The 143,556-nt window shown below is 43.4% G+C and overlaps 6 protein-coding genes across 11 annotated transcripts in view; 2 read left to right on the forward strand and 4 right to left on the reverse strand.

Moving 5' to 3' along the window:
- Nucleotides 1-3,433: 3,433 nt before the first annotated feature.
- LOC112230870 (scavenger receptor class B member 1) lies at nt 3,434-32,725 on the reverse strand. 4 transcript variants are annotated; one of them, XM_024397204.2, is made up of 14 exons: nt 32,304-32,724; nt 26,349-26,509; nt 23,860-24,001; nt 23,506-23,709; nt 21,984-22,079; nt 21,576-21,691; nt 21,129-21,295; nt 18,871-18,989; nt 10,910-10,983; nt 10,691-10,742; nt 10,211-10,357; nt 9,171-9,215; nt 8,296-8,354; nt 7,196-7,301 (listed from the first exon to the last, which is right to left on the reverse strand). In XM_024397204.2, the coding sequence occupies exons 1-13, from the start codon at nt 32,415-32,417 to the stop codon at nt 8,301-8,303; spliced, it is 1,491 nt and encodes a 496-aa protein (XP_024252972.1). In that variant the 5' UTR covers nt 32,418-32,724; the 3' UTR covers nt 7,196-7,301; nt 8,296-8,300. The 4 variants fall into 4 exon arrangements, 3 of the variants coding, with proteins under 3 accessions (XP_024252974.1, XP_024252973.1, XP_024252972.1); XM_024397206.2 differs by lacking the exons at nt 8,296-8,354; nt 9,171-9,215 and adding an exon at nt 3,434-7,063 and having other exon boundaries at nt 7,202-7,301; XR_002950384.2 differs by having other exon boundaries at nt 7,274-7,301; nt 8,296-9,215; nt 32,304-32,725.
- A 26,000-nt stretch (nt 32,726-58,725) lies between these two features.
- On the forward strand, nt 58,726-66,423 carry ddx56 (DEAD (Asp-Glu-Ala-Asp) box helicase 56). 2 transcript variants are annotated; one of them, XM_024397207.1, is made up of 14 exons: nt 58,726-58,842; nt 59,268-59,429; nt 60,648-60,802; nt 60,947-61,117; nt 61,995-62,085; nt 62,243-62,484; nt 62,619-62,762; nt 63,059-63,172; nt 63,405-63,499; nt 63,625-63,698; nt 64,881-64,970; nt 65,064-65,169; nt 65,277-65,377; nt 65,626-66,423. In XM_024397207.1, the coding sequence occupies exons 1-14, from the start codon at nt 58,786-58,788 to the stop codon at nt 65,707-65,709; spliced, it is 1,686 nt and encodes a 561-aa protein (XP_024252975.1). In that variant the 5' UTR covers nt 58,726-58,785; the 3' UTR covers nt 65,710-66,423. The 2 variants fall into 2 exon arrangements, with proteins under 2 accessions (XP_024252975.1, XP_024252976.1); XM_024397208.1 differs by having other exon boundaries at nt 65,629-66,423.
- Nucleotides 66,424-70,140: 3,717 nt separating this feature from the next.
- On the reverse strand, nt 70,141-87,330 carry aebp1a (AE binding protein 1a). Its single transcript, XM_024397209.2, has 21 exons — nt 86,426-87,330; nt 82,925-83,251; nt 82,674-82,718; nt 82,364-82,447; nt 82,089-82,133; nt 81,934-81,987; nt 81,786-81,845; nt 81,059-81,136; nt 80,309-80,418; nt 77,778-77,917; nt 77,379-77,463; nt 77,143-77,287; nt 76,863-76,942; nt 76,503-76,626; nt 76,200-76,396; nt 75,813-75,986; nt 75,482-75,613; nt 75,068-75,323; nt 74,208-74,347; nt 71,043-71,142; nt 70,141-70,905 (listed from the first exon to the last, which is right to left on the reverse strand). The coding sequence occupies exons 1-21, from the start codon at nt 86,667-86,669 to the stop codon at nt 70,310-70,312; spliced, it is 3,216 nt and encodes a 1,071-aa protein (XP_024252977.1). The 5' UTR covers nt 86,670-87,330; the 3' UTR covers nt 70,141-70,309.
- Nucleotides 87,331-90,502: 3,172 nt separating this feature from the next.
- On the reverse strand, nt 90,503-92,259 carry LOC112230557 (posterior neuron-specific homeobox). Its single transcript, XM_024396832.2, has 2 exons — nt 91,798-92,259; nt 90,503-91,393 (listed from the first exon to the last, which is right to left on the reverse strand). The coding sequence occupies exons 1-2, from the start codon at nt 92,126-92,128 to the stop codon at nt 90,876-90,878; spliced, it is 849 nt and encodes a 282-aa protein (XP_024252600.1). The 5' UTR covers nt 92,129-92,259; the 3' UTR covers nt 90,503-90,875.
- Nucleotides 92,260-95,187: 2,928 nt separating this feature from the next.
- On the forward strand, nt 95,188-108,563 carry ash2l (ash2 like, histone lysine methyltransferase complex subunit). Of its 2 annotated transcripts, XM_024397211.2 has the most exons (17): nt 95,188-95,281; nt 96,668-96,734; nt 96,825-96,970; nt 98,055-98,143; nt 98,251-98,345; nt 99,087-99,182; nt 99,316-99,411; nt 99,492-99,567; nt 99,758-99,775; nt 100,378-100,480; nt 100,662-100,879; nt 104,819-104,986; nt 105,103-105,296; nt 105,456-105,548; nt 106,348-106,446; nt 108,083-108,142; nt 108,278-108,563. In XM_024397211.2, exons 1-17 carry the CDS (start codon nt 95,223-95,225, stop codon nt 108,383-108,385), a joined length of 1,785 nt encoding a protein of 594 aa, XP_024252979.1. In that variant the 5' UTR covers nt 95,188-95,222; the 3' UTR covers nt 108,386-108,563. The 2 variants fall into 2 exon arrangements, with proteins under 2 accessions (XP_024252979.1, XP_024252981.1); XM_024397213.2 differs by lacking the exon at nt 99,758-99,775.
- Nucleotides 108,564-110,503: 1,940 nt separating this feature from the next.
- Nucleotides 110,504-143,556, reverse strand: part of LOC112230874 (G protein-coupled receptor kinase 5) — a 35,602-nt gene continuing 2,549 nt past the window's right edge. The window contains exons 2-15 of the mRNA XM_024397215.2: nt 129,336-129,425; nt 126,734-126,846; nt 126,203-126,280; nt 126,019-126,116; nt 125,759-125,851; nt 125,585-125,648; nt 125,263-125,403; nt 124,943-125,133; nt 124,652-124,689; nt 122,345-122,434; nt 112,466-112,674; nt 111,775-111,912; nt 111,529-111,666; nt 110,504-111,371 (exon numbers count right to left, since the gene is read on the reverse strand). Coding sequence (XP_024252983.1) covers nt 111,222-111,371; nt 111,529-111,666; nt 111,775-111,912; nt 112,466-112,674; nt 122,345-122,434; nt 124,652-124,689; nt 124,943-125,133; nt 125,263-125,403; nt 125,585-125,648; nt 125,759-125,851; nt 126,019-126,116; nt 126,203-126,280; nt 126,734-126,846; nt 129,336-129,425 — 1,631 coding nt within the window. The 3' untranslated portion in view covers nt 110,504-111,221. The remainder of the gene's footprint in view (nt 111,372-111,528; nt 111,667-111,774; nt 111,913-112,465; nt 112,675-122,344; nt 122,435-124,651; nt 124,690-124,942; nt 125,134-125,262; nt 125,404-125,584; nt 125,649-125,758; nt 125,852-126,018; nt 126,117-126,202; nt 126,281-126,733; nt 126,847-129,335; nt 129,426-143,556) is intronic.

The raw sequence follows: 143,556 nt of genomic DNA on the forward strand, positions 1-143,556 counted from the left end.
CCTCCCTCTCTCTCTTCTGATCTCTCAGCTTTAATAGATTCCTCCCTCGCTTGTTTACCTGACTGCTGTCTTGTTTCATTTCCCTCGCTGTTAATCTTGTTCCCTCTGTCCCTCTTTCTTTTGACCTCATATGTCATCTCCTCTTAGACTTGCTCAGCTCTTGTTCACCGACATACACTCCTCCAGGTGTCTCTCTCACTCTCTCTCTCCTTCTCTTTACCCCCCCCCCCTCTCTTTTTTTTAAGGCCATCTTTGCCCTCTGGCGCACATCCATCTGAGAGGAGGCAGAGGGGAATGAGGACTGGTTCTGTCCCTCAACAGCAAGCATCTGTTTCACTCTGGTGCCACCTAGTTGACCAGACTAAAACTGCAGCAGACTATGCTCTCTTCTCTCTCACACAAACACATGAACACATGCAAATGCAAGCACTTATTCAAAACAACAGCTGACGTGTAGAGTGGTTAGAAGGTGCAGTGGAAATATGTAGAAAATCCTGTTTGAGAAGGAAGAGAATAGGAGAGTTTGGTGAGTGATTAGGGGGTGAGTAGATACTGTAGTAGTCCATGGGCCACCCACCAATAAATGCTTCAGAAAAGGCATTGCAAAGTTAACATCATTACGTAGATACTTTAATGAATATGAACAGTGTGGTTTAAAAATTAAATTAAATGTTATAAATCAAAAGGTAACATTTCTAAATCATAGCGCAAGAAGCTGTTGAAAGGTGCTAAAACATTTTTTTTTCTCAGATGCCAGAAGAGCAGTTTATGTAGCTTTCTGGACCTTGAATGTGTAGAGAGCTGTTGTTAGCTAGCAAATTGCTGTCTTTAGTTTGGATAGCAGGCAAACACAATGGTGGCCCTTGTAGGCTAAATATATCTGGAAAATGTCATATGTTAACTGAGAAAACCCCTCCATGGTTAAAACATATGACCTAATTTCAGGGTTAATCTGGATCAGTGAAGGACTGGTAAGGTGCTGCTTGAATTTATGCAAGGACGAACATGAATAGTTACTCGTGTGACTAGTGTGTAAGTACAGTGGTATTTTTGTTGTGTCTTTCCAATATTTAACTATTTTTAAAACATGTTTTTGATTATTATTATTATGATAATTGTATTTCATGTCCTTGTCTATAACTGTTCTGTACTTTGTCATGTATTTGTTTGTTTTATGTGGACCCCAGGAAGAGTAGCTGCTGTGATTCTAGTAAACTAAACTCAAACGCACAATTTACACTACATGACCATAAGTATGTGGACACCTGATTGTCAAAATTCTCATTTCAAAATCATGGGCTTTAATATGGAGTAGGTCTGCGGAGTGGAGGCTTTAGGGAAGGCTTTCCACTAGTTGTTGGAACATTAGTGAGGTCAGGCACTGATATTGGGCGATTAGGCCTGGCTCACAGTTGGCATTCCAATTCATCCCAAAGTTGTTCGATGGGGTTGAGGTCAGGGCTCTGTGCAGGCTAGTCAAATGTATCCACACTGATCTCGACAAACCATTTCTGTATGGACCTCGCTTTGAGCAAGGGGGCATTGTCATGCTGAAACAGGAAAGGTCCTAGCCCAAACTGTTGCCACATAGTTGGAAGCACAGATTACCCTTCACTGGAACTAACGAGCCCGAACTATGAAAAACAGCCCCAGCTCCTCCACCAAACTTTACAGTTGGCATTCTCCTGGCATCCGCCAAACCCAGATTTATCCGTCGGATTGCCAGATGGTGAAGCGTGATTCATCACACACAGAGAATGCTTTTCCACTGCTCTAGAGTCCAATGGCAGTGAGTTTTACACCATTCTAGCCGATGCTTGGCCTTGCGCATGGTGATCTTAGGCTTGTCTGCGGCTGCTCGGCCATGGAAAGCCATTTCATGAAGCTCCCTACGAACAGTTATTGTGCTGACGTTGCTTCCAGGGGCAGTTTGGAACTCGGCAGTGAGTGTAGCAACCGAGGACAGCCATTTTTTTGGCAGTGGTTCTGTGAGCTTGTGTGGCCTACCACTTCGCAGCTGAGCCTTTTTGCTCCTAGATGTTTCTACTTCACAATAACAGCACTTACAGTTGACCGGCGCAACTCTACCAGGGCAGACATTTTACAAACTGACTGGAAAGGTGGCATCCTATGCCGGTGCCACGTTGAAAGTCATTAAGCTCTCTCTTCAGTAAGGCCGTCCTACTGCCAATGTTTGTCTATGGAGATTGCATGGTTGCGTGCTTGATTTTACAGGTGTGGCTGAAATAGCCAAATCCACTTATTTGAAGGGGTGTCCACATACGTTTGTATATATATATATATATATATAGTATAGTTGAACCACACAGTGTTCATATTCATAACATTACCTACATAACGTTGTTGACATGTTAGTTTTGTTTCCAGGGTCACTGAACAACACATGTTTGGTTGGTGGCAACATAGAAATCGAATGAAGAGAATGGGCTTGGAAGCTCTAACCCTGGCAATGTGACTGGTAAACTCACAATGTCTGTCTGGTTGGGTGATGCAATAATTCCCATGGTGTTTCATTCTATCAACTGATGCTGGATTGTCATGGTAATGTAGAATGTTCATTCAAATTATGACAACTGATTTGGCTCATGCAAAGGAAAGTGCTTTTTGTGATGTCATTGGGTCAATAAATCACAGCACATATTGAAGGGTACACTTCCTGCTTTTACTTCCTGGCATGGTTATAGTCACAATGACTGCCAGTCCACCCAATATGCCATTATCATCTTGAATGGAGACATCCTTTCTATTCATTCTATTTCTATGGGTGGCCCTGGGACTATAGAAGAGGACTGAAGAATCAGGAAGATGTCTAAATATCCCAACCCAACTCTCTATGCTCCTTCCTCCTCTCTCCCTTTCCAAAGTTGTTGCATATCAAGTTGTCGTTGATAGTTTGAGCATCTATTAGGGATTATCCAAACAGTGGGATCTTGGCAGTTCAGCACATGCCATAGACTACAGTGCATGTTTTACCCTTCTCTTTCTCTGGTGTGTGTTTACAGTCAAAGCTGGAGGGGAAAAAATAAAGAGACAGTGAAATGGTGGCTCGTTCGATTGTTGGCATAGTAACCGTTGTGATTGTCATCACCTTCATTCTGTTGACCACTGGAGTCTTTCCCATGAATGTCAAACACTTCCCACACCACCAGGAGGCACACACACTAACATTCACACTGTGTGTGTGTGTAATGCAATGTCTTTGTATGCATTATAAAGCACACAATCATGCATACAGTTTTACAATGAAGCATATAAAACATGCGTACAGAGCACACACACCGGAAGCATCATGGGTTATATTGCACTTTAAGTATGAACAGGTCTTTGTTTTATCAATATAAAAGTATGTTTACGTCATCACACAAGCACACACACCCCCGATGTAAAATACCACAGGAGACCAACCCAGCAGTGGAAGTAATGTACGCCAATTCATGGCACATTTATTTACAAAATTATCCTCGCCACTTAAAGGAGTACGATGGTGCAAATTCACAAATCTCACAACAGCCATCTCATTCAAAGATCCTGCATTGTCAAAAAGCACAATGAAACACATCCAGACCCTTGTGTGCCTCCCAAAAGACACCCCATTCCCAATATGTGTCCCAAAAGACACCCTATTCCCCAATACATACATCCAAAATGGCACCCAAATCCCTAATAGTGCACTCTGGCCAAAGGTAGTGTATTATATAGGGAATAGGGTGCCATTTGAGACACAGCCATAGTTTGGACACAAGCATTTTTAGGTACTACGCTCTTTACAGTCAATCACATAATTATTACTGTGTACAGTATGGTCTATGGCAGGGCCAACAACATTTGGTTTGGCCCTCTCATGGTAATGTAGCCCATGTCAGGGAACATATTTTTGTTATTGCTAGATTGATTAGTATTCTACAAGGTTTAGATAAATCTTCACCAAACTACCAACTGGGCATGTGCCCAGGGGCCCCACACTGATTGTTTACTTAGTCACTCACTCAGAAGAACATGGCATAAGTCATGGCAACATTTGTACAATGGCCCCTGGGGGGAGGGGACACTAAATTGTCTTGCCTGTGAGGTGGTAAATCAGAATGTAGTTGGGTTTCAAGTTATGGCTACAATGTTTTGAAGTGCAATTTTATGTTTGCTTACTAAAAAGCGATCTTTTATTGTACTTTTAATAAATACTTATACGTTCAGGCCGTGGCCCACCACTTAGATTATATTTTGGCCCACCAAGCCCAAAAGTTTGAGCACCCCTGGTCTTTGGCCACAATACACAGGACACACCATAAACGTCCCAATTCCAAATTGACCCCTGGCCCCTAGCCTTGGACGCCCATGAGCATTTGCTGTATGGTGAAAATCCAGAGGGTAAGGTGGAGCTACCAGATCCAATCCTCTCAAATCTACATGGAGTGGCAAGGGTTTAGGAGTCCATTTGGGCAAAGGAGAAGTTTCCAATTGAAAAGGCACATCGGTGTAGTAAAACATCCGTCATTATTGGTGCCTATGCCATCAGTAGAGGGACATTTCTAGGTCAACTAATTTACTCTGAATGAGGCGTTATTCCTAACAATTGCAAAAAAAAAAAAAAAAAAAAAAAAAAAAAAAAAGTCGACGCAATGGCATAGGCAGAAATCCATTCATGGCAGGGCCTGCTAAAATTTAGGTGGTTTTAAAAAAAAAAAAAAAAAAAAAAAAAAAAAAAAAAAAAAACTCAGACCTACTACACATAATAAACCGTAGAGCTATAATTAATAGAGTGAGACTAGAACATAAAACACCCTGATATAGCAGTAATAAGCACAACAGGCTTGGCAACTTCTCTGGATCAGCAACCAGGAGACTAGTAGACTAGGCAGCCACAAACGTAACCCTTCAACACTAGGAGAAGCCAAAAGTCATTGACTGGAAATCCACTTTCTCCAATTACTCTGCCATTTTTACTTTTTAAAGCTGTCACCCCTGTCCTAAATAAGTCCAACACGTGATCGTTGTTAGAATCGCAATGCTTATAACCTCAATTCTGGTTGATATTAAGATGTCATTCCCTCCCCTGCCCATCAGGTCTGTGCAGCCGATGGTCCAACCAAACCACACATAAACCATATCAAAAGTAATTTTACATATAGTTAGCATAAAGACACAATTAAATTGACAATAACGTAATGGGTGAGAATATAATTAATTGTATATGAAGTATCTGATGAACAATTAAATTAATCGATAGCCTATAGGGCCTAACTATAATGCATGGGCAGAGAAACAGGGCACAGTTCTGTTTCCAATTCAATTCCTAAAAATCATTGACTGGAAATACAGGTTTGACTGTTTCATGCATATTTTCATATATAAATAACAGATCCAGTTTTATCCACGTAGGCCTACCCTTATAACATAGAATCCCTTCGATTTCAAAATGAGTCTCACGCTAGGCTATTAACACGGGTAAGACAATAGCCTATTATTTGCGAGGCACATCGGAGCGTACATTTAAATAACTTTTTCACTGGACTGATGTCCATGAGTCGAAGTGGAGAAGAGACTTATCATTTCACAAATACAAGTGTTGAATGAAAACAGAATTGTAAGCGCTGATTGAATTGACTGACAATGTCTTAAAAGGCCCTTAAATGAGATCCGTGAGTAATATAGAGGGGGACAGGAGGCCCTTCATGGTGAAATCACTGAGATCAAATAACATGGCATATGCTCCAACATGCTCTTCTAGAAATGGGATCTTAAAATTAAAAAAAAAAAAATGTAAACAGTGAGCGTTGTTGGCTAGTGAGTTCCCGCTGGCTCACGGTGAGTATCCTACACAGTCTAGCCTACACAGCTATTGCTACAGTTTGCTGCACATGGTATCAGTGTGAAGTGACACGTACAAGAACCCTCCCATTATTTTGAAATTGGTAAGCTGACAGTTTATTTGATTTCCCAGGTAAATAATTCATTCAAATTCATTACATAGGCCTAAATGAAATACACTTTATGTACAGCACCAGATTTGATGTAAGATGCCTTTCAGGACACTCAAGGACATCTGAAAAATAGATTGTAAATATATATCCCTTTTGTTTTCACACACCCATCCTTCGGTTTGCTATGAATTCGATCTGATGGTGTAGACACGTTTAGGAATGTGTTCGACTTTCCGGTACTCATTTTGGGTGCTGGTACAGTTTGTATTTAAGTGTAAGAACTCCTTAATACTTTGGAGTTAATACTCAATAGGAGGTGCAGGAATTCAAGCAGAAGAACATTTGAGTTGCCGGTACTCAGTTCGTGAGCTCCTGCCCAAGTCAAGTACTGTGCTTAGGTAAAAAGACAAATAATATCCCATGTGGAACACCAACAAGTCATGCGTTTTTGGAGCAGCCTGAGTGGGTACGCCTTTGTCCCTGAGTTGGGGGTAAATCCCATTTAAATGCCAGTCAAGTCAGAAAGTAAACCAAATTCCAGTTTCCCTAATTGAAAAGCATGGAAGATAGTTGGAATTTCAGTCTACTTCCTGAATTGACTGGACTTTACCCCAGAAACAAGTTCCCTTTTTGATTCGTTGTTCTGGTGAGATATTGTAGAATGATGTTGCTTTTAGGTGCCGATTTTAGGTCACTTTTCCATTTCTTCCCCTAAAAAGGCTAAGGGTAGGATTATCTGATCCTAGGTCTGTGCATACAGGCAACTTCTACACACACACCAGAGGAGAGGAAAGCAGGACAATACAGATCTAGTGGTGTGGTTTCCTATGGCATTTCAGGAATAGTAAAAACACATGATAGTAAGTTGTTAAAACATCGGAGGAACTGGAAGGACCAACAGACGAAGGAAGGATTCACATAAGTGACTGAGGATGCGGTGATGTAGTCCAATAGTGGATCCTCATTGGAGGATTGGATGGGACACCACCAGAGAGCAGAACCAACCGGGGTAGTCCTGCACTTCCCTGTTGACCGGTGAGTACTGGTCAGAATGAAGGTCTCCAAAGTCTCCCGGAGCAGATGCAGGACCAGGTGAAAACTGTACCAGGTGAGAGAGTTTATAGCTGAGAGTGAGAGAGAGAGAGAGAGATATATAGATAGCAGGAGAGAATCAGTGGTTTTTGGAGTTCCAGTGATCATCAGTCTCAATAAAACACATGCAGAGTGTCCTGCAGAACTGGGCTAGGCAGCTCGCCCCCTACATGCGTGTTAGTCCACGTGGTCCTGTATTAGAGGGGTTTGCTCGCTGGATGAAGTGCTCACGCTGGCGTCCGGTATGACAGTCCTGTCACATTTTATGATCTGTCAGGAGAAAGAAACGGGATGGGAGAAGTCAAGAGGCGAGGGTATAAGAGAAAGGATGTTAGAAGCACAACACCGTCAACGTAGTGAGGATCAAGTCTGTTTTGGAGCCGAACTAGGCAGCTGACACCGTCATTTCATTGAGTTAATTTGTGCATCACAGGCGGCTGGTGGCACCTTAAATTTGGAAGAACAGGCTCATAGTAAATAGCTGGAATGATAGACATGGTTTCCTTGCATTTGATACAATTCACGTCATCCCAGTTATTATTATTATGAGCTGTCCTCCACTCACCAGCCTCCTGTGGTGGGCATAGAGTAAACTTCTTAATGATCTATCAAACTCACGCACCAACACCTTTTCACTACAAAAGGCCCATAAACAATGCCTCGTACCAAAACAGACATTTTCAGATACTTTTCAGTTTGATTTACATTGGTGTATTCATTCCACTGATTCTGTTGTAAACAGTTTCTTAAACTGAAACAACCGAAACAAAATGGAGGAACCTACCCAAATATGTTCAATAGAAACTCTTGTCGAGTTGTTTACCTCAAACAAAATGAAAGCAAACTGTTTCCGTAATGAATACACCCGTTTGACTACAGAGCGTCACCTGTAATTCACATTCTGGTAACATCATTTAAACTCCCAAAACATTGATCCTAATTGTATAACAGCAGTCTTCAACCAGAGGGTCTGCTGCAAGAGACCGTTAACTATGGCCTGTCGGGAGTTCTGGCTCAAACCATGCTCAGATTGACTGGACACTTAAAACAAACATGGGCAGACCACTGGGTCGTATGAAACATGGCACAACAGCGGATAATAAGTTGATTTTAAATGATAGTGATGTTTGTACATTAAATATGGGTGAGCGTGATGCCTCGTGAGCCCTCAGTTTATGTTCGTGTGTGACCTGTAGAAAAAAAAAAGGTACACACACACAATGTACAGGAAAAGGGTGAGTGTGTATGTCGGCCTGAAACCTACCTGTGTCATTCATGATAAATGTGTCCATCTGTGCCGTTTACTGGGTCTTTAACCATTGCCTAAAAGATAGCCAGACCTTTACTAATGAGCCAGTCAGAAGCAGCTACAGGAAATCATTGACCAACCTGATTGGCTGTCAGGTGGTTGATTTGACTGACAGACAGGAAGTGCAGTATTTAGTCACTCAGCCATTGGGTCATTTAATCACAGGCTGAATGTGTATGTTCATGCAGTGTGTGTTTTAATTGTTGCAGTGTGTGTGTGTGTGTACGCAGATTCAAAACTGAGAAAGACAACATATTTAAAAGGTGTGGCATGCAGGGCTCATGCGATTGGTTAATGACGCACCTCAGACAGTCTTGACAAATCAATTGTGCCATTTGGATTGATTGACACCTGACCCAGTTGAGAAGGGATGATCAGATTCCATATTCCTCTGATCAAATCAACTTCGTACAGTAACACAATCAGGCTGAAACTGACACATTCTCCCCCCCCCCACATCAGGAAACCTCCGGTCGGGGAAGGCCAGCGTGTGCAGCCCTTTTGCGACAACCCAGCTTCCACACACACCTGGCTCAGCTAACACAACAGTACTCACCGTCTTCAATCTCCATCAACATAACTTTAATAAAGATCCAAGACCATGAACACTAGTGTGCAAGCGCTTGGCTGAAGCAAAAGCCTGCACACGGGGGAGCAGCCCCCAAGGCCCAAAGTTGGCCTTCCCCTCCCTACGGATGGGTCCTTATAATCAAATCAAAGCCGATCAGAAGCTGTCAGGGTATTTCATATTCATATTGCCATCACATTCTCCTGATTGACAGAGGCATATTTTCTGGAGTGATTGGGAACAGTTTAATGTGTAAACCAACCCCGTGGTTCTCTATCACTGTAGATGGATCTTTTTTCAACAACACCTGCAAGAAAGAAGCCCGTTCACACCACACTAGTCATAACCACGTGACCTGAAATGCCTGTGTACATGCCATAACCATACACTGTACGTCTGGGTGGTCTTTATGGTCTCTGGGGAACATTGTGTTCAAAAACTAAAACAACCTTGAAATGGGCATAGAACTGACTTGATACACCAAATAACCCCATACTTAATCCTGAAGTATCCTTTTAAGAATCTTGGCAATGAGGCCCTTAGTCTACTTCCCCAGAGTCAGATGAACTAGTGGAGACCATTTCTGTGTCTGTGTCCAGTATGAAGTTTGATAAGGTACTTTCGTGAGCCAATGCTAACTGGCGTTAGCACAAGGACTGAACGTCTGAGGGTATCTGCTAGTACATACACCCATAGACGTCGTCATTGAGCTAATCTAGCATATACCCATAGACTTCCAGTCGTCGCAACAACTCTCGTTAGCATTGGCTTGAGAGTTCCGTTCATGCATTGATCAAATTAACTGGCTAACAGAGTCAGCCATGTAAAATACAACATGTGCCTTTGGATGAGTGTCTGTTAAGGAAATCTCTCCCATGATTAGTCTAACGAGAGTGAGGGAGTGGAGGTGGCACTATGTGTGTGTGTGTGTGTGTGTGTGTCCCGAAGTGGCACCACTGTACTGTATAAATCACAATCTACAGCCACTCAGAGGGAGATGGAAACCTCACAGCACCCTTTCTGGCGGTTAGAAAGGGGGGCGCCAGTGTGTTGGTTTGTTAGCCGAGGCTGTGGGAAGAGCCTGTTCTCTGGTGGGTAACAGAGGGCTGCTCAAGACTGTGCAAGAGTCACAGTACCTAGTACCCATGCAAACTAAAGAATGACTCATGTCTCTCCCCTCTCACAACTACTTGCCGCACATTCCGTTTGTGAACACAAACACTTTCGCTCTCCCATCCAACACGCCAAACGTTCCCATCCACACAGTCAGCGAGCGGAGACCAAGTGCTGTAGAGACCTTACCTTCCCACTGTAGTGTAGGAGTACAGCTCCCAGAACAGTGGCCAGGCCCAGGCCTAGGAAACAGTACTGCATGTACACCATCACCATTGGCAATAGCACCAGGTTGGTGTGGAACGTTTTCACGATGGCACCGTCCATATAGCCATTCTACACGAGAGAGAGAGAGAGAGAGAAACACAAATCTGATGAGCGGACAGAGTTATGAGGGTGTTAAAAAGGGCTAGACACACGTTAGGGCGGTGATGCTTAATCCTGGTCTTTGGTGAGTTGATTAGTGGTATCAGGTTGGCAGTGATATTACAAAAACAAAAGGTGTACCCCTTTGGGTCCCCAGGACCAGGATTAAGAAATGCTGATCTAGGAGTATGGGTGAGAGATAGAGAGTGTGTTGGTTAGGTTAGGAGAGTGTTGGGGGGGGGGTAGAGGTATAGAGCAGGTTAGGGGGTAAACGAACCCAGTAATAGTCTAATCACCACTCACCTCCTCAAACCAGATCATGGGCATCACAACCTCCGAGATCTTCCCCGTTTCCCTGCAACAGACAAAAGATTCACAGAGATGCACAAAAACACATCCTAAATAAAGAACTGAAACTCCAAGATTGAATGGGATCCTTCAGCTTTTTGGCCTTTGGGGTTAAAGGTCAGGGATAAGGAGTTGTCATTATGTGAGGAGTGCTGGGTTGGGGGGGGTCCTTACGTGATACCCGACACCTTCTTCATGTACAGGTTGAGCTGCAGACGGATAGACACATTCAGAGGCACACCAGTCTCCTGCAGAGAGAGAAATAGATATCACACACAAACTGAGTGTCCAAAACATTAAGAACAACTTCCTAATATTGAGTTGCACACCCTTTTTGCACTCTGAACAGCCTCAGAATCATCAGGGCATGGACTCCAAGGTGTCAAAAGCGTTCCACAGGGACGCCGGCCCATGTTGACTCCAATGCTTCCCACAGTTGTGTCAGGTTGTTGGATGTCCTTTGGGTGGTGGACCATTCTGGATACACACGGGGAAAAACTTTGCAGAGCTGCGGTTCTTGACACATTCAAACCAGTGCACCTGGCAACTAGAACCACACCTTGTTCAAAAGTACTGCAATCTTTTGTCTTGCCCATTCACCCTCTGAATAGCACACAAACAATCCGCGAAAAGAGGGAAAGGACAGAAAAGAAAAAAAGAAGGACAGAGGAGAGAGTCACTGCAAAAATACTTGCTACAGTAAGCAAGTAAACAAATGCTCCGTTGAAGGAGAGGAAATGCACATTAATGAGAAAGCACTGCGCGTCCTCAATGGAAAAATATTGTGTTTGGACAAAGGCTCTCTGCCCTCTTATTTGGATGGACAGTCGTTAAGCTTAGGGAGAGAGCTAGAACCACACATCTAGTCTCGCCTTCTCTTTTACCAGGATCATTTCATTCCACTCCCTTGTTCCCAAACAGTTTTGTGCCACAAACGAGTGCATCCCCTCATAACTTGACTGGCATAGCTTAAAGTCTGCATTTTGTCAAAACACGGGATTAAAAACACGCGCCGAGTTAATTTAACACAAGGGGCATCCACATACGGACACCACACCACCACTATGAGCTCGGAGACTGAGCATCAGTCCAACCTCACAAATCAACTGTTCTCAGTTCACTGGCTTATTCATTTTAAAAATGACAAATGAAAAACATAAAAACACCAACGGTGATCAAGATAAAAGTCCTCAACTATACAGCATATACAGTGCCTTCAGAAAGTACTCAGACCTTGACTTGTTCCACTTTACATTCCAGCCTTAATCTAAAATATTTTAAGCATGTTGTGTATTGTTTCATGTGGACCCCAGGAAGAGTAGCTACTGCATTTGCAACAGCTAATTGGGATCCTAAAAATATATATATATTTTTTAAACCAAAAATACCTTTCGCTTGCTACATAACTTCTGAGTGACAGGAAGCACGAGCGCCAACCAGCCTACACCACTGCGTACTCACCCATCTAGAATTGCCACGTCAGCAAATGACTGCTGTCTGAACCCACAAACAGCGCCGATTTGGTCACTTGCTGTTCGGACAGTCAGTATTCCAAACCTGATTTGAGCAAAAAGGCCTGTAGTTTGTGAAGGCGGCGTCGTCAGACACCTACCTCTGCCTACTTTCACAACTTATGTCATGAGTCGCTTAATACCCCATCTGAAACACCAACACCTGCCGATATGTCACACCATATGACTTAGCAGACAAAAACCCCAAAATGTTCTATAGTAATATTTTAGATGATATTGAGGACTCAATCGTGTTTACTGTAGGTAGCGTAAGTTAGTTGTACCTGAACCAATACTCCAGTATTTGTCATCATATAGATTGTTCTGCAGCTTCTTTTTAAAACAACGTGAGACCCTACTTTGCAAATATTTTTTTTTTTTAAATCCTAATTTGCATCCTGTACAGGTCCTTAACTAAAAAAGTCTAACACTACAAAGTGCAGCTCATTAGGCCCACGTATCTCTTGGTAGTATGCGTTGGTGTCAGTATGATTGTGGCATCTGCAGCCTCTGAAACATTGGAAAACTGTCCACGCATCTGACACCACACTGGTCGCCTACACAAGCTCACACCAGTACATGACTAGAAAAATGTGTTCCTTCTTTATGTTACAAAAAAATAAGTGAAAAACTCCAGAAACCAAACATTCGAGCCAGAGTTAGTTTCGTAAGTGTAGCAAAAACACTACACAAAGGCTTAAAGGGTTTCCAAACAGACATTGAGTCAAGATCATATATTGATACACGTTGGATTGTTTCCCTTCCAAATATGGACAACCAATTACTTACGTAACTTGTCACATTAAATGTCATATATATATTTTTTTTTAATAATTGTAGTTTATGAGACCATTAATTTTATGGTAAGTAGTACAGTTCTCTTCTTACTAAAAATGTGTTAGTATTTTATTCTTTCTATGTAGAGAGAACATCTAAGGATAAACTATTTTGGGTTCTCAAAAAAAAAGTTTAACATTTGGATTGGTCAAATTTATCAATTTGGCCATTTCAGATTTGAAATGAAGTCATATTTTATGTATACACCATTAGACACTATTTTATATCACATGTATATGCTTTTGATCCATTTTCATGTGATTTTAATATCAATTTCACAGTTAGTTTTTTTTTTTTACCATTGAAGCCCAATGTTGCATTTTTGCAACACTTCCAGCAGATTGTCTTTTACAAATTTCAAAATCTTATTTTTACGAGGCTTTTTACAAGCATTTCTGGCGAGTAATAGGTTTTTTCCCCCCCTTCATTTGAATCTATGCTTGGGTCTCACAGGGTTAAATAGTGAGGCAACATGTCATCACTTACTTCCCTGACTGATCAAAACTGGTTTTCAGCATTCCCTTTGTCCCTCTGAAGCAGGCATATAGTGAGCAACACGTTTGAAACTTCAAAAAAATTGCAAATACATATAGAATCGCACTACATATCTCAGCAACTACGTATCGTGATATCGTATCGTGAGGTCTCTGGCAAGTCCCAGCCCTAATATGACTGGATAACATGAGACTTTGGTCAATAAGAGCAATCTCTCCACCATTGTCACATTCAAATTTTACTGCCTATAGCCATAAAACAGACTGCTAAACCAACATTAATCGACTGAGTCCACTAACTAAGACATCAGTATATCTATAGGTTACATTCATATGCAATGCTACATATGTGAAAATTAACAGAAATCAATAGATGACTGAAAACAGACTGAAGGGAGGTCATTGATCTGTCATTATCTTAACCCGAGTTTAGATCATGACACACCCTGACTAACATACCACCCCACCCACCTTCTACCCAAGCCATAATACAGTTATAGTTATAACATCAAATTGATCAGAAATACAGTGTAGACAATGTTGTAAATGACTATTGTAGCTGGAAATGGATGATTTTTAATGTAATATCTACATAGGCGTAGAGGCCCAATATCAGCAACCATCACTTCTATTTCAATGGCACGTTGTGTTAGCTAATCCAAGGCTATCATTTTTAAAAAGGCTCATTTATCATTAGAAAACACTTTTGCAATTATGTTATCACAGCTGAACTGTGCTGATTAAAAGAAGCAATACAACTGGCCTTCTTTAGACTAGCTGAGTATCTGGAGCGTCAGCATTTATGGGTTCGATTACAGGCTCAAAATGGCCAGAAACAACTTTCTTCTGAAACTCGTCAGTCTATTCTTGTTCTAAGAAATTAAGGTTATTCCATGCGAGAAATTGAAAACAGAAAACCTCTTACGTATGTAGTACCTTGTCTGAGCCGCTTGAATTGCAACTCCACTTTGTCTCTACTGACATTTTACCTGTTTGATTGCCTTGGAGGATAATAAATACTCTGTATTCGGCCATATTCCTAGTCGCCTTGCCATGGTTAAATGCAGTGGTTCACGCTTTCAGTTTTGTGAATGCTACCATCTATCCACTGTTTCTGGTTAGGGTAGGTTTTAGTCAGTGGGTACAACATCTCCTATACACTTCCTGATAAACGCAGTCACTGAACCAGCATATTCGTCCATGTTATTCTCAGAGGCTAACCGGAACATATCCCAGTCCGCGTGGTTAAAACAATCTCGAAGCATGGTTTCCGATTGGTCAGACCAGCGTTGAATAGACCTCAACTCAAACAGGAAGTACCCGTGCTTCTGCCTATAGGAAGGGAGGAGCAAAATGGAGCCGTGGTCAGATTTGTCAAAAGGAGGGCGGAGGCCTTGTATGCATCGTGGAAGTTAGCGTAACAATGGTCGTGTTTTTCCAGCGTGAGTGCTAGTCGATAGAACTTCGGCAGCGGTTTCCTCAAATTTGCTTTGTTAAAATCCTCAGCGACATTAACTGCAGCCTCAGGATATATGGTTTCCAGTTTTCATAAAGCCCAGTCAAGTTACTTGAGGGAAGTCGGTGTTGGCTTGGGGGGGGGGCGCGCTTCCTTGATTTCTAAAATATAATCTCAGCATTGTTCTGAAGGGCCCATAAGTAAACATTACACTTTTAGTCAACACCTGTTATTTATGAAGCATGTGACAAATAACATTTGATTTGACACACACAGTTCAGGCTGGCAAGGACTTCGATGAGAGTTGCGGCCCGGGTCGGTGGATGGGACCACCAGGTGTCAAGCTGCAATCCAACCCCAGATGGTCAGTCCCACATCGGGGAGCCTTCCTCTCGCCATATCCTCTCCCTCCTGGAACTATGCATTGCTCAACAGTCCACGTCTGATCCCACTGCCAATCGTTACAACAGCAGTTACAAACATGTCTTCACTTAGATAACGACACCGCCTTGTATGGAAGTAAACTACCAAGAGATCTGGCCCTAATTGGCACAGTTGGTAGTGACTGGCTCAAACTCTGCTGTGGTTGTCCCCCCTTAAAATTGCTACACACCAACAGACCGATCATATAAACAATTACTGGGCAAAGCTTATTGCCATGTCTGCAATGCTTTTATAATTGGCAGTGGTGTGATAGTAGAGTGACCTAAAACAAGTGTGCGATTCTTGCTTAGTCAGCGATCATAAACCAACTTTATTGGGGCAAATACTAGCAGCTCAGACGCACGGTCTTATCTGTACAATACATCTTATCACCTTCAGCCATATTATGACATGGTGCCAACAATTAGTTGCAGTGTATTGGCCAGCACCAGTACGGGATCACCAAAAGCACCAGTCACAGCCTTACCACCCCGCCCCCCGGCCTTAATCTGTTTATAGGAGCAATCTCGACACCATCATAAAACCCATTTCCTCGTACCGTAATACACAGAAAAGCTACAGCTCCAATTAGGCTATCGCTAAAAAAAGGTCACTGACTATGTCCTGTGCCAGACAGTTTACCATTAGCATGCACACATCTTAAATATTTAGCTGCTAATGTCTGTTCCAGACAATTTGACTTGAGACTTTTTATAGTTTCATCTTGGACCGGGAGGATTACTGCATGGCAGGCAACCTAAACCACATACATGACCCCCAGGCCTTAGAGGATTGTTAAGATAGCAGCTCTATGTTTTTTGGTGCAATCTATAGGAGGACATTTACTGCCACAGAAAAGCACTGTGTATATTAAGGACCCCCAGCAACCATGGCCTTCAGTCCTACAGAACAACTCATGCTGTGGCCAACATTCTACAGCAAGGCATCGACTAGGTTAAAACGTTATTTTAAAAATCTGTCGATGTGCTCTTAATTAAGCAACCCGTTGCTCCTGTAAGTCGCTCTGGATAAGAGCGTCTGCTAAATGACAAATGTACTATGAAAAAAAAGAGTACACCATATCCAACTTGGCAGAGGAGCTGGACAAAAAAAGATTTGGATGATATCTGCTCACGTTGGCTGTCCCACAGGTGTATTTTGAAACCAAGCTCTCTGCGATCACAGTTGAAGATCACGTTTGCATCAAACATCGAGTGGATATGAATGTTCTTCTACAAATGAGTTCAGGAGGCAGGACTCATAGGAGTCACAAACACAAAGACAAAATTGTGAATATACGAGAATGACTGTCCAACACAAGTTTCTCACCCTCAGCCAGGGAAAATAAATGTTATCTAAATGAATTCTAAGAAAGTGCTCTGGCCAAGCCTCCTCTGTGTGCGCGTCAGGTGATTGCCTCAAGGACAGGCTGCATAGTGTGCGTTCGCTACGGCTATGAGCAGATGTGTTTACACAATCAATTTAGATAAGGGGAAACAGCCTCGCTTTTATGGTCAGAGATATGTTTATAACAATGTGAATGGGCCCAATCCGCACTAGTAAAAGCACACAAGTCTATAAATAGGGAAGAACATGGCACAGATGCTTCAAGCATTCAGACAATGTTTTTAGCCCCCGTCAGATATATTGAGCGTTGTAAACCAATTCTTCATTCAATTTGACACTAAGTGGCACCAAGACCAGCACGGTATCGGAACACTTACGCCCCCGATACAGACCAGTGGGGCTAAAAATCAATCTAACTGGAACTCAATATATCGGTCAGAGAAGTGACATTCTTCATCTAAATAAAACCCATAGTATAGTTCAGGGGTTAATCGATTGACTGCGAAACTGTAAAGACCACATTGGAACCATCTTGTCTCTGGATGATCGCCTGTCAGAAACACACTGGTCTTTGACCCTAATAGATCATAAAGGTATGTGTGTGTGTGTGTGTGTGTGTGTGTGTGTGTGTGTGTGTGTCGCCGTCCACTAATCTGATCTCTTCTTATCCAAGACCTATTAGAACAAAAGGGGACGAGTCCACAGTCAACGGGAAAAAATTCATCTTACTAAACTCAGCAGAAAAAGAAAAACGTCCTCTATGTCAACCCCGCTTATTTTCAGCAAACTTAATGTGGAAATATGTATGAACATGAATCAACAACTTAGAAACTGAACAAGTTCCAGACGTGTGACTAACAGAAATTAAATAATGTGTTCCTGAACAGAGGTGGAAGAGTGTCAAAATCAAAAGTTGGTCAGTATCAGTGCATCTCCTCCTCATGGACTGCACCAGATTTGCCAGTTCTTGCTGTGAGATGTTACCCCACTCTTCCACCAAGACATTCCTGTCTTGCAGGAAATCACCCACTGAACGAGCAGTATGGCTGGTGGCATTGTCATGTTGGAGGGTCATGTCAGGATGAGCCTGCAGGAAGGGTACCACATGAGGGAGGAGGATGTCTTCCCTGTAATGCACAGCGTTGAGATTACCTGCAATAACAAGCGCAGTCCGATGATGCTGTGACACACCGCCGCAGACCATGACGGACCCTCCAGCACGATCCCGCTCCAGAGTACAGGCCTCGGTGTAACACTCATCCCTGCGACGATAAACGTGAATCCGACCGTTACCCATGGTGAGACAAAACCGCGACTCGTCAGTGAAGAGCACTTTTTGCCAGTCTTGTCTGGTCCAGCGACGGTGGGTTTGTGCCCATAGGTGACATTGTTGCCAGGAATGTCTGGTGAGGACCTGCCTTACAACAGCCCTCAGTCCAGCCTCTCAGCCTATTGTGGACAGTCTGAGCACTGTTGGAGGTATTGTGCGTTCCTGGTGTAACTCGGGCAGTTGTTGCCATCCTGTACCTGTCCCGCAGGTGTGACGTTCGGCTGTACCGATCCTGTGCAGGTGTTGTTACACTTGGTGTGCCACAGCAAGGACGATCAGTTGTCCGTCCAGTCTCTCTGTAGCGCTGTCTTAGGCGTCTCACAGTACAGACATTGCAATTTATTGCCCAGGCCACATCTGCAGTCCTCATGCCTCCTTGCAGCATGCCTAAGGCACATTCACACAGATGAGCAGGGACCCTGGGCATCTTTCTTTTGGTGTTTTTCCCCAGAGTCAGTAGAAAGGCCTCTTTAGTGTCCTAAGTTCATAACGGACCTTAATTGCCTACCATCTGTAAGCGGTTAGTGTCTTAACGACCGTTCCACAGGTGCATGTTCATTAATTGTTTATGGTTCATTGAACAAGCATGGGAAACAGTGTTCAAACCCTTTACAATGAACTGTGAAATTATTTGGATTATCTTGCAAAGACAGGGTCCTGAAAAAGGGAGAGTTCTTTTTTTTTTTGCTGAGTTTTCTAAGTTTTCCAATTCAGGACAGCGTGTATGTGTTACTCACAGGGTGGATGTCTATGAAAAGTCCGTGTTCGTCCTCAGTAGGCTGAAGTCCCTGTACGTAGTCCAGCAGCACAGGGTCAGCATTGTAGAAGTGGGGTTGGGAAATGAACACTGGGGCGTCTAGAACACAATATTAATACAGCGTCACCTTGACTTGTACGATCATACATTTCCTTTTTATTAACAAGCACACTACCGTTCAAAAGTTTGGGGTCACTTGGGGGAAAAAAACAAGAATTTCTATGAAAACATACATGAAATGAGTCGCAAAATGAATAGGAAATAGTCAAGATGTTAACAAGGTTATGAAATGGATTTTTATATTTAAAAAATTGTGAACTTCAAACTCTGCTTTCGTCAAAGAATCCATCATTTGCAGCAATTACAGCCTTGCTGACCTTTGGCAATTTGTTGAGGTAATCTGAAGAGATTTCACCCAACAAGCACCTCCCACAAGTTGGATGGGCATTTATGTACCACACGGTCAAGCTGTTCCCACAACAGCTCAGTAGGGTTGAGATCTGGTGACGGTGCTGGCCACTCCATTATAGACAGAATATCAGCTGACTGCTTCTTCCCTAAATAGTTATTCCATAGTTTGGACCTGTGCTTTGGCTCATTCTCCTGGTCTAGGAATAAATTGGCTTCAATTAAGCACCGTCCACAGGGGATGGTATGGAGTGATAGCCTTCCTTCAAGTTCCCTTTTACCCTGTACAAATCTCACACTTTACCACCACCAACACACCCCCAGACCATCACATTGCCTCCACCATGCTTGACAGATGTCATCAAGCATCTTTATTTTTTCTGTGTTTCGCAAATGTTCTTCTTCGTGAGCCAAACACCTCTGTTCAGTGTGTGTTCTTTTGCCCATCTTAATCTTTTTATTGGCCAGAATGAGCTTTTCTTTGCAACTCTGCCTAGAAGGCCAGCATCCCGGAGACACCACTTCATTGTTAGTAGTTAATGAAGCTGCCAGTTGAGGACTTGTGAGGCGTCCGTTTCTCAAACTAGACACTATAACGTGGACTAGAGGTTGAATCACAACTTAGAATTTAGTTTGAAATCAGGGACGGGCAACTGGTGGCCCAACTTTTGTAGGCATGTGGATCAATTCTGAGAGTTAGAATAGTAGAATTTTGAAATCTGGACGTGCAACAGCAGTTTCGCTTGTTATGTCAGTCACTCAATAATCCCATGTCAGCAAAAAAAATAATAATCTGGCTAGACTAATATACAAATCTATCCAAACGTATTAATCATGGTTGAATAACAGCCTGTCGGGCCCCAGTTGATTTTGTTAATCACGCAATCAGATATCACATTGAAAACTGCAACCATTTCTCGTCACCTGATGGCAAAAAGTGTAGAACTGCATACAAATTTGTTACAGGCTTTGGTTTTTCCATTTATAATTTCGAGGTTGGACGCTAGCGGGCCGATGGGTATCACCTCATTAGTCAGAATGTGTTATACTTCCGCTGGTTTGTCATCTTGTTAGTGGAAAGTGTTTCAGTGTTGGCCCAGGTGATATTTAAGAGTGGCTGGCCCAGTACTCCAGGTGTCTTGAGAGATGTGGAGGGTTAACACCTTTAGTCAAGCTACAATTCGGCGCCAAGTGCTTATGTGATCTTGAGATGTGATGTTCTATGGGGCGCTATTGGGAACATAAGTGTGTAATGACTCGTGTTGTCGTCTCATGCCCAAGTGTTTCTACAATGTGTTTATACAACGGCATGGCTCCTCGGTGTGTGTGTGTGTGCGCCATACTTCCTCCTCCAGTCTGTTTACCAGACAAGGTATGTCGGTTATGACTAACAGGGTAAATGGCAGCGAAATGTGTGCTCAGAAACATCTACTCACTTAGAAATAATTACTCCAGTCATCATTCAGTTCCTATTGGGCAAAAACAAAAAACTACAAATCGTATGTTTGTAGAGTGACAAGCTTGATGTTGTCGTCGAGTCCTAGGAATATGGGACCAAATACTAAGCGTTTGACTATTTTAATACACTATCAGAGAATTTCTCCAAATACTTATAACTTACTCAAATGGAACTTGATACATAGTGCATTCATGTCTAAACAGTAAATCATATGTATGAAAATACCCTCAAATAATAGGTGACATTCTGTCTGTACTGTCACCTGATATGAATAATTTGATCTCAAATTCAAAATGCTGGAGCCAAACTACAAGTTTAAGCTCCACTGTCCAAATAAATACGTAGGGGAGTGTGTATGCATCTGTACTCACTGGATCGACAGCTGCTGACGTTGAGGAGGCCAGATTGTCTGCAGGGACAGAAGCCCTCATTGGGAGCGTAGTCTGAGCCATTAGCAAACATAGTCTTAGGAGCCACAAAGCGATAGAGGGGAATCCCTTTCATTATCCCCTCACGCTGATACACCAGCTCCAAAGACCTATAGAGAGTGTGTGTGAGGGAAAGGGGGATACCTAGTCACAACGCATTCAACTGAAATGTGTCTTCCACATTTAACCCAACCCTTCTGAAGCAGAGGTGCGGGGGGGCTGCCATAATCCACATCTTCGGCTCTCGGGGAACAGTGAGTTAACTGCCTTACTCAGAGCAGATTGACAGATTTTTACCTTGTCAGCTCGGGGATTCGATCCAGCAACCTTTCGGTTACTGGCCCAACTCTCTAACCACTAGGCTACATGAGTGTTGGAAAGCGTGTGTACCTGCAGGCGTCAGGACTGTAGAACGGCAGTGTGGACTCTTTGGTCATGAAGGGCGGCCACATTTGTCCTGCTGTACCGTTGATCATGTTACACTGGGGAGTCTTCCAATATATCAACTAGAGAGACAGAAGGTTAACATCCGTTACACATTGAGCTCTCTTTCTAGAGCAAGAAAGAATGGATGTCACCCGCACACCTCTGATTCAGAGAGGTTGGGTTGAATGCAGAGGACCCATTTCAGTTGTACAACAGACTAGGTATCCCCCTTTCCCATTGTAAAAGGATCCCATGAAAAACAAAGGGCCCAGATTTGTTTTCACTCATCTGTGCTTCTAACTGCCCCTCTCAAACCAATCTGTAAAGGTGAAAGGTCATGGCTGTGTGATCCCTAAACTCCAGACAGCTCACCTTGGTCAAGCCGTTCCATGAGTTCACTTTGTGAATCAGCCGGATGTCATCCTTCCCAGTGTGGACGGTGAACATACCAGTGTTGGAGTTGTTGAACTGATGGGAGAAAAAAAAAAAGTGAATATTTAACCAGTCACCAGTCACAAAAAAACTACACAGGCAACTTAAACAGGCTGTAGATAAGGGGTACTTTAATATTATTTGAGAAGGTAGGGTTACAAACACACACTTCCTATGTGGCAAGTCCGGATGGATTAGTCATTTACCAGCGTAGTAACAGTGGCGAACGACTGCCACCTCATTGAAGCTCCCAAGTGTTGCAACGGTCTAAGGCACTGCATCTCAGTGCTAGAGGTATCACTATAGACACAGCCTGGAATCGAACCAGGGTATCACAACCGGCCGTGATTGGGAGTCCCATAGGTCGGCGCACAATTGGCCCAGCTCGTTCGTCAATATAAATAAGAATTTGTTCTTAACTGACTTGCCTAGTTAAATAAAAGGTTAAAATATTTTTTTTTAAATGTAAAAAAGCCAAAGAAGTTTAAGGCTGACCTCAGTACTGCAGGCATGGTTAACAGAAAACAGGATCCCCCATTAGAGTGAATGGAAAAAATGCCAATCTTCGTGGCCAATCTAAATAAAAATGTTTTAAGACAATCATGGTACCAATAATTGCTTCTAATACACCAGATAAGGTTCTTGAACAGATTATTTTTTATATACATTAAAAAGAACCCCCCCACAGAAGAAGTTAAAGGATTACTTTGATGCCAATTGAAGCCTTGAACTAGAGTTACTCAATGGAGGGGGCAGCACTGAGCTAGCCTGCAAAGTCACTTCCAGGAGCAACTCAAAACTGCACATATTAGGTCTCCATGAAAACAGCATCTTAACAGAGCATTGAAGCCAAATAAAGTCGGTTAAATCTTTACGTAGGAATGAGAGGTGCGATGGCTTTGTCCATTCATACAGCCATTGCTCACTACCCATGCGACCCTAAACTGTTCAAACCGTCCCTTGGGGATGGAGTGTGGATGTGGTCATGTCCATCTAGGTTCCAACACTAAACTACCTCCTGGGGGATGAGGCTACTAGGCACATTATTTGGCTTGGATAACTACAAGATTTAGATAGCTGGTAAGCCTAACACTTGATCAACTGGACATTTCTGACATGGTATTAGTGCTCTAAGGTCTGCCTGTGAATTAACAGTCGGGAAACTGCCCTCGCACTACATAATTTCAAAGCCTGACTGAGGCCTTGATTAAATTAGCTCAAGCATTAAAGGGATACCGTGAGATCCTAGCAATTGTTTTTCTACTTACTCAGAGTAGAGATGAACTTGTGAATCGCATTTTTATGTCTCCGTGTGCAGTGTGAAGGAAGAACGAGGTGGTTTCGCAAGCCAATGCCAACTAACGTTAGCACAATGGCGAAGTCTAAAGGTACACTAGCATATGCTACTGTACCCGTAGACTTCCGGTCATTGTGCGCTCATCTCCTCCACCCGCTCACTCACCTCAGAGAAGAGGCCAAACTTGCCAGTGGAGGGCAGCATCCCAGGGAACCACTTATTGAGGAAGTCCACCAGCTTGCTGTCGTAGCCCCACATCAGCTCCCCTACAGACTTGCTTAGGAAGGGTCCCTCCTTAAAGCTCTTAAAGGTGGCACTGAGCAACAGACGCACTGCGTGTGGCATGTTGTCCATCATCACCGCCGCACCCTGGAAGACAGAGGGGAGAGGGAAAAGAGGATGAGGAGAAACAGGATGAAGTGGGGGAGAGATGAGGGGGGCAAAGAGATAGGAGTCCAGTTCATATTGTGTGTGTGTGTGTGTGTGTGTGTGTGTGTGTGTGTAGCAGTGCCGTCTTACCAACACCAGCATGTTAGGGATGGTGACCACATCCGACTCGTTGCCCACTGACATGCTGGGCTCAAAGAAGTAGCTCCTGTATTCAAGATAGGACACTGTATGGTTGGGATGGAACGTGATGTTCTGCTTCTGAAGACGCTTCCTGAAAACACACAACTCAGGTCAACCTCCCAACTGACAGATGCAAATGGAGACACTTTACAACAGAGGGTTGATAGACTTAGTAGTTAAGACAACTGGAGATCTGATTGAATAGCTGACAGAGAAAAGAAGCAGAGAAAGGGGATTGAGAGTTAACTTGCAGGGATAGGGCAAGTCAGTTTAGGTTATTTTATTAAATCACAAAGGGCATTCCACTGACACTGGCTACCTAAAATCGCTTACCGAGATGAACAGGATAGAAATTCTCAGTTATTCAAGGATAAAGAGGTAAGGTAATGCGAGAAGGAAGATCAGGTTGAGAACAGAGTAGGGCTGCACAATATGGGCAAAAAAAACATCATTGCGATTTATTTTTCACGAAATATTGCGATGCCGATTTCTTTATAAGTAAAACGCAGCATCGTTCTTGTTTGGAACAACCTGACTGCATTTGACCTAACAGAAGAGCATGCAAACTTGGTGAATCTAACAGCGAGGAGGAACTGCGCTGCTTGAGTAATGGGGCAGGGCTTGACGTGTGCGGAAAACAGCCGCAAGAGCAGAAAGAAAAAAAAACGATCAAAACGTTGGTTACATGTGGCTGATGAGCATTTCCAAAGAATGCAGCAGTGTAGATCTCTTCCAATATGAATATTACATGTCAATATTGCAATTTTGATGCAAATTCAATTAATTGTGCAGCCCTAGAACAGAGACTGGATAGATCAATTGGATACGTTACAGGGTGAGACAGGCCAGATCCATAAGGAAAGGGGGTTCAATTTGGGCGTTTCTCCCATTCTTCTCTGCGGATCCTCTCAAGCTCTGCCAGGTTGGATAGGGAGCGTCGCTGCACAGTTATTTTCGGGGCTCTCCCGAGATGTTAGATCGGGTTCAAGTCCTGGCTCTGGCTGGGCCACTCAAAGACATTGAGACTTGTCCCGAAGCCACTCCTGCATTGTCTTGGCTGTGTGCTTAGCGTCGTTGTCCTGTTGGAAGTTGAACTGTCGCTCCAGTCAGAGGTCCTGAGCAGGTTTCATCAAGGATCTGCCTGTACTTTTCTCCGTTCATCTTTCCTCAATCCTGACTAGTGTCCCAGTTCCTGCCCCTGAAAAACAACACCACAGGATGCTGCCACCGTCACCATAGTGATGGTGTCATGTTTCCTCCAGACTTGACACTTGGCATTCAGGCCAAATTAATTTCTCAGTTGGCCGGGCGGCCAGCTCTGGGAACAGTCTAGGTTGTCCAATCTCACTGTATATTGCAGAGGCTTTTGGTGGATCAGAGCAGAAAACTAGTTTGGGAAGAACTGATGGCACAAAATATTACAGGACGCAGTCATTTGGGCAACCCCCCTCCTCGAGCATGTCATTGGTTCCTGCATGAACGTCCCCCTGAGCACACCGTCTTCATGTTTGTGTGGTACTTGATTTCCACTGATTGTCAACGCAATTAAAATGTGGGTCAATAATGAGTTATTCTGGGTTGAAGGACAAAGTCTACCGGTGTCGCACCCTGTCTCTAGCCTGCTGTGTACTGGAATCCTACTAGCGAGTACAGTGTCTTTCGCTCACGTCTACCCTCGCCATCGTTAACAGAACTGTGGGAAAACAGCACCTGACAGGTGGGGGCGAAGTACACCATCTAACAGTGTCCTAGCGATTGTTAGCTAGCTACTCGTTACACCTGCTGTGTACCAGAGTCCTACCTAGCAGTGTCCTTCGCTCCCACTTGCCGAACACCTGCCTCGCCATCATTAACAGACCTGTGAGAAACCAGTTCCCGCCTCTTCTGTGGGGTTTACCAACGTTATGGTGCATTACCGCCACCTACTGTAGGGCTCCCCACCTCCCAAATGTGTACTGGGGTTCTAGCTTTTTTTTTTTTAAATTGACCAATAGAAATAAAAGCGAGAGGTTCCTGCAGATGCAATTGTATCCTTCTCCAAACGTACAGCAGTTCAGTCAACACACCATCATAGAATCTCGTAAAAGACAAATTACCACAAGATTTTCTTAAGTAAATTGTGTCCATTACATGTTGTTAATCCAATTTATGGCTAATGTTAGCTAGGCTAGGGGTTAAGGTTAAGTTTGAGTGTTAAATTGTTACATGCTAGCTAAGGGTTAAGGCTAGGTAACATGTTAGTGCAGCATTCCCCAAACTTTGGGTCACACGAATTGAAAACAGGTAAACAAAAAGGCACTCGCAAATCTGAGCTCTTTGTTGCAGGTGCATGGTAACAGCTGAATAAGATGAAATAAAAAGAAATCCGCACACTACTTCCTGCTAGTATCACTGCTCTTTATTACGCTTTACGTAGCCGGTCAGGTGTGAAAGCCTACCTGTATACGTAGGGTCCTCTCTGCTCCACCATGGGTATCTCTCCCGCCAGGAATTCAGTGGGGTTGAGGATGTTGAAGAAGTAGACAGACATGAAGAACGGGACAGGGATGTCCTTCCACATGGTGTAGGACAACTCATTCTCAGGGTCTATTACTAAGTTCTGAGAGAAAAATGATGAAAGGCATATTATACAGTGGGGCAAAAAAGTATTTACTGAGGCATCAATTGTGCAAGTTCTCCCACTTAAGATGAGGCCTGTAATTTATCATAGGTACACTTCAACTATGACAGACAAAATAAGAAAAAACAGAAAATCACATTGTAGGATTTTTAATGAATTTATTTGCAAATTATGGTGGAAAAATAAGTATTTGGTCAATAACAAAAGTTTCTCAATACTTCGTTATATACCCTTTGTTGGTAATGACAGAGGTCAAACGTTTTCTGTAAGTCTTCACAAGGTTCTCACACAGTTGCTGGTATTTTGGCCCATTCCTCCATGCAGATGTCCTCGAGAGCAGTGATGTTTTGGGGCTGTTGCTGGGCAACAAGGACTTTCAACTCCCTCCAAAGATTTTCTATGGGGTTGAGATCTGGAGACTGGCTAGGCCACTCCAGGACCTTGAAATGCTTCTTACGAAGCCACTCCTTCGTTGCCCGGGCGGTGTGTTAGGGATCATTGTCATGCTGAAAGACCCAGCCACGTTTCATCTTCAATGCCCTTGCTGATGGGAGGTTCACTCAAAATCTCACGATACATGGCCCCATTCATTCTTTCCTTTACACGGATCAGTCGTCCTGGTCCCTTTGCAGAAAAACAGCCCCAAAGCATAATGTTTCCACCCCCATGCTTCACAGTAGGTATGGTGTTCCTTGGATGCAACTCAGCATTCTTTGTCCTCCAAACACAACAGGTTGAGTTTTTACCAAAAAGTTATATTTTGGTTTCATCTGACCATATGACATTCTCCCAATCTTCTTCTGGATCATCCAAATGCTCTCTAGCAAACTTCAGACGGGCCTGGACATGTACTGGCTTAAGCAGGGGGACACGTCTGGCACTGCAGGATTTGAGTCCCTGGCAGGGTAGTGTGTTACTGATGGTAGGCTTTGTTACTTTGGTCACAGCTCTCTGCAGGTCATTCACTAGGTCCCCCCGTGTGGTTCTGGGATTTTTGCTCACCGTTCTTGTGATCATTTTGACCCCACGGGGTGAGATATTGCGTGGAGCCCCAGATCGAGGGAGATTATCAGTGGTCTTGTATGTCTTCCATTTCCTATTAATTGCTCCCACAGTTGATTTCTTCAAACCAAGCTGCTTACCTATTGCAGATTCAGTCTTCCCAGCCTGGTGCAGGTCTACAATTTTGTTTGATGTCCTTTGACAGCTCTTTGGTCTTGGCCATAGTAGAGTTTGGAGTGTGACTGTTTGAGGTTGTGGACAGGTGTCTGTGGCAGTGTGGTTAGGGTTAGGTTTGTAACCAGATTTAAGAAAATTAATTGTAGAAATAGGTGGGGTTTATAACCTTGTGGCTGTGGTAGCTCGTTGACGACAGCTATTTATTTTCTTGAGGATTGTCAGGAGGCCGGTACATAAATACAAATCACTTGTAGAATCGAAATTGGCCGCAAGAAGCCCAAACGGATATAATATTTCCCAGATCCTTGATTTCCTTTGTCTGTGCTTATGGACTGCGCTCTTCAATTCAAACCACAGGTTTCTAATGGGGTTCAACAGAGTTCAGAGACTGATGGCCATAGCAAAATGTTGATCTGTGAGGTCAGATAACCATTTATTTATGCTAGAAGATCCAATTGCAATCAAGTTTCAGCCTCCTGGCAGAGGCTACTGGGTTTTTGGCTAAAATGTCCTGGTACTGGGTAAAGGTAATGATGCCGTTGACCTTAACAAGGGCGCCAAGACCAGTGTCATGACTCCTGGGAGGATCCAAAGGATCAGGTTACAGTGCATCAGCTCTACAGAACTCTCCCGCAGAGGGAGGGGGATTGATGTGTGTGTGTGTGTGTGTGTGGTTCACACCTCAAGCCCATCAGAAATTGTAAGGCAGCAGACGATTCCTTTCTGCTCTAGTTGGAGAGATTGGAAAGTCTGTGCCTTATGAAGGGGTTTACAGCCCAAAACTATAACATTAAACAATGGACATGAGGACAGAAAGATCTCTATCATCCTCCAAATGCTGGTAATAAGAGGTGGAATGTGGAAAATTAATGTCTATTTTGTGATGCCATTAAAAGTTATATGAAGACGTTATGACAAACACTAACTTAAGTTCATGTGTATCATCATGTTTACATACTTTACATTGTGTAGGAAATATCCAGATGAAAGAGAACCTTTGTGACTATAAGAATGATTTTAGTTATCTAATCGAGATCGTAAATTGTGGTGCCTTGCCTCGTAACTAGCTACGCCCCAGGGAACCCAGAGAGCGTGTCAGCAAGACGGAAACGGCCCTTTCTACCCGAGGGTATAATGCAATTGAGTTAAGAATTAACAGACTAGGATGACCACGCGCTGCAGCAGGGGTCTACAATTAGTCACGACCCCAAAACGAGGTTGAAGACAAAAGGAACCTCTTAACAATCAATGTACTTTTATCTAAGGTCAATTTAAGCTAGACCATCCGGTTATTCTCTTCAAATCATCGGTTGTCTACACAGTTTACACCTGAGAACAAGGCCTCACTAAGCGGAACTCAGCCCGCGAAGGCCTCGGCCCAACAAAGACCTTCAACACGTAAATACATACATTATACCTCTTAATCATAAGAGCTGCAGTTCAGGGCAAGGTATTAGAGATACATTTTGTGAACTACGCTTAGTGTATCCAAGTGTTGCTTCTCTTTAAATCTCCATCTTGTGTAACACGTGTCAATGTGTTGATCCACTAGGGACTGTTGTCGTCATATTAAGTTTAATCAATACCGAGTGTGTGTGTTACCATTTAGCTTGTTAGCAAATAAATAATCAAATCAATGAGTGGTACAGAATGATCAGTGAGACTCGGGTTTGTGCTAATTGTGCGAGGCTGATATGAGGAAATGATTCACTATTGACTGTTATGGAGTTAATTTGGGAAACGGTAACTCATTAAACAAACTCTTCCCACGGTGCCCCAGATTCCTAATGAGTTAATTGTTACATGATCATTTAATTATTACCCAATTTAAGTGGAGTAGATAATTATTCAATGAATAGCAGATATCACATTAATGAAAGTCACGTCACCAGTGAAAGTAAAATAGCCCCGTATCAGATCCTCCACCATATTTTACAGTAGACATGAGGGTTATTTTCCGCTTATGCATCAATATTTCCAGAGCAAACCCACCACTGGTCTGTGTGGCCAAAGACCTCTATTTTTCCATGTCATCTGACAGTAGCGCTGGTTAAAATATGCACGTTCATAGCAATCATTTAAGAAGGTCACAATTTCTATATTCTAGGTTTTAACAACCAGGAACTTAAAAGCTGAAGATTATGCATTACACGGCATACAACGGTAAATGATCAAGGAGGAACTAGCTTAACATTTAAAAGGAAGTTGTGGGGCAAAACCAATATATAAAGAACAGAGCAAATAAAAAATAATGTATTGCTGTTATTTTACCAGGTAAGTTGACTGAGAACACGTTCTAATTTACAGTAATGACCTGGGGAATAGTTACAGGGGAGGGGAGATGAATGAGCCAATTGTAAGCTTGGGATGATTAGGTGACCGTGATGGTATGAGGGACAGCTTGGGAATTTAGCCAGGACACCGGGGTTAACACCCCTACTCTTACAATAAGTGCCATGGGATCTTAAATGACCTCAGAGAGTCAGGACACCCGTTTAAAGTCCCACCCGAAAGACGGCACCCTACACACGGCTGTGTCCTGGGGCATTGGGATCTTTTTTTTTTAGACCAGGGGAAAGAGTGCCTCCTACTGGCCCTCCAACACCACTTCCAGCAGCATCTGGTCTCGCATCCAGGGACTGACCAGGACCAGCCCTGCTTAGCTTCAGAAGCAAGCCAGCAGTGGGATGCAGGGTGGTATAATAAATAGTATAGATTACTACACTAAACCTTTTTTTTTTTTACTTTGTGGCTGTACTATCTAGTGTAAGCCACCCATTCGCTGATTTCATTCTTTTGTGGGTAGACTTTTTGGACAAAATATCTAACACACATGAGAATTTGGCTATATCAATCACACTTGTGAACGACCGGTGTATAAAATCGAGCACACATGCAATCTCCACAGACAAACATTGGCAGTGGAACAGCCTTACTGAAGAGCTCAATGACTTTCAACGTGGTACCGCCATAGGATGCTCATAAGTGCTGTTGTTGTGAAGTGGAAACGTCTAGAAGCAACAGCTCAGCCAGGAAGTGGTAAGGCCACACAAGCTCACAGAACGGGACCGCCGAGTGCTGTAGTGTGCAAAAATCATATGTCCACGGCTGCAACACTCACTACAGAGTTACAAACTGCCTCTGGAAGCAGCGTCAACACAAGAACTGTTAGCTGGGAGGTTCATGAAATTGGTTTCCATGGCCGAGCAGCCGCACACAATCTTAAGATTACCATGAGCAATGTCAAGCGTCAACTGCAGTTGTGTAAAGACACCGCCATTGGACTCCTGAGAAGTGGAAACACGTTCCTTGAAGTGATGAATCATGCTTCACCATCTGGCAGTCCGACGGACGAGTCTGGGTTTTGAGGATGCCAGGAGAACGATGCCACTGCCAACTGTAAAGTTTAGTGAAGGAGGAATGGTCTGGGGACGTTTTTCATGGGTCAGGCTAGGCCACTTAGTTCCAGTAAAGGAAATCTTAACGCTACCACACACAATTACATTCTTATGATTCTGTGCACAAGGCGAAGTCCATAAAGAAATTGTTTGTTGAGATCGGTGTGGAAGACCTTGACTGGCCTGTACAGAGCCCTGCCCTCAACACCATCAATTATCCTTTGGAATAAATTGGAACGCAGACTGCGAGCCAGGCCTAATCGGCCAACATCAGTGCGACCTCACTAATGCTCGTGGCTTAATGGAAGTTTTCACAGCAATGTTCCAACATCTAGTGCAAAGCCTTCCCAGAAGAGCAGAGGCTGTTATAGCAGCAAAGGGGGGACCAACTTCATATTAATACCCATGATATTGGAATGTTATTTGAGAGCAGGTGTCCACATACTTTTGGTCATGTAATGTCCAGAAATGAAATCAAAGTATTATATCTTTCAGAGAATTTGGGGGTGTCAAATAAAATCACTGCCAGTTGGGAAACCCTACTATAGGTCTACAGATAGGTCTACAGTCATCGACACCAACCAAAGTCTTGCATGTGTTTAGTCTACACAGTGGTGTAAAAAGTGGCCAATTGTCATACAAAAAAAGTAGCCAATTGTCATACAGGTAAGTGAGTTATTTCAGTAAAAATTGATTTTATATTTACTTAAATCTCAAAAGTAAAAAATATTTGCTCAAATACACTTAAGAATAAATAATTTCAAAATCCTTATATTTAGCAAAACACGAACGAACGATTATTATTTTATTTTTTTAAATCACACCCACAGAAGTATCGACCGCAACCAGTGGAGTACGTACTGGCTTGTAGAGAACTAGATTCCAAACAAATGTATGGCATTCATCTCAGACTGTAGCCATGTGGTAGGTATTAAGCATAGTTAATCCCTACAGTAAAATGCCTAGCTTGTTTGCGCTTTCCCAACAATGCAGTAATCAATATCAATATAAAATCAAATAAGTAGAAAAAGAACACGAGAAATACGAGTAATAAGTCAAGATCATTCTTCGTAATATACGTTAGTCGTGATTGACCATGAGAAAACGAAGCCTTTTCCATTAGATGTAGGCCTACAGCAGAAGTATAAAACTAAAGGAAAAAACTACATTCCATAGCTTTTATCTCAATAACTTACCTTTACTATTTGGTCGTCAATGATGATTGGTCCAACGAATAAAATAACTAACCCAAACACTGCAGTCAGAGTACCCGCGACAAAAAGTCCGATTGCTAACTTAGATTTATTCATTGTTATGGACACAGTTTAACTGTTCACCGATAAAACTACAGGCCTACTGAAATGTATAGATAAAAACAACGCATGTACGCTATCTGCAATGTCAAGTTCACTGGCTTTTGTTCGGAGCGCTGCCTGGTTCGTTGCAGAGCTAAACAAGGCAAGAAGTCGACGGACTGTCAACCGACTCACAACAACACCGCAAGTGTTGAAGGACCTTGCCACTCCTCAGAAGATGATCTTAAAGTCCAAAAACAGGTACATGAATAAGGCTTGTCTTGAAGTCGAGTGTAAGCGATTAGCAGCGGAACCGCAGTGTTTATATTGTACAAGCCACGCCTTCCTTCACGCTGAGGCTGGTGGGGGCTGTAGTTTATTTACGTTAACAGAGACGCATTTCATTTATGTCATGACGTTTCGTGCAAAATCTAAGAAAATGTGATATACACATTATTCATGTATATCAATATTGTATGAATAGCGTTTCCTCACATTTTAAGAACTGATCATACACTAACATTTGAAAACTAAACACATTTTTATAAATGAGGCCCCAGGTGGGAAAAGGAAGATGGAGCACAACATGACGATCAGTCATCTTTGGTTTGCAGTTGTGAATTATGAGGCAGACAGACAAACAACAGACAGAAAATAATAATGCCATGTGTAAATTGTGGTGAAACGCTCTGGACCGGAAGAGCCCCGTGGAAGGCAGCAAGCAAATCTGTACACTCAAGGCTGACTTACTGACATACACATTACAGTTTTAGATTAGTTTTTGAAACCTCCAGCCCTTCAAAGAAATAGTAAACGGGAAGCCTTTAGTTTAGACAGAAAACACCGCGTATTCGTTAACCATTTATTTATTAGATGATTGCAGTACATTAGTCTTAGCATTAAGCTCTGCTACTCCAGGGTAACTCACTGCCAGAGCATATATCATGTAAGATAATAATAATTACAGGCAGTGAACAAGATGTGTTATACCAATCCCCCTGACTGAAACAAAAGCAGAGGCCAAACAGGTGGAGGCTGGGGTGCGTGGTGGGAAAGCAGAAAACAGACATGCATGGCATACGGCGCATGTCAAACCAGAATTTGAATTACTTTTTATTCGTCACATACACAGTGTACAGCAGGTATAAAAGGTGCAGTGAAATACTTATGTGGTAGCTCCCTCAATAATGCAGTACATTAATCAATATCAATAAATGGTCACAGTCTACACAGTTTAGTAGAATGTTGTAGTGGGCATTGTAGCCCCTTAACACTGCAGTAAAATGTTAAACAGTACACAATCATTTTAAATTTGAAATAAATCAAGAAATGGCACAGCATATCCAATCAAATAGCACTGTAACAATTATCCAAATGCAATTAACACAATATATACTAAGAGTGATATGTACAGCAGTAGATATATTAGAATCTAGTATAGAAATAAGTCAAGAATCTTGTACTTTGACAAATCTTGTATTGTGACAAACTCATATCCTCTTGGTCACAGGCAACCGGTAATGTCCTGCTTACAGTGCAGCTACACCATCAGATTTGTGAGTGTGAAAGAAATATGGCCACAGACTTATTGGCCCAGAATGCATTTCTGCACATCACACAAGCTGCACAGAATCAAGAACATAATTATCCAATTATCACCACGAAAGTATCATTAGCTTAAAACTAGCAGTGCTAAAGGACACTTGATGTTGAGCAAGGGTGAAAGTAGATACATTTTTTCCGGGTACAGGACATTGCGCATGCTCCAAAACATCGTGCGGGCCTAATCATAGAATTACATATTAATTCAATACGATCTCTATGGACATAGTCATAAAGATGTATGTAATTTCAGTTGTAAAATGTATTACATTTTATTGCGGCGTAATCACATCCAGTCATGATGTTTTTTTAAAAATCTGACTTTCAATGGCTCCTTCACTAGGCTACCCAAGCGCAATGGCTCCTTCACTAGGCTACCCAAGCGCAATGGCTCCTTCACTAGGCTACCCAAGCGCAATGGCTCCTTCACTAGGCTACCCAAGCGCAATGGCTCCTTCACTTAGGCTACCCAAGCGCAATGGCTCCTTCACTAGGCTACCCAAGCGCAATGGCTCCTTCACTAGGCTACCCAAGCGCAATGGCTCCTTCACTAGGCTACCCAAGCGCATTCATCCACTTGCCACATATTTCCAGCCTCCAAACAATGGAGAATGGAAAGAGACCATTACACAAAACACCAAAAAGTGTAATGACAGTTTGATGTTTATGCTGATGAAGGTAGAGAACCTATTTTGGAAGGTTTGCAAACTTGGTAAAAGATTGTCAGTGATGAACTGCAGTGAAAAGAGGTTATTGTGTATTTTCCTGTAACTTAACGGCAGCCTGTTGCGAATTTATCATTTCTTAACAGGAAACTACAATAACTTACTTACAAAATGTTGCCTGTAACAAACTTGCTGCCACGAGCAATCTTGCCAGTAACCAACTGTGCCTTCAATAACTTCTGTTGACAACATGCACATCGCTTGCTGATTGGCAGCATACTCTAACAGTGGTAGCCAGAAGATTGCAGGCACAATTTATTATAGGTGTGGCTTTCAGCTAGCGCTTTTCGGCCTTCCATAAAAGGGAATGTCATCCCAGTTAATCTGGTCTGTTCATAAACTATTCAATTGTGCGCTAGCAGGAGGAAGCGAGTTTGACAAGTACTCACCCCGTTCTTGTACAAAGGACCGAAGACTGCCGTAGATAACAAAGTGATTTTCTTCAACGTGTCGTTCTTGTCTCAAAAATGTTTTAGCTTGTTAAATGCATTTGTACCCATTTAAAACGGCTAACATAGAATTTGATGTTTTATAAGAAAAAGTACTTTTAAAGTACTATTTTTCATTGTTGTTTCTAACAACATGCACTTTTTAAAACAAATTTAAATGTAATACTCAAATGCTGTTTTATGCTGTTTTTACGTGTATAAAACGGCGTGTGTATAAAAAAATTTTGAGCTGTTTTAAAGGAAATGAAACAACTTTTCCAAAAGAAAGAAGAGCAGGAGGAAGCGAGTTTGGTAAGGCACAGTTTATTATAGGCGTGGCTTTCAGCTAGCGCTTTTCGGTCTCCCATAAAAGGGAATGTCATCCCAGTTAATCTGGTCTGTTCATAAACTATTAAGTTGTGCGCTAGCAGGAGGATGCGAGTTTGATAAGTACTCACCCCGTTCCTGTACAAAGGACTGAAGACCGCTTTATAATAAAGTTGCTTTTAACATGTTTTCATTTCTTAAATGTTTTACCCTGGTTAAATTATTTGTACACATTTCAAATGCCTTTTATAGATTTTATGTTTTACAAGAAAAAGTACTTTTATTCATGGTTGTTTCTATTGTTTTTAACATGTACTTTTTAACTAATTTCAATGTAATATTCAAATGCTGTTTTTTATGCTTTTATGCCATTTTTATGTACATAAAATGATCTACAAAAATATAATCTAGCCATTTTTAAAGAAAATTCAACAAGAAAACACAAGAAAAAATGGCATGTTATATCAGGAATAGCGTGTTGACTAGCCGTAGGCAATGGCTTTGATAGCCATGGGATGGTATGGACGAAAGGATGCCTCAACACCAGACAAAGGGTCTCCCGCAACATTTAAGGTACTGGTGGCCACGGCCTGACAGTGCTACGGCGCCTAGAGGAGGGATCTGTGCCCCGAAGGAATGGGACGGAGTTGATTCAGAAGAGCAGGAGGAGGCAAGTTTGATAAGGACTCACCCTGTTCCTACACAAAGGACAGAAGACAGTTTTTTGAACAAAGTGACTTTTTAACATGTTTTCATGCCTCAAAAATGTATACTCTTGTTTAAATCATTATGTGCACATTTTACATGGATTTTACTGATTGGATTTTTTTTAAAGTACTTCTATCTTAGGTTGCTTTGTTGTTTTTAATAAAAAACGCATACCTTTTTGTAAATGTTCAATGCTGTTCTTAACACATTATGCTATTTTGAAGTGTACAAAGTATTATGTAAAAGTATGAGCTGTTTTAATGAAACCCTGTGACAAAAAAAGCTGCATGTAATACAAAAGATACATAAGATATTTAATTTGTATTTAACTTATATATTATGGATCCCCATTAGCTGCTGCCAAGGAACATTTAAGGCAGTTATACAGTTAAAAACATTAAGTGTGCCCCCCCCCACACACACTATTCTATAACACAAAATACATGTATAAGCTAGTCTCCATATAATTGTACTACTCACTTTCCTACCACACCATCAGGTCAGTGAGTATGATGAATTAGCTACAGTAAGTTACTATAACTCACTTGTAACTAGTTGACAGTAAATTATTGACAATTAAACAGTAACTTCCAGTGAACCAGCTGTCATTAGGCTAGTAGAAATTGTAAAGTAACCTCTTAACAATGCAGATCTCAATTGTCACAAGATCGTATAAATATTGCAGAACTGACAATGTGGAGACAAAAAAGGCCTTAACTTTAATCAACATAACAATAAAACCACTTAAAATGATACACCATTCACACTGAAGGTTGGCAAAAATACAACATATTTTAGACCATGACCCCAAATATGATAATAAGCCCCACTAGCACATTGCCCCTTCCTACATTTCAAAGTGCAGTAATGACTGTACCTAATGCTGCGTTCGTTGCCAAGTGGGAAGTGGGAAGTGGGAGTTTACCACATACAACTGGTAAAAATCCAGTTGAATGGCCCTCCAACTGGTAATTACCAGTGGGAAATGCATCTTCTCCAAATTCTCCAACATGCTGACCTCTGACGCCACCTACTAAAGAAATTAGCTCGATAACAGTATTTTTGGCAGTTAAATGTAACAAAACATTATTTATAAAAAGCAATCTATTAATATGGTTTTTGAACTCTATAATTTGGTTACATGAATGATAGCTGTACTTTAAGTAAAACATTTTTTTTTAACAGGATTTTTCTTTGCTCCACTCTGGAGAGATTAATTTGTAAAAATTTGTAAAAATTCTATAGCAATATAGAGTGGGAAAGTGGCCTAGCGTTTGTATAATTATTAGACACTGCAGTAAATAAACCTGAATAAAAACATCTGTCTTGTCCAGGACCGGAGTCTGCACAAAGCCAATAAGAACCACAGTAGGCCTTTATACAAACAAGCCATATGCCACACAAGCCTGACATCATTCACTTTGAACTGGACTGTGTGTTTACAGGCAGTTGCAACAGCGTGACATTAGATCATTACAACACATTCACCAAAACCAACAAAATACACCTGAATGGATTTCTGCAAATATGCAAACACCCTCAATATGCAAACACTCTTACATTTGCGAACTTTACAGTCCTATTGATCAAACAACCATGAAAATGTAGGCTCTCTTTCCCTCAGTTATGCACATCATCAACAACAATATCAACAACTAATGGTAGCCAGAGCAAGATTAGTTCAAATCTAAAGAAGGAACATTCAATAAACTTTTTCAGCTAGTTGGCTGTCAAAATTGCACTGATAAACAATGTGGAATTGTAGCCTCCTTGTCCTTCTGCAGCTTGCCTACCAATGCATGCTTGTCCCAACCAAGCACCCAAGCTAAATGGCTAAAGTTGGCTAGCTTGTTAGCTAGCTACTTCCAGACACAAATGAGAGAACACCTCACGCTGACCATTTTACTTACCCTAGCAGAGCTGGTTACCTAGGCTGTTTACATGTTATCTAGGGCGTTCATGACTATTACTTTTTCTTTGCCAACGTTTACTGATACCAGTCATATTCAGCGGGTGTTGAGCGCTCATAAATTCATCAGTTCTGCGCTCTGGCACACTCAGATGCGAGTGCTCTGAAATCGGAATAGATAGCCAGAGTAAATTTGTGAACGAAAGAGATATGCTAACTGGATAACAGTTGTTCAAGTTCTTGCTAGCTAACCAAATTACATCTGTATCTCTAGCTGTGTGTAGCCACCAAAAAAACAATATGAGGGGAAAAAGTCAGTCACTCACCCACTCCTCCAATGGCATGACATCCTCCTAGCAGCTAGCTAATGTTAGGCTCTGTGTTTTCATCTTGCTACATAAATAGATATGCTAGCCTATTAGCCATGTTATGACTGACTTGTGATAATTGCTCTTGCTAGTTTGATTGTATTGACATTCCCAGCCTTAGTTACATTTTTGTTTTGTCCAGAATATTGAGTCATTGAAACTGAAACAGTGCATCCTGAATGGAGACAGAAAACAATGTACCAGGCCAGCTGTGATTTACAAACTGATAGCAATATTTTTTGGACTATCAATAAATGTATTGGTGAATTGTATTAATCATGCATTGAACTGCATCCATGTATTCTGCTAACAATGCCTTAGTGTACGTCATGGAAAGTTGAGTCAAATATAACATATTTGTAAATTCTCTTATAAAGTTGGTTTTGTAGCATAAACAGGGAATTTAATATTTTTGACTGATATTATGATTGTCTGTTTGTTTCATATCTGTAAAGTAGTTAACTTTTTATAGCTGCAGGGGCAGTGTTGAGTAGCTTGGATGAAAAGGTGCCCATTGTAAACGGCCAGCTCCTCAGTCTCAGTTGCGAATATATGCATAGTATTATTAGTATTGGATAGAAAACACTCTGAAGTTTCTAAAACTGTTTGAATTATGTCTGTGAGTATAACAGAACTCATATTGCAGGAAAAAACCTGAGAAATTCCACTTCCTGTTTGTATTTTTCTGGAGGTGGCAAAATTTCAACTAAGCTGTCATTGAAATTACAGCGAGATATGGATGAGTTTTCACTTCCTACGCCTTCCACTAGATGTCAACAGTCAATAGAACTTTGTCTGATGACTCTAATGTGAAGGGGGGTCGAATGAGACAGGAAATAGTCACCACTGCCACGAGTTGACCATGCTTTCACCATGCGCGTTCACAGGGAGAGGACCTACGTTCCACCGGTCATCTGTCATTCTAATTATAATTATAATTCTCCGGTTGGAATGTTATTCAAGATATATGTAAACGACATTCTAAAGATTGATTCAGTACATCGTTTGACATGTTTCTACTGACTGTTATGGAACTTTTTGACATTTCGTCACGTTATAGTGGACGCGCTTTGTGACTTTGAAATTGTTTACCAAACGTGCTAACCAAAGTAGCTAATTGGACATAAATAACGGATATTTTCGAACAAATCAAGCATTTATTGTGGACCTGGGATTCCTAGGACTGCATTCTGATGAAGTTCATCAAGGGTAAGGAAACATTTATCATGTATTTTCTGGTTTCTGTTGACTCCAACATGGCGGCTAATTTGGCTACTGTTCTGAGCTCCATCTCAGATTATTGCATGGGTTGCTTTTTTCGTAAACCTTTTTTGAAATCTGACACAGCGGTTGCATTAAGGAGAGGTATATCTATAATTCCATGTCTATAACTTGTATTATCATCTACATTTATGATGAGTATTTCTGTTGAAACGATGTGGCTATGCAAAATCACTTGATGTTTTTGGAACTAGTGAATCTAATACGCCAATGTAAACTCAGATTTTTTTATATAAATATGAACTTTATCAAACAAAACATGCATGTATTGTGTAACATGAAGTCCTATGAGTGTCATCTGATGAAGATAATTCAAGGTTAGTGATGAATTTTATCTCTTTCTGCTTTTTGTGAATGCTATATTTAGCTGGAAAATGGCTGTGCTTATTGTGGTTCGGTAATCGTTTGTAGTGCTTTCGCTGAAAAGCCTGTTTGCCTATATTAACAACAAGATTAACTTTAAAATTATATAAAACACATGTATGCTTTAGGTATTGTAATTATGAGATTTCTGTGGTTTGAATTTGGCGCCCTCTATTTTCACTGGTAGTTGTCATATGGCTATAACAAGTTAAAACGCTGTCAGTTCCACTTTAAACTTTGGGTCACTGGTTACTTTGTGTGCTAAACATGAAATGTTTTTTTTTTAATGTGAAGTTATAGTGGTACATTTTGATTGGGAAATGCTTAATGGTTGTGTTTTTGTATTCTGATGATTGGGCCCTACTGGCTTATTATGTCGGAGTTTATGGATTGCTTGTCCTTTAACGTTCAAATACCAAGAGCATTTTTGCACACTTAGGACTAGATTTGATCAGATCCACATAGCGGACACCCGGTTGTTTCTGCTGTGTCGGAGGTGGCATTGGGTTAGAGATGTCAAATCTACAAGTGTCTCCCGGCATTATACCTGAAGCGGAAACTGCCATTGGCTGCACGGAGCTGCGTTAAGACAAATCCCATGCAGCAGTTTTTGCAAGTTAGAACACTGGAATGTGATACAGTATTTAATCTACACCTCGATAAGGTTGATAGAAATCCTCATTTTCTTTAACAATTTGACAGCTCTAATGCAGTTACACCTTTAATGCAGTTACACCTCCGACATCGCCAAAACACCAGCTATACGGATGTCGTCCATTGCGTGTCTACGCTTGATTTGATTGAATCTAGGCCTTAATGTCAAGTGTCACTGAGCACTGCTACTTTTCAGCTGGTGTTGTCAGATAATCTCACAATGAATGACTTTATTCCGGGCAACTTTCAGCAAAGTGCAGAAATGTATTCTTGCCAATAAATCTGTGGCTGACCTAGCGGCGAACCAGGAAATGCAGTTTTCTGTCATCTAAGGGGTTGTGCGTAAAATAAATCCCAGGTGTTGTTGTGTGCCAACCAATGTTAAAGTCAATTCAATTTAAGAATGATTAGAATTATGACAATGTTCAAGTTTGCGCTCAGCAGACCTGCTCAGGTAACATTGCTTGCTAATATTCTAGTTCTAGTGCAACTAGGTGACTGACAAGTGGAAAACGGCTAATGTTATTTCGACAGACTAAGGGTGTTTTGGCTTACTTACTAATGTTAACTAGAGCCTTAGCTAGCTAGCTAGCCATTTTCTATGCTAATATCTCTGGCTGTGGTAACCTTAGCTAACTAGCTAATGTTAGCCTCGCGATCATGCTTGTGAAGCTAGCTTACTGAAGTGAATATAACTAAATGTACGGTTTTTGTCCACGTTTGGCTAGCTAACTATGTCAGTGTCTGTAACTGTAGCTAACTAAATTTGGTAACAATGGCCTTTTCCAACGTCTGTTTTTGTCTTGTCCCGTCCTGTCCCATCCCGTGTATATATCGTTTTCTTCATTTTCTTCGTATATATTTTGCATGTACTTTTAATCTTAATTTCCATCTACAGACTGAGCATACTCTCCTGCAACCTGCCTCACCCAATGTGGTACGGGCTGCTATTTTTATACTTTAGAACCAGAACCCCCACCAGAAGCTAGCCAGTTGTCAGTTGCTAGCGGTCATCACTGTTAGCTCGGACATCAGCCAGCCTCAGCGCGGTCAATTCCTGCCAGTCTGCACAGCGCGATTTCAACCCAGAGCATATCGGACTGTTTTTTCTCTACCGCATCTCTGGATTCGTACCGCAAGCTCTGAACCTTTACACCGGATCATCGCAGCTAGCTAGCTGCTATCCGAGTGGCTACTCCTGGCTAACATCTCTGTCTGAAGCAAGCACCAGATAGCCTGGAGCTAGGCCCATCTCCCGGCTAGCCGAAGAGGTCCATCAGCCAATTCTTGGGCTACAATACCTTGTTTGTCAATTGTCTTGGACCCTTTTTATTGTTGACACGGAGCCATACCGATCCATCACAACGGGTCTGCCGACCCAACCGTCCGAAGTGGTTTCAGCAGGCTCTTCCGTTGCGAAGTCCCCGGATGCCAATCTGATAGCCCCGGCATGCTAGCTGTCTGAATTGCCGTGTCTCCAGCTCGCCCAGCGTAGTAGCACTACTGAATTGGCTTCCTGACTCATCTATTGCTACTCACTGGACTCTATGATCACTCGGCTACACATGCCTCTCCCTAATGTCAATATGCCTTGTCTATTGCTGTTTTGGTTAGTGATTATTGTCTTATTTCACTGTAGAGCCTCCAGCCTTGCCCGATATGCCTTATCTATCCCTTTTGTTCAAGTTGAGTTCCACCTGGCTTAACTGGTTCCTCTAGACACAAAACCTCTCTCATCGTCACTCAATGCCTAGGTTTACCTCTACTGTACTCACATCCTACCATACCCTTGTCTGTACATTACGCCTTGAATCTATTTTTCCACGCCCAGAAATCTGCTCCTTTTACTCTCTGTTCCGAACACACTAGACGACCAGTTCTTATAGCCTTTAGCCCTACCCTTATCCTACCCCTCCTCTGTTCCTCTGGTGTTGTATAGGTTCACCCAGGTCCTGCAGCCCCCTGCACCACTCCCATTCCCCAGGTGCTCTCATTTGTTGACTTTTGTAACCGTAAAAGCCTTGGTTTCATTCATGTTAACATTAGAAGCCTCCTCCAAGTTTGTTTTATTCACTGCTTTAGCACACTCTGCCGACCCGGATGTCCTAGCTGTGTCTGAATCCTGGCTTAGGAAGGCCACAAAAAAAATCCTGAAATTTCCATCCCTAACTATAACATTTTCCGACAAGATAGAACTGCCAACGGGGGGGGCAGTTGCAATTTACTGCAGAGATAGCCTGCAGAGTTCTGTCATACTATCCAGGTCTGTGCCCAAACAATTCGTGCTTCAACTTTTACAAATCCACCTTTCCAGGAACAAGTTTCTCACCGTTGCCACTTGTTATAGACCCTCTTCAGCCCCCAGCTGTGCCTTGGACACCATATGTGAATTGATTGCCCCCCAGCTATCTTCAGAGTTCGTGCTGTTAGGTGACCTAAACTGGGACATGCTTAATACCCCGCCTGTCCTACAATCTAAGTTAGATGCCCTCAATCTCACACAAATGATCAAGGAACCTACCAGGTACAATCCTAAATCTGTAACCAACCACCTCTTAGATATCATCCTGACCAACTAGCCCTCTAAATACACCTCTGCTGTCTTCAACCAGGATCACTGCCTCATTGCCTGTGTGCGTAATCGGTCCACGGTCAAATGGCCATGTGTATCTTGTAGCACTAATTCCAAAACAGTTTTGGGACACTGTAAAGTCCATGGAGAATAAGTGCTCCTCTTCCCAGCTGCCCACTGCACTGAGGCTAGGAAACACTGTCACCACCGATAAATCTACAATATTCAATCATTTCATCATTTCAATAAGCCAGTTGAAGAACGGTCCTAGAACATTACCAACATTTTAATGAAATGTAACCATGTTTGAACTTTTAGGAAACGTTCAGTTAATGTTTTTTTGTGTAAAGTTCCTTAATAAATGTGCTAAGAATGTTCCAATGCCAAGCAACTATCCTGCAATCCTGGGAAGGTTGTATGCAAAATAACCGTAGGTCAAATACGCTCTCACCACACTCTAAGAAACATATGGTTCTCAGAACTTTGTGTGCTAGCTGGCTGGTAAAAAGCTTGAACAGCAATTGTAGCCAAAGATAGTTGAGTTGTGTTCATTACATCACATACTTCACACCTTGGGAAAACACTGCAGTTCGCTAAAGGATCTGGACCTCAAATGGTGTTTAATGGTAGTCTGGTGAGAGAACAGGCTGCAGGATCAGTCAGTCTTACTAGGGGGGGGGGCATACCCTCTCCGGTTGTGTCTCTTCTCACCCAAAAACACCTCATCGTGGAGCTGTATCTATGGGCTGCAACACACAGACCTGATGCCACTACTAGCTCTGCATGACAGACAGGCATGTCTATTCTATACACTGTGTTTCTATCTGGACATTGTGTATGTTCTGTCTGTTTTTCTGGCTTTTATTTTGATTTTTAAAAAAAATGTATTGAAAACTATAGAATTGGACTGAAGCCGGTGATCAGTACTGTTCTCGTGTGATCAGACATAAAAGCCTGGTGTTACAAGTGCCATGCTCTACCAACTGAGCTTCAAAGGACCTGTCTGGTGGAGTGATCAAGAGCTGAAATGGTTGTTCTGTCACATGCCTTCCTGCCCAATCGCTGACAGATGCATAACACCGTTTTTGACACAGGCACACACTGAATCACACGGCCTCTGACATGGTGACAGTCACATTACCAAAACACGTGGTTTTCCCGCGAGTACTTCCTTTTCTTTGTCTAGAGTAACATTCTATCAGGTAAACACTGCACTGATTTCTGTCAGTTTATTCAGAGTGAATACTTTTATTAGTGGTAGAATATGAAGTCAAGAGGCCGTCTGTCTGCCCTCTTATTGCTCAGTCAGACTCAAACTGAATTCTAATTATAACTTCATTAGAGCTACAAAAAAAACATTCCTTTCCTAAACATTGCTAAATTCTGCATTCGAATAGTTTTCTCTCAAGGTAGCATTGTATTTATAAGCGGCTCAGAGTAGAATTGCTGATCTTGCATTTAAGATTTGAATGAATGAACGGGGGGGGGGGCTGATCCTAGATCACCCCTCCAACACAACTGCCCACAGTGGTGTTGGAATGAAGAGGATGGGCAATCAAATCACAATAGAGCGATGCTCAACAGCTTCATTGGTTTGTATCCACTGGGATACACTGCTGTGCAAATCAAATGCAGTTGAAAAAGATTCCAGAAAACGTGCACAGTTTTTTGATTGTATAGTATTTATCCTTTGATGGTATTTATATTATATGACCAGTATAGTGATTTTATTTTGTGTTGCAATGACATCCTGGTATTTCAAGTACAGTATACTAAAGTATGTACAGTACCAATCAAAAGTTTGGACACACCTACTCATTCAATGGTTTTTCTTTATTTTACTATTTTCTACATTGTAGAATAATAGTGAAGACATCAAAACTATGAAATAACACATATGGAAACATGTAGGAACCAAAAAAGTGTTAAACAAATTCTTTAAAGTAGCCACCCTTTGCCTTGATGACACCTTTGCGCACTCTTGACAGTATCTCAACCAGCTTCACCTGGAATGCTTTTCCAACAGTCTTGAAGGAGTTCCCATATATGCTGAGCACTTGTTGGCTGCTTTTCCTTCACTCTGCGGTCCAACTCATCCCAAATCATCTGAATTGGGTTGAGGTCGGGTGACTGTGCAGACCAGGTCATATGATGCAGCACTATAATGCAGCACTCCATCACTCTCCTTCAAATAGCCTTTACGCAGCCTGGAGGTGTGTTGAGTCATTGTCCTGTTGAAAAACAAATGATAGTCCCACTAAGCGTAAACCAGATGGGATGACGTATCACTGCAGAATGCTGTGGTAGCCATGCTGGTTAAGTGTGCCTTGAATTCAAAATAAATCACAGACAGTGTCACTAGTAAAGCACCATCACACCTGCTCCTCCATGCTTCACGGTGGGAACCACACTTGCAGAGATCATCCGTTCACCGACTCTGCGTCTCACAAAGACACGGCGGTTGGAACCAAAATGTCAAAATTTGGACTTATCAGACCACCGGTCTAATGTCCATTGCTCGTGTTTCTTGGCCCAAGCAAGTCTCTTCTTCTTATTGGTGTCCTTTAGTAGTGGTTTCTTTGCAGCAATTCAACCATGAAGGCCTGATTCACGCAGTCTCCTCTGAACAGTTGATGTTGAGATGTGTCTGTTACTTGAACTCTGTGAAGCATTTATTTGGGCTGCAATTTCTCAGGCATGTTACTCTAATTAACTTATCCTCTGCAGCAGAGGTAACTCTGGGTCTTCCTTTCCTGTGGCGGTCCTCATGAGAGCCAGTTTCATCACAGTGCTTGATGGTTTTTGTGACTGCACTTTAAGAAACTTTCAAAGTTCTTGACATTTTCCAGATTGACTGACCTTCATTCCTACTCACTATACTAAGCAGAATGTCTTATCCCTTTGCCCCATACTTCATCTTCTTGCACTCCACACTGCCATTTCCCACCAGGACAAAAGGAACACCTAAGTGAGAATGCTATTCATTGACGACAGCTCAGCATTCAATACCATAGTGCCCTCAAAGCTCATCAATAAGCTAAGGAGCCTGGGACTAAGCACCTCCCTCTGCAACTGGATCCAGGACTTCCTGACGGGCCACCTCCAGGTGGTAAGGGTAGGCAACAACTGTGTTGATCCTCAACACAGGGGCCCCTCAGTGGTGCATGCACAGTCCCCTCTTGTACTCCATGTTCACTCATGTCTGCATGGCCAAGCATGACTCCAACACCATCATTAAGTTGCAGATGACACAACAGTGGTAGGCCTGATCACCGACAACGAAAAGACAGCCTATAGGGAGGAGGTCAGAGACCTGGCCGTGTGGTGCCAGGACAACAACCTCTCCCTCAACGTGATCAAGACAAAGGAGAGGATTGTGGACTCCAGGAAAAAGAGGTTTGAGTACGCCTCCATTCTCATCGACGGGGCTGCAGTGGAGCAGGTTGAGAGCTTCAAGTTCCTTGGTGTCCATATCACCAACAAACTAACATGGTCCAAGCACACCGAGACAGTCGTGAAGAGGGCCCAACAAAACCTATTCCCCCTCAGGAGTCTGAAAATATTTTGCATGGGTCCCCAGAACCTCAAAAGGTTCTACAGCTGCACCGTCGAGAGCATGGTGGTCTGGTTGCATCACTGCCTGGTATGGCAACTGCTCAGCCTCCGACCGCAAGGCACTACAGAGGGTAGGTAGTGCGTACGGCCCAGTACATCACTGGGGCAAAGGTTCCTGCCATCCAGGACCTCTACACCAATCGGTGTCAGAGGAAGGCCCTAAAAATGGCCAAAGACTCCAGCCACCCTAGTCAGACTGTTCTCTCTGCTACCGCACGGAAAGCGGTACCGGAGCGCCAAATCTAGGTCCAAGATGCTTCTAAACAGCTTCTACCCCCAAGCCATAAGACTCCTGAACAGCTACTCAAATGGCTACCCAGACTATTTGCATTGCCCCCCTTCTACACTGCTGCTACTCTCTGTTATTATCTATACTTAGTCACTTTAATAACTATACCACATGTACAAATTACCTCAATTACCTCGACTAACATTGACTTTGTACTGGTACCCCCCTTTATATAGTCTTGCTATTGTTATTTTACTGCTGCTGTTTACTTGAATTCTTATTCTTATTCGAATGTATTTATTTTTTAATTTGAACTGCATTGTTGGTTAGGGGTGCGTAAGTAAGCATTTCATTGTTAGGTCTACACCTGTAGTATTCAACGCATGTGACTAATAACATTTGATTTGATTTGATGTGTCTCCATGCACTCACTTCCTCCAAATGGCCCTGGTTTCCTGTTCTAAAGCCGTCACGAGACACAGCCCCAGAACAAAAAAGGTCAGAGCAGTTTAACTGAATCCCAGACCAGAAAGACAATTTCCATAGACGGCCACAGAGAAGTAATATTAGAAAATTCCTAATAAGACACAGTAGTCATCTTTGTGCACAAAACATCCATTGAATTAATCAAATAATTGTCACTGAGACAGTTTTTTTTTGCTATTGTCATCATTCACAGCCCAACGTGATGACATTGTGTGTTAGTGTGCATGTCAGTATAAACTGGATGCAACCTGGAAATAGGCGGTCCATAAATTGGCATATGCAAACGTTAGATGTATGTAGATGTAGATTACCTTGATAACGGTCAGACATCTTGGAAGAAATCTCCAGTTCTTATTATACCTCAGTGGTAGGGCCCGACATTACAGTCAAATATATTGATATCGGAGAGTACCAAGTCATTTGTAGTTGGGCCACTGTATAGAGGGGTTGGTTGTTTAGCAACAAAACCGACATGTGCGCAACTATGGGGCAAAAGAGACGGGGTTGGCTTAGATTGTTGATAACATTTAAATTACATTTAGTCTCCAAGTACTTAACTAAAACATAAATACATTTGCACAATGAGCACTTGTCTCTCAAATGTCATTGCTACATTTGCTAGTTAGCTAGCTAGCGAATCTTTGCAAATATTAGCATTTACATGAGGTCAGTAAAAACACCTCAAGACAAGACATGGTATCAATAACAATACAAGCTGAAAAGCCATCTTTGATTTCCCACATAGCAGCTTTTTGTTATTGTTGCTAGATATGACCGTTCAGAATCATAACAACTCTCTGCCATATTAATAGGCTAGGTGTACCGCTCAATGAGTGAATGGGTGTGGAGTCAGGCGCAGCGAGCAAAGGATTCGGGAAAAAACACGCTTTAATGTCCAAAATCACAGGAACAAAATAGTATACCCAACACAGGCATAACTATAAAACAAAATAGTATACCCAACACAGGCGTAACTATAAAACAAAATAGTATACCCAACACAGATGTAACTACAAAACAAATTAGTATACCCAACACAGATGTAACTACAAAACAAAATAGTACCCTATCGTGAAATACTATGACAGCGAGAAAACCCAACAAAACACTAACACCTCTCACAAATAAAGAAGAACAAGCCCACACAAACAGAAGCGGACTAAACGAACTTAAATTACCCCACCCTAACAACCAAACAATGAACAGGTGAAAACAATTAGACAAAACCAAACGAACACAGAACAAAGGATCGGTGGCAGCTAGTAGACCGGCGACGACGACCGCCGAGCGCCACCCGAACAAGAAGGGGAGGCTCCTTCGGTAATATTCGTGACACTTGTCTAGTTTTTCTTAGCCTGTACGGCTGAAGCTCTAGCTCCCCGTAGCTGCACTGCTGTGTGAAAAGTTAGCTGTGTGAGAAGATAGTCCAATATTTGAGGCCAGAATCGTTTTCCTTGTCAAATCACACATACAACAGGAATACCAAAATAGCTTGACAATGACGTGCAAATGTTTTCAAAAGTGTTTATTCCTCCAAAATCACATTTCAACCATGGATGGGAGTAATTGTTGAAGGAAGAATGTTTGCAGTAACATTCACATCATCATGAAAAAATACATATATCTCTCCTGACGAGTTCAGAACTAGGGAGTAAGTTGAGAAATAAATAGAAGTTAATGCATTTTATAGTTTTGCTCTAGTGTTGAAATGGTCTCCTGTGTGGTGACAGTCTGGAAAGAGAAACACATCATGTACTTATGTGTGTGTCGTCACTCTATCATCCCAGTAGAGTGACTGTAGTAGTATTGTGTGTGTAGTCACTCTATCATCCCAGTAGAGTGACTGTAGTAGTATTGTGTGTGTCGTCACTCTATCATCCCAGTAGAGTGACTGTAGTAGTATTGTGTGTGTCGTCACTCTATCATCCCAGTAGAGTGACTGTAGTAGTATTGTGTGTGTCGTCACTCTATCATCCCAGTAGAGTGACTGTAGTAGTATTGTGTGTGTCGTCACTCTATCATCCCAGTAGAGTGACTGTAGTAGTATTGTGTGTGTCGTCACTCTATCATCCCAGTAGAGTGACTGTAGTAGTATTGTGTGTGTCGTCACTCTATCATCCCAGTAGAGTGACTGTAGTAGTATTGTGTGTGTCGTCACTCTATCATCCCAGTAGAGTGACTGTAGTAGTATTGTGTGTGTCGTCACTCTATCATCCCAGTAGAGTGACTGTAGTAGTATTGTGTGTGTCGTCACTCTATCATCCCAGTAGAGTGACTGTAGTAGTATTGTGTGTGTAGTCACTCTATCATCCCAGTAGAGTGACTGTAGTAGTATTGTGTGTGTCGTCACTCTATCATCCCAGTAGAGTGACTGTAGTAGTATTGTGTGTGTCGTCACTCTATTATCCCAGTAGAGTGACTGTAGTAGTATTGTGTGTGTAGTCACTCTATCATCCCAGTAGAGTGACTGTAGTAGTATTGTGTGTGTCGTCACTCTATCATCCCAGTAGAGTGACTGTTGTAGTATTGTTTGTGTAGTAGTAGTGTAATCTTTCAAGTTCATCTTCCCTCCTCTGTTCTGCTGCAACCAATCAGTGCTCTTCATCCTCCGTCTCTGTTTTTGATGGGGTCAGGCTTGTCGTCTGTGCTAGACAAACCCCGTATTGAGGATTGTGAGGCAACACACTCTGTTATAACATTGGACTGTTTATTTAACAATTATAACGTCTCACCTTTTCCACCATTTTCTGCATCTTGTGGATGAGGGCAATCATGTGACCAGCGTCCTCCTTCGGCTTCTTATAGGAGGAGATCAGAAGCGCCACCTTCTCCAGTCTCCTTCTAAGACCTCCCTGGCTGGCGAATTTGAGCCATATTAGCACATTATAATATATATATATATACACATCTTTTTTTAACCTTTATTTAACTAGGCAAGTCAGTTAAGAACAAATTGTCATAAGCAAGGGAGAGTGAAGAAAGGTAAAGAGGGGGAGGTGGTAGAGAGAGAACATAAGGTTAGCCGGTCTAAATCTATGACATTAACAACATATATAATAGGAGTCTAACATATGTGAGTGAGTGAGTGAGTGAGTGAGTGAGTGAGTGAGTGAGTGAGTGAGTGAGTGAGTGAGTGAGTGAGCGTGTGTGTGTGTGTGTGTGTGAGAAAGAGAATGAAAAGAGAGAGAGGTATGTGTGCATGTATAACCGAGTGTGTCCTGTAGGGCTGTGATGCTGAGTTCCGGGGCTTGCCTTGTCCCGTCTGCTGCCTCCAGGGCCTGCAGCAGGCTGGGGATGTTGACCACACTGCCCCTGTAGGACACCACCTCAGCCCCCACACCTGGTGTTGCCTCCCTGGACCCTCCAGACTTCCAGCCACACGCCTTCTCCTTCACTGGAGCTCCACGTAACAGTTACTTGAACACACACAGAGAGAGACTTAACATGTATGTGTACAGTCGTGGCCAAAAGTTTTGAGAATGACACAAATATTAATATCCACAAAGTTTGCTGCTTCAGTGTCTTTAGATATTTTGTCAGCTGTTACTATGGATTACTGAAGTATAATTACAAGCATTTCATAAGTGTCAAAGGCTTTTATTGACAATTACATGAAGTTGATACAAAGAGTCAATATTTGCAGTGTTGACCCTTCTTTTTCAAGACCTCTGCAATCTGCCCTGGCATGCTGTCAATTAACTTCTGGTCCACATCCTGACTGATGGCAGCCCATTCTTGCATAATCAATGCTTGGAGTTTGTCAGAATTTGTGGGGTTTTGTTTGTCCACCTGTCTCTTGAGGATTGACCACAGGTTCTCAATGGGATTAAGGTCCGGGGATTTTCCTGGCTATGGACCCAAAATATTGATGTTTTGTTCCCTGAGCCACTTAGTTATCACTTTTGCCTTATGGCAAGGTGCTCCATCATGCTGGAAAATGCATTGTTCGTCACCAAACTGTTTCTGGATGGTTGGGAGAAGTTGCTCTTGGATGTGTTGGTACCATTCTTTATTCATGTCTGTGTTCGTAGGCAAAATTGTGAGTGAGCCCACTCCCTTTTTACGGGGGAAGCAATCCCACACATGAATGGTCTCAGGATGCTTTACTGTTGGCATGACACAGGACTGATGGTAGCGCACACCTTGTCTTCTCCGGACAAGCTTTTTTCCTGATGCCCCAAACAATCAGAAAGGGGATTCATCAGAGAAAATGACTTTACCCCAGCCCTCAGCAGTCCAATCCCTGTACCTTTTGCAGAATATCAGTCTGTCCCTGATGTTTTTCCTGGAGAGAAGTGGCTTTTTTGCTGCCCTTCTTGACACCAGGCCATCCTCCAAAAGTCTTCGTCTTACTGTACGTGCAGATGCACTCACACTTGCCTGCTGCCATTCCTGAGCAAGCTCTGTACTGGTGATGCCCCGATACCGCAGCTGAATCAACTTTAGGAGACGGTCCTGGCGCTTGCTGGACTTTCTTGGGCGCCCTGAAGCCTTCTTCACAACAATTGAACCGGTCTCCTTGAAGTTCTTGATGATCCGATAAATGGTTGATTTAGGTGCAATCTTACTGGCAGCAATATCCTTGCCTATGAAGCCCTTTTGTGCAAATCGATGATGATGGCATGTGTTTCCTTGCAGGTAACCATGGTTGACAGAGGAAGAACAATGGTTCCAAGCACCACCCTCCTTTTGAAGCTTCCAGTCTGTTATTTGAACTCAATCAGCATGACAGAGTGACCTCCAGCCTTGTCCTCGTCAACATACCTGTGTTAACGAGAGAATCACTGACATGATGTCAGCTGGTCCTTTTGTGGCAGGACTGAAATGCAGTGGAAATGTTTTTGGGGGATTCAGTTCATTTGAATGGCAAAGAGGGACTTTGCAATTAATTGCAATTCATCTGATCACTCTTCACAACATTCTGGAGTATATGCAAATTGCCATCATACAAACTGAGGCAGCAGACTTTATGAAAATTTATATTTGTGTCATTCTCAAAACTTTTGGCCACGACTGTATGTTATATGACTGTTTATGAATGTGTTTGTGTAAAGGTTCAAAAAACTTTGGACTTTGTTATTGTCTATCCTAAGTGGTGTCATGGTCAAAAACGTACCCTACATAAACTGTGGCATGTAAAGAAGGTAGATGTATCCAGTATATATGTTTGTCCATTATATCATTATCTATTCAATATCTATAGTTGTCTTGTAGAAACAGAGTAAAGTACAGATCCTTATCTTTATTGGCCACCACTCTCTTTCGCTCAGTGTGTGTGTGTGTGTGTGTGTGTGTGTGGTGTGTGTGTGTGTGTGTGTGTGTGTGTGTGTGTGTGTGTGTGTGTGTGTGTGTGTGCGTGTGTATAATGGTGTGAGGATGGCTCATTCACAACGTTATCATCCAGCAGGAGAGTAAAAGTGAGGCATTTCTCCTTATTTAAATTGATTGTGTAAACACCTCTGATCTCATAGCTCTAGGGCCGTTGGAATATCCACTTTACATCCTGGCCTTGAGGCAATCACCTGACACAGAGAAGGAATTTCTTAGAATGATCATCTAATTTTAGATAAGCGAATGCATAGCCTTCCATGCTGATATTAGGTTCTGGCTCCTCCCAGCGAGAGGCTATCTTGTATGGACATTGTCCCTCCACACACACCTTATTCAACAACTCCTGCACCTGGGTAGGTGTGAGCCACAGCCCTAGTGGCAGTAAGATATTGTGAAGGTCAGCTCACCTGTCGCTGCAGGTGAGAATAGAGAGCGGTCATTATAATAATTTATTTTGTATCATGAGGATGAATTTACTCCAAAGCAGATTAGTACACTACATATCAGTGTAACTCCGTGTGGTCTAGGGGCCTACGTTACCTCGAAGGCCTCCTTGGTTGTTGAGGTGTGCTGCTTCAGGAGAGAGGAGAGGGGGACGGGCCTAGCCCAGGTCTACGTTCTGTAACCAGGCACAGGTTGGCAGGGAGAGGGGCCCCCTCCCGATACACAGACAATGTCAAGCCTTAGAATAGCAGCAAGCTGTGACTACTAGATGATATGGCTGGAACTCACTCACAAACACAAGGTCACACACGTCTGATGTTACGTTCTGAATGTGTTCTTGTCCTCCTCCGTAGGTACCATCCTCCAGACATCAGGTAACAGAGACACTTATACCTGATAGAGAGAGAGGGAGGGTTGTTCATTCCAATTCACTGTTACTGGTTTGTAGATGGAGTGCCACATAAAGTGGAAAAGGGCTAAACAAAGCAAGCATCTGATTGGCTGTTGTACTGCCTATGTATATGTGTGTGTATATCTGTGAGAGTTGAGAGAGCGGGCGGATTTGATTACACTGAGCCGTGGGGCATCGGTCTGCGGCCCGTGGCGTGAACGGGCAAAAATGGTGAGGGAGGAGTGCCCTTCTCAAATCTGTTCGGTCATGTTGTCAACAAGGCAGCATGATGCATCGTCCAGAAACATACATCTATTTTCCATAAAATATCTGTTTGTATTTTCAAACTAGTTTTCATTGGGAATGCAGATAAAGATTAAAAAAAAAAATCAATACTCAACATGCTTACGTCACTTTTATTTTGAGCCAATTATGTCACAATTTCATGGGTCCGACTTTGCTTTTTGAACAGGAGGCTGCCCGATTCCAAAATGGATACACTCATCTTTAACCCAGTGTAAAACACGCCTTTCTGGACGCCTGGGACAAATTCATCTAATCTCCCAGTGTGTGAGCATGAACATGTGCTTGTGTAGTGTGTGTGTGGGACTGACTGTGAACGTGTGTGTGTATACTGACCACTGGGAGCAGGTGCCGAGGTCCAATCCACTACATTCCATCACGCAGTGCAAGGCGGTCCTCAGCAGCGCCTGAAGGTCCTTCAGCAGACTTGGACCCCACTTCCCCCAACAGGAACTGTCGAAGAAGGGGGAGAAGAGAGAAAGATGATGTGCTTATTATAGTTGAGGTAAATTGCGGTCTGTACCCAATCACAACGTAACCATCCTCACCTTGATGAAAGAGGCATGGTGCCCACAGTGCTCACCTGTGGTTATGTCTGATCATACTGCACCGTCTGTGCAGCTCCTCTGATCTGGCCATGGACAACAGCAGCACCTGTGACACACACACAGTTACCATCCATTGGGCAAACAAGACACACGGGTGGTGAGTGTGTGTGAGTGCCTTATTCTGTGGCCTCTCTCTCTGTGTGTGTGTTTGTTGGGCTCGGGCTGGGCCGGACCTATGTAGTAAGAGACAGGGCTGTGGGAAGAGGAAGGGGAGTGGAGGGGCTGGGAGGAAGGAAGGAAGGAAGGAAAGCTGTCAATCCTGTTGATTGTGAGGTGGCAGAAGCGGGAGGTGGGGGTAGTGACGCTGGAGCTCTAGACTGTCACAGGACACACTGGGGGAGACAGGGAGAAGGGAGGGGAGGATCAATTACCAGATGTACAGATTTGTTGAATGCCTGATTAGATAAATGAATGAATGACAGGTGGACTCACCAATTTCTGGGGAAGCAGGAGAAGAGGGCAGGACTGAGGTGTGGTAGTGGAGGTATTTTTGGGATGAGCTCACTTCTCCTCCTCCTTCCACCTCCTCCTCTTCTGGTCACAACCCCTCACTCTGCTGCCCTCCCAGAAACACACATACATGAACACATGGCCCAATCTCACAGAACATACATTTTCCTTTGAGGTGAACAAAGAGACAAATCACACACCTCAGCGGATCTCTTTCTGGTGCCTCTGCCCCAGCCATCAAGTCGATGACCATCATTGGTCACCACCTTTCAAAGTGTGTTGCATTCTGGGGAGAAAAATTGTCAGACAGGTGCAAGTGTAGCACATGGGGATGTGTAAAACGTACTCCTCAGCCTGAAGTGTCCCCACTTATGCAAGCAAATAGCTAGCTTTTAGTGTGGTGCCGACTGGTACAATACTTTGGGAGGGTGGTCACGTGCAAGCAAGGCATAGGTACTGGGATCGAGCCTCAGTGTGAGCATAATCAGGAGGAAGTGGTACTCGCTAAGCAAACAGCGTGACGTCCTTTACACCTACATTGGCTAAAAACATTTTCAGGTTCTTACCATAGATTCTCAAGCAGATTTAAGTCAAAACCGTAACTCGGCCACACAGAAACATACACTGTCTTCTTGGTAAGCAACTCCAGTGTAGATTTAGGTTATTGTCCTGCTGAAAGGTGAATTAATCTCCCAGTGTCTGGTGGGAAGCGGACTGAATCAGGTTTTTTTCTAGGATTTTGTCTGTTCTTAGTTCCATTTTTTTATCCAAACAAACTCCCCAGTCCTTACTAGCATACTCATATCATGATGCAGTGATCACTATTCTTGAAAATATGTGGAGTGGTACTCAGTAATGTCATATTGGATTTTCCCTAAACATAACACTGTATTCGGGACAAAAAGATTTAGAAGCTTGAGCCCCCCCCGCCCACCCCCCAAAAAAATGTTTTTTGAAAACCTTGTCAGATTTTGCCCCGCCAAAAAACTCTAAATAAACATAATTCATGATGGTTCATATTTTATTTTTGTTTGTTTTGTTTGTACATTTAGAAATTACAGAAGTTTTAGTCGTTAATCATTAATAATGATGAGTGAGAAAGTTACAGACACACAAATACACCACAAGTATGTGGACACCCATTCAAATTAGCAATCACCATAGACAAACACTGGCAGTAGAATGGCCTGTACTGAAGAGCTCAGTGACTTTCACCGTGGCAGCGTCATAGGACGCCACCTTTCCAACAAGTCAGTTCGTCAACTTTCTTCCCTGCTAGAGCTTCCCCGGGCAACTGTAAGTGCTGTTATTGTGAAGTGGAAACCTCTAGGAGAAACAGCATCTCAGCCACGAAGTGGTAGGCCACACAAGCTCACAGAACGGGAAGGCCAAGTGCTTTGAAAAAAAGAAAAATATTTAACCTTTATTTAACTAGGCAAGTCAGTTAAGAACAAATTCTTATTTCCATTAACGGCCTACCCTGGCCAAACCCTAAAACATCTCCCTTTTGAAGTAGTCCATTTTCTACTAATACTTCTATGAGGGGCGGCAGGTAACCTAGTGGTTAGAGCGTTGGGCCAGTAACCGAAAGGTTGTAAGATCGAATCCCCGTGCTGACAAGGTAAAAATCCGTTGTTCTGCCCCTGAACAAGGCAGTTAACCCACTGTTCCCCGGGCGCCGAAGACGTGGATGTTGACAGAGGGGTTGTGTTAAATGCGGAAGACATATTTCAGTTGAATGCATTGTTGTGACTAGTTATCCCCATTTCCCTCATGCTCTCTCTCTATAGGTCTTTGGAGCTGGTCATTGTAAATAAGAATTTGTTCTTAACTGGCTTGCCTCGTAAAAAATAAAAATGAGTTGGTAAACAAACTGAAAGGGTACATTTCTGCCACCTGAAGAGGTATAAAGCCAAGGTTGGTGATTTACTGCCACCTGAAGAGGTATAAAGCCAAGGTTGGTGATTTACTGCCACCTGAAGAGGTATAAAGCCAAGGTTGGTGATTTACTGCCACCTGAAGAGGTATAAAGCCAAGGTTGGTGATTTACTGCCACCTGAAGAGGTATAAAGCCAAGGTTGGTGATTTACTGCCACCTGAAGAGGTATAAAGCCAAGGTTGGTGATTTACTGCCACCTGAAGAGGTATAAAGCCAAGGTTGGTGATTTACTGCCACCTGAAGAGGTATAAAGCCAAGGTTGGTGATTTACTGCCACCTGAAGAGGTATAAAGCCAAGGTTGGTGATTTACTGCCACCTGCAGTTATAGAGTGTTTCCTCACGAGTACAATTCATTGTCTGAGCCTTCCTGGTGACATGGATGGAAATATGTGATCCTTCCTACAAACCTTGACAGAAAAGCTGCACATCAGCCTACAACTTGTAAATCATTTTCTTCATTCCTGTTCAGAAAGTGTGATTATACTGTGTCCTAATAGCCTTGTTAATGTTCATTACATTTCACTTGTAAATAAACTAGATTTTCGTTTTGGTTTCTTTTATTTTTTGTTGAGTGTGTATTGATTTCAGGACCGTGGATATTACCAGGTAATTTAAAGATGTGTTTCTAGATATGTAAGACGCAGATCCCCCCTCAAAAACGAACCATATTTGGTTAACAGAAAATAGAGACCCACCCACTTTAGCTGAGCCAGGTAGGATAGTTCTCTCTACAACCCAATAACCTATGTATCCCACGTACAGTGTATTACAGTGTATTACAGTGTATTGCATTTGGGGACTATGGAGGAGGTGGAGAACGAAGTGCTGCTGGATATGTTCGATACAGTTTACCTCCAAAACTAACTGTATTTGGTTAGTAGAGACCCTACTTTCTATTTTCCACCCCACTTTAGCCGAGACCGGTAGAACAGTACTCTCTACAAGCCAGTATTTTCCCCCAAATATAGTGTATTTTATTGGGGGCTTTGGAGGGGTGGAGTGAAAAGCCAGTAGCAGGTAATGTAACATAGTCCCACAAAATAATATTTGGTTAGTAGAGACCCTATTGAGTATTTCACACCCCAGTTTACGAGACAGTTAGTACATTTTTTTCTTCTTCTCTACAAACCAATAAGTATCCCATATACAGTGTGTTGCATTGCTAAGTTTAGCTTAAATAGGTCAAAATTATTCATATATTTTTTCATAGATGGTTGCACTGCACTTTGCAGGGGACATATTTTGAGAGAGAGAAAAAAATCTGCGTTCGTGCCCCGTGGCTCCTGCGGTCATAGTATACTGCTGCTTGGAGAAAGGTATATATCATGTATATATCGAGGTTAAAAACGTGTGCTTTTAAGGATAAGTAGTCTAATATCGCCATCCAGAGTCTATTGGTCTTTATAAAATTGAGTTGTGGTATAATAATCTATTTAATCTATTATTGCATACGTGATTTGTACATATTTTAACTAATTAAAAACGGCCAAAATATAGATTCGAAAATGTATTCATTGACGGGAATAATGTTGCCTTTCGTAAAAACAAATAAAAAATGTTATACGCGTCCCTGCTCAAGTGATGGATGACGTAGAAGTCAAGCGACGTACACACGTGTCGAAGCCTGGTGGAAGCACTAGAGACAAGAAATGGCTACCGACAGGCTGCAGTTCCATGAAATGGGCATAGATGATCGCATTTTAAAGGTAGATGTTCTTCTCTCCTGTGAAACTATATGAGGATAAATGAATTGTTAAATTGCATGACCTCAATTGTGATATAAATCCGAGAACTATACGCCAGTAGACACTGAACGCTGTGGATAGCTAGCATACGTCGCTAACGATAGCTAACTGTTAGCTAGCTACCATGTAAAAGTGTTTACTTTGTCAATCTGTCTGGATATCAACGTATTCAATTTTATATGGGACGTAGAATTAACGTAGTTATCTCGTTATGTAACTAGTTAGCTAGTTATTTAAACAATCACCTTAAATTCAGGAAATTCAAGAAGTTGTCATGGAGAATATTTCAGAAATTAACGAATGAGATCATATAACGTCACACAGTATTTTGTTCTGATATGATTTCCTAGCTAGTAACTAAGACACTTATTTTTTCCCCCACCTAGGCGCTGGCGGACTTGGGCTGGGCTCAGCCCACTTTGATCCAGGAGAAAGCCATTCCACTGGCACTGGAGGGCAAGGACATTCTAGCCCGGGCCAGGACTGGCTCAGGAAAAACAGCTGCTTACGCTGTGCCCGTCATCCAGCGTATCTTGACATCCAAACAAGTGAGAAGTAGTAGTAGCAAAGGCCATACAGTATCAAGGGGTTTATAACATTAAATCATGGGTGTCAAACTCATTCCATGGATGGATGGGTGGTATGGCTGTGGTCTAATCAACACTGTTACCATGGGTACTCCATGGCTATCAGTCCAAAATAAGCCGCTTTAAGAAATATTGAATAGTTTCAACAAGACATTTAAACGTACTTTACTGGTTGTCTGTGCTGTTGGTACGTTTGGCTGTAGGAAGTGTGGACGGGGTATCCACAGGAAAATGTTGTTTTACCCAACGTTTTGCAACACCGGTGGGTTCTGGTGAGTTTCATGTGATGCACAATATGTGAACAATGGCTGCATGTAACTGAACGTTGTCGACCAAAGCGTGTTCCTTTGCAGTCACCTGGAAGTGCTTGTGAAATTTGCCAGCTGATTGCGTGGGATAACATTTGGTCTGTGCTTCGGGTTAAACCCGGCCATTGTTGACACACTATGCAAGTCGCATGCTAATTGCATTCGCATTGAAAATACAAACCGATATACAGACCAGCATACTGCAAGTCAGGTTAATAACACTACTCTCTGGGTATTTTGTCTCCGATTACCTCCTACATGAGAAAATCAGAACAACAGGTAGAGCACATTCATGGGACTGTTCACAAAATGTTAGACGAGAGAGAGGAGTCTCACTCTCTGATTCATAGAGGCGATTCATAGAGGAGTTTCACTCTCTGATTCATAGAGGCGATTCATAGAGGAGTTTCACTCTCTGATTCATAGAGGCGATTCATAGAGGAGTCTTTCACTCTCTGATTCATAGAGGCGATTCATAGAGGAGTCTTTCACTCTCTGATTCATAGAGGCGATTCGTAGAGGAGTTTCACTCTCTGATTCATAGAGGCGATTCATAGAGGAGTCTTTCACTCTCTGATTCATAGAGGCTAGAGCGCAGCCAAGTAAGACCTCAACCAGGTGAGTGCAGTTCCTACCTAACCACTGATCTTAATGGATTATTCTTTGGTCCATCAAGTACAGGGGAGGAGTGGAAACCCAAAGAGACTTGAGTCTTCCCTCTGTTGAACGAGTTTGACACCTGTGCTTTAGACCATCTCTGGTAGTAGTGGCAGAGCCCTTCGATTGGGCTAAGAGTAATCAGTAGTTAGCGTAGTGGTAGGTGATGTAGCGAGGGGGAGCAGCTTGAACCTTGCGTGTGTGTTCTCTCCAGAATGTCCGTGAGCAGGCAGTGAGAGTGTTGATCCTGGTTCCTACCAAGGAGCTGGGGCAGCAGGTACAGGCCATGATCCGCCAGCTGACTGCCTACTGTGCCAGAGACGTGAGGGTGGCAGACATCTCCGGCAAGGCTGACCTGTCTGCCCAGAGGTCAGTTTGCTCAACTGTCATCATCTAACATATTGTTACAGGAGACATTGTTCTGGTCTGCATATTAATGCCTGGGGAAAAGCATTTGTAGTCTTCATGCTTGTGTGTGTACCTGCACTTACGTGTGTGTGTGTTTCATGACAGGCCCATCCTGATGGAAAAGCCAGATGTGGTAGTGGGGACCCCCTCTAGGGTTCTGGCCCACCTCAGTGCCCAGAGCCTGGACCTGCAGGCCTCGCTGGAGACCCTGGTCATAGATGAGGCTGACCTGCTCTTCTCCTTCGGTTTCGAGGCCGACCTCAAGAGCCTGCTATGGTAAGACACCAAGACGGAGAGACGTACACACACTCTGATAGTGTCACTATAATAGAGTACTGTTTGTGAGTGGTTATGTTGAAATGGTCTAGATTTCCATCCAATTGGCAAAAGATGTATGTGAATATTCTAAAAATCAATATGCTCATTTTCCCAACAAGAGATGTTTCCATCAAATTGACGTGTTTTGCATAAAATGCTGTGCGTGATGACCGTGCACATACAAATAACTTTTGCGGTTAAATTCTCTTATACCGACCCCCCCAAATAATACAAGCTACATGGGTTTCCTGATAATTAGGTCACAATAAACGTTGCGTTGTATAGCGAATGTACCCACTCTGGTCTTAGCAGGTGTTCTCTAGCCAATAGCTTGCAGATAGTGCGGGAAGACTACCGATATGAGGAGATTATTAGGGATAAGCGCAAGATAATTTTTTATTTGTCACACGGCCGCCAATCATGCCACCGGAATAAGACGCTCGATATTCGCTTGAAAAGCAGCATCGACCCTCATCGCCGTGCACTTCCACCACCCTGTGAAGTTCATCATGACTTATTTGATCTGTAGCCTAATACAGTGCGTGCTTACTCGAATCGTGGTGGGAGGACCACACAACATGTCATTGCTTGACTCCGTTTACTTCGATATGATGGTTATTGTATTCCACCGCCATTTCTCGCATAACTATCTTTGCAGACACAATAAGATCCCACCTAGTCTAGGGTCATTTTGTTGACACGTTTCCATCAGGCCTGTCGTGACATTTACTTGCGTAAGAAAGGTTGGATGGAAACCTGTTTAGAGGGAATCTCCCTTTCCCATGTACCTTTTTTTTAGTATATATTTTTTAATTTGTGTGTGTCATTCCATCAGCCACCTGCCAAAGATCTACCAGTCCTTCCTAATGTCAGCTACTCTCAGTGAGGATGTCCAGGCCCTGAAGGAACTGCTGCTGCACAATCCTGTAAGACAAACAAGAGTAGTGCTCATTTTAGTTTTCCTTTTCAAAACGTTTTTTGACGCTGTGCCCAACTGAACGCGGCCCTGCTTTGATAGCATATTCTCTGTCGGAATTCCTCTCATGTGGTGTGTGTGTGTGTGTGTGTGTGTGTCCATCCTAGGTGATTTTAAAGCTGCAGGGCTCCCAGCTGCCAGACAGCTCCCAGCTGCAGCAGTACAGTGTTCAGTGTGAGGAAGAGGACAAGTTCCTGCTCATCTACACCCTGTTGAAACTGCACCTGGTTCAGGGCAAGACCCTGGTGTTTGTTGGGGCAGTGGAGAGGTGCTACAGACTCAAACTGTTTCTGGAACAGTTCAGCATTCCCACCTGTGTACTCAACTCTGAGCTGCCTGTCCACTCCAGGTGAGGATGGAGGGAGGGAGGGAGGGATGGAGGGAGGGAAGGAAGGAACGATGTAGGTGTTGATTGACATCCATCCGTTTTATCCATCAAAATCTGAACACTTACCTGCGCTCTCTCGCCCCCCCTCACCCCAGGTGTCACATCATAACCCAGTTTAACCAGGGGTTCTATGATTACATCATCGCCACGGACGAGCAGGTATTGGCTGATCCCACCACCACCACAGCGGAGGCTGCCGAGGGGAAAGGGAAGAAGAAGAAGAAGAAGAATGCAGGGAGGTATGGGATACTGCAACATACAATTGAGCTATTTAGCAATCGGTCGTTTTATACACCTTATCCAGAGTTGAAATGATACCGTTTGTGCCCAGTTGGACTGAATTTGTTTGTTGTAGCAGAGAAGGAGCCACTTAGTTAGGATGCTGTACACTGTAGCAAAATATTTCGCAACGGAAACGAGAGTTTCTATTGGACAAATTCACATAGCTCCCTGCTTCGTTTGGTTCGGTTTATAGGTAATACACCCCCAGGTGATGGTACAATGACCCTTGACCTCTCACACCTGACTCCCACAGAGCCAAGGACAAGGAGTACGGTGTCTCCAGAGGAATCGACTTCCAGAATGTCTCCAACGTCATCAACTTTGACTTTCCCACCACCGTGGAGTCCTATATCCACCGTGTTGGCCGGTCAGTGTCAACAGAATACAATTCTATTGCTCAATTTTGAAGAAACAAGCCTGCACCTCTGAAATAACACACAAAGGCTACGTCTCGAATCACGCCCTATTGCTCCTGTAGTGCACTACTTTCTGAGCGGAGCTCTCGAAGAGGGTGCCATTTAAAATTTGCCCCTGGGCTATCCGCTCAAAGGATGAAGGTATTGGATAAAGCTCAACAATTCAACCTTTTCCTTCTGTAGAACGGCACGAGCAGACAACCCAGGCACCGCTCTCACCTTCATCTCACACACAGAGCTCCCCCTGCTGGCAGAGGTGGAGGACGCACTCATTGGCGGTAAGATCAGGCACTGTGTTTCTATCTGAGGTAGTCTGTGTTTGTGACGACAACTTCTTCTCTGTGCGGATGTAACGGTAGTCTGTGTGCGTTTGACCTAGCGTCTCTGTGTTGTGCGTTTTCAGATAACACCGAGTGTGCTCTGAAGCCGTACGGGTTTAAAATGGAGGAGATTGAGGGCTTCAGATACCGCTGCCGGGTACGTACAGCACACCTGGGATGTTATATCACACCTGTTCACCTCACACTAGAGGGGCTGCGGGTCCCAACAGAGATCATTGCGGCGCGGTCTGGGTTCTTTCATGCTGTGGTCGGGAGCGGGCGGTCAGACGGACAACTATTCAACTATTTTTGTTGTTTCCGCAGATCATTTGGAAACGGTCGTCTTTCTGCTTTGCATGAGTTGGCCTACCTATTGTGTTAAAAGCACACCAAACAAATGGTACAATTCACTCCTGGAGTTAAGTAACCCTCTCCTGGTCGGGCGTGCGAGATCAAGTGCGCCTAGTTTATGTGTGCTCTCAGTGAAAGAGCGCTGGCTGCCTTTTGCGTGGGTGGAGAATCACGTGGTGGTTATCTCTCCAAGGAAATGTAGTTTTAAGTATGATTAGACTTAGGTTTCGCTAATAAATATGGATTGTGGAAAGATGTGGATGGCGCTCAACCAACGTGAGTGGGGGTGCAATCCAAAAATGACGTGATGGGATAAAGGCACAGCACGTGCGTATGGGTAACCGTGGTGAGCGATGCGAGCGGTTTTAATTTTCATACAAAAAGACCAATTTTGTCTCTGCTTGAATATCGTCCTCCTTAAAGGCAGGCTATATCCTGTAGGACACTGCGGAATGTAGAAAGTGTCGCTGTCGTCATTCTTGCTGCCTCCAGTTCAGTAGTCATATCTGCGAGATCAGGTTTGTGCGTGTGTGTGGTCTCAATTAGAGTAGGATCCAGCCTCCTGCATGGGCAGAGAAGCATGGGGCAACTTTCCAAGGAAGTCTTCTCAAGGAAATGTACTTCCTAAATATGATTAGGCTATAGTTTACTACATTGCCTAGAAATAAATATTGTTCACCCACATTTGTCTCCATCTGAAAATTGTCCTGCTCCTAAAAGATAGGCTATAAAACTAATATAATGGGTCATGTGAGAATGTCTGGTAATGTAACCTACTACTTGCGTGTTTTTGATATGGCTGGCAAGTGAGCTGCGTCACATACGCCTAAAATAACATTGTGGGACTGCGGTTGGGTTCGGGACCAGTTCTGCGGTAGCGGGTGGGAGTTGGACAGAACCAGCGGGTGTGGGCAGGTGCGGTTTGCTGTGGGCTATACACCGGGTAGTCTGAGTTTTGATTTTGTAATAATAAATGTGTGTTGTCTAGGATGCCATGAGGTCAGTAACTAAGCAGGCGGTGAGGGAGGCCAGACTGAAAGAGATCAAACAGGAGCTGCTCAACTCAGAGAAACTCAAGGTGAGTGGGCTTCTCTCTCTCGCTCTCTCTCCTGCTCCCCTTTCTGTTTCTCTTCCTTTTCCATGGCACTGATTGGTCAGTTCTGTCACTCAGACGTACTTTGAGGATAACCCCCGAGACCTGCAGCTGCTGAGGCACGATAAAGACCTGCACCCTGCTGTCATCAAGCCACACCTGAAGAACGTACCAGAATACCTCAGTAAGACACACACATTGCTTAGGGACCTCTCTCCTATCAATAATGGTTTTCAACCTTACACTCAGCTTATGGTAATATGTAAACAATATTCTCATTGGCCGTTTCAGTCCCTCCGACGCTGAGGGGAGTGGCCAACCCAATGTCCAGCAGGAAGAGGAGGAGGAGAGAGAAGCCCAAACCTGACGGGGTCGTCAAGACGACCTTTAAGGTAAGGTTCCGAACTAACTCTAGCCCAGACATAAGTTTAACCCTAACATAATCCCTATACCCCTGGCCTTAACCCTAGCCTAGCTCAACAAAGACCGCGCTGGGGAGTTGCAGACGTTCCATTCGGTTTTTTTTCTCCCATTATTTCCTTCACACTGGGAGCAGCAAACAATAAGCAAGCATTTACTTTCAAAACTGTAATGGATCCTCTGATCCATCTAACCCCGTCTCATCCCTTTTTCCTCCTAGAAGGACTTCCGGGGCAAGAACCCCTTGAAGAGTTTCCACTACACCGGGGGGAGGAGCCGAGGGGGCAAGGCTGGCAAATCCTAGGCCTCCATGTCAACGTGCACCAATCAGACTTGCTGTGCACAGCTGGCCTATGACATCACCAGTTTCCAGATCAGTTCAGGTGGAGAGGAGACAAACTTGTATTTGTAGACTACTGAGATGCTGCAGCCGGAGTGTCCAACATCAGGGTGGTATTCACTAGACCCCAAACGGAAGAAAACCGACTGAAACAGGACGGGACTGCCTGAACTTTTCCAATAAGAAACGCTTATTTGAGTTTTGCTACGTCTTGAAACGGTGTGCACTAATGAATACCACCCAGGTTTGAGGAACCTACCAGCAGCACCGTTACTCCTCTGTCAGTGAACCAACATCCTCGTTTCCATTGTCTGGTTAGAAAACCTTCTGTGAACTCAACAGAATGTCCCTTCCCTCAACACAACAGGTGTTTATCACAGTAATGTAACAATGACTGCATTACTCTGAACTTCCACTGAAGCAAATTACCTTCACTAGTGTTCAAAATCCTAATTTGAAGAATGAAAATTGCCATTTTGTTTCAGTAAGTAACTTTCTATTGTTGAATTGGGATCTCAATTTACTAACGTAACTGAAATGCAACACCTGTTTTACGACACACACGATGTACCTTGAAATGTCCGTGTGATTTCAGATGGTTACAAGTGGGTATTGTTTCTTAGTAACATAATAATTCAGAAAAGTGTAACATTTTATTAAATGGTTTGTGCTCTTTAAGCTGTTTGCTGTTGATCATGTCACTCCCAGAGCTCTCTCCCTCTAATGAAAGGTTGTGCTGTGGAACTGCTTCTGAGACTCCAGACTCCTGCATGCATCTGCGGTTCCTTTCCTTGGTCTCTGCCAGGAGGCTGCTTAAAAACCCTGAGCCCACAGCTACAGTGCCTTGCGAAAGTATTCGGCCCCCTTGAACTTTGCGACCTTTTGCCACATTTCAGGCTTCAAACATAAAGATATACAACTGTATTTTTTTGTGAAGAATCAACAAGTGGGACACAATCATGAAGTGGAACGACATTCATTGGATATTTCAAGCTTTTTTAACAAATCAAAAACTGAAAAATTGGGCGTGCAAAATTATTCAGCCCCCTTACTTTCAGTGCAGCAAACTCTCTCCAGAAGTTCAGTGAGGATCTCTGAATGATCCAATGTTGACCTAAATGACTAATGATGATAAATACAATCCACCTGTGTGTAATCAAGTCTCCGTATAAATGCACCTGCACTGTGATAGTCTCAGAGGTCCGTTAAAAGCGCAGAGAGCATCATGAAGAACAAGGAACACACCAGGCAGGTCCGAGATACTGTTGTGAAGAAGTTTAAAGCCGGATTTGGATACAAAAAGATTTCCCAAGCTTTAAACATCCCAAGGAGCACTGTGCAAGCGATAATATTGAAATGGAAGGAGTATCAGACCACTGCAAATCTACCAAGACCTGGCCGTCCCTCTAAACTTTCAGCTCATACAAGGAGAAGACTGATCAGAGATGCAGCCAAGAGGCCCATGATCACTCTGGATGAACTGCAGAGATCTACAGCTGAGGTGGGAGACTCTGTCCATAGGACAACAATCAGTCGTATATTGCACAAATCTGGCCTTTATGGAAGAGTGGCAAGAAGAAAGCCATTTCTTAAAGATATCCATAAAAGGTGTCGTTTAAAGTTTGCCACAAGCCACCTGGGAGACACACCAAACATGTGGAAGAAGGTGCTCTGGTCAGATGAAACCAAAATGCAAAATGTTATGTTTGGCGTGAAAGCAACACAGCTCATCACCCTGAACACCATCCCCACTGTCAAACATGGTGGTGGCAGCATCATGGTTTGGGCCTGCTTTTCTTCAGCAGGGACAGGGAAGATGGTTAAAATTGATGGGAAGATGGATGGAGCCAAATACAGGACCATTCTGGAAGAAAACCTGATGGAGTCTGCAAAAGACCTGAGACTGGGACGGAGATTTGTCTTCCAACAAGACAATGATCCAAAACATAAAGCAAAATCTACAATGGAATGGTTCAAAAATAAACATATCCAGGTGTTAGAATGGCCAAGTCCATTCTAACATTCTCCAGACCTGAATCCAATCGAGAATCTGTGGAAAGAACTGAAAACTGCTGTTCACAAATGCTCTCCATCCAACCTCACTGAGCTCGAGCTGTTTTGCAAGGAGGAATGGGAAAAAATTTCAGTCTCTCGATGTGCAAAACTGATAGAGACATACCCCAAGCGACTTACAGCTGTAATCGCAGCAAAAGGTGGAGCTACAAAGTATTAACTTAAGGGGGCTGAATAATTTTGCACGCCCAATTTTTCAGTTTTTGATTTGTTAAAGTTTGAAATATCCAATAAATGTCGTTCCACTTCATGATTGTGTCCCACTTGTTGTTGATTCTTCACAAAAAAATACAGTTTTATATCTTTATGTTTGAAGCCTGAAATGTGGCAAAAGGTCGCAAAGTTCATGGGGGCCGAATACTTTCGCAAGGCACTGTATATCCTCCTCCTCTCCTCTCTCTGACACACCACCAAACAGGAATACGTTCTATACACATCTGCACACCAAAGTTTTCACCACAGCCTTCTACGAACCAAAATGTTCTACACACCAAAGATTTCAACAATATTTTCTTCAGTCTCCTGGTTCTTAGAGACTCTTCAAGCTCTTAGAGACTCTTCAAGACAGACTGACTCCGGCTGAGAAGTCTACTAAACCTGTGGACTGTTGGATGGTCTATTGTTGCTCGTCTAACTCATGCAGGTCATCTGTTAGCTGACTACTTTGACTGGTCTGTGTGAGAGACTGTGGGTGGCCTGAGGATTTTGTGCGTCACTAAAACATTAGTTGGCCTATTTGGTCTGCAACCTTGCCTTTGTTTCGTTGGTACAACCCAGAGTGACTGAGGAATCTTCTCCTGCACGGCAGATAAGGCCTTTTTAGAGCTGGGGTCAGGTTGCACTGCGAGTCCTGGTTCTGAGTGTAGGAAGAAGATGAGGGGTGCAGGGTTGAGTTTGTGGGTGTCTCTGGTCCTGTGCTGCTGGGTTCTGGGCTGGGCTGGAGGTGTAGAGGGACAGGACACTGCACGTGTCCAGACACAGGTGAGACAGACACGACCTGTGGTGCGTGGGAGATTGGAACAAATCGTTCATCCACCTTAACGTGAGGACCAGGATTGTACAGTAACGGTAACATGTCCACCCATTTATCCCATACATCTCTGATTGCAGCTAGTTTGTCTCTCTCACGTCGACCGGGTCTAGTATCACGGTTATCAAAGCGAATCGCCCGAGAAATGATGTGGAATTCTTGCGGAGAAATTGTTGCCCGGAATATTGGCTTTCCATTTTCTTCATCCCACAGGCTGGCCCTTCGCTTCTCCGTTTGACTTGTACACTCCAGCTAATATCAGCAATCCAATGTCCGCCTGCAAGTCAATCCGATCCAGTGGCTTCCAGTTCTCTTGAAACACACGGCTCCCCCCCAAGTTGGTCATGTCCAGTACAATCTTCTCTATTGCTTGGGGTAAAAAAAGGCATCATGGACTCGAGTGACAGCAAATCGTGTAGGCCCTGGATCAACTCTGATTACATTGGAAGCTGACAGTCTACCTTGACTTCGTTGTGGTGACGGTGACCATTCAGTATTACCATCTTTAGACTTCTATGTCCTCCCTTCTCTGGATGATGGCTGTTGCTCTCTCTCATCTGATGGAGGGGATGGTATGGAAGATATCATGTCGGAATCCTCTTCACCAAAGAAAAATTCAGTCTGGATCATCGACAGCATTGTCCTCCATCTCTGAAATGTCCTACGTCTCCGAAACCTCTTCTTCTATTTGACTGTCACAGTCCAGAATTTGTGATAAGGCTTCATGGACTGAACATCTTTCGGAGCTCATTTTTGACCGTCTGTGTCAGAGATCAGCTCCTCTCGTACTGAGAAGGAGAAGCTTGGGGAAACTCATTTTTATCCCAAACATAATTATAAAATTGCAACCAGAACCAGTCAAAACCAAATACATCAAAGACACTTGTTTATTTTGAATTTATCTATTCACATGAAAGCCTCCTGTTCAAAATGACCTCCGACATCATGTTTTTATACACAATCTAGACAGACATTCCACAACACATCAGTGTGTCCACATTTTGAACCCTAAATGAGGAAAAGTCATTTAATTTCATGGCGAAAAAGAGAGGTTAACTGGTATTTTAGACGACTCAAAAAGTGGAAATGGGTCAAATTGACCCGCAACATAATAGCAAGGCTAGATACCTCAGAGTAGGCTTGCCTGAGTAAATAATACCGTTGGCATGCCTTTGACTCCCTCATCTGCACAGAAAGACTGTGCCCTATTCTCTGATCAATGTGTGTGCGTCACAAAAATATATCAGAATAAATGTAAAACCATCATGAGACATTAATAGAAGAGCACCAAAGAAGTATTATTCTTTTAATATAAAAAGTGCTACATAAAATGCAGTTACAATATTGTCTTTCAGCACGAGACGGAATTAAATGTGTTTTTTATTTCCCACAATTTGAATAATGCCTTTTAGCTATGATTGTGTATTTACAAACCATAATTTGTTACTTTAGCAATTCAATTTAGTAATCATCAAACTTGTAATCAAAGATGTAGTCCTGTGTGGGCTCTGACTCCTGGATTTCCGTGAGGATCTCGGCCTGCGTGGGCTCTGTGTACGAACTCTCCACAGGGAACCATGAGTCATACCAGGAAGTAGTGCTCTCGGTCACCAGCTCCGCCGTCGTCGTGGGGGCCGGTGTGGTGGTCGTGGTGGCAACTGTCGTGGTGGTGGAGAGGTTGGCCCTGAGTCTCCGCAGGCGCAGCTGGCGCAGGCGCATCAGCCGTAAGCGGCGGAGGTTCTTAGCATTCTGTGAGTCGGCTGCCCTGCCACTGGTGTCCGTCTTTGTGGTGTTCATGCTGCCAACGGCTCCACCGCTGATGTCACTTCCTGCCTGGGGTGGTGCCTTGGTGACAAGCCGTATTGGCCTCTTGCCGTGGAGGTCCATGATCTGCTTGATGCGATCCCAGTTGGACTTGGCCAGGGTGAAGCTGCAGGGGGTGGCCCCGGAGTCGTAGCCCACCATGCACAGCCGGGTCTGGGGAGTGTGGCCTTCGGCGCGGGCCATCACACGGTACTCCCCAGGGTTCAACAACCGCCAGTAGTCTCCGGCTGCAGCTACGGGCGGGTGAGAAAAGGAAAGACCAGAAAGAGAGGATCAGAAATGTCATATCATTTTGGAAGGAACTGCCATGTACATTTGTCTTTGGTCTTCCTCTGCGATATGCTGTGTGTGTGTGTAAATGCAGGTTTACCAGTCTTGACGTCGTGCTTGATACCTTCCACAGAGATGGTGGCGTTGGCCAGAGGATTGCCCTCCATGTCCCTCACTATACCCTTTATCCCCCGATGCACCTGGCACAGGAAACAGAACCTCTATCAGGGCTCAACGCTCAGATGACATCACTGGGCGCAATTCAATCAAGTACAGCATTTACTCAGTGGCATATAGGGAAAGGGGGATTCCTGGTCAGTTGTACATTTCAGTTGAAGTTATTTAGTTGTATCTTCCGCATTTAAACCAACCCCTCTGAATCAAAGGTGCAGGGCGCTGCCCTAATCAACATCCACATCTTCAGCACCAGTGGGTTACTGCCTTGCTCAGGGGCATAAACAACATATTTTTACCTTGTCAGCTCAGGGATTTGATCCAGCAACCTTTCGGTTATTGGCCCAACACTCGTAACCACTAGGCCACCTGCCACCCTTACTTTCTTGGGGACCTGAATATTAACTGGTTTTCATCAAGCTGTCCTCTCAAGTGGAAGCTTCTTACTGTAACCAGTGCCTGTAATCTGGTTCAGGTTATTAATCAACCTATCAGGGTGTTTACAAACACTACAGGAACAAGATCATCCACATGTATCAATCACATTTTTACTAATGCTGTAGAACTTTGTTCTAAGCTGTATCCATACCCATTGGATGCAGTGATCACAATATAGTGGCTATATCCAGGAATGCCAAAGTTCCAACAGCTGGGCCTAAAATTGTGTATAAGAGATCACACAAAAGATATTGCTGGGACTCATGTGGATGATGTTAAAAATATTTGTTGGTCTGATGTGATTAATGAGGAGCATCCAGATGCTGCACTTGATGAATTTATGAAATTGCTTCTTCCAATTATTGATAAACATCCACCTGTAAAGAAACTGATTGTTAGAACTGCTAAGACTCCATTGAATGATGAGGAATTGAACAACTGTATGGTTGAAAGAGATGGGCAAAAGGAGTGGCTAATAAGTCTGGCTGGCTTACTGCAAATTGAGAAATTATGTGACTCAACTCAACAAAAAGAAGAAACTGTATTATGAAGCCAAGATCAACGATATAAAGAACGATGGAAAAAAACTTTGGAGTACTTTAAATTAAATTATGGGCAGAAAGACATTCAACTCCGTCTTTCATCGAATCAGATGGCTTATTCATCACAAAACCATTTGATGTTGCCAATTATTTTAATGATTATTTAATTGGCAAAGTGGGCAAACTTAGGCAGGAAATGCCCACGACAAACTGAGCAATTATATTTATGCATAAAAAACTAATAATGAAAGAAAAGCAGTGCAAGTTTGAATTTTGTAAAGTTAGTGAGGGAAAGGTAGAACAATTGTTATTGATCAATAATGACAAACCTCCTAGCATTGACAACTTAGATGAAAAGCTACTGAGGATGCTGGCTGACTGTATAGCCACTCCTATCTGTCATATTTTGAATCTGAGCCTAAAGGAAAGTCTTTATCCTCGGGCCATGGGGGAAGCCAAAGTAATTCTGCTACCCAGGAGTGGTAAAGCGGCCTTTACTGGTTCTAACAGCAGACCTATCAGCTTGCTGCCAGCTCTTAGCAAACTTGGAAAAAAATTGTGTTTGACCAAATACAATGCTATTTCTCTGTAAACAAATTAACAACAGACTTTAAGCATGCTTTTTGAGATGGGCACTCAACATGTACTGCACTGACACAAATGAGTGATGATTGGTTGAAAGAAATTGATAATAAAAAGATTGTGGGTGCTGTGCTGTTAGACTTCAGTGCAGCCTTTGATATTATTGACCATAACCTGTTGTTGAAAAACCTTAAGTGCTATGGCCTTTCAACCTCTGCCACCATATCGTGGATATCAGAGCAATCTATCTAATAGAACTCAAATGATTTTCTTTAACTGGAAGCGTCTCTGTCAAACATGTAAAGTGTGGGATACCGCAGGGCAGCTCTCTAGGCCCTCTACTCTTTTCTATTTTTACCAATGACCTGCCACTGGCATTAAACAAAGCATGTGTGTCCATGTATGCTGATGATTCAACCATATATGCATCAGCAACCACAGCAAATGAAGTCACTGAAACCCTTAACAAAAAGTTGCAGTCTGTTTTGGAATGGGTGGCCAGTAATAAACTGGTCCTGAACATCTCTAAAACTAAGAGCATTGTATTAGGTACAAATCATTCTTTAAGTGCTAGACCTCAGCTGAATCTGGTAATGAATGGTGTGGCTGTTGAAGAGACTGAATTACTTGGCGTTACCTTAGATTGTAAACTGTCATGGTCAAAACATATAGATTCAATGGTTGCAAAGATGGGGAGAGGTCTGTCTGTAATAAAGAGATGCTCTGCTTTTCTGACACCACACTCCAAGTTCTGCAGGCTCTAGTTTTGTCTAATCTTGATTATTGTCCAGTCGTGTGGTCCAGTGCTGCAAGGAAAGACCTAGTTAAGCTGCAGCTGGCCCAGAACAGAGCGGCACGTTTTGCTCTTAATTGTAATCAGAGGGCTGATATAAATACTATGCATGCCAGTCTCTCCAGGCTAAGAGTTGAGGAGAGACTGACTGCGTCACTTCTTTTTATAAGAAACAATGTGTTGAAAATCGCAAATTGTTTGCATAGTCAATTTACACACAGCTCTGACACACACACACTTATCCCACCAGACATGCCACCAGGGGTCTTTTCACAGTCCCCAAATCCAGAACGAATTCAAGAAATGTACAGTATTATATAGAGACCTTATTGCATGGAACTTTCTTCCATCTCTTATGGCTCAAATAAACAGCAAACCTGGTTTCAAAAAACAGAAAAAGTAACACCTCGCAGCACAACGCCTCTCCCCTATTGGACCTAGATAGTTTGTGTGTATGCATTGATATGTAGGCTACGTGTGCCCTTTTAAAAATGTATGTAGTTCTGTCCTTGAGCTGTTCTTGTCTAATGATGTTCTGTAATTATGTTTCATATTTTGTGTGGACCCCAGGAAGAGTAGCTGCTGCTTTTGCAACAGCTAATGGGGATCCAAATAAAATACCAAAATACCAAATGTTTATAAAATAACAAAGTAACAAAAGGCACAGTAAAATACATTAAAAAACAAGATAATATTAAACATTAATTGATGTTGTCTTTGTAGTGTGTATTCTGACCTGTTCTATGAAGGACAGTAGTGCCTCTCGGTTGTTCTCCCACTCCAAAGGCAGCTCACTCTCGTGCGGAAACTTGTCACAGCCCAAGAAGACGGACAGCTCAAAGCAGTTAGTGTGCAGGTAACTGAAGTCATTCATACCTGGGGGTTTAAATCATGAGGGAAGTATAAAACATGAGATGGAGTTTCTTAACACTGTCTGCTTCTCTCTATCTCTCTTTAACCTGATTCTTCATACTTATTTCTTCCTCTCTCTGTCACACCCTGATCTGTTTCACCCGTCTTTGTGCTTGTCTCCACCCACCTCCAGGTGTGGCACATCTTCCCCATTATCCCCAGTGTATTTATACCTGTGTTATCTGTTTGTCTGTTACCAGTTCCTTTTGTTTCGTCAAGCATACCAGCGTTTTCCCCGTGGTCCTGTCTTGCTCTAGTTCCTGTTTTCCCGGTTTTGACCATTCTGCCTGCCCTGAGCCAGCCTGATGTTCTGTACCTTTTCACACCACCCTGGATTACTGACCTCTGCCTGCCCTGAGCCTACCTGCTGTTCTGTACCTTTTGGACTCTGCTCTGGATTTACTGACCTCTGCCTGCCCTGAGCCTACCTGCTGTTCTGTACCTTTTGGATTCTGCTCTGGATTACTGACCTCTGTCTGCCCTTGACCTGTCATTTGCCTGCCCCACTGTTTTTGTAATAAACCTTTGTTACCTCAACTGACTGCATCGGGGTCTTCTCCTGAGCCTTGATATTCTCTCTCCCTTTTTCTCCCTATCTCTCTCCTGCGCCCTTCCTTCAGACTCCTCTCTTCTCTCGCCTCTCCTCCACTCTTCACGTCTTTCCCCGTCCCCATTGACACTCACTCCCCACCACAGGCTTCCAGCTGGCCCTGTTGATGATGCCCTGTCCCCCAGAGATGTCGTCGGTGTGGCAGGAGCCCCGCTGGGTCTCCGTCATGGTCAAGTGGCTGTGGGCGTACGACATGGCCAGCCAGCGGAACATGGTGTCGTCTGCCGTCTCCCGTAGCGCGTCCCCGTTCTGACGCTGCATCCGGGCCCACGTCTCCTCGTTCATCTCATGGTCCATACCGGGCCGAGACCCACGCCGAGACCCCAACGTCTGTTGAAAGACACAGGAATCAGATTATGTTAATGTAATAGAAGATAGCAGGGCTGGAAATGGGATCCTATTCTCTTGGGTCCCTGTGCAGATATAAATCTATGGGTACGTCTGAAATTCCCGAGATAAAGATTCCCGATATAGGATACTAAACCCACCCCTGCAGCCCTTGGAGGCCGCTGCATATCAAACGGGTATGCCACTACTTTTTCTCCCCCCTGCAAATTGGCTCCCAACACAAATGGGGTCCGCTCCATCCAGTTAATGACAGCTTTGGTCTCCAGGGCAACCTACAAAAAGAGAGAGAGAGAGAAAATAGAGATGTCACCCCAGAAATTCAAACTGTAGTATAATTGGAAATTGCGAGAGAGAGAGAGAGAGAGAAAGAGTGAGACAAAGCGAGAGAGAAAATAGAGACTAGTGTAATTGGAAATTGAACAGTACAACATCAATAACAGAAACAACAACGTCTCGAGCCCAAACACTCACAGAGCCATTGAGGAAGTTCTCTGGGAGTGGGATGTGGTGATTGGGTACAATGCGTGGGACCCAGCCCCTGTCCTCTGCCCCCCACAGAACACTGTTGAGGTCCGGGAAGTTCTGGAAGATATCGTATCCCTCCTCCGTCCAGTGTCCCAGACCCCAGTTCCCCATCTCAGAGCCCTGGAAATGAGAGAGGAGAGGTGCGAAAATGCCATCTCTATTGGAGAGATTATTGCAAATACACTTCTTAGAGCAGGCAGTTTGGGACCAGGGGGGAGAGAAATAGGATATGGAAAGAACATTATGTAATGTTACATTGGTTCCTGTTTCATCAATTAAAACATATATATCCCTTGTTGGAGCATCTTTCTGGAATGAGCCCAGGTCCCTCACCATCTCGTAAGCCAGTTCGTAGGCGTCTGGGTTGAGTGAGGGAACCAGGTGTATTCTCACACCCTCCACCAGGCGGCGCACTCGTGGGTTGTCGTCATTGTACTCCTTACACATGAATTGCATCAGCAGGAGGAGCAGCTCCCGCCCCAGCGCCTCGTTGCCATGGAGACCCGCCGTGTAGCGAAACTCCGGCTCACCTGTTGAGTAAGATGTCTTTATGTGACAGTGTTTTGTGGTCACTTAGTATGTGTGCGCGGTCCGTTGCTGTATGGCTCACCAAACCTCACACTCACACACACACACCTGTCTGGTGTTCCCCGGGGTTGTCAGAGATCTCCATGGCGTACATCTTCAGGCCAGCAGAACTCTTCCCAATGTTATAGATCCTTGTGATGTTAGGACACTCCTCATTTATCACCTTCATCATCTGGGATGGAGAGAGGGAGGGAGGAGAGGGATGTGGGAGTGATAGAGGGAGATGGGAGTGATCGAGGGAGAGATGGGAAGATGGAGGGAGAGAGGAGAGTGATGTGTTAGGTGGAGGTGACGGAGGGGGAGATGGAGCAGGAGGAGAGAGTGGGAGAGGAGGATAGAGCGAGGAGAGGGACAATGGCTATCTCACCTGACATACCCACCTGTGCCCCACTCTCCTTTTAGACTCACCTGTCTCATGTCCTTATAGTTGTGGTGTCTGTAGTCCAGGTCGTCTGTGGGGTGGACCTCATTCTCACTACGGAAGCTGCCTGCGGGGAGTGAAGGGAGGAACAACATTGGAAGCATGTGGTGGAATTCATATGGGAGAGTAACGGGGATGGTTGTGGGCATGATTATGATCCTTTTATAGGTTATGAGGTGATGGAGTTAGGGACGTGATGAGGTTCTGGAGTTTTTGGAGGGGATGTTTTCACTGAGGTGATGGGGTTATGCATTGTATTGTACTCACTTGGCAGTTGGCAGGCCATGACCTCAGCTCTGAGACACAAGCTACCGTTCCAGCTCTGGGGAAGGATACGGATGTAACGTGCCACAATTGGCCAATCGAACTGCACCATCACTGGAGTGTCCCTATCCACATTGCCATAGAACAACTGGAGGGATGGAGAGGGGAAAGTTTAGAGAGGAGGAAAGTTGAGATAATAAATTGGCAGCTGCACTGACCAATCTTAAGAGGTTACTCACCCACTCCGCATAGCCATCGTGGAGCACCGTCCAATCACGACTGTCGTTACTGAAGGACACGTGGAACGTGGACACAAAATCTTCCCTGAAATACAGGAAGAGAGAGAGAGAGAAAGAGACTTTTATAAGTCATACGAATAGCCAACATTGTGTAATCTTTAACATTCAAAGTGCCAGTTGATTCCACAGGAAATATTCAATTTCCTATTACTTTTTCCCTATAATCATTTTTGCAGCATTCTGCTTATCTAATGGATAAAAAAAACATTGATGTGAATGGTGTTTGGTTTGTATTCATTTCATGTGTTGTTCATTTCAAATCAATTGTGCAGGCTAATGGGGATTCCAACTGGCCCTGGCTGTGTGAACAGTGCAGTGACCCCGGACAGCAGGACTTACACTGTGTCTGAATTCCTGCCCTGTACAATGACTCCAGTGAATTCCACCTCTCTGCGAGCGTCCACCTCAAACCAGTGATTATTCTCCTCTGGCTCTGCGCACCACGCACCCCCGTACACACCGTCGTCATCACCGGAACTCTGGGGAGACAAAATTATCCCCTCAACTGGTCAATCATGCAGCATCCTCTTAAGATCTGAGGAAATAGTTGGAAGGAAAAGCTCCCTAGGTAGGAATGAACCTTGAGAGGAACCTGTCTCTAGAGGGGGAGCCCATTTTCCAGTACTATGATGGCAAGATGGTGCCGACAGACATGGCAGCTCTGCTTCTAGCTCCTAAGCAAATTTGCAATACTTAGTATTTTGTGTTATTTCTTACATTTTTAGCCCTGAGTGTTTTTTTGTGTTTTTGCATACAGCCGGAAATAACTTTCGGATATCAGAGCGACAGTAACTCATCAGCAATACGACCAGGAATATGACTTTACCAAATTGGATCCTTTGTTCGTACCCCCCAGGGCAATTGAACTTATCCCAGAGGCTGCTCCAAGACGCCGCCAGCAGAGAACAAGTATTCGGAGTGGACCTAGTCCGACTCAGGAAGCGTGCACACCATCCACCACTTCCAAGTATATTACTTGCTGATGTTCAGTCTCTGGACAATAAAGTAAACGAGCTCAGGGCGAGGATCTCCTTCCAGAGAGACATCAGGGACTGTAACATACTCTCTTTCACGGAATCATGGCTCTCTCTGAATATACTGTTCCCGTTCATACAGCCAGCTGGGTTCTCAGTGCATCGTACAGACAGGAATAAAGAACTCTTCGGGAAGAACAAGGGCAGTGCTGTATGTTTCATGATTATTTTAACTACTCATGGTGTGATTGTGATAACATACAGAAACTCAAGTCCTTTTGTTCACCCGACCTAGAATACCTCACAATCAAATGCAGACCGTATTACCTCCCAAGAGAATTCTAACCATGTGTATGTGACCAATAACATCTGCTAACCATGTGTATGTGACCAATAACATCTGCTAACCATGTGTATGTGACCAATAACATCTGCTAACCATGTGTATGTGACCATCATGTTTACTGTTCGAAACAACATCTGTTAACCATGTGTATGTGACCAATAACATCTGCTAACCATGTGTACGTGACCAATAACATCTGCTAACCATGTGTATGTGACCAATAACATCTGCTAACCATGTGTATGTGACCAATAACATCTGCTAACCATGTGTATGTGACCAATAACATCTGCTAACCATGTGTATGTGACCAATAACATCTGCTAACCATGTGTATGTGACCAATAACATCTGCTAACCATGTGTATGTGACCAATAACATCTGTTAACCATGTGTATGTGACCAATAACATCTGCTAACCATGTGTATGTGACCAATAACATCTGTTAACCATGTGTATGTGACCAATAACATCTGCTAACCATGTGTATGTGACCAATAACATCTGTTAACCATGTGTATGTGACCAATAACATCTGCTAACCATGTGTATGTGACCAATAACATCTGCTAACCATGTGTATGTGACCAATAACATCTGTTAACCATGTGTATGTGACCAATAACATCTGTTAACCATGTGTATGTGACCAATAACATCTGTTAACCATGTGTATGTGACCAATAACATCTGCTAACCATGTGTATGTGACCAATAACATCTGTTAACCATGTGTATGTGACCAATAACATCTGCTAACCATGTGTATGTGACCAATAACATCTGTTAACCATGTGTATGTGACCAATAACATCTGCTAACCATGTGTATGTGACCAATAACATCTGCTAACCATGTGTATGTGACCAATAACATCTGCTAACCATGTGTATGTGACCAATAACATCTGCTAACCATGTGTATGTGACCAATAACATCTGCTAACCATGTGTATGTGACCAATAACATCTGTTAACCATGTGTATGTGACCAATAACATCTGCTAACCATGTGTATGTGACCAATAACATCTGCTAACCATGTGTATGTGACCAATAACATCTGCTAACCATGTGTATGTGACCAATAACATCTGCTAACCATGTGTATGTGACCAATAACATCTGCTAACCATGTGTATGTGACCAATAACATCTGCTAACCATGTGTATGTGACCAATAACATCTGCTAACCATGTGTATGTGACCAATAACATCTGTTAACCATGTGTATGTGACCAATAACATCTGCTAACCATGTGTATGTGACCAATAACATCTGCTAACCATGTGTATGTGACCAATAACATCTGCTAACCATGTGTATGTGACCAATAACATTTGATTTTATTTGGTGTCCAGTATGTAGTATTCTAAGTATATCTGCAGTACTATGATGTGTATGTTATGTAGAATATGTTATACAATACAGTGTGTACCTGCATGTGGGGCCTGCCCCTCTAAGCAGAGAAACCGTGGTGAGACTGAGACAAGACAATACTATGGTGTAGTACTGTGCATCTCTACACTATAGTGTACTCTGTGTACCTGCATGTTGAGCCTGCCTCTCTGAGCTGAGAAGCCGTGGTGAGACTGAGACGAGGCCAGCAGCTGGTCATCATCAACACGATGGGACTCCAGGCCTAGAGGAGGGCATTCTGGGAAAACAAAACAAAACAACTGAAAACTAATGGGACACACACCAAAACAGTTCAGTCAGCCATGCTAAATGTTTTGGTCTGTAGTCGTCAAGAGCAACAGGCTAAAAACACAGTCCAATACTGACCACATCTTACACAAACACACGCACACACGCACACTCACCCACAACCACACACAATGCTTTTTTAAAATTCTGAAAAGGCTATAAGGGAATGGTTGTTTTCAAGTGCTGCAAAACTTTTTTGCTTTCTCATAGCATTCTTTTTCCTTTTTATGAGGTCTCGGAGGCCATAACACGAGTCTCAGATCTGGTACTTGGAAGAGAAAGAGACGGTGAGATAAAGAGAGAACAGGCTAGTCGTCTCCTAGTCTGACTGTACAGTAAACATCTATTTCTGGCCGGACCAGAAGGCTGATTGGGGAGAAAACAAGTTTATTACAGGAAACAGAAGAAAAACAGGCCAGCATTCCAACAGTATCTAACTGCGACAGATAAACACTCACATATCAAAGACTGTGACTGAGACATTTACTGTAGGGAAGGTTTGGGAGTATAAGGTTAGGGGTTCAAATAAAGTTGAAGCTGATCATTGGTGAATATGATTATGAAAACCGGTATTGAGGTGATTTTCTTACTCTTGGACTCGGCGTGTAACGGGATCTGCCTCAGCCTCTCCTCCTCTTCCTCTTCCCACATCTTCCTCAGCCGCTCCACTGTGGTGCAAGACACCGCCATTACTCTCCAGCTCAGCAAGCATCAAATACTGTCCTCTCATATGTGTTGCCGGTATAGCACTGCGCAGTTACTGCCATTCCATTACCCTCCAGTAACCCTCCCTGCATATTCTCAAAAACAGATGGCTCAGTTTACTCTATGAAACTATCCTGATAGGCCTACACCGAGTGGTGAATTTAACTCCACTTTACATCATCAAATGTACACTTGAAATCTCTCCGCCTGCTCTGCACACACTCAAAATGAACCCCAACCCCCTCCTACCCTCCCTCCCTTCTTCCCTCTCTTCATCCCTCCCCCCCTTGTCTGTCTCACTGATACTGAGGCCCAGGGCGCCTACACGTGACAGCAGCTGTTTTGATAAACCCCATTCTTTTCCTTATCGCTCTCCCTTCCTCTCCCCCTTTCTCTCTTTCTCAATCCACCCCATTCTCTCTCCAAAAGCCACATGGCGATGGACTCTTCTCTCCTTCCACTCCCCGATATTGACACCGTCGCAATCCACAGGATATAACATACCCAGTCGCGGGCCCAGTCGCCTAAGTAAGGAATTAACACATAAGGGTGTCCTAAAAGGGACAGAGCTACAGGGTTCTTCCTGGCAGAAAGAGTCAAAGGGATTCAGACCTTTCTCCTCCTTCTCCTTGCGAGCTTTCTCTGCCTCCTCCTCTAGCTTCTTAGCTGCCACTGTGGAGAGAGCAGAGGTTGGACGTTACAGAGGGGAGGGCTCTTACAGAGCATGATAAATAACCAGACAGGCAGGTGGTGTACCTACAATCTGCATAATCATACTCTTCGTACCAGGGCATGGGCGGTACGGTGGTTTCCTCTGAAAGAAAAATACATTTATTTGTGTGCGTGTTAAATAGATGCAAAATAAACGATTGAAACTAGTACTGTAATGTGTTACGTGACGGGATTGGCTGTTACCTGGTACATACATAATGACCTCAGTGGTGGTCCTCTCTCTGTCAGCTGTAAACAGACGTTTAGATGTCTTAGAGGGCTGAACAACAACAGTTTTCTCTACATGAAAGTGTTTCTTCTCAACTGCCATGAACATTAGGCTTTGACAATATTAGTGTCTTGCTTTTTTTGCAATTTCTCATAGATGATGTATGATCATAATCTCTGCCAAGCTGAACTCATGCGTCAAAACAGAGAAGATTGGATTAAAAGTGACTGTTGAGTCATGTCAGACGCACGCTTGGCATCCCAGTAATCTTGGTCATGCTCTGTCAGGGTCTTGGAGCCAGCAGAGGGTGGTGTGGGCCCCGAGGGTCTCCTGTCTACTGGGCAGAAACAACACACACACACAAACCCCAACGCAGAATCAACAGAGAACTATTGACTACAACACCTGCACATTGCAAATGAATGAGATTACACTGAAACGTTACATGAACGTGACCTGCCGTTTTCAAAGGTCTCGCGTGAAAAGAACCAGCTCATAGCACAGAGATAAGCTGATTTCTCATGTGTGATCCCATTGTCTGATATCAAACCATCTCTTACCCTGGCCTGGCTCTTGGGGCTCCTTGGGAGTCACAGGTGGAATCACTGCAGAGACAGTTCTGTTAAGTCACCAACCGTTCTACTCAGTCACAAACCAATGCACTGCATTAAAAGACTATATTGTCTACTGAAACCTATAGCCCACTAAAAGACTAATTTAATATTGTAAAGCATTTAGGAGTCCTTAGAAAAGCCCTGTATAAATCAAATATACATCTGTAACATTATTATTAAAGCCTCTGTATAAGTACATCTATCCCAGCCCAGCTCAATCAGCAGTTTCTCCTCCTCTTCCTCCAGAGTGGGTCTTTTGGCCACTGGCTCCACCACCTCGTCCTTCCTTCCAGTCGTCTTGGAGGCCTTCGTAGCTTTGGGCTTGGTGATCTTGAGTGCCTTGGTGGCTTTAGGTGCCTTGGTAGCCTTGGGCTTCTTGGGTGCCTTGGTGGCTTTAGGTGCCTTGGTGGCTTTAGGTGCCTTGGTAGCCTTGGGCTTCTTGGGTGCCTTGGTGGCTTTCGGTGCCTTGGGGGCTTTCTGCTTCTTGGCTTTGGCCTCCCTCTCTGCAGCTTTCTTTGCCCTGGCTGAAGAGAGATAGAGAGAGATAGAGAGAGTGTGAGAAAAAGCATTTAATAAAAAATGACCACCACCATTACTACACCCTAGCTCCATCCAGAAAATTAGAGAAAGAGACTAAAAGGTTGGAACAGAAGACGGGACCACTAACTACAGCGAGAGAGAGAGAGAGAGAGAGAGAGAGAGAGAGAGAAGAGAGAGAGAGAAATCTCTCCACAGATATCCCTTTGCCCTCTCTTTCCCTCTCTTCTCTTTCCTATTTCCTGAAGGACAGGCCTGAACACATTCTCCCTCTCCCACAGGGTTCAAGGGTTCAGCAATGATGCTGAGCCCTTGTACGGACAGACAGGGTCAGCCAGGTCACTGCTTTGTTTTGGTTTGCAGGCCAGGCAGCCAGCTGGCCAAGCTCAAACCCACCGTGTTGACGGTCCTTCAACTCTCTGAGTGTCGACAGCTGTCCAACTGTTCCTGGTTGGTTCGTTGTGGCTTGTGGATAATGCTTAATTGACGGTGTAATCATTTACACTTCAGTCCCCGCACCAAGCAAGAAGTTGAGTTGTAGAGGTACAGTGTTCACCCAGGAAAGTATTGTGGAATACTACTATTTCATATAATGATTTAAAAGCAGTTTACTTATGGTTAACAAACCTTTTTTTTAAAAACTAGTTTGTAATCAAAAGTGTTCAGAGACTTGCCATACTCAGAGACACTGCAGCTGTGGAAAGAGACTAGTCAACCATTGCCATCCATGCAATTGCCCTCAGACTAGAAGACAGACACAGGACTGTAACAGACAGAGCAGTAGCATAACTATCCCCAGACTAGCAGACAGACACAGGACTGTAATACACAGAGTAGTAGCATAACTATCCCCAGACTAGCAGACAGACACAGGACTGTAATACACAGAGTAGTAGCATAACTATCCCCAGACTAGCAGACAGACACAGGACTGTAACAGACAAAGAAGTGCTTGTTTTCTCCCCGGTAGACTTCAGTAGACCTGCTCCTGCAGCTCTGTTATGGTTCCATGATCACAGCATTACCTAGCTGTCTGAAATGTAAATGTCAACATCCTCACACACACAGGCCAGCTAAACACACTGCCCAGGAAACTGTCTGCTCTTTCTCTGTCTACTCACCTTTTCCACTAACATTTTATTGGTAGGTAAGGATTTTCCTCAAGTGCTGTTAACCAATGAATAAGTGAGAACTCAAGCCTGAAGAAGGCTGTTTTTCCCCCCCATGAAGATACTTTGATACGTTGATATCTGAAGGTAAAAACAAGGAAGCACTCCTGGATCCCTGTGAGACGTCTTTGGCACTGTGAATCATGCAAGTTCAATGCATAAATCAAGCAGTTTTTGTTCATAATTGTATCTCCCTGCAGCACAACCAAATGAAAGATCACTCAGTGGTTCCCGGTTCTGCAAACTCAGCCTTTAAAAAAAAAAAAATGTAGCCTAATTCTAACCGCCCGGAATGGACTTGGAAAGAACTAGTAGAGTTGTGGCTTTGCAGTGGAAAACGTAATAGTGCACACATTAAACACCAATTCCATTGTTATAACTGGGCCCAGGCATAAATTCTCTCTCCTTACTGTGAAAATGTTTTTGTATTTTACACAAAAGTATTCTGGAAATTGATGGCCTGGGTATGCAGAAAGAGGTTATAATGTATTCAATTCAATGCAATATTTTCTCTCAGATAAATGATGTAAAGTGTGAAACCCAAGATGTGTTGGTTCTGCCACGAAAATGCTGTCAGACCGCTAAGTAAGTGTATATGACAGTAACCCTCTCCCTCATCCCTGAATTACTGTAGTGTTAGCAACACATACGCACACAGGCATGCATGCAGACACACACGCAACAACACACTTACTCACAACCTAACCTATTGTAGAAAGCGTGAAAAGACACCTGAGCGGAGTCCCCAGATCCGTTTCTCAGGGGAAACGGAAGTTAGGTTGAAAATACTGTCTCCTTGAAAACCGGAAACATACACTTTCTTCAGGCTGAGAGTGAGAACAACTCTGCATCAGCCAAACACCACGTGGTTACTAACCGGTTAAATCCACAGTAGGGAGTCTTCCCCACTTTCCCACTACAACACAAACTTGTAAAACTTTTTAAGTAAACTGTATGTATATGTATGCATGCCTCTTAGAAAATTGGTCTTCGGAGATCATTTGTGGATAATAAAGACTACTGCACTACGGAGTCTAGACATCAACAGTCTCACTGAAAACATATTGTTGACAGATAACTAACTGTGTGTTTTCCCCATGCAATGGAGAGTGTAGAGAGGATGGAGGGGGGGGGGGACGTAAAGAGGAAGGTATAGAGAGAATGGTTATAAAAAGAAGGATGATGAAGGGATGGAAAGGAAACCCACTGAACCACCCCTCAACACCCTGCTTCTACCCCTTACCACCACGTACCCCTTACCACCCCGCTTCTACCATGAGACAGACCAGATGTGTTTGCCATCTACACATGCAAGCGCACACACACACACACACACACACACACACACACACACACACACACACACACACACACACACACACACAAGCACACACACACATGCACACACACACACACACACACACAAGCACACACACAAGCACACACACACACACACATGCACACTGCTGAACTGGGATGTTTCCCACTGCCTGTGAGAAATTGTGAGTGAGAAATTGTGAGTAATTTTTGACAGTAAGAGGCTCAAGGAACGACTCGGGCTCCCACACATTGTTCAATACTATTATTACATATCTAAACTATAGAGAAACGACATTATAGAAAAGTGCTACAGCTCCGTTACCCTCCTCTCTCAGAGCCGACAGCATCAGGCGTGTTGGGTTTGGATGAGACACACCACGTTGGTTGGCTCCATGCACACGTATTTCAGAGAGGAGTGTGTGGGAATCATTCCGCTGGGAGCTCTACTGGACCAGGATCATCTCTGCCAATGCCTCTGTCTCCACCCATGTTTGTGAACAAGACGCAACAAGGGGAAAACTGGGCCAAGTATTTGGTAAGTTTGTTCCCAAGAGGTTGTTACAGGGATTGCTGGTTGATGGACCACCAGGAAGATACAGTCAAGGAGAGAAAGAGGACAAAAGAAGAAGAAGAAGGAGAAGAAGAAGAAGAACTGAAGGAGCCAACTCTTACCTTCCTCGACCTCCTCTGGAGATTTCTTCTTCTTTGGTTTGTTCTCCTCCACCTCCACGCCAGGGTCGTCCATCATAACCTCCTCCCTGTTTTCCTCCACCTCTCTCCCACGTGCCACAGGTCCAGTCTGTCTCACCTGTGTCTGGACACGTGCAGTGTCCTGTCCCTCTACACCTCCAGCCCAGCCCAGAACCCAGCAGCACAGGACCAGAGACACCCACAAACTCAACCCTGCACCCCTCATCTTCTTCCTACACTCAAAACCAGGACTCGCAGTGCAACCTGACCCCAGCTCTAAAAAGGCCTTATCTGCCGTGCAGGAGAAGATTCCTCAGTCACTCTGGGTTGTACCAACGAAACAAAGGCAAGGTTGCAGACCAAATAGGCCAACTAATGTTTTAGTGACGCACAAAATCCTCAGGCCACCCACAGTCTCTCACACAGACCAATCAGAGTAGTCAGCTAACAGATGACCTGCATGAGTTAGACGAGCAACAACAATAGACCATCCAACAGTCCACAGGTTTAGTAGACGTCTCAGCCGGAGTCAGTCTGTCTTGAAGAGTCTCTAAGAGCTTGAAGAGTCTCTAAGAACCAGGAGACTGAAGAAAATATTGTTGAAATCTTTGGTGTGTAGAACGTTTTGGTTCGTAGAAGGCTGTGGTGAAAACTTTGGTGTGCAGATGTGTATAGAACTTATTCCTGTTTGGTGGTGTGTCAGAGAGAGGAGAGGAGGAGGATATAGCTGTGGGCTCAGGGTTTTTAAGCAGCCTCCTGGCAGAGACCAAGGAAAGGAACCGCAGATGTATGCAGGAGTCTGGAGTCTCAGAAGCAGCTACACAGCACACCTCCTGGCTCCCGTCTGTTCCTCTCCCTGTCGCTCCTCTGTAGGCATTCTTCTCTTATCCCCTCTCCTCTCCCTCTATCCTCCTCTCCCTCTCTTCACTAAACACAGGGGAGGAGCCTTCCACACTTCACATTCCAGAGGAGGAGAGATAGAGAGGGAGAAAGAAAAGAGAAAAGAGAAGAATAGTAAATGAGAATTTAAAAAAAAAGAATGTTTAGACTCAAAAGTTGACAAAAGTTGACAAGGAAAAGAGAAAAGAGAAGAGAAAAGAAAAGAGAAGAATAGTAATGAGAATAAAATTTTAAAAAGAATGTTTAGACTCAAAAGTTGACAAAAGGTGACAAGGAAAAGAGAAAAGAAAAGAGAAAAGAAAAGAGAAGAATAGTAATGAGAATAAAATAAAAAAAGAATGTTTAGACTCAAAAAATTGACAAGGCATTTGCACAGAAAGACAAAATAGTGAATCCATTTTATCCAGCTAGGTCAACTTGTTCAATGTGTTCCGGAAAAACTACAGTATTTACACATGAAATGATTTATTGGAGAGGAAAACTCATTCCATCTTTAAGAATGTACCCACATTGTGTGGTTGGATATAAGTGCTTCAGCAGACTTGCTAAAAGACTGCACACACACACACACACGCACGCACGCACACACACACGCACGCACGCACACGCACAGGCACACACACACACACGTACGCACACACACGCACGCACACACACACACGCACACACACACGCACACACGCACGCATACGCACACACATGCATGTGCACGCACGCGCGCAAACACACACGCACACACACGCACGCACACACGCACACGCACACACACACCAAAACAACCCAGCTCAGCTTCACATGCCTCTAGGTCATACAGGAGATGTCAGGACCTATCCCTTTCGCCTACTCTGCTCTCAAGCAGAAAACTGGAGAGAAAGAGAGAGAAAAAGAGAGAGAAAGTGTGGAAAGGAGAGTGTGAGCTGAAAGTGAATTTCCCCCCAAAAAATACATGAAGTTACACTGGTTCCCAAAGGTGGGTCGGGACATAGCGGTGAGTTGCAGTTCATTCCTTCAGAGTTCTCTGGGTTCCGACTAGAAACATTGAACGAGAAAGAACCTACAGCTTTGCGTTGGTCGATATACTCTCATAACAAAGAAATGTGTTCGTTACTATTCATTCGTCATAGACTTGTACCGAAAGTGACCTACAGTTACAGTAATACATTTAGTATGACCCCAACTCATGCTCGGACTACTGAATCTAGGGGCCACTGAGTTACAGAGAGTTATTTCTCCTGTGAGAGTAATCGCAGTCAGATGTGCTGTGATGTCTAAGTGCTCAATTTCTAGGCCAGATGTGCTGGGATATCTACGTTCTCTATTTCTGGAGCAGTGAGTCAGACTGCAGAATGTCAGCAGGAGGACATTCCTTTGTATTGCCATGCATCAAAGAACACATCTGATCTGATGTACAAAGAAACGATAGAAGTCTGCTATTCACAGATCATCAGAAGTCAGTGAACATGAATTCAAATGCTATGAACTCTGGGAGGTAATCCAGCAGTGTATGTACTTAGCTCAACATACCTGGTTATCATATGTTGTACATTTGATCATGCATAAAAGTTATAAATGAATGGGTCGTGAATTCCTGTACAGTTTATGACTTGGTAGATACGTCTATGTTGAAGCCTCAAGGATGGAAAAATACCTTCCTCATTATTACTGTAGCATGTAACCAGTCACCCAATCAGTCATACTGATGTCTGCATTGTATCATCTGTATCTGTGTTTCTCATGGAAAATTGGCAGATTTATTTCCATAAGATCTCGTCTCTCTCTCTCTCCTGTTCACTTACACACATTTGGCCTGGCTGTAAGTGACTGTGATAGGCCAACAAAGGGTGACCTGATATTATTAACCGTGTGTGTGTGTGTGTGTGTGTGTGTGTGTGTGTGTGCGTGCACTATTGGACTCAGTCTTATATTAGTCCCACAGTGACTGAGATCATTTCATGGAGAGAACCAGAGAACCCACCCTCCATTGTTAAAGACAGAGTCAGTGTTGACACTCTGCCCAACGGCTGTGTCCGATTATCAAAGCAAGGACAACGAGCTACGTTTAACCCAATGATGAGGACCATCCAATGACCCATATATTAGCCTGGGTACCAGTCTGTTTGTGCTATCATTCCACTCCTTGCCACTCTTTGTCACGTGAAACATGAATGACAGCACAAACAGACTGGTACCAGCTACCACATACAGTATATCAACAGAACCAACAAAGTATATACCCACGGAAATCAACCCAGAGATCAAATATCCTATCACAACCCATGTGGATGTTAAATAGTTTGTTTCTTAAATGTAACAGAAATTCAAGTCGCCGTTTTCTCTCCGTTTGAGTTAACTATGTTCTCCCCGTTGTGCATTCTTCTGCGGTGGATCCATCTGGTTGTAATAGTGGTGCTGGAGGGGGTGCCTGGTGGTCAAGGAGGAGTTCTGCTTCTCTTAAAGATCTCCAGAACAAAACAATGTGCTTTAGTTCAGATGGCTGTACAGTGCTGTTTGATGGACAGAGATTACTACATGGAAAGATCGTCCATATAAAAGATCATAGGTTAATGTTCTGTCAGAGAGAGACCTCTCTATCTCAGTGGTTACAGAGCAGTGCCAACGAGTTCCCTTACAACTTGAAGTGCTCTCTAACTTGCGTCTCGGACTGTCCGCCCCCCCTTGGCTACATGACAAAGTACAAGGAAATCGCTGTGAAACAACCAAGCCAAAGAGCGATTTACAACTAATGGGTGTGTCTGTTATTTTATTGTTCCTCTTTGGTTTTTGAGTGACACTTGGAAGTCACAGATTGCAGTGTTCGGAATTGCCATATTAGGGCTACCCTAAACATTTACAGCTGCTTCTCTTTGAGGATCCATATTAAGAAAACCTAAGAAGCATAACAGGGGTTATTTACTAGCTGCGTCTCCTTAGTGATGATTCTGCTGGGGTTGGTGATTGTGAGGGAGGGGATCTAATAACCCGACGACATCGACGATAACACAAGAGCTGGTGGGTTGCACACTGATTGTATACCTTCCTCATCCGAGTGGTGCCGTCTCTCGTCTCAGAGACCAGGAAACCACTAGGAGGACTGGCGGCTATTACGATCATTTCCGTTCCATCTGTGCGTGTGTCTTTCTTGCATAATAAAATGCAGGATTGATTGACTTATTTTATTTGGAAGAACACTCGTGGTACAGTACAAAAATATTTCATGCTCATGGAAATGTACCAAAATAAGTTCAAACCTTTCAAACAGTAAGAAAGATAAGCCCATCAGTCAACATGTCACAGTAATAATCCTTTGGCACATTACAGGATAGCTTGGCATAGTTTTCCCACTGGCTTTCAAACAGCACATAAATAGTAACTCATTTATAAATACTTACATTCATTTACAGTGGACTATAGTATATTGCACAAATACATTTAGGATAGGGCAGGTTACAGTATCTGAACTGTGAACGCCGACTTCAATCTCCTTACAAAACACCAACATTAGCTCTAACAAACAGGCTACATCCTTTCTCATTTAATATGGACGACGGTGGTATTGTGGAACGAGGAAGCAGGGTGGCGTGAATAGTTGAATCTGTGGTCCCTGGTGACAACGCATAGTGTTGTACAGTGGCCGGGTTGTAGGATAGACAGGAGGCGGTGAGGGGTATCCGGCCCCACACTGGAGCTGCTCTTCAGGCACCCCTTTCCCCTCACACTCTTTCTTCCACTTGGTGCGTCGGTTCTGGAACCAGATCTTCACCTGGGTCTCTGTGAGACAGAGTGTCGAAGCAACAGCGTAGCGCTCAAAGACAGACAGGTAGCGGCTGCTATGGAAACTATGTTCTAGAATGCGTAGTTGGTCCAGGGTGAACGCTGTCCGGACCCGCCGCAACTTGCCCTTTGACCTCTCCGGGCAATGGCATGCAGATGCAGGACGGGCCTCGCTCGCTACCGGCGACATTGCTGATTCCACTGTGGTGGAGCATTCACTGGCTGCTGGACCACTTGGGAACTCTACTCTGGATTGGCGTTCAGTAATGGCTGCCCCACCTGAATAGAAAATAGTGAGTTTAAAGCAGGAACTCATCCATTCTTTAATTTTTTTTTTTTTTTTTTAAATCAGCAGTTATGATGATATTAGTTGAATGCTGATGAAGAAATAACCTTTTCATGAAAGTTTGTCATTATGATACTAATCTGAGGCTGGGCCAATAATAAATAAACCAACACTGACCTCTCCTGGGATGAAACTAATACTACCGCATCTAACGTAGGAGGACACTCTTATTAAACTAAACTTCTGCATAAAACCTATACCTCAGTCCAAGGATCATATTTATAAAAAAGCAACAGCTCACGAGTAAGTAAATAGCTTCGAAGCCATTCATGTATTTGTAAAGCTTTAAAGCCCGTTAAGCTTTCAAAATATATAGATCGAATAACAGAAATCTCACCTGTGGTCCCTCTCGCTGCGTCAATCTGAATTGAATCATGGTTTGGATGAGTAATGCTTGGTCTCCCAGTGAATTTAGACGGATCCAGGATGTCTGCCACATAGAAAGAGGTTCTGCTGACCTGCAGCAACTTGTCTGGCTGCATTTCTATTTTTAGTTCTTTAAAATTGGACGAAAAGGCACGTTGTTCGCTGAAGACCGTGACAGAGAACTCGAGTAGACGACCACTACGTACGTATCGTATATCCACCTTGCTTCCCTGTGATCTGATGCATGTGGCCCTTACGCCACATCTATTTATACAGGTCAAGAACACGCCCATCACAAGCATAACATTTACATTTCCAAAACAGTAAAGGCCCACAATGACAAGTCACTGCGCAATGCAAGACAAAACACGCGCTCCTTCTTTCTGCGTGCCTAATTTGGCGCGCGCCACACACGCACACACACACACACACACACGAAATCGACCTCGTGCGCGGAAGAAGGAACCCCCGCGCGGGTACTTTAAAATGCTAATGTCCGCGCTCAGCTAGCTGGGTTACTTATTGCAGGGCATCTGGTTAAAATGTGCCCCTTTCTTTACAACCGTGTTCCTGTTTTGTTGTTTGAGTTGTCGTTATTTGCAATTGTGTGATTTTACGCTGGTAGGACACGTAAACGCGGGTTGTAATGCTAATTAATCGACTCTACTCAGAGGGATTTGTAGGCAAAATTCTGCTGCTTCACTTGTGCACGAATATCAATAGGGGCATTTGGGTTTTTTATTGAATGTGGTTAAAGTGTATAGCTTTGTAGTCAGTCTAATCACACAAAGTACTTAGCTATAATTAGAGGGCCACACAATTAGAACTAACAAGATTATGAGTGCCCATCTGCCTGTTCAACAGGGGGAAACGAGACTCAGATTTTTATCATTGGGAAGCATGTTGTGCCCTTTTTTAAAATGTATTTCCACTGTAGTCATGAAATGCTGCTGTAGCCTACTGTTAGAAAGTTAGTTTAAAAACCCCTTGATATTGGTTCTTCAAATGCTCTTCATTGGTGTACAGTTTCTCCAACGTTTCCAAATACACCTGCTGGGGTGGAAGTGGGAACCTATTGCTATCTGACTGTGGACTGTTATAGGTTACAGTTCAAACCAGTCAACAAACTCTATACACAAATCTCTTGGTCTCTTTCATGTCAACCAAACCGAGATGAGAGCAACATCAGCCACAGAGCGTAATATGACCACAGAGAGATCCACCTGGAAGTTTGTACTGTATGATAATCAAGCCCACTGATAAGTGCACATTGGATAAGTGCAAACTTTTTTTTAGGTGTTTTTTTTAAAGTGGTGCAGTCTACTGGTCTTCCAAATAACTGTAGGGCCTACTATACATTCTTTGCAGCCTACATGTTGTATATCTGCATCCTCTATCAGGAATGGTCTATAACTGCACCAAGCGCTTTTAAGCCTTAGTAATAGTCCTGTCCTTAGCTGTACAGTAGTAATATGACCTCTACTGATCTGTAGTCTCCAGAGAATGAGTAAAGGGAAAGGGGGGTTAAATGGGATGTGTTCCTGGTATATGAGGGGTTAAATGACCTGACCCCTTGGAGCAGGCCAGGTCGTAAAGGTGGGGTAGCAGGATGGCATCTGCCAGCGTCCTTCCAGCAGTGACCCCTACAGAGCGGCTGGTATTGAGGGGAGAAGAGAGGCCGGCCCACCGGGACAATTAGCAGATGTCACCAGTGGGCCTGACCCTCCCTGACCCATGCCTTTGTCCAGCAGGACCAGAGGAGTCCAGGGGGGGGGGCATTTATGAAATGTGTGGTGAAGAGCATCAAACTTATCAACCCACACCAAGCACTGGCTTACCCAGGGTCGAAGAAAGAGTCCTAAGTACTATTGCATCAACTTTATTCTATATTCTTGACATAATCTTCACTTAAAAAGTGAGTGTATTTACCTTACATTTTACATGACCTTCCATATTGCTAAAAATCTAATAAAACTTGTATCTGATCTAAATCTGACGGAGAGGGGTGAGAAGGAGGTGAGGATAAGGGGGGGCAAGAAGAAAACTGTGGAAGAGGCAGAGATTTTCTAGATTATACAGTATACTATTTAACTTTAACCAGGCCCAGGTCTATCCTTTGTGTCTATTAGGAAAGCCTAAATAAAGGTTGAACTTACCCATCAACATTGTGGGTAGATATCATGCATTGTGGGTAGATATCATGCATTGTGGGTAGATATCATTAGCTATACCGATGGTAGAGCCTACAGTGGGTGAAATAATGAACTAGTATCCATCTGTATCACTCTCCTTTGGTGAAATGTATGTATCCTGACAGTCATGGTGTAATTGAGAATTGAATGGGCTTACAGGGGGTACCCCATTCATAACTACCCCTCACCCCTCTCCTCCTTACCCCCCTTCGACCTTCCTCTCTCCACTCTACTTCACAGATGGGCTACAATAAGAGAGCGAAAAGGAGGAGAACCTACAAATAGGTAATCTCCTTAACAACAGTTAAAAGCACTTCTAACCACACTCAGGGGTGCTCTTAGCATTCCACAGCAGTAGGATTCCTTTATGGTCTATCTATCTGCCACACTTTTGGACACACGCCTATGGGGTATAATGGTGCCCTTCTGTCGTCATGGTAAAGCCGGAGGAAACTGCCAATAAATATCAGAATGGCATTATAGCATTGATGGTGGTAATAAATGTGTTTTAGACATGTTTAACCACACATTAGGAAGGGGTTTGTCTGTGGTCATAAATGTAAGCTTATGTGTTCAAACAAGAAATTGCTATTTCATTTAGAGGATGTGGGTTTTGCCTAAAAAACATGTTCTACAACAGGCGTGGGCAATTCCAGTCCCCGAGGGCCTGATTGGTGTTACATTTTTGCCCCAGCCACAGCTAACACCCGACTCCAATAATCACCTAATCATGATCTTCAGTTTAGAATGCAATTTGATTAATCAGCTGTGTTTCTGTTCTACAATAATGCTGCACTCAGAGAATGTTTTTCTATACGGACCATCCTAGCAGAGAAAAGTCTAAGTGGGAACCTTGGGACGTTCACCTCTGACCCAATTTAAGTTGAAATGTAAAACGGGTTATGGTATGGTATGATTGATATAAAGGTTAAGGTTATGGTTAGGCAAGGGTTTGGGTTTAAGGTAGGGACTTCCCAAGGATTCCATTTAGCAAATACCATCCCGAGCAGTGCGACACAATTTCATGGCACACTCACAAAAGTTTCTACTTAATTGTCACTGATATAGGATCATAATTCCCCTACCCCAATGCATGTAGGTTTACATGCGAAAAGCTGAAACTGACTCCAGATCAGCGCTTGGCGTCTAGCGTCCGTTTACACCAAAACGTCTCGCGAGATGTCATATTTCATAGATTTGAAACATGGCGTCGGAAGGAGAAGCGGGTAGTGCTTCTGTTGTTGAACCAGATAATGGAGACTGGTAAGTCTCCGTTAAAACAGGGAAAGGGTAGTCGTTTTGTTTGTTGTTTAAGTGTGATGCTAGATAACCAGATAAATATTGCTCAACAAGCTAGACCGCTGATGTTAGCTAACTAAACTGAAGCTAGCTGGCTAGCAAGCTAACAACCCTTAGACGCCTCATTCAAATGCCCAACTTGTAAGCTAACTTGCAACAAACTAACTAAAGCATGAAAGAACAGGTTCATTTCCTTGTCGAATATTTACTTCTAAATAAATATCTAGCATGAATCCTGCAGAACCTAGCTAACTAGCAAACCAAAGTGAAAATAGCTAGCTCAGGTCCGGGGAGTTACGTGCGGCTTGCGGATGCTGAGCCAAGGCTGAAGGTTCAGCAGAGGGGCTCTGCATCTTTCTCTATTATACTTTCGTTACTCATAAAAGTAAAGATGTTACTATAGTGCTGAATAACCATTGTCTGTGTGCACAAGCTGTCATTTATCCAAAATACGAAATAAACGAGTTTTGAGCGCTTTATCCCAGCTGGCAGCATTGGTATTTTATTAGGAGCCCTAATACTAGTTGTTGCGAAAGCCGCAGCTAGTCGTACTGTGGTCCACACAGAACATGACACAATACAGAACATTAATAGACAACAACAGTTCAAGGACATAACTACATACATACACAAAATATCTAGGGCAAATATGGGACAGGTCTTGTGCTGTAAGGTGTTGTTTTATCTGTTTTTTAAAAACCAGGTTTGCTGTTTATTTGAGCAATATGAGATCAGAGTGCCATGCAATAATACTGTATGCTTTCTTGCATTTGTTTTGGATTTGGGGACTATGAAAAGACCCCTGGTGGCATGTCTGGTGTGGTATGTGTGTGTCAGCTGTGCATAAGTTGACGACGCAAATCATTTTGAATTTTCACATGGTTTCTTATAAAAAGTGACGCAGTCAGTTTCTCAACTCTTAGCCAAGAGACTGTCATGTATAGTATATATATTAGCCCTCTGATTACAATGATGCGCCGCTCTGTTCTGGGCCAGCTGCAACTTAACTAGGTCTTTCTTAGCACCACTTGACCACATGGCTGGACAATAATCAAGAGAAGACAAAACTAAAGCCTGCAGGACTTTCTTTGTGGAGTGTGGTGTCAAAAAAGCAGAACATCTCTTTATTACGGACAGACCTCTCCCCATCTTTACAACCATTGAATCTATGTTTTGACTTTGACAGTTTACAATCTAAGGTAACGCCAAGTCATTTAGTCTCAACTTGATCAACAGCCACACCATTCATTACCAGATTCAGCTAAGGTCTAGAGCTTAGGGAATTATTTGTATCAAATACATAGCTGAAGCTAAGCTAATGTTCATGTTGATATATTTGTTTACTTTCAGTGATGCTGGATTAGGGGACCTGACAGGCAACATGGACACTGAGTCATCAAATGGCAAAGAGGCCATGGTATTACAACTCTTATACAGCAGTTCTCTGGGCATCCCTGTTCTCAAACAGACAGACAGTAGCTAACCCTTTTCCCTGTGTTCTCCTCAGGACACGGGTGGTGAGGGTTTGGAGGCGGCGGACACCCAGACAGGTTCTGGGGACGAGGAAAGCGGCAGGCACCAGGGAGAGGTGGAGCTGCAGTGTGCTCTCTGTATGAAGTGGTTCACAGCCGACACCTTCAGCATCGACACCGCGTACGTGTGACTCACTGAGTAACTCATTCTCTCTCTTTTCATGGAGGCCTCTGGCCAACTGATTATAAGACTAAGCTTGTTAGACTTTTTAAAATTGCTCCCTGTAGCTCGACTAACCAGGTACTGGCTGAGATGAACATATAAGGATCAAGGTTTTTTGATGAGTCTTTCATACACTATGTTGACTGTGCCTTTAAACAGCTTGGAAAATTCCAGAAAATGATGTCATGGCTTTAGAAGCTTCTGATAGGCTAATTGTAGGTGTACCTGTGGATGTATTTCAAGGCCTACCATCAAACTCAGTGCCTCTTTGCTTGCCATCATGTAAAAATCTAAAGAAATCAGCCAAGACCTCAGAAAAATATTGTAGACCTCCACAAGTCTGGTTCATCCTTGGGAGCAATTTCCAAACGCCTGAAGGTACCACGTTAATTTATACAAACAATAGTATGCAAGTATAAATACCATGGGACCACGCAGTCATCATACCGCTCAGGAAGGAGACGCGTTCTGTCTCCTAGAGATGAACATACTTTGGTGCGAACAGTGCAAATCAATCCCAGAACAACAGCAAGGACCTTGTGAAGATGCTGGAGGAAGCAGGTACAAAAGTACCTATATCCACAGTAAAACGAGTCCTATATCGACATAACCTGAAAGGTTGCTCAGCAAGGAAGAAGCCACTGCTCCAAAACCGACATAAAAAGCCAGACTACGGTTTGCAACTACACATGGGGACAAAGATTGTACTTTTTGGTGAAATGTCCTCTTGTCTGATGAATCAAAAATGGCCATAATGACCACCGTTATGTCTGGAGGAAAAAGAGGGAGGCCGAAGAACACCATCCCAACCGTGAAGCACGGGGGTGGCAGTATCATGTTGTGGGGGTGCTTTGCTGCAGGAGGGACTGGTGCACTTCACAAAATAGATGGCATCATGAGGTGGGAACAACTGATTATAAGACTAAGCTTGTTAGACTTTTTAAAATTGCTCCCTGTAGCTCGACTAACCAGGTACTGGCTGAGATGAACATATAAGGATCAAGGTTTTTGGATGAGTCTTTCTCCCTCTCTCTCTCTCCAGGACTTGTTTGCCTTTCATGACCAACTATGTGTTCCATTGTAACGTGTGTCATCACAGCGGCAACACCTACTTCCTCAGGAAACAAGCCAGTAGGTGTTCTCAGTCAGCTGATACACTTCCGTGTGCATGTGTGAGCTTTGGGATTATTGATGGTCTGTTATCGATTGATTGTACTGAGTGTCGCTGTGTGTTCCAGACCTGAAGGAGATGTGTCTGACTGCCCTGGCTAACCTCACATGGAGGTCCAGGACTCAGGAAGAGCACCCCAAGACGATGTTCTCCAAAGACAAGGTTAGTCCTCTCAACAGTCCCTACATAATCCACTTTGAAAGCCAATGTGATCTTTTGAAAATGCTTGATACTACATGTCACGCCAAGATACGACACAGTCTTTTGCGGATGTTTTTCCGTTCTCTACACCTGCTTAAAACCTCTCTGGGATATGTGGGACGGTAGCGTCCCACCTCGCCAACAGCCAGTGAAATTGCAGGGCGCCAAATTCAAAACAACAGAAATCCCATTATTAAAATTCCTCAAACATAGAAGTATTTTACACCATTTTAAAGATAAACTTGTTGTAAATCCAGCCACAGTGTACGATTTCAAAAAGGCTTTACGACGAAAGCACACCAAACGATTGTTATGTCAGTACCTTGTCACAGAAAACACGGCCATTTTTCCAGCCAAAGAGAGGAGTCACAAAAAGCAGAAATAGAGATAAAATTAATCACTAACCTTTGATGATCTTCATCAGATGACACTCATAGGACTTCATGTTACACAATACATGTATGTTTTGTTCGATAAAGCTCATATTTATATCCAAAAATCTCAGTTTAAATTGGCACGTTATGTTCAGTAGTTCTAAAACATCCAGTGATTTTGCAGAGCCACATCAATTTACAGAAATACTCATAATAAACATTGATAAAAGATACAAGTGTTATGCATGGAATTTTAGATCCACTTCTCCTTAAAGACTCTGGATGTGTTTTGTTAGTGTTTTCCTGTATTCCCCTTCTCTCCTTGCAGGACATCATCCCGTTCATTGATAAATACTGGGAGTGTATGACCACCCGACAGAGACCTGGAAAGCTCACCTGGCCCAACAACATAGTCAAAGCCATGGTGATTCTATGAGCAACCACCGACCTACACAAGTGCACCAAACTGTACACGTCACACCAAATGATCACTGTTGAAAAAGTAGCCAGACTTTCTCTTTAGAATCATGTCTTTACTTGATTTTACTGTCTTTCAGAGTAAAGAGCGGGATGTGTTCCTGGTGAAGGAGCATCCAGACCCAGGCAGTAAGGACCCAGAGGAGGACTACCCCAAGTTTGGCCTGCTGGACCAGGTAGGAAAACACAACACACACACACACACACACACACACACACACAGTGAGGCTGACTGTTGGTTGGTTTTTCATCTCAGGATCTGGGAAACATTGGACCATCTTACGACAACCAGAAACAGACCACCGCTGCTCCCACTCCTGGAGGGCTCAACGGTAAGCTCAAAACATACCAACACACTTGCTAAACACATCAACACAAATTCGCACCAAACACACAACACATGTCACACACACTTTGATAACTAATTCCATGAAAAACTGTGTCACAGATTATAATTCCACACTAAAGCCCTAAGGGGTTCCTCTGTTATAAATGCTCTGTACATGCTGTGTTGCGTTCCAGGTGGACCTTGTTTCTCAGGTGAATATGATGTGGTGGTTTGGTATCTACCTCTGAGCTCTGTGTTTTGTGCAATCACAACTTTCCGGTTAGAGGTTGCCATAGGCACAGATCTAGGATCAGCGTACCCCCTCCCCCATTCCTTAGCGAAATAACGAAGGGGCAAAATGCAATCTGACCTTAGATCAGCGTCAATGGGCAACTTCACCCTGCTCCAATGGAAACCCTGTTCCTCACCTGCTCTGCGCTTATGCTTGGTGCCCTGAAGCTTTTACCCTTTTGATCTGGCTTTTGATTAGTGGACTGATTGAATTATTTAATTTCCTCTGGCTTTCTGCTCCTGAGTTCCCGGGCTTCATCTCAATGCTCTGGAAAAGCCTCGTCTTCCTTTCCGTACCCAGTGGTGAGTGGTAAAGGACAGACCAAAGGAGGCTGTTACTGTTGGGATGCAGCCGCGAAGTGGTGTGAAATAATCCCCTGGCTTCCTCTGTGTGGCTGCTACTCTCCTTTCACCCTAATATGTGGTGTCCCTCCCTGCTCAATCCATGCTTGTGCCTCTTCGGTGACTTTTTGCTGAAAGTGTATGCGTTCTATATTGTAACTTGTGTATTTGTTGTGTGAAGGTGGTCTGGCCCCCGGCCCAGGGAAGGGTAGGGGAGCCAAGCGTAAGCAGCAGCAGCAGCAACAGGAGGGAGCCACAGCCGGAGCAGCCAAGAGAACACGCAGGTACAACACAGACTGAAACATATGTAGGATGTATTATAATATGCAATCAATGCAACTCTCCTCTCTCTCTCTCTTTCTGTTATTCTCCTTCTCTTTCCCTCCACCTCATTTCTCTTTCTATCCCACATGCACACAATCCTGTTCTTTCTCTCATTCTTTCCTCTCTCCTTCCCCTCTGTAGTGACCCTCTGTTTTCGGCCCAGCGTCTACCCCCCCATGGTTACCCCCTGGAGCACCCCTTCAACAAAGATGGCTACCGCTACATCCTAGCAGAGCCGGACCCCCATGCCCCCGACCCAGAGAAACTAGAGCTGGACTGCTGGGCTGGGAAACCCATCCCCGGAGACCTCTACAGAGCCTGTCTCTACGAGAGAGTACTGCTAGCCCTGCACGACAGAGGTACACACACCCAGGAAACCCTACTGTAATGTAGTAGAGATGGGCTTCTTCTTATTAGCCTTACCCAGTCTGTCTTTCACCTTCTCTGAGAATACTGTGTGTGTGTGGGCGTCTTTGTGCTTGTGTGTCTGTTATTTCAATTTTACGATACTGATACCGTGTGTGTGTGTGTGTGTGTGTGTGTGTGTGTGTGTATATACAGTTAAAGTCGGAAGTTTACATACTTAGTTTGGAATTATTGAAACTAGTTTTTCAACCACTCCACAAATTTCTTGTTAACAAACTAGTTTTTGTACTTTGTGCATCACACACATAATTTCTCCAACAATTGTTAACAGACAGATTATTTAACTTATAATTCACTGAATCACAATTCCAGTGGGTCAGAAGTTTACATACACTAAGTTGACTGTGCCTTTAAACAGCTTGGAAAATTCCAGAAAATGATGTCATGGCTTTAGAAGCTTCTGATAGGCTAATTGTAGGTGTACCTGTGGATGTATTTCAAGGCCTACCTTCAAACTCAGTGCCTCTTTGCTTGCCATCATGTAAAAATCTAAAGAAATCAGCCAAGACCTCAGAAAAATATTGTAGACCTCCACAAGTCTGGTTCATCCTTGGGAGCAATTTCCAAACGCCTGAAGGTACCACGTTCATTTATACAAACAATAGTATGCAAGTATAAATACCATGGGACCACGCAGCCATCATACCGCTCAGGAAGGAGACGCGTTCTGTCTCCTAGAGATGAACATACTTTGGTGCGAACAGTGCAAATCAATCCCAGAACAACAGCAAGGACCTTGTGAAGATGCTGGAGGAAGCAGGTACAAAAGTACCTATATCCACAGTAAAACGAGTCCTATATCGACATAACCTGAAAGGCTGCTCAGCAAGGAAGAAGCCACTGCTCCAAAACCGACATAAAAAAGCCAGACTACGGTTTGCAACTACACATGGGGACAAAGATTGTACTTTTTGGTGAAATGTCCTCTTGTCTGATGAATCAAAAATGGCCATAATGACCACCGTTATGTCTGGAGGAAAAAGGGGGAGGCCGAAGAACACCATCCCAACCGTGAAGCACGGGGGTGGCAGTATCATGTTGTGGGGGTGCTTTGCTGCAGGAGGGACTGGTGCACTTCACAAAATAGATGGCATCATGAGGTGGGAAAATTGTGGATATGTTAAAGCAACTTCTAAAGACATCAAACAGGAAGTTAAAGATTGGTCGCAAATGGGTCTTCCAAATGGACAATGACCCCAAGCATACTTCCAAAGTTGTGGCAAAATGGCTTAAGGACAACAAAGTCAAGGTATTGGAGTGGCCATCACAAAGCCCTTACCTCAATCCTATAGAAAATGTGTGGGTTAACTGAAAAAGCATGTGCGAGCAAGGAGGCCTACAAACCTGACTTAGTTACACCAGCTCTGTTAGGAGGAATGGGCTAAAATCCACCCAACTTATTGTGGGAAGCTTGTGGAAGGCTACCCAAAATGTTTGACCGAAGTTTAACAATTTAAAGGCAATGCTACCAAATTCCCACTGAGTGTATGTAAACTTCTGACCCACTGGGAAAGTGATGAAAGAAAAATAAGCTGAAATAAATCATTCTCTCTACTATTATTTGGATATTTCACATTCTTAAAATAAAGTGGTGACCCTAACTGACCTAAGACAGGGAATTTTAACTGATTAAATGTCAGTAATTGTGAAAAACTGAGTTTAAATGTATTTGGATAAGGTGCATGTAAACATCCGACTTCAACTGTACATGCATATGAAATATTGTTGAAACAATAGATGTTCAGGACGAAACCTTAAAATGTATGATCAAGGAAAACAAAACCTGTATGTGAATATTCTAAGTTATTATATTTCAGTAATCACTTACATTTTGTTCAATATGGGAAAAATAATACATTTCCCAGAATGCATTCGTTTAACCCTCAAGTTGACCCTGAGGCCTTACATTTCTTTTCCAAACAAATACAATTGGTGGTGGAAATATAATTGACTAAGTTTCAAAGAGCATATAAACATTTTTTATAGAGAAAAGTTATATAATCTTTGCTATCTGGAAGTGTGACCTGTCAGATTCAATAAATGTATTTGTATTTGGCTAAGGTGTATGTAAACTTCCGGCTTCAACCGTGTGTTTGTATATATACAGTGGGGCAAAAAAGTATTTAGTCAGCCACCAATTGTGCAAGTTCTCCCACCTAAAATATGAGAGAGGCCTGTAATTTTCATCATAGGTACACTTCAACTATGACAGACCAAATTAGAAAAAAATATCCAGAAAATCACATTGTAGGATTTTTAATGAATTGCAAATTATGGTGGAAAATAAGTATTTGGTCACCTACAAACAAGCAAGATTTCTGGCTCTCACAGACCTGTAACTTCTTTAAGAGGCTCCTCTGTCCTCCACTCGTTACCTGTATTAATGGCACCTGTTTGAACTTGTTATCAGTATAAAAGACACATGTCCACAACCTCAAACAGTCACACTCCAAACTCCACTATGGCCAAGACCAACGAGCTGTCAAAGGACACCAGAAACAAAATTGTAGACCTGCACCAGGCTGGGAAGACTGAATCTGCAATAGATAATCAGCTTGGTTTGAAGAAATCAACTGTGGGAGCAATTAATAGGAAATGAAAGACATACAAGACCACTGATAATCTCCCTCGATCTGGGGCTCCACGCAAGATCTCACCCCGTGGGGTCAAAAGGATCACAAGAACCGTGAGCAAAAATCCCAGAACCACACGGGGGGACCTAGTGAATGACCTGCAGAGAGCTGTGACCAAAGTAACAAAGCCTACCATCAGTAACACACTACGCCATCAGGGACTCAAATCCTGCAGTGCCAGACGTGTCCCCCTGCTTAAGCCAGTACATGTCCAGGCCCGTCTGAAGTTTGCTAGAGAGCATTTGGATGATCCAGAAAGAGATTGGGAGAATGTCATATGGTCAGATGAAACCAAAATATAACTTTTTGGTAAAAACTCAACCTGTCGTGTTTGGAGGACAAAGAATGCTGAGTTGCATCCAAAGAACACCATACCTACTGTTTTTCTGCAAAGGGACCAGGACGACTGATCCGTGTAAAGGAAAGAATGAATGGGGCCATGTATCGTGAGATTTTGAGTGAAAACCTCCTTCCATCAGCAAGGGCATTGAAGATGAAACGTGGCTGGGTCTTTCAGCATGACAATGATCCCTAACACACCGCCCGGGCAACGAAGGAGTGGCTTCGTAAGAAGCATTTCAAGGTCCTGGAGTGGCCTAGCCAGTCTCCAGATCTCAACCCCATAGAAAATCTTTGGAGAGAGTTGAAAGTTTGTGTTGCCCAGCAACAGCCCCAAAACATTACTGCTCTAGAGGAGACCTGCATGGAGGAATGGACCAAAATACCAGCAACAGTGTGTGAAAACCTTGTGAAGACTTACAGAAAACGTTTGATCTCTGTCATTGCCAACAAAGGGTATATAACAAAGTATTGAGAAACTTTTGTTTTTGACCAAATACTTATTTTCCACCATAGTTTGCAAATAAATTCACAAAAAATCCTACAATGTGATCTTCATAGTTGAAGTGTACCTATGATGAAAATTACAGGCCTCATCTTTTTAAGTGGGAGAGCTTGCACAATTGTTGGCTGACTAAATACTTTTTTGCCCCACTGTATATGTGTGTGTGTGTGTGTATATATATATATATATATATGAGATAGCTTTGTTTTTTTTCTTTGACTTCATATTGATTCAATGTTTTTATTAAGAATCTATTCTGGATTTGACAGTTTTCCATTTCTTTACATTGAATACTCCGTCGAGGAAGAGCTTGCAAGTAAGCATTTCACTGTTCTTATCACACCTGCTGTATTCTGTGCACATGACAAATGTTGATTTGAGTTGTCTGTATGCAGCCCCCCAGCTGAAAATCTCAGATGACCGTCTGACAGTGACAGGGGAGAAGGGTTACAGCATGGTCAGAGCCTCCCACGGTGTCAGGAAAGGATCCTGGTACTTTGAGGTCTCCATCGATGAGATGCCCCCGGACACCGCAGCCAGACTGGGCTGGTCTCAGCCCCTAGGTAGATACTGCAGAAACACACACTCACACATACTGAGAGACAGGTACAAACTCCGCAGCTACATCTAGTTGATACCACACGTTAAAACATGTCCTGTCTCCCTGTGTGTGTTGTAGGTAACCTGCAGGCCCCTCTGGGATATGATAAGTTCAGCTACTCGTGGCGCAGTAAGAAAGGGACACGCTTCCACCAGTCTGTGGGGAAACACTACTCCTCAGGCTACGGACAAGGAGACACTCTGGGCTTCTTCGTAGAACTGCCGGACGGCACTGAGACAGCCAAGGCACTGCCTGACACGTACAAAGACAAGGTACTTAAAAAAAATGATATTTTTTTCAAATACTATAGTTGATAAATGAGTAACTGAGAATCAATAAAATATCCGAATTATGATTAGCAAATAGCAGACATCCACTCTCTGTTTTTATGAGACTTGACTGCTCATCCCTTTGTGTTTGTGTTCACTCAGGCGCTGATTAAGTTTAAGAGCTATCTGTACTTTGAGGAGAAGGACTATGTGGACAAGGCAGAGAAGAGCCTGAAGACTGTTACCCCCAGCAGGGTGAGGCTCCAGCATAGGACTCAAACCAATAGCTCAGACATTCAAATCAATGGAATGCATAGCTAGAACCAGTCGATCATTCAGAGCAGTGGAACGCATAACTAGAACCAGAGGATCATTCAGAGCATAACTAGAACCAGAGGATCATTCAGGCAGTGGAATGCATAGTTAGAACCAGTCGATCAACTGGAGAACCAGAGGATCATTCAGAGCAGTGGAACGCATAGTTAGAACCAGTCGATCATTCAAAGCAATGGAACGCATAGCTAGAACCAGTCGATCATTCAGAGCAGTGGAACGCAATAGCTAGAACCAGTCGATCATTCAGAGCAGTGGAACGCATAACTAGAACCAGAGGATCATTCAGAGCAGTGGAACACATAACTAGAACCAGAGGATCATTCAGAGCAGTGGAACGCATAACTAGAACCCGCTGATCATTCAGAGCAGTGGAACACATAACTAGAACCAGAGGATCATTCAGAGCAGTGGAACGCATAACTAGAACCCGCTGATCATTCAGAGCAGTGGAACGCATAACTAGAACTCGTCGATCATTCAGAGCAGTGGAACGCATAACTAGAACCAGTAGATCATTCCGAGCAGTGGAACGCATAACTAGAACCAGTAGATCATTCAGAGCAGTGGCAACCAGAGGCCATATTGGATGTACCATTTGGAATGTTGATGAATTTGGATAATCTCAATCTATTTTTATTGTCAATATCATACGTTTGTTGACAGTAGATATAGCAATTGGCTTTTCCATTTGTTGAAATCTGTTCTTCCCTCTTTCTAGATGCTGTTCTATAAGAATGGGGTGAACCAGGGTCAGGCCTATGAGAACCTGTTTGAGGGGCTTTACTTCCCTGCCATCTCTCTCTACAGGGGCTGCACGGTTAGTGCTGTGTGTGTGTCTGTTTGAAGGGTTCTATTTTCTCTCTCCATCTGCAGCAGCCTTTCTTAAAGTATGGGTCGTGACCCACGGACCTGTTAATGGTGGGTCGCGACGTGTCAGAGTAAATGTTTAATTATTTCATTAATTACTGAAATTGATTTGGCAACGTGCATTTGCTCTCTCCGTTCAGTGCGCTCTCTGCTTAGCAGCAGCCTCTGCTCAGTTTGGCAGCTGCGGAAGTGTGAGAGGGAGATGCCCGTGTGCTTCGCGGTTTACCGGATCTTTTTTCTGCAGTTTTCTTTAAGATCACTCGGCGACCCCACACGATGCAGCGCTGTCTTGTTATTCCCACTCGCCATCACTCACCGCTATCATCAAATGGACTCATGCTAGCCACAAGTTCTGACTGAGCTCAATTCATACAAACTTATAGCGCGGAGCGCCCACAATGTGTTTTGTGCAGGGAAGTGCGTAGTAATGAGTCTCTCATAACAAACAAGTGAATAAAACGACACGTCCTGACCAAACATCCACAGCATGATGGTAAACCCAGGGAGTTCTTTCAGAACAGGGCAGAATGCTTCAGGAAACAATGCTTCAAACCTGGAAAAGTTAGTCAGCTGGCAAGGCATTGTTGTCATTTTATAACAGATGATAATAAGCAGAAATAAGGGCGTACTAACTGTCATAGTAGTAGATGTGAGTTTCTCTTTCAAACTATCCCCTGTCCTTGTACACAGCTAATAGCTAACATTCACCAAAGCAAGCTAGCTACTGATAGTGCAACCCTAGTAACAGTACAGATGAAAAATGATCAGGCCCTATGTACATCTTACTGTAGAAATGATTGTTGAAAACTAGTCTAGGTTGGAGCTGTTGCTGCTAAAATACAATCATATTTTTTATTCTTAACTGGAATAAACTGATTGAAGCGAGATGCTTTTTGAGGTAAACACACTCGCACAGTTCTGGGTTGCTCATTTACAGCAGGAAGCGGTCTCCTGCCTGACTGAGAAAGCAGTAGATGTTCTGGTCCAGTTTGGCACCACATACCTATGTGAGTCAGGGTTCTCAACTCTGACATACTTAAAAAACAAGTACAGAAACAGTTTCAAGGCTGAGCATGACCTCAGTGTTACACTGTCAAAAACTGAGCCCAGAATAGACATGCTGTCATTAGGACTGTGTTTTCTGGTCTACATCTGTATAATGTGATCAATCTGTTTATTCCAGTTCAGAATAAAAAATATGCGTTGTATTTTAACGGCAACAGTTCCAACCTAGACAGATATTTACGAGTGTTTTTTTTAATGGGGGAGAATAAACATGAATATATATTTATATGGATATTACATTTCATTGTTATTTGTTTTTGTCTCTATTGCATTTGTTTTAGGCATAAGGGAAATGAAATGTACCAACATTTATGTGTAGTTGCATATTGTCCTAAGCTTGGGTCCCAGGAAAAACACAGAATGTCTCATTTGTGTTCACGGCTGAAAAGGTTTAAGAATCCCTGCCCTACAGCACTAAATAATTCAATGCCCCAAAGTTTTGTGCTCTGATATAGCCAAGTATCTACTTCAGGGATTCCCATTTGAATCACATTATGTTGATTGTCCCTCCTTTCTCCCAGGTGTCCGTTAACTTTGGACCACATTTCAAACACCCTCCAAAGGACATCAAGTACCAGCCAGTGAGTACACAGACGTGCATGCTTTTAAAAAATTTGATTAGACGAGCAATAGAGGTACAGTACTTGGGAGTTTTGACGTCACTTGAGGTTGTAGATGGGATTAATTGGTGTACGTTTGTGTGTGTCCCCTCCCAGATGAGTGACATGGGCTGGGGAGCAGTGATCGAACACACGTTGGCTGACATGCTGTACCATGTAGAGACGGACGTGGACGGACGACGTAGCCCGCCCTGGGAAGGATAAACGCACGCGCACACCAGAGCTCAACACACAGACGGCCAGTTGAGTGTTTGGACAAAGGCACGGAGGAGTCCATTCCAGCAGATATAGGTGGGCTGATGTCGACCTGAACACTGACACACCGTACTCTCACTGTACTCTTTAAACATTACCTTCATTAGTAACTTTGAAAAAATCATAATGGATAAGATGTGTGTGTGATCTAAAATAGGGAGACTTTGATATCAGTTGACTGATTTTTACGTGTGTCTGAACAAAACACTCTTAGTTTATGAAGCACGTCCAGGTGTTTCAGCATTGTAAATTCATGTACTGGTATGCATAAACAGTTAAAGGGAAGTGTAAAAAAATTATTCTACTTCATATTCATCTCCAGCATCACCCCAACGTCAACATATGTGAAAATGGCGTGTTTCTGTTTTGTAGTAAAAAAGATAGAGAACCTTAAGTGTTTCTAATGACATCATCGGTGTGCATCATGTGATTTTTAACCAATTACGAGTAGGCATTGCCTACTAATTGGAAACACTTATCTTCCTCTTTTACTACAAAACATAACACGCCAGTTTCAATTGTGAAAAAGTTAAAATTGTGAAATGTCCCTCAAAAGGAAGAAACAAATCTGTACATTGTTTTGACCCAACTAAGTTTCAATTTAATATATCTAACGTTTGTCAGCACCCCAGGTAGTCTTATTGACAGAGGTTCTATTTTCAAATGAACAGATTCAGTTGCCTGTGTTCTGTTATTTGTCGTAAAATACTATATATAGACAAAAGTATGTGGACACCCCTTCAAACTAGTGGATTCAGCCACACCTGTGTTTCAGCCACACCTGTTGCTGACAGGTGTATAAAATCGAGCGCACAGCCATGCAATCTCCATAGACAAAAAATGGCAGTAGAATGACCTTACTGAAGAACTCAGTGACTTTCAATGTGGCACCGTCATAGGATGCCACCTCCAACAAGTCAGTTTGTCAAATTTCTGCCCTGCTAGAGCTGCCCCGGTCAACTGTAAGGGCTGTTATTGGGAAGTGGAAATGTCTAGGAGCGTTGAGCAATAACGAAGTATGAGGCTCAGCTGCGAAGTGGTAGGCCACACAAGCTCACAGAATGGGACCACGAGGGCTGAAGGGTGTAGTGTGTTATCTGTCATTGGTTGCAACACTCACTACCGCATTCCAAACTGGCTCTGGAAGCAACGTCAGCACAATAACTGTTTTTCGGGAGTGTCATGAAATGGGTTTCCATGGCCGAGCAGCCACACACAAGCCTAAGATCACAATGCGCAATGCCAAGCGTCGACTGGAGTGGTGTAAAGCTCACCGTCATTGGACTCTGGAGCAGTGGAAACTCGTTCTCTGGAGGGATGAATCACGCGTCAGTATTTGGCAGTCCGACGGACGAATCTGGGTTTGGCGAATGCCAGGAGAACGCTACCTGCCGCAATGTGTAGTAACAAATATAAAATTTGGTGGAGATGGAATAATGGTATGGGGATGTTTTTCATGGTTAGGACTAGGCCCCTTAGTTCCAGTGAAGGGAAACCTTAACGCTACAGCATACAATGACATTCTAGATGATTCTGTGCTTCCTCCTTTATGGCAACAGTTTGGGGAAGGCCCTTTCCTGTTTCAGCATGACAATGCTCCCCTGCACAAGGTGAGGTCCATACAGAAATGGTTTGTTGAGATCGGTGTGGAGGAACTTGACTTGACTGCACAGAGCCCTGACCTCAATCCCATCGAACACCTTTGGGATTAATTGGCACGCCGACTGCGAGCCAGGCCTAATCGCCCAACATCAGTGCCTGACCTCACTAATGCTCTTGTGGCTGAATGGAAGCAAGTTTCCAACATCTAGTGGAAAGCCTTCCCAGAAGAGTGGAGGCTGTTTTATCAGCAAAGGGGGGACCAACACCATATTAATGTCCATGATTTTGGAATGAGTTGTTTGACGGGCAGGTGTCCACATACTTTTGGCCATGTAGTGTAGCTGCTAGCTGGTCTCATAGAAGTAAAATTGAATTGCTTTACCAAGTAGTTTGGTCTTTTTTTTTACGATGTTATTTTGTTTTACATTCATACTGGTTTTAATAAAGTGAAGATTTTTGGAAAGATTTGTTTTCAGGCTCTTTATTCTGAGGTTACATACAAAACACAGGTAGGTACAAAATCAAAACACTGTCTTTGCTGAGGTTTCCCTTTGATCATTCTAAATGAGTGTTTTACAGAAATAAGACCGCCTCTCCTCAGTATGATAGTTTGGGGATGGTCCCTTTGGCCTGTGCTGGTGAATGATAGATGGTATGGCCCGAGTGTGTGACAGAGACATTAGACATCTCTTAAATAAAGCCCTGTGCTATCACTTCATCTTTAAAGTGTGCGCTCTTTAAGTGCTGGAGAGAAAGTGAGAACATCTGGCCACAGATTCTTGTTCTTCTTTGGCTGTGTTTGGGTTGTTGATTTGCAGAAGGCGGCAGGGTAGCCTAGTGGTTAGAGCGTTGGACTAGTAACCGAAAGGTTGCAAGTTCAAATCCCAGAGCTGACAAGGTACAAATCTGTCGTTCTGCCCCTGAACAAGTTAACCCACTGTTCCTAGGCCATCATTGAAAATATGAATTTGTTCTTAACTGACTTGTCTAGTTAAATGAAGGTAACATACATTTAAAAAAAATTGTTTAAGTACTAACTGGTTGATCTGTGTATTGATCAGTGTGCTGAGTGATCATCAACACCAACAAATCATTTTACTCTACACCGGGTAAGCTGATTGAGGGAATGTTCTCATTTACAACTAATGTTGCAGTGGTGAGAGGGTTTGAGGAAGCCCATCTATCAACAGGTGTGTGTCTTGTGGAAGATGCGGTCCAGCAGTCTACGTTTGGGTTTCTCTGGGGCAGGATTCTGGCCCCAGTCCAGGTCAGGGGGTCTAGAACCATGAGGGCCAAACACATTCAGCTCCTTGAAACAACCCATCTCTATCATCTATAGAGAGAGACGGGGGAGAAAGGCGAGTGATCTCTATTAGCCTATGACGTAACCATACCTAACCTTATGTTCAAATTTCTACCAAGAGGATAAATTGCATTGAATTGAACAAAACGTAACTAAATCAAAGGTAATCTGCTGCAGTTGACTTTACCTCTGTCTGCCAGGGTATGGCCACGCAGCCTGTGTTAAACTTGGTGTAGAAGTCGTCGTCTGTCCTCTCCAAAATGACTCCTTTTACTGTGGAGAACTCATCAATGTCCTGCACATCCTTGCAGTACACCGCCCTGGGCTGGACAGAGGGAGGGAAGGATGGGGATGATGACATGCCTTCATTAGGGTTAATGCTATAGTTGGGGGTTAACAAGTAGAGGTTAGTGGGTACAGATAGGGTATGTACATTCGGTTTGAAGGGTGGCTCAATGACTCCGGCGTCCAGCCTCCTGAAGTTGATGGTGCTGAAGAAGGGATGAGACTTGACCCCTTCCACCCCACACCTTCCACACCCTAACCTCTGTCTCGGGTCTTTGGTCAACAGCTGAGAGAGCGGTGGGGGGTGAAAGAGAAAGATTAGTGAGAGAGAGAAAAGCATCGATGCAGTTCTAATATAGAACTATAGGTAACTGCTAAAATAAAGGAAACACTTGAGTATATTGAAAGCAGGTGCTTCCACACGTGGTCCCTGACCCATGCTTTGGGTCATGTATATAAATGCCCAGTTGTCCATTATAAGAGATCTTAGTGACTTTCAAAGGAGCATTAAAGGTTCTGTCACCAGATCTTAACCCAATAACACTTGGGTTAAGATCATGGGAGATTCTGGAGTGGTGCCTGAGACAGTGTTTTCCACCACCATCAACAAAATACCAAATTATGGAATTTCTAAGGGGGGAAATGTTGTTGCATCCTTCCATCAGAGTTTCAGACACTTGTAGAATCTATGCCAAGGCGCATTGAATCTGTTCTGACGGCTGGTCGTGGCCCAACGCCCACATTGTTGGTGTTTCCTTTATGTTGACAGTTACATTTACATTTGAACTACATTTAGTTGACAAGCTTCAGGTCAAAGCTGAGCAAAAGTCTAGTCTCACAGAGCGGCAGAAGTCTTCTGTCTCGCTGCTAAATGTCTTCCTGTACACCTCTTCCGTCTCCTGTATCCTTCTCTCCATCTCTTTTTCTGTCAATTGCTCCCCTTGTCTCTTGAATGGGGATCGTCCGGCCGTCATCTCGTACACAAGGCAGCCCAGGCCCCACCAATCAGGGCTTATCCCGTAGTACTCATGGCCAATCACCTCTGGAGCTGAGGGAAAGAGGGACAGGTTTGGAAATGTCCACTCCCTGTTTGTTGTTGCTCCTAAATTAGATCTGTAATGAGACTTAGTGATAGTACAACATCTGGAAGGAAAAGGTGAATGTAAAAAAATATATATATATTCATTTTGACCACTGTGGGCATCTAAACAGTGTGCAAGTCTTGTAATGATATTTCATATACCTTGCACTTTTTGAAGTCCGCAAGATATGAATACACAACCTGTGTTGGAGCCAAATTCCGAGTCGAGTCCGGGAGAAGGGGTCCGAGTCAAGACCGAGACCAGAAATATGCGAGTTCAATTACCATGATTTTAATTTTGTCAAATTGCCACCACAAAAGTTAAAAATGCCCACTATTTAAATTGTATTAGGGAAAAATGTTGAAGTGGAATTACATTTTGACTTAATGGATGGGACCATTATTACAATAATTTAGGTCAACTTACTGCGCAATAGCGAGCAGTAGTTTTCCCATGGGTGTGCTAGCTAGCTTGTTGTCGGCTAGTTTGCAGCAGGTGTTATCAAAGAGGATGATGTTGCTAATTTGTTAGCTTCTCCCTTTTCGCAGCAGCAACTCACTGCCTTCCTGAAGACAAACAATGTATACGAAATGCTTCAGTCTGGTTTTAGACACCCCATAGCACTGAGACTGCACTTGTGAAGGTGGTAAATTACATTTTAATGGCATCGGACCGTGGCTCTGCATCTGTCCTCGTGCTCCTAGACCTTAGTGCTGCTTTTGATACCATCGATCACCACATTCTTTTGGAGAGATTGGAAACCCAAATTGGTCTACACGACAAGTTCTGGCCTGGTTTAGATCTTATCTGTCGGAAAGATATCAGTTTGTCTCTGAATGGTTTGTCCTCTGACAAATCAACTGTAAATTTCGGTGTTCCTCAAGGTTCCGTTTTAGGACCACTATTGTTTACACTATATAATTTTACCTCTTGGGGATGTTATTCGAAAACATAATGTTAACTTTCACTGCTATGCGGATGACACACAGCTGTACATTTCAATGAAACATGGTGAAGCCCCAAAATTGCCCTTGCTAGAAGCATGTGTTTCAGACATAAGGAAGTGGATGGCTGCAAACTTTCTACTTTTAAACTCGGACAAAACAGAGATGCTTGTTCTAGGTCCCAAGAAACAAAAAGATCTTCTGTTGAATCTGACAATTAATCTTAATGGTTGTACAGTCGTCTCAAATAAAACTGTGAAGGACCTCGGCGTTTCTCTGGACCCTGATCTCTCTTTTGAAGAACATATCAAGACCATTTCAAGGACAGCTTTTTTCCATCTACGTAACATTGCAAATATCAGAAACTTTCTGTCCAAAAAGTATGCAGAAAAATTAATCGACTACTGCAATGCTCTACTTTCCGGCTACCCGGATAAAGCACTAAATAAACTTCAGTTAGTGCTAAATACGGCTGCTAGAATCCTGACTAGAATCAAAAAATTTGATCATATTACTCCAGTGCTAGCCTCTCTACACTGGCTTCCTGTCAAAGCAAGGGCTGATTTTCAAGGTTTTACTGCTAACCTACAAAGCATTACATGGGCTTGCTCCTACCTATCTCTCTGATTTGGTCCTGCCGTACATACCTACACGTACTCTACAGTCACAAGACGCAGGCCTCCTAATTGTCCCTAGAATTTCTAAGCAAACAGCTGGAGGCAGGGCTTTCTCCTATAGAGCTCCATTTTTATGGAACGGTCTGCCTACCCATGTCAGAGACGCAAACTCGGTCTCAACCTTTAAGTCTTTACTGAAGACTCATCTCTTCAGTGGGTCATATGATTGAGTGTAGTCTGGCCCAAGAGTGGGAAGGTGAACGGAAAGGCTCTGGAGCAACGAACCGCCCTTGCTGTCTCTGCCTGGCCGGTTCCCCTCTTTCCACTGGGATTCTCTGCCTCTAACCCTATTACCCCAGTGACTATTACAGAGTCACTGGCTTACTGGGGCTCTCTCATGCCGTCCCTGGAAGGGGTGCGTCACCTGAGTAGGTTGATTCACTGATGTGGTCATCCTGTCTGGGTTGGCGCCCCCCCTTGGGTTGTGCCATGGCGGAGATCTTTGTGGGCTATAGTCAGCCTTGTCTCAGGATGGTAAGTTGGTGGTTGAAGATATCCCTCTAGTGTTGTGGGGGCTGTGCTTTGGCAAAGTGGGTGGGGTTATATCCTTCCTGTTTGGCCCTGTCCGGGGGTGTCCTTGGATGGGGCCACAGTGTCTCCTGACCCCTCCTGTCTCAGCCTCCAGTATTTATGCTGCAGTAGTTTGTGTCGGGGGCTAGGGTCAGTTTGTTATATCTGGAGTACTTCTCCTGTCCTATTCGGTGTCCTGTGTGAATCTAAGTGTTCGTTCTCTCCTTCTCTCTCTCGGAGGACCTGAGCCCTAGGACCATGCCCCAGGACTACCTGACATGATGACTCCTTGCTGTCCCCAGTCCACCTGGCCGTGCTGCTGCTCCAGTTTCAACTGTTCTGCCTTATTATTATTTGACCATGCTGGTCATTTATGAACATCTTGGCCATGTTCTGTTATAATCTCCACCTGGCACAGCCAGAAGAGGACTGGCCACCCCACATATGCTCTCTCTAATTCTCTCTTTCTTTCTCTCTCTCGGAGGACCTGAGCCCTAGGACCATGCCCCAGGACTACCTGACATGACTCCTTGCTGTCCCCAGTCCACCTGACCGTGCTGCTGCTCCAGTTTCAACTGTTCTGCCTTATTATTATTCGACCATGCTGGTCATTTATGAACATTTGAACATCTTGGCCATGTTCTGTTATAATCTCCACCCGGCACAGCCAGAAGAGGACTGGCCACCCCACATAGCCTGGTTCCTCTCTAGGTTTCTTCTTAGGTTTTGGCCTTTCTAGGGAGTTTTTCCTAGCCACTGTGCTTCTACACCTGCATTGCTTGCTGTTTGGGGTTTTAGGCTGGGTTTCTGTACAGCACTTTGAGATATCAGCTGATGTACGAAGGGCTATATAAATAAATTTGATTTGAATGGAGGCAGCAGACAATGTACCAGGCCAGCTGTGATTTATAAACTGATAGCAATATTTTTTGGACTACCAAGAAATGTACTGGTGAATGAATCATGCATTGAACTGCATCCATTTATACTGCCAACAATGCCTTAGTGTGTGTCATAGAACGTTGAGTTAAATATACCCTATTTTTAAAAGCTCCTTATAAAGTTGGTTTTGTAGCATTAACTGGGAATGTTATATTTTTGACTGATATGATTGTCTGTTTCATATTAAAATGCTGAGAGTTCCACTTTAAACTTTGTCACTGGTCACTTTGTGTGCTAAATGTGATGTTTCTTTGGGAAGTAATAGTTGTACATTTCGATTTGGGAAATGCTTAATGGTTGTGTTTTTGTATTCTTATGATTGGGACCTCTACAGGCTTATGTCTGAGTGAATGGACTGCTTATCCTTTAATGTCATGGGAGCTCCCGTGTGCCGCAGCAGTCTAAGGCACTACATCTCAGTGCTAGAGGCGTCACTACAGACCCTGGTTCGATTCCTAGTGAAATAAAGGTTTAAAAAAAAGTCTTATTCGGTCTGTCCCCAAATTCATATATAGTTGGTTCAGGGTTTGTTTTGATATTTCAACCTGCGTGTCCTGATCGCGTCTGGTGTGGATGGACAAAATCAATATGCTCGCAATGGCGTGTGCTCGAGCCCGGTCTAGGTCGGCATGTAAGCTGTACACCCACTTTCTTTTCAGTGGGCATTAAGTATACTCACTTCTTATTCCCTACTGATGCGTATCGAAGTAGTGTAGCAGAGGTATATGACTTATTATGATGTAGTACAATAGAGAAATGATGCAAAAAGTTTCCTACACAATCGCAAAGTACATGAAATATATTCACATATGCGCCGCACACATAGCTTACTTTCAACGGAATATCATCTGCAGGCAGCAAGTGTGTGCAGCTCAACTGGTCTTGGCATGGAGCAGCTCACTGAAGAATTACATCAGTAGCCGGTAGGGTAAGAAATGCTAAGGCAACAATGGGTATGCAAACCAGGAATTGAAAAAGTTTAGTCCGAAGTGTTGGTTAGTAGGTTATTGGTGATGTGCAATTGTCTTCATGTGCTATTTGCATCAGGGGCGTAGACATGGATGGGGCCTAGGTGGACAGAGGCCCACCCACTAGTGAGCCCTGACTGGCCCACCCAATCAGATTTGATGTGGTTTAAGCATCGTTGTGACAATCAAATTGTTAAAAATAAAACTACTGACAGTGAAAATCAGAAAAATCTATAGGAAAACAAACAAAGCAGGATATTTTACACAGGGTGCATTTCCTTCGCTGGGCGGGCCATGTGGGAACTTTTTGGCAAAATATGAGTAGACCCACTCCTCCACTGCATAGGGCCGATGGAAAGACAGCAGTCACAGAGAGCATATTTTTTATTTTATTGAACCTTTTAACTAGGCAAGTCAGTTAAGAACACATTCTTATTTACAATGACGGCCAAAACCGGACGATGCTGGGCCAATTGTGCGCTGCCCAATGGGACTCCCAATCACGGCCGGTTGTGATACAGCCTGGATAAGCATTAACCGTTCATGGCTATTTAGCTAGCTAATTTGTCCTGGGATATAAACATTGGGTTGTTATTTTACCTGAAATGCACAAGGTCCTCTACTCCGACAATTAATCCACAGATAAAAGAGTAAACCGAGTTAGTTTCTTGTAATCTCTCGTTCAGTCTCTGTCTTCTTTGGACTTTATATGGCGGTTGGCAACCAACTTTAAGGTGCATTACCACCACCAACTGGACTGGAGTGTTGATCTCAGTTTATCTTCAATCACCCACTTGTGTATATGCTCCTATAAACCAACGAGGGGATGGGAGAGGCAGGACTTGCATCGTGTCAAGCGTCACAAATAGAACCAAGTTATATTTTAGCGCCTAGCTACGCAGATGCTCGTGGGCAGTTTGGATGCAATGATTGAATAACGTGTACATTTATTTTGCAACGCTCGCTCACGTAATGTGAGCGGTATGGTTAGCATATGGTCAGCAAACGGTATGGTTAGCATATGGTTAGCAAACGGTATGGTTAGCAAACGCCCTTTGTGTTTGACGAAAAGTACACTCTCCCACATTAGTATGCTGGTATTAAATTTCTGTCCTTTCAGAATCACAAAACTGTCACACACTGAAAGACTATAGGTTCACCCCTGCGCAAACATGGCTATAAAATATATAAAGGCTGTTAAGATACTGTATTAATGTTTCAAGAAAGGAGTGTATGTATCTGGTGAAGTGGTTTTATGCGCTGACTTAATAGATGCTGATGATTGAGTTTTTTACTCGGCTGATCTCAGGAAGAAATTACTAGTCCTCACTGTCCGAGACCGAGTCAAGGCCGAGTACCCGATCAATATGTGGTCCCGAGACCGGTCTCGGGTACTACAACACTGACTGAAGCTAGTGTAGCTCTGACTGATTTTTATTTTCGCTTCGTGCTACTCACTGTGGAGAAGGGTAATGAAGTGCGGTTACTCTTTCTATTGCTCAATCTGCTCGAAGTGTTGGATGAATTTGGGAACTTTTGAGATTGCGGAACTTTAGCTGTGTGTGCCTTATGTTGGATTCGCGCTCTGAGTTGAGAGCTCTCTTGGCAGCGGAGAGAAAAGCGGACGCTTTGCTGGTTGTATGTTATGTGTTGGGCTCATTCATTACGCTGTGCCTTGCTAAACTGTATTCCTGCTGTGCTGGTGGTTGCAAATCAATGGGATTTATGTTCAGTGTTACATGCCTTTTAAAATGGAAACTGCAAAAATTCAAAGGATCTAAAAGTGCTAAGTTCGGCGCACTTTACTTAAAAGAGATGAGATCACACAGCTCATGGTGAAAATGTTCAATTGGTTGTCAAAGATGTGCACTGATTTCTCAAAGTTGGTTGAGTTGCATGATCTCAATGAGTCCATGAAGGCTTTGTTTCCTGCCGAGGAGGCAGAAAAGGATCCGGTTGAATGGTCTGGCCCAAACGCCAGTCTGAAAAGACAGCCTTCTTACTGGTTAAAGTTGAAGCATTGAAAAGGAAACAAGCATTGGCAACACTGGTAAAGCAGCAAAGGTTGTCCTCATCAACTCTTAGTGTACCAGTGTTTAAGGGTGACCCACTAGACTACAGGTTCTTTGAACATGCTATTGAAGACAGTACCGAGAACACCAAAGACAGGCTGTACTTTTTGGAGCAATGCACCATGGGCCAACCCAGACATCTAGTCTGCAGTTGCCGACACGTGGAGGCTGACAGAGATTATGCAGATGTCAAAAGGCTTCTGAACCCCCCCCCACACACACACACTTGAGATGAGTATAGAATCGCCACAGCTTACATTGAGAAGCTGGTCGCCAATCAGGGTTGAAGATTCCAACATTTTTCTCACTGGAGGCCTCAACACTATGGATAATGTTCAATATAGGGAGGAAATGGACAGCCCAACAAATGAGAGCTGTAGTCTCAAAGCTGACATATAAGTTTAAAGGTGGGTCGGCTACCTACAAGAGAAATGGAAGAAGAGCCAGGTTTGCTGATCTGGTTCACTTTTGTTGATTGCCAAGCCAGGATAGCATAACATCCTGTGTTTGGAAACCTAAGGGAAACCCTCCCCCCACCTCAGCAGTGAGGGGAGGCTCAGTACCTGTAAATAGGTCAAGTGTTTTGAAAGAGAGAGAAAATGGTTTTGCCATCAGTGTCACACCAGCTGTGAAAACAGTGAAAGAGCTGGGTTGGCAATCCCTCTAGTGCGGCACTCCGGCAGTGTCCGTTTTGTCAAAAGAGAACACAGTCCAGGCACATGCACAGAACTGAACAAAAAGCCACATCGAGAGAAGTTGGACTTGTTGAAGATCCAAAGGAGCCTGCTTCGGGTTGTCTGACCCCTGGAAACACGAGCAAAGGATGCACACAGACATACCCGTGAAGTTTGTTCACGCAAATAATCCTACCATGTTGCACATCACCCACAAAAAGGTAAACCACTGCAAAATAAATGAAAACGGAGAGCAGAGTGCTACCAGTGCATTTGTTAATTTGGATGGAGATGCTGGGGACAGGAATCCTGATTGCATCCTAGTCATCGTGCCTGTCAGGGTTAATAAAATCAACAAAAAAAAGGGGGAAAAAGTAAGTACTTAACTTTGATTGGAAATTGGACTAATGGATCATTGCGTGCAGAATGTCAGGTTATTGGAATCGCTCATGCTATGCCTGTGACAACGAGCAAGGGTTGTGGCAAGCATTTCCCGGCGAAACGAGAAGAATTCGTTGAGCCAAATCTTCTGCGCCGTTGCTCATCAAAGGACATTGGTATGTGTGCGAAACTCTTGTGTTGCGCGATGCAAGTTGAACATTTTGCTTTGGAAATTGGAAGCGTTGTGGAATAGGAATTGGAGTCAAGTGTTTCATAGGGAAATACTATCCAATATGTTGATGCTTCATTTATGAACATGAGAACAGAGTATTGGGCTCTGTATTATCTTCGCATTGGTGAACAGGCAAAGAGTGGCGTCATGCCATTGAATAATCAAACCTTCTGGTGAGTGGGACTCATGAGGCGAAGATGGATTGTAAAGGAAGAAGTGGAGAACCACTGCTCTGATAACATGTAAGAAATTGACAGATAAAAACTACAATATGGTGGATTGGCAGCGATGCTCCACAGGCCATCCACCCTGCTGGTGACGACCGTGTTGGAGATGGATCCCATTGGTGTGGGTCTCTGGCGGCCCCTTAGGAGGAGGTGGTGGCAACCCAGGACAGATTGGCTGCCCTGCTGTTACTGCCCACCTCATCTACACATAGAAAGTGGCACACTGGGGTCAAGCTACTTTTAAAAAATGTAACTAGGGAAGTCCATTAAGAACAAATTCTTATTTACAATGACGGCCTACCCCGGCTAAACCCGGACGATGCTGGGCCAATTTTGCGCCACCCTATGGGACTCCCAATCACGGCCGGATGTGATTTAAAAAATGTTTTTTTTAAACTTTATTTAACCAGGTAAGCTAGTTGAGAACAAGTTCTCATTTGCAACTAGGACCTGGCCAAGATAGAGCAAAGCAGTTCGACACATACAACAACACAGAATTACACATGGAATAAACAAACATACAATCAATAATACAGTACAAAAATCTATATACAGTGCGTGCAAATGAGGTAGGATAAGTGAGGTAAGGCAATAAATAGGCCATGGTGGCGAAGTAATTACAATATAGCAATTAAACACTGGAATGGTAGAATGTGCAGAAGATGCATGTGCAAGTAGAGATACTGAGGTGCAAAGGAGCAAGATAAATAAATACAGTATGGGGATGAGGTAGATTGGATGGGCTATTTACAGATGAGCTATGTGCAGGTGCAGTGATCTGTGAGCTGCTCTGACAGCTGGTGCTTAAAGCTAGTGAGGGAGGTAAGAGTCTCCAGCTTTAGTGATTTTTGCAGTTCGTTCCAGTCATTGGCAGCAGAGAACTGGAAGGAGAGGCGGCCGAAGGAAGAATTGGCTTTGGGGTGACCAGTGAGCTATGCGTGTGCTACGGGTGGGTGCTGCTATGGTGACCAGTGAGCTGAGATAAGGCAGGGCTTTACCTAATAGAGACTTGTAGATGACCTGGAGCCAGTGGGTTTGGTGACGAGTAAGAAGCGAGGGCCAGCCAACGAGAGCGTACAGGTCGCAGTGGTGGGTAGTATATGGGGCTTTGGTGACAAAACGGATGACACTGTGGTAGACTGCATCCAATTGGTTGAGTATTGTGTTGGAGGCTATTCTGTAAATGACATCGGTAGGATGGTCAGTTTTACGAGGGTATGTTTGGCAGCATGAATGAAGGATGCTTTGTTGCGAAATAGGAAGCCGGTTCTAGATTACATTTGGACACCTGGAAGGAGAGTTTACAGTCTAACCAAACACCTAGGTATTTGTAGATGTCCACATATTCTAAGTCAGAACTGATGCGGCCTGGATTAGAACTAGGTACTGCAGTGATGCTTCTTGCACTGAGATGCAGTGTCTTAGACCACTGTGCCACTCGGGAGCTACTACAGAACTTATGCTGAACAGGGGCAAAGTGCTAGCAACCTCTGGTCCTGAAGATCATCCCTTCCTGAAGACTAATCCACACACATACATTTGTGTAATTTGTGTAATTGTTTCTTCCCTAAATCAGAGAACAATTAGGGGCCGGTGTTTAGGAGCCATTTTGGCCTGTTTATGTGTTGTGTGTATGTTGTCTGTCAAGGGCTATTTTAACTTGTTTTGTACACTATATGATGGGGTCACTGGTCGTGTGTGTGTGTGTGTAGGTAGCACAGGTGACCAGGGAGGGTAAGCACAGTTGAGAGGAGAGCGCATACAGTTCTTAACCATATCACAGACACAGCTTATCAAATGCTTCTCTCTGCACCTTTTTGTACAGGAATATGTGTATTGGAGTTATTTATATTTTAAATGCGCAATAACTGGGAACTTCAGCCGACGAGTAACGTTTGGAAAGTTGATTCTTGTGGACGTGTTATGGACGGCTCTCTCCTGTGCCAGCGGCTTTTCATAGGGAATCACCACCACAACCTGTAAGTGTACAGTAGGTTAGAGCCACGTACCCATGTAACCCAGGGTCCCCACCCTGCCTCGTACCAGATTCCCCCCGGATAGCTTCACCGCCAGGCCCAGGTCTGAGATACGGATGTGCCCTAAGAGAGGAGGTGAGGGGAGGGGTTAAGTGGAGCATTAGTTCATATAGTAGATTAGTAGAGTAGCAGATTATTTCACATACTAGATCAACATTTTCCCATGACAGGGAAAATCATCGAACACAAAGTACAGTGCTTTCAGAAAGTCTTCAGACCCCTTCACTTTCCCCACATTTTGTTACGTTACAGCCTTATTCTAAAATTGATTGAATAAAAATGTTCCTCAATCTACGCACAATAACCCATAATGAGAAAGCGAAAACAGATTTTTGGAGTTTTTTCAAATTTATTGAAAATAAAATACAGATACCGACGTAAGTATTCAGACCTTTTGCTATGAGACTCAATTGAGCTTAGTTGCATCCTGTTTCCATTGATCATCCTTGAGATGTTTCTGCAACGTGATTGGAGTCCACCTGTGGTAATTTCAGTTGATTGGACATGATTTGGAAAGGCACACACCTGTCTATATAAGGTCCCACAGTTGACGGTGTATGTTGGAGCAAAAATCAAACCATGCGGTCGAAGGAACTGTTCGTAGAGCTACGAGACAGGATTGTGTCGAGTCACAGATCTGGGGAAGGATACCAAAACAATTATGCAGCATTGAAGGTCCCTAACAACACAGTGGCCGCCATCATTCTTAAAATGGAAGAAGTTTGGAACCACCAAGACACTTCCTAGAGCTGACCACCTGGCCAAACTGAGCAATCGGGGGAGAAGGGCCTTGTCCGGGAGGTGAACAAGAACCCAATGGTCACTCTGACAGAGCTCCAGAGTTCCTCTGTAGAGATGGGACAACCTTCCAGAAGGACAACCATCTCTGCAAGACTCCATTAATCAGGCTTTTATGGTAGTGGCCAGATGGAAGCCACTCCTCAGTAAAAGACACATGACAGCCCTCTTGGAGTTTGCCAAAAGACACCCAAAGGACTCTGACTATGAGAAACAAGATTCTCTGGTCTGATGAAACCAAGATTGAAGTCTTTGGCCTGAATGCCAAGCGTCACATATGTGGAGATGTTTTCAGTGGCAGGAACTGGGAGACTAGTCAGGATTGAGGGAAAGACGAATGGAGCAAAGTACAGAGAGATCCTTGATGAAAATCTTCTCCAGATCGCTCAGGACCTCAGACTGGGACGAAGGTTCACCTTCCAACAGGACAACAACCCTAAGCACACAGCCAAGACAACGCAGGAGTGGCTTCGGGACAAGTCTCTGAATGTCCTTGATTGGCCCAGCCAGAGCCCAGACTTGAACCCGAACGAACATCTCTGGAGAGACCTGAAAATAGCTGTGCAGCGACGATCCCCATCCAACCTGACAGAGCTTGAGAGTATCAGCAGAGAAGAATGGGTGAAACTCCCAAAATACAGGTGTGCCAAGCTTGTAGCATCATACCCAAGAAGACTCAATGCTGTTAGCGATGCCAAAGGTGCTTCAACAAAGTACTCAGTAAAGGGTCTGAACACAGAATGATTTCTGTTTTTATTTTTAATAAATTGCAAAAATTACTAAACCAGTTTTTGCTTGTCATTATGGGGTATTGGGTGTAGATTTCCCCCCCCCCTATTCAATGTAATCCAATGTTGAATAAGGCTGTAACAAAATGTGGAAAAAGTGAAGGGGTCTGAATACTTTCCGAATGCACTGTATATGAGGGAAGAAGTAGGATGTTTTTGGCAGGTGACATTGGCAGAGTGTGTGTATCCTTTGAGGTAGTTACTAATTACAGTGGTATGGTTGATATAATCTACAGGTGCCTCCAACACACTGCCAAGTTTGGAACAGGTGAAAATAAGTTGATCTAAATATATACTAGACCTGCTTATCACACACCGTTAACTTACTTCCTGATAGACCAACCGTTTGTGTGAAAAGAAAATCTGAAATGATGTCACCAGGATATCCTGCTTGGGGAAACTAGAATCTGCATCGATGAAAGCGTGATCTGATCTGGGCATGAAGCACAGATAAGGTTGCGACAGAGATGGAAGCGTGATCTGATCTGGGCGTGAAGCACAGATAAGGTTGCGACAGAGATGAAAGCGTGATCTGATCGGGGCGTGAAGCACAGATAAGGTTGCGACAGAGGTGCAACTTTCAACTTTTGGTTGGTGTGTTTATCTGACTGGATAATAATAATTATGCCCCCCACCACCACTTCTCAAACCAAAGTTGCGCTCCTGGATTGCGATATTATTAAAGTGTGCCTACCATTGTCATCCAGAAGTATGTTCTCCGGTTTTAGATCTCTGAAACAAAAAAACAAAAAAGACAGAAGTCAGTACAGTGCCTTTTCAATGTCACAATCTGTTTTAATCTGGTTGTGTTCCAGTTCTCCACGCTTTTCAAGAAGTGTGCAAGAGGTGGGCAAACAATTTCTCGGGAACTCCTTCCAGTCAATACTTACGCCAATCCTATGCTTTTAAATCCATGAAGGGGAGTGTGCGAGGGCACACTTCTGGAAAAGAGTGTAGAATCAGGACAGAACCCGTGTCTACTGACCTGTAGACAATGTTCCTCTGGTGGAGGTGGTGGAGACCACAGCAGACCTCAGCAGCATAGAACCGAACCCTGGCCGGCTCCAGGCCTGGAGGACCAATGTTATAGATGTGGAACCGCAGGTCTCCTCCGTTCATTATGCTTAGCACCAGACAAAGAGATTGTTTGGTCTCATACGCATACGCCAGACTCACCTAGAGATAAAGTTATGGGAGGATGAGAAAAAGGAAAAGAAAAGAAGGGGATGAGGGAAAAAGGATGGAAAGAAAGAGAAGAGGATAGAGAGAGAGAGAGAGAGAGTCCGATTGTGTGAAGAACCCTACCACAAATCTGCTGTTGAGCTTTTCCAGTATCTGTTTCTCGTTGAGGGCCATGGCCTCTCCTCTCCTCTTCTTCATGTGAGTCTTCTCCAGCTTCTTACACGCATACATCTTCCCAGAGGCTCGCACCTGGCATGCCCACACCTGGGGGGGAGGGGAGGAAGGGAGAAAAGGATGGGGAGGCGGAGATTGTATGAGCTGAATCCTCACGATCAAAATTGTAGTTAATCATTTGCATCTCAAGTTGGATTTGGGCTCTATCTATTCAGAGTTTTGATTTCTCTCCAAAACTCTGTGAAAAGAAGTGTAGTGAAAGAAGCCTAACCTCCCCGAAGCCTCCCTTGCCCAGCATCCTGTACTGTCTGAAGGTGTGTTTGGTAACGGGCTGTCTGGTGGGAGAGAAATACACAGTTAGCGGCTGGGTGTCAAGCACGTGGGGGGCATATCTCACTTAAGTTTGATTACTCAGTCAAACACACACCCGACCATATGCACTGACCTCTCTACCATCTTCCACTGCAGAAAACGCTCAAAGTACATGCTCTGCAGGTACTGAAGGAAGGGGGCACCACTCAGGAACTCATGGAGGTCACTGTGGACACACAGTGATAGAAGGGTGAATTACTTTGCAGCACACACATTCACTCACCTGCGTGGGGTAAGATAGTGGAGGGAAGGGTGAGAGTAACATGGGGAAGGTTGGAGTAAGAGGGAGGTCAGGGTTTAGAGATCTGTGGTTAGGATAAGGGTCAGACTCACTCTGTGCAGTCAATGAAGATGTCTCTACCGTGCCACACCTCCAGACTCTCTCTGCACCTCTTACCATAGCTCTCCACAACCTGTACACACTCAGACGACTGGCAGGAGAACATACACAGTTATTTAACACAAATCTAAAGTGAGAAATCAACCTTTAGTGTGTGTGTGTGTGTAAAGACAGTACCTGTCTACTGAGGAACCTGTTAATGATTTGCATGCCAAAACTCTTCCTATCTTCATCTGATTGCACCTCATACTCCCCCTGTAAAAATTCAAAGACATCTGCACTTGTGATTCCTGTTTTGTCAACATGAATTTTGAAGATCCCCGTCTAGTATCTGTCACTGATTGCTTGATCGTTCTTCATGAACGACCCAGGTCACGAAATCTCAGCATGCCATTGAATCCAGGCCAATAAGGAAATACAGAGAGATCTGAATAACAAAGTTATTTATAACACAGTAGACATAAGTTGTCTTCTGCATACTGTAACATACTTTACGTTTCTAACAAAGTTATCATGTTATAGAACTCTTTCCTGGCCGTGCGCCCAAAACACACACCCTTCGGGAATATGGTATCACTTTGCTATGACACAGGTCTTTCAGCAGAGTGTACTTTAACATCAGCTCGCAGCATTCAGTCAGATCACCTCCCCCAAAATGGACCATACCACCACCTTCATAGTGAATAAGGCCTATATAGTGAATCGTACCATTTTGTCCAGTAGAGAGTTGCAGTGCCGTAGCTCAGGTTTGCTCTGACAGAAGAGACAGAATAGTTGTCTGCCAATAGGCTGCTTCACACACAGACTGGAGTAGTCTCTCGCTGAAACAAACACATTACAAACATACAGTATTACACATACAAAACTTGCACTCACACACGCACATAGACACACATACACACCAGGGTTGTGCTCAATTCATAATTGCATTGAGAATGCGTCATAAGTCATTTTGAATTGAAGTAGTAAACATGATACAGAATTTCAATTGAAATTGGTATTAAAGGCAATAGAACTGAATTCAGTGAAATTAATTGAAATTCAAATGCCTCTTCTATTGTATATTAGGTGTAGTCTATACAAATATACATATTGTACATAAAACATCAAACATGTCATTATATACAGTTGAAGTCAGAAGTTTACATACACTTAGGTAGGTCATTAAAACTCGTTTTTCAACCACTCCACACATTTCTTGTTAAACAAACTATAGTTTTGGCAAGTCGGTTAGGACATCTACTTTGTACGTGACACAAGTAATTTTTCCAACAATTGTTTACAGACACATTATTTCACTTATAATTCACTGTATCACAATTCCAGTGGGTCAGAAGTTTGCATACACTAAGTTGACTGTGCCTTTAAACAGCTTGGACAATTCCAGAAAATGATGTAACGGCTTTAGAAGCTTCTGATAGGCTAATTGACATCATTTGAGTCAATTGGAGGTGTACCTGTGGATGTATTCCAAGGCCTACCTTCAAACTCAGTGCCTCTGCTTGACATCATGGGAAAATCAAAATAAATCAGCAAAGACCTCAGAAAAAATATTGTAGACTTCCACAAGTCTGGTTCATCTTTGGGAGCAATTTCCAAACATCTGAAGGTACTACGTTCATCTGTACAAACAATAGTATGCAAGTATAAATACCATGGGACCACGGAGCTGTCATACCGCTCAGAAAGGAGACGTGTTCTGTCTCCTAGAGATGAACGTACTTTGGTGTAAAAAGTGCAAATCAATCTCAGAACAACAGCAAATGACCTTGTGAAGATGCTGGAGGAAACAGGTACAAAAGTATCTATATCCACAGTAAAACGAGTCCTATATCGACATAACCGGAAAGGCTGCTCAGCAAGGAAGAAGCCACTGCTCCAAAACTGCCATAAAAAAAGCCAGACTACGGTTTGCAACTGCACATGGGGACAAAGATCATACTTTTTGGAGAAATGTCCTCTGGTCTAATGAAACAAATATAGAACTGTTTGGCCATAATGACCATCGTTATGTTTGGAGGAAAAAGGGGGCGGCTTGCAAGCCGAAGAACAACATCCCACCGTGAATCACGGGGGTGACAGCATCATGTTGTGGGGGTGCTTTGCTGCAGGAGGGACTGGTGCACTTCACAAAATAGATGGCATCATGAGGAATTAAAATTATGTGGATATATTGAAGCAACATCTCAAGACATCAGTCGGGAAGTTAAAGCTTGGTCGCAAATGGGTCTTCCAAATGGACAATGACCCCATTGTGGCAAAATGGCTTAAGGACAACAAAGTCAAGGTATTGGAGTGGCCATCACAAAGCCCTGACCTCAATCCCATAGAACATTTGTAGGCGGAACTGACAAAGCGTGTGCGAGCAAGGAGGCCTACAAACCTGACTCAGTTACACCAGCTCTGTCAGGAGGACTGGGCCAAAATTCACTCAACTTATTGTGGGAAGCTTGTGAAAGGCTACCCGAAACGTTTGACCCAAGTTAAACAATTTAAAGGCAATGCTACAAAATACTAATTGAGTTTAAGTTTAACTTCTGACTCACTGGGAAAGTGATGAAAGAAATAAAAGCTGAAATAAAAAATTCCGACATTTCACATTCTTAAAATAAAGTGGTGATCCTAACTGACCTAAGACAGGGAATTTGTAATTGGATTAAATGTCAGTAATTGTGAAAAACTGAGTTTAAATGTATTTGGATAAGGTGCATGTGAACTTCCGACTTCAACTGTACATGCATATGAAATATTGTTGATACAATAGATGTTCAGGACGAAACCTTAAAATGTATGATCAAGGAAAACAAAACCTGTATGTGAATATTCTAAGTTATTATATTTCAGTAATCACTTACATTTTGTTCAATATGGGAAAAATAATACATTTCCCAGAATGCATTCGTTTAACCCTCAAGTTGACCCTGATGCCTTACATTTCTTTTCCAAACAAATACAATGGTTGGTGGAAATATAATTGGCTATTAAATTTCAAAGAGCATAAGAACATTTTTTATGGAGAAAAGTTATATATTCTTTGTTATCTGGAAGTGTGACCTGTCAGATTCAATGAAACTCTCATGTTCAACGATAGAGTGGAATTTCTTTGAATCGAACCAAATTAAATTCTACTTCCTGATATTCAAATTCTAGATCCTGTTGGGTGTGGTCAATTCAATTCAAATTTCAACTCATGAGTTGAATGGGAGTCAATTACAAAATTATGAACGGAGCACAGCCCTGATATATATATATGTGTGTATATATATATATATATATATATATACACACACACAAACAAACACACACTGACCTATGGTGTTACCCAGCTCCATACACTGGCTTATGTGAGGGAAGCGTAGCATCCTTCTCCATTTCCAACTCCTGCCTTTTCCTCCTCCACCTGGAGAGAGATGCAACAGGGTAGAGAAGAATGAGAAGACATTTGATTTTAAGGCTGAGCTGTCATAGTATACTGTTTTTCTTACCCAAAAGCATGTGAGTTTATTCAACCCTTTGGGTTATGTATTGTGTGTGATATGTTAACAGGGGGCTTCAGAAATAAAATAAATAGATAAACAATATCAGCAGTAAGACCAAAACATCTCACATTTGATAACTGGGCAGATTCAGGCTTCTAGTTGGGCAGTTACAACCTTAACCTGAAGGTCTTTGCTCTGTTTACCTTTTCGTTCACCTCAACACACTGGAAATAGATTACTATCAGTCTGTCAACAACAGCCTTTGTTCCAGTGTGTGTGTGTGTGTGTGTGTGTGTATGTGTAGTTTCCTTGTCAATCAGGTTCCAGCCCTGGCATCCATCCATTCCAAAAGAGAGATCTATAAATAGGTCTAGGAGCAGGAACAAAGCCTATGGGTCCACATACAGTAGCACTGCATCCTACACACACACGTTTGTTTTACAGTCCTTGCGGAGACCAAACCATTGATTCCCATTCAAAATTCTATTTTCCCTAACCTTAACCCTTAACCCTAATTCTAACACTAATTGTAAACCAAACCCTAAACCTAACCCCTAAGCCTAAAATAGCCTTTTTCTTTGTGGGGACCAGCAAAATGTCCCCACTTGTCTGAAAATTCTGGTCCCCACAAGAACAGTAAAACCAAAAAAACACACACTCACAGTGTAAAAAATAGCTGTGTCCTGCTTACAGGTGTCCCCTACTGATGATGTCATTGACAGATGGAATCTAGAGAGGAGTCCAACCTGTTTTGTGACCTCACGCAAAATCCCAACATTAATGTCTCACAGAATGGAAAAACAAAATATAAAGTCATCTTTTGATGTGTGTGCCTACCACAGGAGGTTGGTGGCACCTTAATTGGGGAGGACAGACTCGTGGTAATGAACAGCCTCCACTGGTACCCCTTGGGGAGGGTATACCCCAAAAAGCGGATGTTGGAGAAAAAGCAAATAAGAAGCGTTATGTATGTTACATGAAATATACACACTTTTTGGGCAGACTGAACTAATTAGCAAAAGTCTGAGTTCGTAGACCTTAGGTCAAAACATGCATGGTCAGTTGGAAGGAAAGGCGTGGTTGAACACAAAAACAATAATGAAAAGAAACGTGTCATTTCCATTAGTACTGTGTCTGAAATAGACATTCGAATCTTAAACATTTCTTGATAAAAATCTATCACAACACATTTGTTGTCATTTGGAATGTTTTTAAAAAGTCCTGTCGAAGGCATAGTATATTAGGATTGCATACTTAACATGTACCCTGGGTAATAGACTGCCAGGCACCACACCCTAATAGGTCCTTTTTTTCTCTTGATGTATTTAAAAATGTACCTTTACCAGTTAAATAAAACATTTAAAAATATTTAAATGTTTCTGAAATATTGTAACAAAGTATGCAAATAAGACCATAGACGTGCCTATACTGCCAATTCACTTCTCTGGACACTGGGTGACGTCAGAATATTTTGCATTTGAAAAGGACACTTATCTTTCCATCTAAAAAAACCCAGAACTGCCATATATGACAAATGTATTTCAGCATATATTCTCCAAGAGAATCTTAGCTAGAACCCATCGTTTTCAAGATATCAACAATTGCTTCAGTAAAAGTCTGAAGAACATGGTGCATTCGGAAAGTATTCAGTACCCCTTGACTTTTTCCAAATTTTGTTATGATGTTGGAGTGGGGGACTTTCCTGTCCCAGTATTCTGCCCTGGACCTCAAGTTACATCCCTGCGCCGCCTTCTCCCATCGCCTCTATGCCATGGAGAGGAACTACGATGTGGGGAATCATGAGCTCCTCACGGTGAAGATGGCGTTGGAGGAGTGGAGGCACTGGCTGGAAGAGGGTGGAACATCCGTTCATTGTTTGGACCGACTACAAGAACCTGGATTATCTCCTCCCCGCCAAGCGTCTCAATTCTAGGCAGGCTAGTGGCGCCCTGCTTTTCTCCCGGTTCAACTTCTCCCTCTCATACTGACTGGGATCCAAGAATGCCAAGCTGGATGCTCTGTCACGCCGCTATAGCCCCACGGCTACAACCCCGGAACCCGAGACCATCCTTCCCACCTCGTGCCTGCCGATTGCGTTCAGCTGGGGAATAGGGAAGCAGGTTCGTGAGGCTCAGCATTCCCAGCAGAACCCTGGGGGGAGGCCCAGATAACCGGATGTTTGTTCCTGACGTGGTCCGCTCCTCGGTCCTGGAGTGGGCCCAGTCCTCGGTCCTGACGTGGTCCGCTCCTCGGTCCTGGAATGGGCCCACTCCTCGGTCCTGACGTGGTCCGCTCCTCGGTCCTGGAGTGGGCCCACTCCTCGGTCCTGACGTGGTCCGCTCCTCGGTCCTGGAGTGGGCCCACTCCTCGGTCCTGGAGTGGGCCCACTCCTCCAGGCTTGCCCTGCCACCCAGGCTCCCGCTAAACCTTGGCCTTTGTGCGACCACGCTTTTAGTGGCCCTGACGTCTCTGCATTCGTTGCCGCATGCACGATCTGTGCGCAGAACAAGACTCCTCAGCAAGCTCCGGCTGGTTACCTTCAACCTCAGCCTGTCCCTCCCCGTCCCTGGTCTCGCATATCCCTGGACTTTGTCACGGGTCTCCCCCGTCTGATGGCAACATCGCCATTCTGACAGTAGTGGACCGGTTTTCCAGAACTGCCCACTTCATTCCTCTCCCCAAGCTACCCTCTGCCAAAGAGACGGCCCAGCTCATGGTGCAGCACATCTTCCGGATCCATGGACTCCCATTGGACATGGTGTCCGACTGGGTAGGCCGTCATTGTAAATAAGAATATGTTCTTAACTGACTTGCATAGTTTAATAAATGTTAAATAAAAAATATATAATAATTCTCGCCCCGCTTCTGAAAGGTGGTCGGCACACTCATTGGGTCGTCGGCCAGCATATCCTCCGGGTTCCACCCCTAGTCCAACGGCCAGTCGGAGCGAGCCAACCAAGACTTGGAGACGACTCTTCACTGCCTGGTCTCCGCCAACCCCACCACCTGGAGCCAGCAACTAGTGTGGGTCGAATACGCCTGTAACACCTTTCCTTGCTCTGCCACGGGTCTCTTTCCCTTTGAGTGTTCCCTGGGTTATCAAACCCCACTCTTCCCTGAGCAAGAGCGGGTGGAGTCCCGCAAGCTTTCCCCTCGGGTTTATCGGTCCTTTCCCCATCTCCAAGGTCATTAGCCCCTCTGCTGTTCGTCTTCTGTTGCCCCGTACCCTCCTTATACATCCAACTTTTCATGTGTCTAGAATCCCCCGCTAGGGACATCCTGGACCCAGGATTTCCAACGCCGGCACCCCGGTCAACCACTCATGTGCCCAGATAGACGCCAGGTGGCGCCCCTAGAGGGAGGTTACTGTCACACCCTGATCTGTTACACCTGTCTTTGTGCTTGTCTCCACCCCCCCTCCAGGTGTCACCCATCTTCCCCATTATCCCCAGTGTATTTACACCTGTGTTCTCTGTTTGTCTGTTGCCAGTTTGTTTTGTTCGTCTAGCCTACCAGCATGTTTACCCTTGCTCTTGTCCATTTCTAGTTCCTGTTTTCCCGGTTTGACCATTCTGCCTGCCCTGACCATGAGCCTTTTGACCATGCCGTTCTGTACCTTGTCACACCACACTGGATTATTGACCTCTGCCTGCCCTGACTCTGAGACTGCCTGCCGTTCTGTACCTTTTGGACTCTGATCAGGATTACTGACCTCAGCCTGCCCTTGACCTGTTGTTTTGCCTGCCACCTGTTCTAGTAATAAACTTTTGTTACTTCGACACTGTCTGCATCTGGATCTTCCCTAAAACATGATATGTTTAACAATTCTTTTGGTTACTACATGACTCCATATGTGTTATTTCATAGTTTTGATGTCTTCACTATTATTCTACAATGTAGATAATAGTAAAAATAAAGAAAAACCCTTGAATAAGTAGCTGTGTCCAAGCGTTTGCACTGCAATCTCCCACAAAGCAGGGCATGGCCTGTAGCCAGTGGCGACGTATTATTCAGGGTCATGTTTAACTAAAAACTAATAATATATAGATTTTTTTGCATGTAATTTTGGTATTAATACGTGTCACATATCAGTTTACAAAAGCTGCATACAAACATTTGTATCTTTTAGCTTTCTTGAGTAAGGCAGCTCCAAAATACAGGTGTTTCAGCCTAACTCAGTGCTTCTGTGGTGGGGTAGCCAGCGGAAAATATGGTGTGTAGAGGTTGGTAATGTTCTCTAGTTGCGCCGTGATTGGCTCAGTGTTCTGTCACTCATGGGGACACGTCGCCGCAAAATGTAGACCTAGAAAATTCAAGCCACTTGGGTGCTGCCATAGACCTACATTAGAAGTGCCCGTCCAAGAAGGCTCAAGGTCATTGGCCACTGATAAAATTATGTCAAATCACGTTATATCTACCGTGGCTTTGATTGGACTGACCATGTCATCACACTTTCAAAATCTTTGCGAGCAAGCTAGACAAGCAGTCATGCATCAAGTAGGCAATCTACTGGCAAATCTTTTTCAACCCTATAACCCTATAAATTATAGATAAAACATATCGGTGCCTATTGGCCATTGGACATAAACATTACACAACAACTTGGAAATCGCAAATTCAACAATGAGTGCTGAGGCGCCACCGCAGCCCCGGGTTTGATCCCAGGGTGTGTCTCAGCCGGCTGTGACCCGGAGACCAATGAGGCGGCGCACAATTGGCCCAGCGTTGTCCGGGTTAGGAGAGGGTTTGGTTGGCCAGGATTTCTTTGTCTCATCATGCTCTAGCGACTGCTTGTGGGGGGCCAGTGGCCTGCAAGCTGACTTTGGTCGTCAGTTCGACAGTGTTTCTTCCAACACATTGGTGCGGCTGGCTTCCGGGTTAAGTGAGCAGTGAGTCAAGAAGAAATCCGTAGGGGAGTTGCAGCGATAAGACAAGTTCATAACTACCACTTGGTTATAAAAAAGGGGGGTAATGCCATGGGCCAGAAAAGTTTTAATACATTGGCCATGCTGTCAATCCAGCATGACTTCTGCCGCGTTCAAAACAACTGGAAACTCGCAACTGGGAAATCTCAGACTTCAGTGAGTTCAAGACAACTGGGAACTCGGATAAAACTAGCTCAGACTGGGAAAATACGGGAAATAATTTTGAACAGTCATCCAACTCGGAATTCCAAGTCAGGATTTCGGGCCTCTGTCTAGAGCCCACAAGCAGGACCGCCGCGCCACCTTCCTGTTCAAGTGAAGCACAACCGAAAACCAAAATATACAAAATAATACAAGTGGGTTCAAAACCCGTCGCACACCAGAACATATCTTGCACATAGTTTACAAAGAAACAATCACCGACAAGGACAATGAGGGGGAATAGAGGGTTAAATACACAACATGTAATGTATGGGATTGAAACCAGGTGTGGTACAAGACAAGACAAAACCAAAGGAAAATGAAAAGAGGATCAGCGATGGCTAGAAGGTCGGCGACTTCGAACGCCACCCGAACAAGGAGAAGAACCAACTTCGGCAGAAGTCGTGACAACAACACCACAAGGTGAGTCCAAAAATGTATTGTATGCTGCTGCATAAATGATGTAATATGCCAGGGAAATATGTACACTGAAAGTAATACTGAGTGTATGTTGTGTAGTAAACTGTTAGTAGCCCAAGTGCCTCACCCTAATAATTTGGTCCCTTTCCTACCTCATAATTTGGCCTACTGTTCTGACTGTTGTAACTGTTAAGATGCACTGAAGAACACGTTTTACATTCTCCAAACCATTTGTGCTATTTAGTTTTTTTTTTTTGCGTTTTGTGTAACTTATTTTTGAACTTATTGTGTACATAAATGTTGCTGCTACAGTCTCTTAAACAGTGCCTTGCGAAAGTATTCGGCCCCCTTGAACTTTGCGACCTTTTGCCACATTTCAGGCTTCAAACATAAAGATTTAAAACTGTATTTTTTTGTGAAGAATCAACAACAAGTGGGACACAATCATGAAGTGGAACGACATTTATTGGATATTTCAAACTTTTTTAACAAATCAAAAACTGAAAAATTGGGCGTGCAAAATTATTCAGCCCCTTTACTTTCAGTGCAGCAAACTCTCTCCAGAACTCGCAAAGTTCAAGGGGGCCGAATACTTTCGCAAGGCACTGTAACTGAAAATAACTTCTGGACATCAGAAAAGTGATTACTCATCGCGGACTGGAAGAAACTTTTTCTTTTAACGAGTCCAACGTGAATGAAATCCTGCATTCACTGGAACAGGCCCAGATCCATGCCTTTTTGCGTGAAGAAAAGACGCCGGAAAAGGGGACGCGGGTTCTGAGAACCCGGAGGCGAACGAGTAAACTTCCAATGCCTTCCATTCTTCTTGCTAATGTGCAATCATTGGAAAATAAAATGGATGACCCAATATTAAGATTATCCTACCAACGGGACATTAAAAACTGTAACATCTTGTGTTTCACCGAGACATGGCTGAACGAAGATGTGGAAAATATAGAGCTAGCAGGATTTCCCATGCACCGGCAGAACAGAGACGCTACCTCTGGTAAGACGAGGGGTGCGTGTCTTTTTGTCAATAACAGCTGGTGCTCTCCCCCGCCCTCCATTTGGCAAATCTGAGCATAATTCTGTCCTCCTGATTCTTGCTTACAAGCAAAAACTAAAGCAGGAAGTACCAGTGACTCAGTCAATACGGAAGTGGTCAGATGCTACACTACAGGACTGTTTTTCTAGCACAGACTGGAATATGTTCCAGGATTCATCCAATGGCATTGAGGAATACACCACCTCAGTCATCGGCTTCATCAATATGTGCATCAATGACGTCGTCCCCACAGTGACTGTACATACATATCCCAACCAGAAGCCATGGATTACAGGCAACATCCGCATCGAGCTAAAGGCTAGAGCTGCCGCTTTCAAGGAGTGGGAGACTAATCCGGATGCTTATAAGAAATCCCGCTATGCCTTCAGATGAACCATCAAACAAGCAAAGCGTCAATACAGGATCAAGATTGAATCCTACTTACACCAGCTCTGACACTCGTCGGATGTGGCAGGGCTTGAAAACTATTACGGACTACAAAGGGAAACCCAGACGCGAGCTGCCCAGTGATGCGAGCCTACCAGACGAGCTAAATGCCTTTTATGCTTGCTTCGAGGCAAGCAACACTTAAGCATGCACGAGAGCACCAGCTGTTCTGGATGACTGTGTGATAATGCTCTCGGTAGCCGATGTGAACAAAACCTTTAAACAGGTCAACATTCACAAAGCCGCTGGGCCAGACGAATTACCAGGACGTGTACTCAAAGCATGCGCGGACCAACTGTCAAGTGTCTTCACTGACATTTTCAACCTCTCCCTGACCGATCTGTAATACCTACATGTTTCAAGCAGACCACCATAGTCCCTGCGCCCAAGGAAGCGAAGGTAACCTGCCTAAACGATTACTGCCCCGTAGCACTCACATCGGTAGCCATGAAGTGCTTTGAAAGGCTGGTCATGGCTCACAACAACAACATCCTCCCGGGCACCCTAGACCCACTCCTATTTGCATACCACCCCAATAGATCCACAGATGACACAATCTCAATCGCACTCCACACTGCCCTATCTCACCTGGACAAAAGGAACACCTATGTGAGAATGCTGTTCATTCATTCCAGTTCTCTGCTGCCAATGACTGGAACGAACTACAAACATCTCTGAAACTGGAAACACTTATCTCCCTCACTAGCTTTAAGCACCAGCTGTCAGAGCAGCTCACAGATTACTGCACCTGTACATAGCCCATCTATAATTTAGTCCAAACAACTACCTCTTCCCCTACTGTATTTAATTAATTTGCTCCTTTGCACCCCATTATTTCTACTTTGCACATTCTTCCACTGCAAATCTACCATTCCAGTGTTTTACTTGCTATATTGTATTTACTTTGCCACCATGGCCTTTTTTTGCCATTACTTCCCTTATCTCACCTCATTTGCTCACATTGTATATAGACTTATTTTTCTATTCTATTATTGACTGTATGTTTGTTTTACTCCATGTGTAACTCTGTGTTGTTGTATGTGTCGAACTGTTTTGCTTTATCTTGGCCAGGTTGCAATTGTAAATGAGAACTTGTTCTCAACTTGCTGGTTAAATTATTTATCCTTTATTTAACTAGGCAAGTAAGTTAAGAACACATTCTTATTTTCAATGGCGGCCTAGGAACGGTGAGTTAACTGCCTTGTTCATGGGCATAATGACAGATTTTTACCTTGTTAGCTCCGGGATTCGATCTTTCAACCTTACAGTTAACTAGTTCAACGCTTTAACCACCTGATTACATTGCACTCCACGAGGAGACTGCCCGTTACACGAATGCAGTAAGAAGCCAAGGTAAGTTGCGAGCTAGCATTAAACTTATCTTATAAAAAACAATCAATCAATCATAATCACAAATTAACTACACATGGTTGATGATATTACTAGTTTATCTAGCGTGTCCTGCGTTACATATAATCGATGCGGTGCGTATTCACGAAAAAGGACTGTCTTGCTCCAATGTGTACCTAACCATAAACATCAATGCCTTTCTTAAAATCAATACACAAGTATATATTTTTAATCCTGCATATTTAGTTAATATTGCCTGCTAACCTGGCTCGTTGTGAACTCTGTGAATACTATTTCTTCCTAACAAAGACAGCCAATTTCGACAAACACGGGATGATTTAACAAAAGCGCATTTGCGAAAAAAGCACAATCGTTGCACGACTGTACCTAACCATGAACATCAATGCCTTTCTTAAAATCAATACACAGAAGTACATATTTTTAAACCTGTCACGACTTCGGCCGAAGTCGTTGCCTCTCCTTGTTCGGGCGGTGCTCGGCGTTCGACGTCACCGGTCTTCTAGCCATCATTGATCCATTTTTCATTTTCCATTGGTTTTGTCTTGTCTTCCCACACACCTGTTTTCAATCCCATTCATTACCTGTTGTGTATTTAACCCTCTGTTTCCCCTCATGTCTTTGTCAGAGATTGTTTATTGTCAGTGTAGTGTTTTTTGTTGTATAGGTGCGCGACGGGTCTTCGTACCCATATTTGTTTATATTCATGTTTCTATTTAGTGTTATGGAGCATGTTACTTGGACATTATTAAAAGACTCCATTTTACACTCCGTTTGACTCTCCTGCGCCTGACTTCCCTGCCACCTATACACATACAGTGCCTTGCGAAAGTATTCGGCCCCCTTGAACTTTGCGACCTTTTGCCACATTTCAGGCTTCAAACATAAAGATATAAAACTGTATTTTTTTGTGAAGAATCAACAACAAGTGGGACACAATCATGAAGTGGAACGACATTTATTGGATATTTCAAACTTTTTTAACAAATCAAAAACTGAAAAATTGGGCGTGCAAAATTATTCAGCCCCCTTAAGTTAATACTTTGTAGCGCCACCTTTTGCTGCGATTACAGCTGTAAGTCGCTTGGGGTATGTCTCTATCAGTTTTGCACATCGAGAGACTGAAATTTTTTCCCATTCCTCCTTGCAAAACAGCTCGAACTCAGTGAGATTGGATGGAGAGCATTTGTGAACAGCAGTTTTCAGTTCTTTCCACAGATTCTCGATTGGATTCAGGTCTGGACTTTGACTTGGCCATTCTAACACCTGGATATGTTTATTTTTGAACCATTCCATTGTAGATTTTGCTTTATGTTTTGGATCATTGTCTTGTTGGAAGACAAATCTCCGTCCCAGTCTCAGGTCTTTTGCAGACTCCATCAGGTTTTCTTCCAGAATGGTCCTGTATTTGGCTCCATCCATCTTCCCATGAATTTTAACCATCTTCCCTGTCCCTGCTGAAGAAAAGCAGGTCCAAACCATGATGCTGCCACCACCATGTTTGACAGTGGGGATGGTGTGTTCAGGGTGATGAGCTGTGTTGCGTTTACGCCAAACATAACGTTTTGCATTGTTGCCAAAAAGTTCAATTTTGGTTTCATCTGACCAGAGCACCTTCTTCCACATGTTTGGTGTGTCTCCCAGGTGGCTTGTGGCAAACTTTAAACGACACTTTTTATGGATATCTTTAAGACATGGCTTTCTTCTTGCCACTCTTCCATAAAGGCCAGATTTGTGCAATATACGACTGATTGTTGTCCTATGGACAGAGTCTCCCACCTCAGCTGTAGATCTCTGCAGTTCATCCAGAGTGATCATGGGCCTCTTGGCTGCATCTCTGATCAGTCTTCTCCTTGTATGAGCTGAAAGTTTAGAGGGACGGCCAGGTCTTGGTAGATTTGCAGTGGTCTGATACTCCTTCCATTTCAATATTATCGCTTGCACAGTGCTCCTTGGGATGTTTAAAGCTTGGGAAATCTTTTTGTATCCAAATCCGGCTTTAAACTTCTTCACAACAGTATCTCGGACCTGCCTGGTGTGTTCCTTGTTCTTCATGATGCTCTCTGCGCTTTTAACGGACCTCTGAGACTATCACAGTGCAGGTGCATTTATACAGAGACTTGATTACACACAGGTGGATTGTATTTATCATCATTAGTCATTTAGGTCAACATTGGATCATTCAGAGATCCTCACTGAACTTCTGGAGAGAGTTTGCTGCACTGAAAGTAAAGGGGCTGAATAATTTTGCACGCCCAATTTTTCAGTTTTTGATTTGTTAAGAAAGTTTGAAATATCCAATAAATGTCGTTCCACTTCATGATTGTGTCCCACTTGTTGTTGATTCTTCACAAAAAAATACAGTTTTATATCTTTATGTTTGAAGCCTGAAATGTGGCAAAAGGTCGCAAAGTTCAAGGGGGCCGAATACTTTCGCAAGGCACTGTATATCTGACAAAACCTGCATATTTAGCTAATAGAAATCCAGGTTAGCAGGCAATATTAACCAGGTGAAATTGTGTCACTTCTCTTGAGTTCATTGCACGCAGAGTCAGGGTATATGCAACAGTTTGGGCCGCCTAATTTTGCGTAATTATGACATAACATTGAAGGTTGTGCAATGTAACAGGAATATTTAGATTTATGGATGCCACCCGTTAGATAAAATACAGAACGGTTCCGTATTTCACTGAAAGAATAAACGTCTTGTTTTTGAGATGATAGTTTCCGGAATTCGACCATATTAATGACATAAGGCTCGTATTTCTGTGTGTTATTATGTTATAATTAAGTCTATGGTTTGATAGAGCAGTCTGACTGAGCGATGGTAAGCACCAGCAGGCTCATAAGCATTCATTCAAACAGCACTTTCGTGCGTTTTGCCAGCAACTCGTTGCTGTGCTTCAAGCATTGAGCTGTTTATGACTTCAAGCCTATCAACTCCCGAGATTAGGCTGGTGTAACCGATGTGAAATGGCTAGCTAGTTAGCGGGGTGCGCGCTAATAGCGTTTCAAACATCACTCGCTCTGACACTTGGAGTGGTTGTTCCCCTTGCTCTGCAAGGGCCGCGGCTTTTGTGGAGCGATGGGTAACGCTGCTTCGAGGGTGGCTGTTGTCGATGTATTCCTGGTTCGAGCCCAGGGAGGGGCGAGGAGAGGGACGGAAGCTATACGGTTACACTGGCAATACTAAAGTGCCTATAAGAACATCCAATAGTCAAAGGTATATGAAATACAAATCGTATAGAGAGAAATTGTCCTATAATAACTACAACCTAAAACTTCTTACCTGGGAATATTGAAGACTCCTGTTAAAAGGAACCACCAGCTTTCATATGTTCTCATGTAATGAGCAAGGAACTTAAACGTTAGCTTTTTTACATGGCACATATTGCACTTTTACTTTCTTCTCCAACACTTTGTTTTTGTATTATTTAAACCAAATTGAACATGTTTCATTTTATTTGAGGCTAAATTGATTTTATTGATGTATTATATCAAGTTAAAATAAGTGTTCATTCAGTATTGTTGTAATTGTCATTATTACAAATATAAATATTTTTAAATTGGGCAAGTAATCGGTATCGGCTTTTTTGGTCCTCCAATAATCGGTATCGGTATTGGCATTGAAAAATCATAATCGGTCGACCTCTAACAGAGGGTAGTGCGAATGGGGCCAAGCATCCTACCATCCAGGACCTATATAATAGGTCAGAGGAAAGCCCATAAAATTGTCGGAGACTCCAATCACCCAAGTTATAGACTGTTTTCTCTGCCACCACACTGCAAGCGGTACCAGAGGGCCAAGTCTAGGACCAAAAGGCTCCTCAACAGCTTCTACCCCCACACCATTAGACTGCTGAACAAATCACAAAAATAGCCATCGGACAATTTACATTGACCCCCCCACCCCCTTTTCTAGACTGCTGCTACTCGCTGTTGTTTGTTATCTATGTATAGTCTGTCACGCCCTGACCTTAGAGATCCTTTAAATTCTCTATTTGGTAGGTCAGGGTGTGACGAGGGTGGGAAAACTATGTTTATATTTCTTTGTTGGCCGAGTATGGTTCCCAATCAGAGGCAGCTGTCTATCGTTGTCTCTGATTGGGGATCATACTTAGGCAGCCCTTTTTCCCACCTTCTGTTGTGGGATCTTGTCTTTGTGTGTTGCATGTGTTTGCACTCCAAGCTTTACGTTTGTTGAGTTGTTTATTGTTTTTGGTGGAACATTTCAAAAGAAAATGTACGCCTTCCACGCTGCACCTTGGTCTTCCTTTAACGACAAGCGTTACATAATTACTTCGCCCCCACCTACATACTGACTCGGTACCGGTGACCCCTGTATATAGCCTCGTTATTCTTATTGTGTTACTTTTTATTATAACATTTTATTTTAGCCTACTTGGTAAATATTTTCACCTTGAACTGCACTGTTGGTTAAGGACTTGTAAGTAAAAAGTTCACAGTAAAGTCTACACTTGTTGTATTCGGCGCATGTGGCAAATAAAGTTTGATTTAATTTGACTTGATGGTGCCCATGTAGCCTATAGACTGTTTTAGAGAAATGTAATCATTGAATATCGTAAGAGCTTTCATTGTCTGCTTATATGCCACCAAGCCATAAGACTGCTGAAAAATTAATCAAATGACCACCTAGAGTATTTACATTGACCCCCCCATTTGTTTTTACACCACTGCTACTCGCTGTTTATTATCTATGCTTGGTGGGGAAAACAAACCAAAAATGTGGGATGCATGCCAACCAAGCCACTACACACAACAACACAACACAACACTAAACAATACATTAATTGCACTATAACGGTGACAAACGGGGCCCACAAAATGTTAGGGCCTACATAAAACTGTCCCAGCAGCAGAGTCCCAACAGCAGTCCCGGCACCTTACCGCTGCTACACCTGGCTATCAACAGAGCCTTGTCTGGCAGCGAAACAGTTCATTCAGCCTCATTTACTGCCTTTAAAAAAAACATAGCTGATATGGCAATCCGTAATTTCGATTAAGACATTCATGAGCGAGGGACGACGGACGTAGTCAATATAACTATTTGTTCAGCACTTTTGAAATGTACAGCGACAGAATTCAGAACATGGGCCGTTCTTACAGTGTACTCCCTGTACAACAGGTCAGAACCGTACGATAAATATAGGGGGCCTATAAACAGACACTGAAAGCTCTTACAATATTCGATGATTACATTTCTCTAAAACATGTTATAGGCTACACGTGCACCACCAAGTTAGAACAGTAGGTGAAATGAAAAGGTGAAAACAGACTAAATGATTAGGGTGAGGCACATTGAACGCCGTTTGGGTCTTTGTGTGTCGAAAAGGATACACGTCATATAACACGATTTGACGCGTTAAATAAGCTTTTCATTTGACAGGCCAAATAACACAATTCTATTATAGAAGGTTGTGTGTGCTGAATTTGCACGTACAAGCCAAACACCACCACTACTATCAGTAGCACTGTCAAAGCAGCACACCGGCCACAAACGATGTGTTTACAATACCGCGTTGGTGAAAACAGACCAAATGATTAGGGTGAGGCACATGGGCTTACTAACAAGCTTACTACACAACATACACTTAGTATTACTTTCTTAACTACGGTATACATATC

The sequence above is a fragment of the Oncorhynchus tshawytscha genome, linkage group LG33 (genome assembly GCF_018296145.1).
Source record: "Oncorhynchus tshawytscha isolate Ot180627B linkage group LG33, Otsh_v2.0, whole genome shotgun sequence".
NCBI lineage: Eukaryota > Metazoa > Chordata > Actinopteri > Salmoniformes > Salmonidae > Oncorhynchus > Oncorhynchus tshawytscha.

Bases quoted from the DNA above. Each gene is read 5' to 3' on its own strand.
- LOC112230870 (XM_024397204.2), bottom strand. From the start codon at position 32,417: ATGAATAAATCTAAGTTAGCAATCGGACTTTTTGTCGCGGGTACTCTG. The intron at 21,692-21,983 runs GTGAGCTGTCTG...CTGTCTCTCTAG, and splicing joins CATGGAACGGCTTGACCAAG to TTGATATATTGGAAGACTCC. The intron at 9,216-10,210 runs GTAAGGTCTCTA...TCTTTCTTGCAG, and splicing joins TCCTACACTACAGTGGGAAG to GTGTTGTTGAAAAAAGATCC.
- ddx56 (XM_024397207.1), top strand. From the start codon at position 58,786: ATGGCTACCGACAGGCTGCAGTTCCATGAAATGGGCATAGATGATCGC. The intron at 63,500-63,624 runs GTAAGATCAGGC...GTGCGTTTTCAG, and splicing joins GGAGGACGCACTCATTGGCG to ATAACACCGAGTGTGCTCTG. The intron at 63,699-64,880 runs GTACGTACAGCA...TGTGTTGTCTAG, and splicing joins GCTTCAGATACCGCTGCCGG to GATGCCATGAGGTCAGTAAC.
- aebp1a (XM_024397209.2), bottom strand. From the start codon at position 86,669: ATGAGGGGTGCAGGGTTGAGTTTGTGGGTGTCTCTGGTCCTGTGCTGC. The intron at 82,719-82,924 runs GTACTTATACAG...CTGTCTCTGCAG, and splicing joins TGAGCTGGGCTGGGATAGAT to TGATTCCACCTGTGACTCCC. The intron at 81,137-81,785 runs GTCTGAATCCCT...CTTGCACCACAG, and splicing joins CAAGGAGAAGGAGGAGAAAG to TGGAGCGGCTGAGGAAGATG.
- LOC112230557 (XM_024396832.2), bottom strand. From the start codon at position 92,128: ATGCTTGTGATGGGCGTGTTCTTGACCTGTATAAATAGATGTGGCGTA. The intron at 91,394-91,797 runs GTGAGATTTCTG...TTTTCTATTCAG, and splicing joins CGCAGCGAGAGGGACCACAG to GTGGGGCAGCCATTACTGAA.
- ash2l (XM_024397211.2), top strand. From the start codon at position 95,223: ATGGCGTCGGAAGGAGAAGCGGGTAGTGCTTCTGTTGTTGAACCAGAT. The intron at 96,971-98,054 runs GTACGTGTGACT...CTCTCTCTCCAG, and splicing joins ACCTTCAGCATCGACACCGC to GACTTGTTTGCCTTTCATGA. The intron at 105,297-105,455 runs GTACTTAAAAAA...GTGTTCACTCAG, and splicing joins CTGACACGTACAAAGACAAG to GCGCTGATTAAGTTTAAGAG.